This window comes from Adiantum capillus-veneris, chromosome 14, assembly GCF_014529385.1.
Source record: "Adiantum capillus-veneris isolate H3 chromosome 14, ASM1452938v2, whole genome shotgun sequence".
NCBI classification, from domain to species: Eukaryota; Viridiplantae; Streptophyta; class Polypodiopsida; order Polypodiales; family Pteridaceae; genus Adiantum; species Adiantum capillus-veneris.
Window position 1 is genome coordinate 65,965,211 of NC_140944.1, and position 144,179 is coordinate 66,109,389.

Consider the following 144,179-nt stretch of genomic DNA (forward strand, 5'->3'; position numbering starts at 1 on the left):
CACGCTATGGTGAACCATAGATGATGAGCGCATATCTGGGATTCTCATGTGCAATCTTGGTGTTGAGAAGAAGATGATGGAAGATCTAGAGGCTATAGTCAATTGATTTTGCATGCTTCACAATCCAGTGATGCAAAAGTGAATTTCACAATACGAGGATGCAAAACAAGAGCGACAAAGGGCACGGATCGAGTGGAGACGGGGAAGACGACCACCGATGCATTATCCGGCGGGTCTAGAGAGCATACTAACATTCATGAGCTTAAGATGGTTGCACAACCAATTGAAAAGCGCACAACAGTGCGGTATAGAAGTGACTGAGGAGGAGTGGGAGTACTCTCGGGGTTGTGCGACCAAGGTAAGTTTGCAATGTATGACTAGTGACTTTTTAGATGTTTGAACGTCCACTCATAATCTTTTCTGGCTGTAGTATAAGTCATACACAGCAGCATGGTGTAAAGGTCAACATTTTACGGTGGAATAGATCGACCAAAAGCGTTTTACTCAAGATTGTGGAATCATGGCAAAATCTGAACAGTCTAGTCGACGACGGTCCTCTGAGGCAGATCCTATGGTGGCGGAACTCACTTACTTCGGCACGCTACAAGAGATTTTGAGGATCAATTATAGAGTATTTTTTGTCGACTTGTTCGACGTGCAATGGTTCAAGATAATCATGGAGCGTGGCAACGCTACTGTGCATAGAGGAGAGTCTGGTTTCCTTGAGGTGGATTCAACTAAGAAATGGACTGACCTAAGAGACACTTTCGTACTACCCGAGAATTGTGAACAAGTAAGTATGTAAATAGTTAACATCCAATTTTAGAAGTTATGTGCTTGGAAGCTCTCGTGTAAGTTATTTGGCTGTGGTAGGTGATATTTCATCCTACAAAGTCTGCATCAAACTGGTGGTACATCATAGAGGTAGCCCCTCGTAGTGCACGGACATATGAGGGCTACCATGTGCCAATCACAACGGCATCAATGGAGGAGATCGGAGAAGATGCTCAGTTAGAAGTCACTGAGGTGGTGCCAGACGAGCATCAAGATGCTACTCTCTATGGGGTGCATGCAGAGGATCTACGAAATGAAATGGAGGACATCTATCTAAACGGAGAGCTCTATATAGATATAGGAAGTTATGCTGAGCTACGCAAGGATGAGAGAGAGACCTCTTAAAGCCATAAATATTGTATTTGAACAATTTTTCTCCATTTTATAATATATATTGTATTCACATGGATTTTTGTCCATTCCTGTCTATATGTGTCATTACGTCATTGTATTTAATCATCATTGTGTCCACTCCAGGTATGTATGCTCCAGGTATGCTCTCACAAGCAGGAACGACGAGCACTGCGCTCCGAGTGTGATGGAGACAGAAGCTGCAATCACAAAGGAAGTGATATGTCTCTACTCATAGATGATGCTTGTCCCACCACTAGATCTAGTTGATCGGGTAAAAGAGACGCTAAGAAGCACTACTACTGCTTCTTAGCGTCTCTTTCACCCGATCAACTAGATCTAGTGGTGGGACGAGTAGCGTCTATGAGCAGAGACGGATCACCTTCATGATTGCAGCTTCAGTCTCCATTGCACCCGGAGCGCAGTGCTTTTACAAATTCACAAGAACTTCAACAAAATATTTTTACACAGGAATCCCTTCCCCTTTATGAGTCCTCTCTCTCTCTCTCTCTCTCTCTCTCTCTCGCTCTCTCTACTTGTCCATGTTTTCTTCTCCATTCATTCAATATTAAGATTAAATGTTCGTGTGTTTAATGCAGGTATGGATGATGATGAGTTTATTTCTTCTTTGTCACCCCAGAAGCGGAGGTGGTACGAGGAGCGTCATCGCTCTGGAGCACCATCACGTCGTTCTACTCCTTCAGCATCTCCCTCTGTTTCGAAGCATTCAGCGCACTCCAAAGCTTCAGTGTCGTCGAGACAGTTTTCACACTCATCTAGGCACCGATGCTCTAGTGGTGACGACGGCGGTTGTTGTGGGGATGCCGCTGCTCATGCCTCAACACCGCCTCGTGTTCGACAAGGCTCTTTACCTTCCCCTTCTTAGCCCGCCCCCACACCAGCCACGGCATCGCCATCTACGCCAGGTTTTGCACGGCGGATGGCCGTTCCTGGCTACACACCACTACCTACTCCTTCGAGAGTCACCCCAGTCGACACTCCTCGCTTCGGGGCCCAGACTCCAGTGGAGACACCTGACGTCCGTACCCCCATCAACACACCGCTATAGACCCCTCCTGGGACACTCAGGTTCACACATCACAGGCAAGAGGGCTTGCCTTACTCCATCGACTTCAGCGGCGGCATCATCTTGGATGATGAAGGCAAGAAGGTGATCTTGCACATACGCAGTCTTTGCTCTCAGGTGTTTAGACACTACATACTAAACACCTAGAGTGAAGTACCAAGTGAATTAAAAGACAGAGTCATCAACATGCTGCATGACGAGTTTCCCGTGTCAACACGGGATGACCGCTTCAATGAAGAACTGCAAGCACAAGCGTTTTGAAGTGCAAAAAGCAATAAAGCATGGGTGGAACAAACCAGATTGGCTGGGCAAAGAAGATTGGAAGAATGCGAAGAAAGCAGCACGCGAGAATCCTGACAAGTGGAAGCAACAAAAGGAGGTAGCCAAAGCGCGAGTAGAGGCAGGGAGCTCGCACCACTTGGGGAGCGGCGGGTGGGCATCATTTGAGGCCGATTTTGTAATTGTTTTTGTATTTCTTTTTAGGTTTGATAGTTTAGAGTTTAGGGGTTTTTAAATTCTAACATAATGGATTCTTTGTATGTTTTGAACAATGGTCGATGACAAGACGTGACCCCACACTGTAGGAGCGCGAGTACACAGGCAGGAAGGGCTTAAACGCCCTGATGGACATTCTGAGTTCCCATGGCGGCATGGTTAGTATTAGGGTTTACTCTTTTCTATTTGTTGTATTGTTTTGTAAATTAGTTTATACTTATAAAAAGCTGTCTTATTGTTTTTTTTGCAGAATCTGACAGATACGCCGCTTGGACGTGATGAGACGTCTGATTAGACGATGTCCATCTAGCCATAGCTAGATAGCATTAGTTTTCTTTTGTCATAGCATATGTATCATGAGATGACGTGTATTCGTCTTTTTGTAACTATTGAAAAACCATGTATATTTTCTCAATAATGACAATGGTGTTGTAACTATTACATTTGCAAAGCTTAACAATCGAGTGATTTTGCCTATGATGTATACAATTGTTATTGATTTACTTTTATCAATTTACTTTTGTCAATTTTGTAGCTTTATTCTGCAAACAATACTATGGACGATGGAGTTAATGGTTATATTGTCTTGTGGGTGACTACATTGGGTCTATACCTAAGCTTTCACTTTCTTTCAAAGGTGAATCTGGGCTTATCTTGGATTCATTTAGGTTTACTCTATTATCGAAACATTCAATATGGTTGATGGAATGCCCTGCCACCAAAATTTTTTACTCTCGCGCGTCGCTATAAGCGTCGCTATATAAGGCTCTACAATGCCGCTATAAGCGTCGCTATAGGTATCCTATAAGCGTTGCTATTAGCGTTTCCATATGTGTCGCTATATAGCAACACATATAGCAACGAATATAGTGATGCTCATAGCGACGTTCTCGTATCGACGCTATTAGGGACGCTCTTAGCGACGTCGGGGAGTATTAAAACCCAATGTATTTCCGTCACTAAAAAAGTCACAAGTGCACACAACCTCTTGTAGTGGGTCTATCAAAGAGAAATGCTAATGGAGCTTAAAGACCCTAGGTTTAGCTTCATTAAAGACCTCCAAAGGTTAGTGTTAAAAATTCCTTTGACCTTAGGTAAGCTAGGGCTGAGCTAGGGCGGGAGCCCGGCCCAAGCTTGAGGTGCTTGTCGTGCTTGATGACTAAGGTGCTTGAGGTGCTTGTCGTGCTTGATGACTAAGGTGCTTGAGGTGTTTGTCGTGCTTGATGACTAAGGTGCTTGAGGTGCTTGTCGTGCTTGCTGACTAGGGAGCATGAGGTGCTTGTGGGAACACTACCCAGGCTTGAGGTGCTTTGCCATACTTGCTGACTAAGGTGCTTGGGGGTAAGGTGTCCAGAAAGTCAAATCCCATCCCTACAAGAGAGGGGGCGAGCCCTAAAGCTAGGGGGATGAGAGAGAACACACACACCCTCACCCAAGGCAAGATTGGTGCAAAGAATGCAAAAGGGACACTTGTCAAGCTCCTCCTCATGTTGCCCTCGTGGTGTGCCTAAAGCCTATTGGTTAGCCTTCTAAGGGGTCCAATGATAATTTAGTGGATTTAATTAAATGTTTTTGTATTTATCAAGTCCTCTCTCTCAAAGGGGAAAGGGGGACACTTGTCCCAAGACTACCCTCGTTTCTTGTAATGCATCTTGCATATGATTGGTCAGTATTGCAGGGGTCCAATGAGCTTCAAGCATGAGCTACAAGGGGGGTCGACCAAGGAAGCTAGGGGCATGCTTGGAGGGTATACTCTCCCACACACACTCATACACACACACACACACACACACACACTCATTGTGTGAAGTGAAATGTGAGGTCCCCAACCCCGAGAAGATTGGGGCGACTTGATAGATGACCTTCTTTTATTCTCCTTTTCCATTGACGACACCCTACTCTGTTTTCAAAAAGTAGAGATACGAACAACAAAAGAGAGGAAGTCCTCTATCCATCATTTACGTGGTTATAAGGGTCATACGCCACAAGCCAGGTCGATAAATCTAGGATTCTAATAAAGCTATTTTCTAACATAAATATGAAATCTCATTGACATATTTAGAATCCATAAACAACGCCTTTTTCCCCACGTTTAAGAGGCACGACTGTCATCCATAAGCCATAAATATGATATGAGACTTAGTTTAAAGTAACTAGTAATCTTGTGTCACGTAGATTTGGGCCATCTCAACTCATGGCACAATGAGTCTCTAATTTCACTTCTCTTAATAAGAGGGAGTGGAGAGTTTCTCGACTAATCGAGACCACCCATCCTTGACTGGCAACCTGAGCCAGCCTCCACTTTCCACCCCACACGCACACTTTTTACCACACTGTTTTATATATACAAACAGTATTCCTTAATTAATTTCAAACACAGGTTTTTTAATACAGCCCTTCAAACAATACCAAAACAATTCAAACAAGGTCTAATGAAGATAGCCCTATTATTCAACAAAAATAACTTTTCCAATTGCTCATGAGTTTGCCGCTACCCGCGGACTTCCTCTGTCTAACCAGCAGAGCCTTTGCAAAGGATTTATTCGCTAACCGCGAATTGTGCAACCTTCCCATCTCGCTAACCGCGAGGCATCCCTCTACTTGCGAGGCATCTTGCTAATCGTCAGGCATCCCGCTACCCACGAGGCATCTTGCTAACCGCCAGGCATCCCGCTACCTGCGAGACATCCCGCTAACCCTGAGGCATGATCTTGCTAACCGCCAGGCATCCCGCTACCCGCCAGGCATCCCGCTAATCGCAAGGAACAAAAGAGAGCCGATAACCTCAACTTAAGCTCCGCTAACCGCGGAATCAACTTGCTACCTGCGAGGAACAAAAGATATTCTTTCAACAATTCTTCTCTTTAAATGATTCTTCAAACATGGTCAACCAATTCTTCATACCAATCAAAATCCACTTATCAAACAATAACAATTTATTAAGCAATAACAATTCAACAAACAATAATAATTTATCAAACAGTTCTTTCACTAATCTATAAAAACATATGCTTGTTTCGTGTGATAGAATCATGTTCTCGGACAGTTTAAGGGTTCCCTATGCTTAGCTTCCCAATTCATCATGAATAGCAATGCAGAATTATAAATTTGCCTTACTGGATTTACAGCGCGTGCGGCTAACTCCTGTGTTGGAGGTTGGACGGCTTCGACTTCTTCTTCGGTTGATGCTTCCGCATGAGATACGTTCGGAGTAGACACCTTTTTTCCCACCTTCCTTGGTGGTGCAACAGCATGGACATCCTTAGAACTTCGCGTTACACGCTTCGGAGCAGCTTCGGAATAGAGAAAAGAAAAGCGCGTTGTTGGAGAGAGAGAGAGAGAGAGAGAGAGAGAGAGAGAGAGAGAGAGAGAGAGAGAGAGCGAGCATGTGTGTTCACAAACCGGGAGACGGTACATTGACGATTGGAGATGGAGATGGCTTGAAGGTGAGAGGTTAAGGGAGAGAGCCTCTCTCCGGCGCGTCGTTACAAGAGAGCTTTCGCGTCTGTAGATGTGTATGTTCAAAGTGAGAGGAGAAGGGTCCTTTATATAGGCCCTAGGGGGGTAAGAATACTGAGAGGTTTTCAAGAATAGGAGAAGGAAAAGCTCGCGCGTCGTAGCGGCTCTAAAATATATACATATATATATATATATATATATATATATATATATATATATATATATATATATATATATGTTTTTTTGACGTTCGTGAATCCTATGCGCGATTTTTAAAAAGCTCTATACTTACAAGCACCCATTCTATCTTGAGAGGGAGAAAGAAAGAAGTATCCTAATTTTGACTCACCTCTTTTTCTTTCTTAAAAATACTATCTCTAAGCTTTTTCTTCACACATAGATTAAGTTCCCACATAAACCTATTGTTCCACATAAAGGAAGATCATAAATAAATAGATTCTGAACCTGATTTCAATCCGATTGCTCTGATAAACTCATGATGACTCACAAAATTGAGAATCTCAATTACTTTGCAAAATAACTGAAATGAATTATATGGATAAATGTTGTGTACATTACAATCTCCCCAACTTAGGGATTCGAGATGTCCTCATCTCGAGAAAAAGTGAGGATACTCCTACTCTAATTACTAGCGACCATCATTATGTCAAAAAGGGTGATGTCTTTACTCTGTTTCCCTTGCTACTGCTACTCCATTAGTCAGCCATGGACAAGTGTTCCGATAATGTCCCAACTCTCCACATTCAAATCAATAGGGTACTTTTCAAACTTAGACTTATCTAGTCCACTAAAAGCTCAATCGTATGATTTAATCAATCCTTACTTATCCGATTCATTAAAACTCAATCACATGACTAAAACAATCTTGATATAACCAGTCCATCAAAACTTAATCATATGACTTAACCAGTCATGACTTTCCAATCCATCAAAACTCAATCATATGACTTAACCAGTCTGATTATCTCAATCACATGACTTAACCAGTCATGGGTCATCCAATCACATGACTTAACCAATCATGGCTCATTCAATCCTCCAAAAAAAAACTCACTTTCATGACTTAACCAGTCAAACAATTTCTTTGTAGAAAAACAACTCAATCATCAAAATGTCATATAGGGGTCTCCAAAAGATCTCTCCATGGAAAAACATAGTAGAGGTTTCAACCATAACTATGGTACACGTCAATCGACATAGCGTAATATCTCTACGAGTCCAGTAATAGGTATAGAAAACCATACACATGAGGAATCTTGAAGTAGTCAATTTAATCTCTTTAACCTAGGCTCTGATACCAATTGTGAGGTCCCCAACCCGAGAAGATTGGGGCGACTTGATAGATGACCTTCTTTTATTCTCCTTTTCCATTAACAACACCCTACTCTGTTTCCACAAAGTAGAGATACGAACAACAGAAGAGAGGAAGTCCTCTATCCATCGTTTACGTGGTTATAAGGGTCATACGCCACAAGCCAGGTCGATAAATCTAGGATTCTAATAAAGCTATTTTCTAACATAAATATGAAATCTCATTGACATATTTAGAATCCAAACAACGCCTTTTTCCCCACGTTTAAGAGGCACGGCCGTCATCCATAAGCCATAAATATGATATGAGACTTAGTTTAAAGTAACTAGTAATCTTGTGTCACGTAGATTTGGGCCATCTCGACTCATGGCACAATGAGTCTCTAATTTCACTTCTCTTAATAAGAGGGAGTGGAGAGTTTCTCGACTAATCGAAACCACCCATCCTTGACTGGCAACCTGAGCCAGCCCCCACTTTCCACCCCACACACACACTTTTTACCACACTGTTTTACATATATAAACAGTGTTCGTTAATTAATTTCAAACACAGGTTTTTTTATACAGCCCTTCAAACAATACCAAAACAATTCAAACAAGTTCTAATGAAGACATCCCTATTATTCAATAAAAATAACTTTTCCAATTGCTCATGAGTTTGCCGCTACCCGCGGACTTCCTCTATCTAACAAACAGAGCCTTTGCAAAGGATTTATTCGCTAACCACGACTAGCGTAACCTTCCCATCTTGCTAACCGCGAGGCATCCTGCTACCCGCAAGGCATCTTGCTAACCGCCAGGCATCCCGCTACCCCCGAGGCATCCCACTAACGGCGAGGCATCTTGCTAACCGCCAGGCATCCCGCTACCCGCAAGGCATCCCGCTAACCCCGAGGCATCTTGCTAACCGCCAGGCGTCCCGCTACCCGCGAGGCATCCCGCTAACCGCAAGGAACAAAAGAGAGCCGACAACCTCAGCGTAATCTCCGCTAACCGCGGAATCATCTCGTTACCCGCGAGGAACAAAAGGTATTATTTCATTAATTCTTCTATTTAAATGATTCTTCAAACATGGTCAACCAATTCTTCATATCAATCAGAATCCACTTATCAAACAATAACAATTTATTAAGCAATAACAATTCAACAAACAATAATAATTTATCAAACAGTTCTTTCACTAATCTATAAAAACATATGCTTTTTTCTTGTGATAGAATCACGTTCTCGGACAGTTTAAGGGTTCACTATGCTTAGCTTCCCAAGTCATCATGAATAGCAATGTAGAATTATAAATTTGTCTTACCGGATTTGGAGCACGTGCGGCTAACTCCTGTGCTAGAGGTTGGACGGCTTCGACTTCTTCTTCGGTTGATGCTTCCGCATGAGATACTCGGAGTAGACACCTTTCTTCCCAACTTCCTTGGTGGTGCAATGGCATGGGCGTCCTTAGAACTTCGCGTTACACGCTTCGGAATAGAGAAAAGAAAAGCGGGTTGTTGGGGAGAGAGAGAGAGAGAGAGAGAGAGAGAGAGAGAGAGAGAGAGAGTGTGTGTGTTCACAAACCGGGAGACCGTACGTTGACGATTGGAGATGGAGATGGCTTGAAGGTGAGAGATTAAGGGAGAGAGCCTCCCTCTGGCGCACCGTTGCAAGAGAGCTTCCGCTTCCGTCGATGTGTGTGTTCAAAGTGAGAGGAGAAGGGTCCTTTATATAGGCCCTAGGGGGGTGCTAAGAATACTGAGAGGGTTTCAAAAATAGGAGAAGAAAAAGCTCGCGCGTCGTAGCGGCTCTAAAATATATACATATACATATATACATACATATATATATATATATATATATATATATATATATATATATATATATATATATATATATATATATATTGACGTTCGCGAATCCTATGCGCGATTTTTAAAAAGCTCTATACTTACAAGTTCCCATTCTATCTTGAGTGGGAGAAAGAAAGAAGTATCCTAATTTTGAATCACCTCTCTTTCTTTCTTAAAAATACTATTTGTAAGCTTTTTCTTCACACATAGATTAGGTTCCCACATAAATGTATTGTTCCACATAAAGAAAGATCATAAATAAATAGATTGTGAACCCGATTTCAATCCGATTGCTCTGATAAACTCATGATGACTCAGAAAATTGAGAATCTCAATTACTTTGCAAAATAATTGAAATGACTTATATGGATAAATGTTGGGTACATTACATGAAAAGTGCAAGAGCTCCATCTTCTTCTCCAAGCTAGTAGAGAAGTTGAGAGCCTACACCAACACTCTTGGCTATGGAATGAAAATCCAACCAAGAGCCATGCTTCAATGCTTAAGCTTGCCATCTTCTCCATCTTTATTACTATGCTGTTATGTATGATAAGTGAGGAACTAATTCTTTCTCCTATGAAATGTGTCTTCTTCCTCTTCCCTACCCTCATTCCCTACTAGCTCTCTCCACCTTCGAAGGTGTTTGAGGCCTTGGGACTGAGGCTTGGGATAGTTAATGCTTTCCACAATGTTTATGTTATGCTTGCGATGCATGAATCTTTCCATCTTCATTGCATCATCTTGTTACTAGGTTGCAGCTCAACAAATTCGTGCTTATGGGATTTCCCTTCCTCTCCAAGAGGAGAGATAGCTTAGGAGGCCTCTTGAAGAGACCCCCAAAAGAAGACTCTCTCCCATACAAGAGGAAGAATCCAAAGAGCAAGAAAGTAATGAAACTTAAAGGCTCCAAGAAGACAGCGGTCTAGATGATCTCCGACTGCTCTCAAGAGGAAACGTTCAACCCACACTCCTTATCCTCATTACTCCAAATGGGAAGAGAGGAAACAAAGGAAGAAAAGGTCAAGAAAAATATCACCCTCTTCTGCTTCTTCTTCACCTTCCTCCTCTTCCAACAAAAGCTATGGCTATTCTCCTAGAGAATACAACAGGGGAGGAGATCGCAAAACATACCATGCATGGTGAAGGTCACAAAAGCTCAAGAAGTTCAAAGAGGGAGAAAAGAGATCTCTTCTCTCACCTATGATGGCACCCTTGGTGCCACCAACAAAGTATTGGCCTTCATCCAGCAATTTGATGCGGCCTTTGGAGACGAGGGCTTCACGGAGTCCTCCAACCTACACCACGTAGCTATGCACTTTCAGAAATTGGCTCGTCAATGGTGGGCTCGCCTTCGTGGCAATGGCAAAGCCCCAAAGACATGGAAAACTCTACGAGTTTCCATCATGAAGAAATTCCTTGCAGGCGATGCAAAGGACAAAGTGCTCACCAAATGGTGCAGTTTGAAGCTTCTCTCCCACGAGTCTATTCAAAAATATGTGGACAAGTTTTGGGACTTACATCTCAAGGCTACTGTCTTCCAAAAGATAGAGTTGCCGAGAAAAAGTAACAGTTTTGTGTGAAGAGACGGCCGAGTATGTCAACTCCCAATGGCCTGGTTCTATTACCGAAGTAATCCACCACACCATGCTTGCTTTGTTCATCAATTTTCAACAAGGGGCTAGACGGAATGTCAAGCCCATGAAAAATAAAGACAAAAATGATGCAAAGGGAAAAACTAATGCCCAAAATTCTTCCCAAGGCAATTCCAACAACAACAACAACAACAATTGGTCCAAGGAGAAGGGAGTTTACTAAGGTAAAAACAAAGTCTCTCCTAAAGAGCTTGAAGCTTTTTGCAAGGACCATAAATGTTTTAAGTGTGGGGAGCAAGGATATAGCTATTGTTATTGCCCCAGGAGAAATGCTCGCAATGAGACTCCTAGAGCTTCAACCATCGAAGCTCCAAGGACATGGCTATCTTTATTGCCCCAAGAGAAATGCTCACAATGAGACTCCTAGAGCTTCCACCATCGAAGCTCCAAAAGAGTATGCTGATTACAAAGGTGCACCTCTCTCCTATGCTTGGAGAAAGGTAAGGGAGCATGATGCCTTGGCCACCAAGTTGGGCATTCAAGCTTTCGAGATGGGAGAACTATAACGGCCGACACTGCTTGCAAGGGACAGCGAGCCTCTGTTACTCCCTTGATTGGGAAGTTGAGGCTCCATGTCCAAAGCTATATGGACAAAGAAGAAATTTTCATCTCTCCACTCCAACATGAGGATGCTATCCTAGGGGCACGATGGCTCAACCGCATGGCTGCCAGCATGAAGTTCCTTGAAAGGAGAATCTACTTCACCTATAGGGAAAAGAACATGTATATAGATGCTAGTGAGTTTGGTCGTACTACACAACTTGTAAATCCTCTTGCTTTTGATAAATCAATGAAGAGCTTAGTTTTTCTTCATAGATGATTTTGTAAAAGAGTCCCTAAAAGATCCTAATGTTTCCTCAAATGTAAATGGTAGGAATCAAGAAGAGTTAGACTTGTCTAATTTTCTAAAAGGATTCCAAGATGTGTTCATCGCTAATATCCCTATTGACTTACCTCCAAAATGAGGGGATGATGACCATCATATTGAGATCCTACCAGGAAGCTCACCACCTAACAAGCCTCCTTATTGAGTTTCTCAAGCTCAACAAGAGGAGAACATGAGGCAAGTACAAGAATTGGTTGACAAAGGGATGGTGAGACCTAGCTCCTCTCCCTTTTGTTCTCCAGTTCTTTTAATGCAAAAGAAAGATGGTACATACCATATGTGTGTGGACTATAGAGCACTAAATCATATCACTATCAAAAACAAATTTCCCGTGCCTCGGGTAGAAGATCTGTTTGCTACAAGGTGCTACCTACTTCAGTAGGATTGACCTTAAAAGTGGCTATCATCAAATAAGGATAGTGGATGTCTTTATGAATATCTAGTCATGCCTTTTGGATTGACTAATGCACTGGCCACATTCAATTTATTAATGGAAAAAATCTTGAGACCCTATCGCAAATTCACTGTGTTCTTTGATGATATCATCATCTACTCCAAGTCCTTGGAGGAACATAAGCAACATCTTCAAGTGATTTTTCAAGCATTGAGGGAGAACAAGCTTTTTCTCAATCAAAAGAAAGGTGAATTTTTCCTCCAAGAGATTCAATACTTAGGTCATATTATCTCTCAAGATGGTATCTGGATGGATCCATTGAAGTTAGAGGTAATAAAAGCATGGCCTAATCCAAGGAATCTACATGAGCTAAGAAGCTTTATTGGTATGTGTGCATACTATAGACGCCTCATAGAAAAATTCTCTCAAATAGCAGGACCATTACATAACTTAACCAAGAAGAACATTAAGTATTTATGGAATGCTAAGGAGAAAAATTCTTTTGACAACCTCAAAGAGCAGCTTACCTCCCAAACAGTCCTCACGCTTCCGGATCTCTCAAAGCCATTTAAGGTCCAATGTGATGCTTGTGGTGATTTCCTTGGAGCCTTCTTGCTTCAAGAAGGGCATGCCATAGCATATGAGAACCGAAGGCTCAATACGGATGAACGAGTCTTGGGCATTTATGAGAAAGATCTTTTAGCTGTTCTACATGCTCTAGACACATGGAAGCACTATTTATTGGGGACTCCACAGACCACCAAAGTCTTAACTACTCCATGATACAAACCAAGCTTTCCGACTAACAAATGAGGTGGGAAAATTTTCTTTCGCAATATAATTTTCATATTGCTCACATTGCGGGTAAGCACAATCAAGTGGCCGATGCACTTTCACACGACCAAAAGTTAATGCGGTGTCTCTAGCTACTCACAATGATCTATCTTCTATGATAGATGAGTATGCTATTGACCCTAACTATAGAGACATAATGTCATCCCTTGCTTTGGGGAAGAAAGAGGAACCATTCACCTTGCAGGATGTTATCTTCTCCACGGTAATAGGCTATGTGTTACCCACTCCCTTCGTTGAGAAAGTCATGTATAAATCCCACGCTCCTCCCTATGCGGGGCATAGAGACATTCAAACTACTCTCCCAAGAGTAAAGATGTATTTCTATTGGACTCCCATGAAAGTGGACATACAAGAGTATGTTTCAAAATGTATGGTATGCCAAAAGACCAAGTATGATAGAGGGAAGCAACCTTGATTACTCCAGCCATTGCCTATCCTAAATTCACCATGGGAGAGTATATTCATGGATTTCATCTTTGGATTACCCAAGTCTATCCATGGGAATACGGGAATATGGAAAATAGTCGACAGGTTTAGCAAGCAAGCACACTTTATTCCTATCAAAAAGACTATTAAGGTACACCAAATGGCAACTCTCTTCATATCACAGATTTTCAAACACCATGGATTGCCAACATCCATCATGTCAGATAGACATCCTAGAATGACCAGTAATTTTTGGAAACGTCTCTTTGAAAATCTAGGAACAAGATTGAATTTCTCTTCGGCCTATCACCCACAAACGGATGGCCAAAGTGAGATAGCCAATCTTACGATACTCGATCTACTAAAGACTTATGTGACCGAAGTAGATAAATCCTCACAATGGGAAAAGTACTTACCTCTTGTAGAGTATGCGTACAATAATGTTGTGCATACTTCTATGGGAAAAGCACCTTTTTAAAATAATTGAGGGAAGACCTAAAAGTCCCTTGCTACTTAAAGTGCATGGGAAGATCTTTGCTGCTGATGAGTATAGCCGTGACCTACAAGAATCTTTTCAAAAGATTAAGGAGTCTATATCTATCTCTCAACAAAGGCAAAAGGCTGCTGCTGACAAGCACAGAAGGGCCTTAACATTATAAAAAAGTGATTGGGTCTTACTTAAGTTTCGTAAGGCTCGATTGAGGAAAACAATGGGCAAAAATCCTACGAGCCATCAAAAGTATTATGCTAAGCTAGCAAAAAGATACTATGGTCCTTTCCAAATCTTGAAGCCCATCAATGAGATGGCTTATCAACTCAAGTTTCCCAACCATTCGCTCATAAACAATGATTTTCATGTGAGCCTACTTAAGCCCTACAAAGGAGAGCCACCAAGTGAACCAATTATTGAAGACCCTCCCGAAATCAAAAACCAAGAAGAGGTGCTACAACCCGAAGCTATTCTTTGCCATGAAGACAAGGTACTACGACATGATAAGATTATCCAACGATATCTTATTAAGTTCAAAAATTATTCTTTTGAAGATGCTAGATGGATGCAAGGAATACAGCTTAAGGATACTATGAACCTTGTCAATGCTTACAATGTTACTCTAGAGTAAGAAAATGTACAAATTTCTTTCAAATGATCAATGTTTTTGTCTTATAAGACTAATTCTCTTTTTATTGTGCACACATTTAAATAGTATGCATGCTTAGAATCATGTTTGTGATGACGACATCTCTCAAACACCAAGTAGAATTTGTCACTCTACTTGGGAGAATGAAATGGACAAAAGAGCAGACATGCTTGTGGTAGCTATGTCTCCCAAGCACCAAATGGATTAATCATCCATCTTGGAAAGATATCCTAGGGTAAAAAGGGATCCTCTAAACGCTAAGAAAGGTTGACTAATGACTAAGGCTTTATCTCTTCTACCTCATTGTCGAGGACGACTATGATTTCAAGAGAGAGGTAATGTCATAAAAAATAATATCTAACCAACCCAAATGATTTTCTCATATTAAATTGATCATTAAATGTGGGAGAATAAACGGGAACAAGGGTTAGAATATAGGTACGTGATTTAGATGCATCTCAGCACGGGACCAAAGGTAATGGGTCCAAATGGGAGATGGTCTATCAAAGAGCAATGCTAACGAAGCTTAAAGACCCTAGGGTTAGCTTCATTAAAGACCTCCAAAGGTTAGTGTTAAAAAGTCCTTTGACCTTAGGAAGCTAGGGCTTAGCTTGAGGTGGGAACCCGGTCCAAGCTTGAGGTGCTTGTCCTGCTTGATGTTTGACTAAGGTTCTTGAGTTGCTTGTCGTGCTTGATGACTAATGTGCTTGAGGTGTTTGTCATGCTTGATGACTAAGATGCTTAAGGTCCTTTCTATGCTTGCCGACTAGGGAGCCCGAGGTGCTTGTGGGAACACTACCCAGGCTTGAGGTTCTTTGTCATGCTTGCTGACTAAGGTGCTTGGGGGTAAGGTGTCCTAAAAGTCAAATCCCATCCCTACAAGATAGGAGGTGATCCCTAAAGCTAGGGGGATGAGAGAGAACACACACACCCTCACCCAAGGCAAGCTTGGTACAAAGAAAGAAAAAGGGACACTTGTCAAGCTCCTCCTCATGTTGCCCTCATGGTGTGTCTAAATCCTATTAGCTGGCCTTCCAAGGGGTCCAATGATAATTTAGATGGATTTAATTAAATGTTTTTGCATTTATCAAGTGATCCTCTCTCTCAAATGGGAAAGGGGGACACTTGTTCCAAGACTACCCTTGTTGCTTGTAATGCATCCTGCATGTGATTGGTCAGTCTTGCAGGGGTCCAATGAGCTTCAAGCGTGAGCTACAAGGGGGGTTTGGCCAAGGAAGATAGGGGCATGCTTGGGGGTATACTCTCCCACACACACACACACTCATTGTGTGAAGTGCAAAGTGCAAGAGCTCCATCTTCTCCAAGCTAGTAGAGAAGTCGAGAGCCTACACCAACACTCTTGGCTATGGAATGCAAATCCAACCAAGAGCCATGCTTCAATGATTAAGCTTGCCATCTTCTCCATCTTCATTACTATGCTATTATGTATGCTAGCAAGAAGAGTGATGATAAGCGAGGAACTAATTCTTTCTCCTATGAAATGTTTCTTGTTCCTCTTCCCTACCCTCATTCCCGCTAGCTCTCTCCATCTTCGAAGGTGTTTGAGGCCTTGGGACTGAGGCTTGGGATAGTTAATGATTTACACAAAGTTTATGTTATCCTTGTGATGCATGAATCTTTCCATCTTCATTGCATCACTTAGGTCACAAGGAACACAAAGATTGTATTGTACCAAGTCTCTCTTGATGGGAGAAACTATAATAAAAATACCTATTGTAGGGGGGACCGGCTCCACATGAATCCTGTCCTCAACTGTTGTCATGTTCTCTAAACTCTCTCTCTTGCAAAAGTATTTTTCATGCCAAGTTAACTAAATGCTATGTTTATGTTGCTACCATCAATTAAGTTCACCCTCTATGCTCACAAAGTAATTCCACAAAAGTAGATTCTCTAATTTTTGCTACTCTCAAAGTTCATAGGCCATTTCCATTACACCATCTTAAAAGTTTTAACATTTCTTATGCTTGTTTACATTATGTTGTGAAGAAAAAAATTTATTATCAAGACTAGGGCATCACAAAGCTTCTAACACTATAAAATTATTGCAGCCATGGTTTACCGTGTTTTATAATGAGAGAGTGGAAAATGGAGTGGCCAAAGAGGAGAGCGAAGGAGGGGGAGGAGTTTTTTTTGTAAATTTAATATTACCGTATATATTATTGATAACACAATGCTGGGCCAAAAAATTTAAATATGGATACTTATTTATATTTTACAAAAAAAAATTATAGAACATGACATTTTTCATAAAAATTGAGCAGAAGAAATGATAAACATTTGATTACTAAAATTAATCACATACACATGGTTAACATAACTTGGCATGCTTAATGTTTTGGAGAAAAAATATTCAACTTTGAGTACTTTCTATTTTACCAAAAAAATTACAAAGTATTTGATATTTTCATGAAAAATTGGACAAAAAATGATAGATATTTGATTATTAAATTAATCACACATATTTGATTAACATAAATTAGAATGCTTGATCAAATGAATTAATGAGAGAGAGAGAGAGAGGCAACATGGCAAAAATAAAAATCATAGAATCAAATATACAAAATGGTTATGAATTATCTTCAAAAATATATGTACAAGTGGCATCATCTAGATCTAAACCCACAGCTCCTAAATCAACTGAGAGAAACTATAAGATCACTGACAAGGCTTGTGCAAGCTCCCTTTAGAGATCTCATGTATCCTTTTGGTGTGCCAATAGAGGCAATGGAACACTTCACGATCAAGTGCATCTTTGGTTAGAATCCATGGAGCTTTAGGAAGCACAATCTTTTTATTGGGGCCTCGGTATGGAGTGACTGATCTGGGGAGACTTTTCAAGTCCCTTGAATTCTCCCTCGTCATCAATGAGTCTCTTTTGCTCATAATATGGTCCAAAAGGGTATGGGCAACATGCTTGAATATGTGCATGGGATTCAAGAGGTGCTGAATTTCTAATCTTCCAATATGGAAGCCTTAAAAATATGGAGTACCTTGACATATGTTTTGGTGGAGTAGATGGGGGTGGATCACTATTGTAGTGCTCTTCCCAAATGCTTGTCCATTCTACCATTGTGCACTTTAGAGCCTTATTCCCATTTGTTGGAGCATTGTATTTGCTATGACTTTGAGGCAAGAAAAGAGGGTGGTTTGGATATATTACCTTGTACAAAAGCATATGGATGCTTTTTCACCATTGTGGCCTGATGTGGACAACTTTGCAAATAATAAAGAGCGAGAAGAATGAATAACATGCCATAAATCTCTCCAAGGCCAGGAAAGTCATGCATTGTAATGGAAATGGCCTATGAACTTTGAGAGTAGCGGAATTAGGAAATTAGGTGAAGCACTTTTGTGAGATTAATTTGTGAGCATAGCGGGTGAACTTAATTGATGGTAGCAACATAAACATGGTACTTAGTTAACTTGGCATGAACATTACTTTTGCAAGAGAGAGAGTTTAGAGAACATGACAATAGTTGAGGATCGGATTCATACGGAGCCGGTCCCCCCTCCAATAGGCATTTGTATTATAGTTTCTCCCATCAAGAGAGACTTGGTACAATACAATCTTTGTGTTCCTAGTGACCTAGGTGATGCAATGAAGATGGAAAGCTTCATGCATCACAAGCATAACATAAACTTTGTAGAAAGCATTAACTATCCCAAGCCTCAGTCCCAAGGCCTCAAACACCTTCGAAGGTGGAAAGGGCTAGCGGGGAATGAGGATAGGGAAGAGGAAGTAGAAACATTCCATAGGAGAAATAAATAGTTCCTCACTTATCATCACTCTTCTTGCTAGCATACATAATACCATAGTAATAAAGATGGAGAAAATGTCAAGCTTAAGCATTGAAGCATGGCTCTTGATTGGATTTGCATTCCATAGCCAAGAGTGTTGGTGTAGGCTCTCACTTCTCACAAGCTTGGAGAAGGAGGTGGAGTTCCTCAACTTTCACCAAGTGAGAATGGTTCCACAAAATGAGTGTGTGTGTGTGGTGTATATCCCCCTAGCACCCCCCTTGCTTGCTTGGGGTGATTTGTTGTTTTCCACATGCTTCAAGCTTATTGGACCCCTCTCCCTCTAGACAATCACATAGCATGCAGTCAAGTACATGGGTAGTCTTTTGACAAGTCTCCTCCTTATCCCTTAGAGAGAGAGAGAGAGCTTGAAAATATCTAGATATTTGTTGGATGGAACTAGAAGCTCATTGGACCCCTCTTTAGCCCAACCAATTGCATTCAAGCACACCATGTGGTCAAACTTAGTGAGAGTCTGACATGTGTCCCATGTGCCCTTTAAGAAAAGGACAGATGAGTGGAAGGTTAGGTCAAAGATTCCCCTAACTTTGGGAATTTCATGCATAGGAATATTCTCAAGAAACTTCCTCATTAAGTTTGTAGGGTCTCTTTTTGACTCAAGCACCTTACCCCCATGCATAGGAAACTTCTCAAGCACCTTCCTCATTAAGTATGACAAGTACCTCAAGTACGTTAGTCATCAAGTATGACAAGCACCTTAGGTGGAGTTCCCACCTCAAGCTCAGCCCTAGCTTGCCTAAGGTCAAAGGCAAGTTTAGGTCGGCGGGTTCCCACCTCAAGCTCAGTCCTACCACCTCAAGCTCAGTCCTAGCTTGCCTAAGGTCAAAGGTAAGTTTAGGTCGGGTTCCTACCTCAAGCTCAGCCCTAGCTTGCCTAAGGTCAAAGGACTTTTAACACTAACCATTGGAGGTCTTTAAATCTAACCCTAAGGTATTTTAAGCTTCATTAGTTAACCTTGCTCTTTGACAGACCATCTCTCTTTTGGACCCCTTTACCATTGGCCCCGTGTTGAGATAGATCCGTAAGCACATATCTATATTCTAACCCTTGTTCCCGTTCATTATCCCACATTAAATGATCAGTTTAATATGAGAAAATCATTTGGGTTGGTTAGATATTAGATTTAATGACATTACCTCTCTCTTGAAATCATAGTCGTCCTCGACTATGAGGTAAGAGAGATAAAGCCAAAGTCATTAGTCAATTTGTTAGCGGGTAGAGGATCCCTTTTTACCCTACGACATCATTCCAAGATGGATGACTAATCCATTTGGTGCTTGGGAGACATAGCTGCCACAGGCATGTCTGCTCTTTAGTCCATTTCATCCTCCCAAGTAGAGTGACAAATTCTACATGGTGTTTGAGAGACGTCGTCATCCCAAACATGATTCTTAGTATGCATGCTACTTAAATTTGTGCACAGTAAAGAGAGAATTAGTCTTATAGGACAAAAAAATTGATCATTTAAAAGAAACATGTACATTTGCTTACTCTAATGTAGCATTGTAAGCAATGACAAGAATCATACTATCCTTAAGTTGGATTCCTTGCATCCATTTAGCATCTTCAAAAGGATAATTTTTGAACTTAATAAGATATCGTCGGATAATCTTACCATGTCGTAGTACCTTGTCTTCATGCCGAAGGATAGCTTCGGGTTGTAGTACCTCTTCTTGGTCTTCGATTTGGAGAGGAACTTCAATAATTGGTTCATTTGGAGGCTCTCCTTTGTAGGGCTTAATCACTTGCTATGCAAAGTTGTCAAAGCCCTGAAGATTCGTCGCCAATGTTGCAATTCAAAAAGGTTATATCATCGATGTCAAGAGCCGAGATTAAAAGCAAAACCGTGTGTGTGTGTGTGTGTGTGTTTCCAAAAGCGCAACAACGATGTGTGTGTGTGTGTTTTTTTTCAAAAATAAACAATGATGTATGTATGTGTGTAGAGAATACTAATATCGTGCACATTGCTACAAAAAATATTATTAAAATTAGGTCAAATGGACACCAACATTGCATCCAAAATGTGCACAAATATGAGTCCACATGGAAGGACATGGGTCCTACAGGCAAGGCCATCAGCACGGCCGGATAGTGTGTACACTAGGGCAAGGCTATAAGATAGCACGGTTGGGTGGAGATTAGCACATGCATTACTCTCGTCCTTTCATTGGTATCAGAGCTATTCTTGGGAAAGGAAAAAAGATGGTTGCATGTGCATGCAATGCGCATCTCTTTCCCCACGATCTGCAGGCGCCCCCGCAATGCAGCAAAAAGAAGACATGCACGGACTTCTATGTGCAACACATGAAAATCATTGTGTATGAGCCAATGGTTAGGCAACTTGAGTCGATAATCCACCTCATTGATTGGCTTCAAAATTTGAAAAGGACCATAGTATCTTTTTGCTAGTTTAGCATAATACTTTTGATGGCCCGTAGGATTTTTGCCCGTTTTTTGCTTCAATCGAGCCTTAGAAACTTAAGTAAGACCCAATAATTTTCTTTGAATGTTAAGGCTCTTCTGTGCTTGTTAGTAGTAGCTTTTTGCCTTAGTTGAGAGATGGATATAGCCTCCTTAAGCTTTTGAAAAGATGCTTGCAGGTCATGGCTATACTCATCGGTAGCGAAGATCTTCCCATGTACTTTAAGTAGCAAGGGATTTTTAGGTCTTCCCTCTATGATTTCAAAAGGTGCTTTTCCCGTAGAAGTATGGATAGTATTATTATACGCATACTCTACAAGAGGTAAGTACTTTTCCCATTGTGAGCGTTCTATAACATAGGTCTTTAGTAGATCAAGAATCATAAGATTGGCTATCTCACTTTGGCCATCCGTTTGTGGGTGATAGGCCGAAGAGAAATTCAATCTTGTACCTAGATTTTTGAAGAGACCTTTCCAAAAATTACTGGTCATTCTAGGATCTCTATCTGACACGATGAATGTTGGCAATCCATGGTGTTTGAAAATCTGTGATATGAAGAGAGTTGCCATTTGGTGTGCCTTAATAGTCTTCTTGATAGGGATAAAGTGTGCTTGCTTGCTAAACCTGTCGACTGTTGTCCATATTCCCATATTCCCATGGATAGACTTGGGTAATCCAAAGATAAAATCCATGGATATACTCTCCCATGGTGAATTAGGAATTGGCAACAGCTGGAGTAATCCAGGTTGCTTCCCTCTATCATACTTGGACTTTTGGCATACCACACATTTTGAATCATACTCTTGTATGTCCACTTTCATGGTAGGCCAATAAAAGTACGTCTCTACTCCTCGAAGAGTAGGTTGAATGCCTTTATGCCCCGCATAGGGAGGAGCATGGGATTCATACATGACTTTATCATGAAGAGAGTGGGTAACACATAGCCTATTGCCATGGAGAAGATAACCATCCTACAAGGTGAATGGTTCCTCTTTCTTCCCCAAAGCAAGGGCTGACATTATGTCTTTAAAGTCAGGGTCAGTAGCATACTCATCTATCATAGAAGATAGATCATTGTGAGTTGCTATTGACACAGCATTAACTTTTGGTCGTCGTGCAAGTGCATCAGCCACTTGATTGTGCTTACCAGCAATGTGAGCAATGTGGAAATTAAATTGCGAAAGAAAATTTTCCCACCTCATTTGTTAGTCAGAAAGCTTTGTTTGCTTCATGAAGTACGAGACTTTGATGGTCTGTTCGTAAAATGAATGGAGTCCCCAATAGGTAGTGCTTCCATGTGTCTAGTGCATGAAGAACAGCTAACAGCTCTTTCTCGTAAATTCCTAAGACTCGTTCATCCGTGTTGAGCCTTTGTCTCTCATATTCTATGGCATGCCCTTCTTGAAGCAAGACTGCTCCAAGGCAATCACCACAAGCATCACATTGGACCTCAAATGGCTTTGAGAGATCCGAAAGCATAAGGACTGGTTAAGAGGTAAGCTTCTCTTTGAGCTTGTCAAAAGCACTTTGCTCCTTAGCAGTCCATGAATACTTAACGTTTTTCTTTGTTAAGTCATGTAATGGTCCTGCTATTTGAGAGAATTTTGCTATGAAGTGTCTATAGTATGCACACATACCAATAAAGCTTCTTAGCTCATGTAGATTCCTTGGATTAGGCCATGCTTTTATGACCTCCAACTTTGATGGATCCATACGGATACCATCTCAAGAGATAATATGACCTAAGTATTGAATCTCTTGAAGGAAAAATTCACTTTTCTTTTGATTGAGAAAAAGCTTATTCTCCCTTAATGCTTGAAAAATCACTTGGAGATGTTGCTTGTGTTCCTCCAAGGAATTGGAGTAGATGATGACATCATAAAGAACACTCCAGTGAATTTGCGGTAGGGTCTAAAAATTTTCTCCATTATTCGATTGAATGTAGCTGGTGCATTAGTCAAGCCGAAAGGCATGACTAGATCATTCATAAAGGCCAAACGTGTACGAAACGCGGTCTTTAGGATATCTTCATTCACTATCGTTATTTGATAGTAGCCACTTTTAAGGTCAATCCTACTGAAGTAGGTAGAGCCTTGTAGCTTATCAAACAGATCTTCTACCCGAGGTATATGAAATTTATTTTTGATAGTGATATGTTTTAGTGCGTGATAGTCCACACACATGCGGTATGTACCATTTTTATTTTGCACTAAAAGGACTAGAGAACAAAAGGGAGAGGAGCTAGGCCTCACCATCCCTTTGTCTACCAATACTTGTACTTGCCACATGATCTCCTCTTGTTGAGCTTGTGAAACTCGATAAGGAGGTTTATTAGGCGGTGAGCTTCCTGATAGGAGCTCAATTCGATGGTCATCATCCCCTCGTTTTGGAAATAAGTCCATAGGGATATCATCAATGAACACATCTTGGAATGGTTTTAGAAAGTTAGACAAGTCTAACTCTTCTTGATTCCTACCATTCACCTTTGATGAAACATTAGGGCCTTGTAGGGACTCTTTGACAAAAATCATGTACGCGGAAACTGAGCTCTTCATTGATTTATCAAGAGCAAGAGGATTTACAAGTGGTATAGTACGACCAAACTCAGTAGCATCTATATACATATGCTTTCCCCTGTAGGTGAAGTAGATTCTCCTTTTAGGGAACTTCAGCCATGCGGTTGAACCGTGGTACCCTTAGAATAGCGTCCTCATGTTGGAGAGGAGAGATAAAGAAGTCTTCTTTGTTGACATAGCTTTGGACATGAAGCCTCAACTTCCCAATCAAGGGAGTAACGGAGGCTTGCTATCCCTTGAAAGAGGCATCGGCAGTTACAGCATCTCCCATCTCAAAAGCTTGAATGCCCAACTTGGTGACCAACTCCATTGATATGAGGTTGTGAGTAGAACCAAGGTCAAACAAGATGAAGGCACCATGCTCCCTTACCTTTCCCCAAGCATAGAAGAGAGGTGATCCTTTACAATGAGCATCCTCTTTTGGAGCTTCGATAGTGAAAGCTCTAGGAGTCTCATTGTGAGCATTTCTTTTGGGGCAAGAACGATAACCATGTCCTTGCTCCCCACACTTAAAACATTTGTGATCCTTGCGAAAAGTTTCAAGCTCTTCAGGAGAGAGTTTATTTTTACCTTTGTAAACTCCTTTCTCCTTGGACCGATTGTTGTTGTTCTTATTGGAATGGCCTTGGAAAAAATTTTGGGCATTAATTTTTTCATATGCATCACTTTTGTCTTTATTTTCCATGGGCTTGACATTCCATCTAACCCCTTGCTGGAAATTGATGCGTGAAGCAACCATGGTATGGTGGATTACTTTGTTGATAGAACCAAGCCGTTGAGAGTTGACATACTCGGCCATCTCTTCAGGTAATCCCACATAGAATTGTTGCTTTTGCTCAGCAAAGTCTATCTTTTGAAAGACAATAGCCTTGAGATGCAAATCCAAAAACTTGTCCACATATTTGTGGATAGACTCATGAGAGAGAAGCCTCAAACTCCGCCATTCAGTGAGCACTTTGTCCTTTGCATTTCTTGCAAGGAATTGCTTCATGATGGAAACTCGTAGAGTTTTGCATGTTTTTGGGGCTTCGCAATTGCCACAAAGGCTAGCCCACCATAGACGAGCTGATTTTTGGAAGTGCATAGCTACATGGTGTAGCTTGAAGGACTCCGTGAAGCCCTCGTCTCCAAAGGCCGCATCAAATTGTTAGATGAAGGCCAATACTTTGTCAGTAGCACCAAAGGTGCCATCATAGGTGAGAAAAGAGATACTCTTTCCTCCCTCTTTAAACTTCTTGAGCTTTTGTGACCTTCGTCATGCAGGGTAAGATTTGTGATGTCCTCCCCTCTTGTATTCTCTAGGAGAATAGCCATAGCTTTCATCGATAGAGGATGAAGGTGAAGAAGAAGGAGAAGAGGGTGACCTCTTTCTTTCCCTTTTCTTCCTTGGTTTCCTCTCTTCCCTTTTGGAGTGACAAGGAGAAGGACTATGGGTTAACCTCTCTCTTGAAATCATAGTCGTCCTCGATTATGAGGTAAAAGAGATAAATCCATAGTCATTAGTCCATTTGTCTTAGCGGGTGGAGGATCCCTTTTTACCCTACAACATCATTCCAAGATGGATGACTAATCCATTTGGTGCTTGGGAGACATAGCTGTCGCAAGCATGTCTACTCTTTAGTCCATTTCATCCTCCTAAGTAGAGTGACAAATTCTACATGGTGTTTGAGAGACGTCGTCATCCCAAACATGATCCTTAGTATGCATACTACTTAAATTTGTGCACAATAAAGAGATAATTAGTCTTATAAGACAAAAACATTGATCATTTAAAAGAAACGTGTACATTTGCTTACTCTAATGTAGCATTGTAAGCGTTGACAAGGTTCATACTATCCTTAAGTTGGATTCCTTGTATCCATCTAGCATCTTCAAAAGGAAAATTTTTGAACTTAATAAGATACCATCGGATAATCTTACCATGTCGTAGTACCTTTTCTTCATGCCGAAGGATAGCTTCGGGTTGTAGCACCTCTTCTTGGTCTTTGATTTCGGGAGGGACTTCAATAATTGGTTCATTTAGAGGCTCTCCTTTGTAGGGCTTAAGTAGGCTCACATGAAAAGCATTGTGTATGAGCCAATGGTTAGTCAACTTGAGTTGATAATCCACCTCATTGATTGGCTTCAAAATTTGAAAAGGACCATAGTATCTTTTTGCTAGTTTAGCATAATCATTATGATGGCCCGTAGGATTTTTGCCCGTCGTTTGCCTCAATCGAGCCTTAGGAAACTTAAGTAAGAGCCAATCATTTTCTTTGAATTTTAAGGCCCTTCTGTGCTTGTTAGCAGTAGCTTTTTGCCTTAGTTGGGAGATGGATATATCATCCTTAACCTTTTGAAAAGATGCTTGCAGGTCACGGCTATACTCATCGGCAGCGAAGATCTTCCCATGTACTTTAAGTAGCAAGGTACTTTTAGGTCTTCCCTCTATGATTTCAAAAGGTGCTTTTCTCGTAGAAGTATGGATAGTATTATTATACACATACTCTACAAGAGGTAAGTACTTTTCCCATTGTGAGCGTTGATCTACTTCTGTAACATAGGTCATTAGTAGATCAAGAATCGTAAGATTGGTTATCTCACTTTGGCCCTCCCACCTCTAAAGATAATAGACCAATGGGGAGCATCGTCAAGCGAGAGGGGAATGGTGCTCCTATCAAATTGAGTGCTTTTTCAAGGGATCCAAAGCCCTTTGTTCTTCACATGCTTCAAGGCAAGCAAATAATTTCACCTTTGCACTTGACACAAGGGCAACAAAGCTTGTCCTTGAGCCATCGCTCATGCTCCAAGCCGTTTGGAGCCACGTTCATCCCAATCACACTGCATACACGTGAAAGAGAGTTAAATTAATTCAAAATTCTTTTAAAATTCACATGTTGCCTAAAAAATGAATAGTTAATAGATTACACTTGTTAGGATTCGTGCCAACCGGTCGGACACCCATCACACAAACTGTACTAACCTCATCTATTCTTTTGATCATATAATAGAACAATTAGAAGTAGTGAGCAATTCCAATTCTCACTAAGAGCTCCAACAACATTTAGTGTTTTCTCTTCTTCTTCCTCTCACTCTGCATGCACCATGCACTCTTTAAATGGTATCAAATCCAAAGCTTGCAATGCTAGTACTCTCTCGGCGCTTCCCTCTTCCCGGTGAGCTTCACATCAACACGGATTGAAGTTTGAAGCTTCCATGGATATGGAGGGATTATGAGCTTGGCACATAGAGCTCACGTATCAAGGTGACAAGGGGTTGAATTCCACAAACCAAAAGGGAGAGAGAGAGAGAGAGAGAGAGAGAGAGAGAGAGAGAGAGAGAAGCAAGTTGCTCAGCTTAAGGCATCTTGACAACAGGTCACAATTTTGCTCATAACTTGAGCTACAGAACTGGAATTTAAAAACTTCTTTATAAAAATGAAGATCACTTTGAAATTTATGACTTTGTAGAAGAACTTGCTAGCATGTTTAGAGTACAAGTATGTTAAAATCAAAAGCACAAAGGTTGTTTTCTCGGGATAGATTATGCATTCGAGTTGAGTGAGAGGGGGAGAGTGTGTAAACATAGAGAGAGAGATAGATTCATCTCAACTTCAGCATCAAAGGCCTCAAGACACATACTTCTCTTCTCAATATCATCACATAGAGAGGGAGAGAGAGAGAGAGTACATCGGTTCTCCTTCGACATTGACACCCAGCTTTCCTAGCATCGATGACTTATCTTTCTGACTTGCGACATCAACTTCTTTCTCGACACCGACATGCATAGGTTAGGTGCCTCTTTCATAGAGGAGTGACATCCACTATAGAATTTCACATGCTCTCTGCTAGCATTGTACAAAGCAAGACAAAGAGACAATTTATCGACAGTGGGAGATAGGTTATAGATTTTTGTTAGCAGCAGTGTGATTGATTTCTCTTTTGGAGTTGGATTTTCACCTTTCGCAGCTTCAACATCATGAGCTAAAGAAATAGCTCTTTCCAATATATAAGGACAAAATTTATTGACCTCGGCATGCAAGTATACTACAAGCCGGCAATATATTTTTCATTTGAAAGTAGAGCAAGAAACTTTTTTTGCATTTTGAAGAGCAAGTAGAATTTGCCATAATCTGTTTTACTATGTGATAGTTTTTCATGTCCTAAATTGAAGAGTATCTTAGAAATGTTTAGCTTTATTTTTGTATTGAGAAGGGAGGAAGTACTTCATTACCATTCTTTGAAATTTATTCCAAGTTTGTGGTCATTTATCCCGTTTGCAAGTCACATTTCACCAAAGAGAATCACGTTCTGTCATTTGGTTTGTTGCACACTTAATTTTTTCTTGCTCGTTGAACTTTTCTCCTTGAAAGTAGTCATCCAAGAATAATAACCAAGAGGGAAGCATACATGCATTCTTTCTTCCATCATACTTCATAAAAGTAAATGCCTTTTTAGAGATCTTGTTTTGTGTTATCTTGGCTTGAGCATTCAAAGTATGCTTAATTACTTTGATAAACCACTTGTTTTCATTGTCATCTTCATGAATGCGTTTGTGGGAACTCTAATTTTATAACTTCTCAAGATTTTTTTGAAGGAGAGTGCATGCAATGCGCTTCTTTTAGCTCTTCAAAAAGAACATCAATCTTTTGATCCATAACAAGAGAATTTTGGATGGTCATAGTTAGTTAACTCAAGCAAAAGAAAAGTTAAAATATAGATGTAAATCCAAATTATATGCAAGAGTTAAATTTCAAAAAGGAAAAAAACCTCCATTGAATATGCAAAGCCTTTTAACAATCAAAACGATGGATAGAAGTAGTCCAAAGAGTGTCTTCTTGTTTCGGTGATGATTGTAGGCACTTTGATCGACTTTGAAGCTGATTTTTAACACTTTGTGGCTGTTTTTTGAGAGTGTAAGCGATACATGAATTATCTTTGTTGCTTTTCTTCAATTGCTTGCATTGTTTTCTTCAAAGTAGGTTGCTTATAGTTGTGATTTAAACTATTGAGATGAGAAATATTTGTGTTCTTGCATCTTTAGCAAATAGTGTAAGCGATGCATGAATTGTCTTTCTTCCTTTTCTTAGATTGCTTGCATTGTTTTCTTCGAAGTAGGTTGCTCGTAGTTGTGATTGAAACTATTGAGATAAGGAAGCTTGTTGTTCTTGCATCTTTAGCAAAGAGAGAACCTTCCCAAAGAGATATTCTTGAGAGTTTTTATGCCAAAATTTATTTGACTTGTCCATAAGAGGCACTCTTTGCTTCTCCACACTGTCTGGAGCATTTTCAAAGCTCTGATACCACTATTGGCCTCTTGATATATTTTCAACACTCTCAACACAGCTTTGATTTATTAAATCAAAATAAATTCAACAAAAAAATTGATCAAATAATCACAACATACAAAGAGAACATAAATAAGAATCAAAACACGACACCATACTGGATGCCAAACATCCCCTCAATCAATATGGTTATTTGTCTTTCGCCTCTTTATTCAACTCATGGAGCATAAATTAGAATAAGATAAATATATCAACAAGAGAGTGTATGCCACAATTAAGAGAGAAAATTGGCATAAAGGAGGATAAAAGCTTTTCTCTGATGGAGATTTTGATGGCTCCGTTGGCTGTGAAAGGGGGGTAAAACACTAGGTCACATAGTCAAGATGCTTTTGGAGCGCTCGTATCCTCGTGAAGCCTCCCCATAAGCTGATTCTTGTTGAAAAAGTGCAGTGCGTGCGAAGACGTGATTTTGGGATTCTCTTTCTCTCTTCATGCATGCACCCAAAAATAGAAGTGGCTATTTTTCACTTGAACTCTAAGAATACTACTTAAGGGAGAGTTCTATTTACATCGCTTCATTTGAATGATTTTTGAGAATAAAACATAAGCAAAATTGATAAAATATACAAAAATTTTAATAATGATAAAAATACATCAATCTTGTGTAGCATGGTTTGTTCTCTCATATCCTTGTACTTGTTGGATGAAACAAAAAATGCTCCTCTTGTGTCCTTTTTATTTTCATAGTCTTGAAGTGACTTGATAGTTTCTTCCAAGTTAGATATAAGGTCCTTCTCCATGAGGACTATCATGATTTACTCAACGGTACTATTAGGCACAACCTTAAGATATATGGCATTGGATGTATGTGAGTTGAGTATAAATGCTTTTCATCCTATCGAATGAGCTATGTCCTCTCTTGGCTCCATTGTAAGCCCATAGAGTTGCATCATGAAACCAGTTTTGAACCCTCTAGACTTTGCACCAAAGCACCTTATTGAGGAAGCCAAGCTTCATTGGAATATTTTCAATCATCTAACTAATTGACATATTTGTCATCAAGGAAAGTGAGGAGTATGCCATACGCACGCTCATCCTTCTTTTTGAATCAATCTTGGCTGGCTCTAGTTTCTATTTTCTCATTCTCTCCTAGCAGTTTTACAATTGTCTTTCTTCTTCATGAGGTAGCCTTTCACCTTAGACTGGCAAGTTGTTGGAAATAGGGTTGCAGAGAAACACGAACAGCTTGGAGTAGATGAAGAAGCTCAAGGCACACAACAAAGAGTTTATTGCTTAGTGCACAATGGAAAGATAAGGTAGCTCTAAAATGATGGATGTATATACAATGCACGGGGGTCTCGGTGGTCCTAAGTATGTTCACACACATCATTACCACATATATATGGTTACAAATTCCCCCTGGAAGTGATGCGGTGAACACGAGCTGTCACATAGTGTATAGGGAAGTGCCATGCCCTGAGGACAAGATCAATCCACAAAGGGGAGTAACCCCAAATCTTTGTAGAAAGCTTCAATCTTCTCACGAGGCAATTCCTTTGTGAAGAGGTCTGCAAGGTTATCCTGTGTCGGCATATAAGCTAAGTTGATCTCTCCTGCTAAGAGTCTCTCTTTGACATAGTGATAATGCACCTCAATGTGCTCTATGCGAGCATGAAAAAGTGAGTTCCTCGCAATTGCCAAATGTGTTATGACTATTAGTGTACATGATGTTGACAGTGTCTTGTCCAACACCCAAATTAGTCATAAGACATATGAGCCATACACACTCAACCGCGGCCATGAAGATTGCCATGTACTCAGCCTCACAACTGGAAATAGACACATTAGGTTGCTTCTTGCTCAACCATGATATGCATGAACTGTCGAGCATAAAACAAAAACCACTTGTGGACACTCACGTGTCATAACAACCATCCCAATCTAAGTCCAAAAAAGCATGTAAATCTGGCGGCAATGATCCCTCCTTGGGATAAAACAACCCAATATATAAACTGCCACTCAAGTAGTGAAAGATCCTCTTAACAATCTGCCAATGCTTCGACCTTGGGGTACGAATACGTATGCTAACCTGTGAGACTGGAAAGTGAATATATGGCCTAGTATTTCATACATAAATAAAGCATCCAACAGCAGTTTGATAAAGACTGGCATCGACAGGATTACTAGTATCATGAAGACTCAATTTCAAACCTGTTTCTATGGGAGTAGCAAGAGGTTTGAAGTCCTCAAGTCAAAACTTACATAGTAATGTCTCTATGTAGCTTGTCTGACACAAGAAAATACCACCATCACATTGCTTAGACTGTATACCCAAGTAATAATGCAACAGCCCCATATCTTTCATCTTGAAAGTAGCATTCAGATCAGCTTTAAATTCAGTAATATGTGTCTCATTTGGTCCAATCGTCAACATAAAGAACAACAATGAGAAGTACATCACCCCCATGCTTTACATACAAAGTGCTTTCTGTTGGACTGTTACAAAAGCCTCGTTTAGCCAAATGAGTGTCAGCTTTCTCATACCAAGCACGAGGAGATTGCTTCAACCCATACAAAGATTTTTTACATTTGCACACTCTATCTTCCGGCCCTTTAATAACAAAACCATGAGGCTGCATTACAAAAACTTCCTCAAATATATCACCATTCAAGAAAGCAGTAACAATGTTTGATTGATGTATATCCCATCCAAAATGAGTTTCCAATGCACATAGAAAATGCACAATAGTCATACAACAAGTGGGAGCAAAAGTCTCTTCATAATCTATGCCTTTCTATTGTGCATAACCTTTTGCAACAAGTCGAGCCTTGTAGCAATCAATCTCACCATCCAACTTATGTTTCAACTTGTAAACCCACTTCGTACCGATGGCCTTTTTTCCATGAGGCAAATTACATAAAGTCCATGTGTCATTTTCTGAAAGTGCATCATATTTTGATTGCATGGCAACCATCCAAGTTTTGAATCATGTGCTTCATCAAAAGATAGACGTTCTTTCACATCACGTAAACTAGAAACAACCAAAGCATAACAATCTCATGCATAAGATACACGGCAAGAACCTGAATGGGTACAACTAGACAAACGTGCATCTAATTTACTGTCACGCAAGGTATGCACCATCCATTTTGGCATACCTCTAGTTCATTCTCATCCTTTCCCACATCAAGTACATCATTTACATCTCCATCAACAATAGGCTGATCCATAGCATTTTTTGAAACCCCCATAGGATTTACATTTACCTTATTTGAATTTACATTCAAGTTTCCATTGTTAAAAAGAGGCAACAAAGTGTCATAAATATTTTGTGAGCTTACATTATTGTCTCTAGTACATGACAGCAAAAAGGCTGAACAAAATCTTCCACAAACACATCTTGTGAAATCAAGATACATTGTGTTTGCGGATGGTTTAGCCTGTAACATTTGCTTTCAGTACTACAGCTAGTAAAAAATACATTTAGCAACCTTATCGTACAATTTTTTGCTTGTGTTTGTTGCACCAAAGCATAAGCCAAACACCCAAGAATGTGCATGTGATCAATAGATGGTTTCTTATCATGTCATGCTTCATGAGGAGTCATAGACTACAAAGCTTTCGTAAGACACTTGCTAAGTACGTAATTAGCACACATGATGGACTCAAGCCAAAAATGAATGTGGCAAAGCTCGACTCTTGACCATACATAGTGCCATCTCCGTAATCAGACTTCTGCAAATGCAACAAACTGACAAAATTCAGATGCCCAAAACGTGCATACCAAAGTTTTGGATGTGAAACATCCATTGAATTCACAATTGCATTGAAAAAATTATGCCCACACTTTGTAAGGGTGTGCACATCTCTAGCATCCTAATTGAGCCTGCTCAACCGTAGGTAAAACAACTCTAGCAGCATCCTACCACCAAAACTTACAACATCCTCAATAGATGTTGTATCCACAAAAGGCGAGCGTTCATCAATGCCCTGCAAAACATTCCAAACGCCCTTTCGACACAAAAACATGTTGCATCATGTAAGCCCACATTGGATAATCGTCCCAAACCAATTTCTCCTCAATAACGAACATCTTGAATACATCTGTGTTATTGTCAACCATGGTGAGTGCATATACCTAATGTGAAATCTGCCTAAAAAGAGAAGAAACGAAGCACGATTAACGCGTGCTATATAGCACAACCCAAAGAAGATTGTAAAGGACCTGTTATGCAAAAAATAGCAGTGACATAAAAATTGCACAAAAGGACAAAAATGCCTGCGCAATACTTATAGTAGAAACGAAGGCCGAAATGAGCCCGAATGAAAATTCTGAGCAGGCCGAGCTCTGTGAGTCAACCTGAAGTATCTATTGACCTGTTGAACCTCACCAAAGCTTGCCCCAATTAGAGAAAGTGAGCAGACATGTGCTCGCGATTTTTTCGCGACTGTGCTCAAGAGAATGCAACCTACTTTGATACCAATTGTTGTAAATAGTGTTGCAAGGAAACACACACAGCTTGGAGAAGATGAAGAAGCTCAAGGCACACAATAGAGAGTATTGCTTAGCACAATGGAAAGATAACTTAGCCCTAGAATGATGGGCGTATATACAATGCAAGGGGGGGGGAACCTCTTAATGAGGGAAAAAATGCCCCGACGATACTAAGTGTGTTCACACACATCGCTACCACATATATATGGCAACACAAGTGTGAAAGCCGTTCCCGTCAAATTTATCTAGTCTCTCTTTAACCATGGTGCAAAAATCAAGTAATGATAGGGGAAAGGTCTTACCTTCACTTAAAGTGATATCTAGTTCTGGATACAATCCAAAGCTTGTGGAGGACAGTTTCAAAATTTGTACAATGAGGAATGACTCTCCCCCTTGAGCAATGCTCAGGTGATCATCAAAGAAAATCACAAGCGAATTGGGAGTCTCTACAATGGACTTTAAATTTCTTTCGATAAACATTGGAAGTAACTTCTATATAATGTTCAAAAAAGCAACTTAAGACCTCAAGAAGCAAAAGTTGAAGTGCTAGAACCTGAAAGTGAGGCATGGGACTAATTGATGCTCCCAGATTCGGGTGGGATCAACTACCCACATCCATCACCCACACAATGTGGACCATTAATCATGTTTGGAATGTTGAGAGGAAAGGCATACAAAATTTTGACTACCGTCTCTTAAGTGCAAATAGATCCCCACAGCCATCACACGATGTCGACCACTGCGAACAAAAGGTGATCGCTATACACCTTCGGCGGCACCACCTTCTTACCAAGATTGTCACCCTTCATGAAAGGTGTGTAAGTATATGTAGTCATAAAGCAAAAGTTTCAACCAAGAGTTTACTTTTGGCCAACTTGGAGTTCCATTGTGGGCACAATAAGTTTACTTGTAGTTTAATTCAAAGTCCGACCATGTGGCCTCTTTGAAATCATTGATCCCGTCACTTTGAAGTGTCAATTAGTCATAAGGATGAGCATCTACACAGACCGCTATACTGAGCTAAACAAGGTGCCCTACTTAATAGATGTACTTCTTGATTTCTACACTAGAAGAAGAAGAAGAAGGGAACTTTTGACAAGAAGCGAGCGAGCACTGAAATACACCTACTTCCATCTCTCCAATGATGCTGTTCTGATGTTGTAGCCTATGGTCGCTTTGTGTTCGTGCAACCCATTTGTTTTGCCATGGCCATGGGCAGGAGCTGCTCATGAACAATGGTCCAAATGGACCGTTACTGTTTTGATATTCTATCATCTACAATATTAGAGCAACCAAAGTTCTGTACCAACAAATAAGGGCAATGCCAAAGATGTAGAGCAAGGTGTTTTGCCCTTCAAGTGCATTCAATGCTCGACTGCTGTTAGCTAATTCTCCTGGCAGTACTTTCCCATTTGCCTTCGCCCATAGCTGGCACGATCTCGAACGCTCACTCTTCTCTCACCTGAATCGTGCATAAACAAGTCCTTGCCTTGCACAACTTTGTGCTCGTTAGTGTTGTCAAGATTACTAAATATTATCCCTTTACCATGGCTGAAAACAAAGCTGACACTACTTGGGGCCCAAAGCAGGAACATAAATGTCAAAACCTGGAACAAATTGCAGAAGACAATTTATGCTCATTGTTCATATTCGTGCTGTATACCCTTCACAATAAACGCTTCTATTCGGCTTCCTTTTCCTTGACTAATCAAGATGGCATAGGCTCAGAAATACAAAACCATCCCACAGACAGGAGGCAGCTGGACTACTGTTCAGAAGTGTTTAACTACATGTACTTTTACCTTCGCCTTTACAAAGGAAGCATAGATGCTGTGACACCACCTCTTTGCAGACAATAGTTTCTCGACATTCATCTGCTTTTTCTCCAATCAATTTCAAAATCAAATCAGGATGTGATTTGCAATGTATTTAAAAGCCAAGGATTGGCACCACTCAACACCATTGAAATTTTGGAATAAGAGAAACTCTGCTTCCTCTCTGCAGCAGCCCATCCACCAACATCTGCCACCTAAAAATGTTGCCGTATATTCAAGGGAAGGAACTTCAACTTAAACGACGTCGTCGTAAAGTTAAGAATATACTATCCATTGGTGAAACGTAGGTTCTGCTTATCGTTTCCTCTCTTTGTGCCATTTAAACACAGGTGCTTCTGTTGTTGGAGAAACCTCATCGCCGTTCAGCTTTCTCTTTCGTCCTTTGCCCTGTAGATTTTTGTCAAATTTGTCTGCAACTGACAAGGCCCTAAAAATTGAAGCACTAAACTGAGACTGTATATGCTCACCATCACCTCCTTCTGCATACTCATTGTCAATACCATACTGCGCAATTTGGCAGCCCTCTCTTTTCTCTCCTCCAGCTCTCTGTAAGCCCCATCACGAAGCCTGCATCATCATCTGTGCCATGTCATATGCCTCTTACATTCACGACCTTAACCATACTAGACAGAACTAGATGTCAAAGTTTTACTTACTTCTTGATGCGCTTTGGTAGTTTATTCCCAACAGCTTGACCTTGCGATTGGTCAGACATCAAAAGTGGCATCATCTCTTTGGCTGCCTTCCTGTAAGAAGCAAAAAATGAGTTACTTAGCTTTTTGACTACTTGCTTTTGCAGAGAAAATACCATTCAAACATATGAGTCTAAAACTTGCAAGCCTGGAAACTTGGAAAGTCAGCTACAGCCAGAATGCTACTGAAAATGTCCCTATGAATCAGCAATAGTGTTTTGTAAAGTTCATTCTTTACCATCTAATACTTAATTCACCTAAGACTTCAGCTAACCGACTGGCATGCAAACAGATAAGGCAGCAAGCTCTGCAACCTGTACGCAGCTGAGGGTGCGGTTAGCGCAGCTAGGTACAGTCAAGATGGGCCGCTAGGCACAGTTAGCACACAGGACTAGGTGGAGCAGGGCAGGCAACAAGCATCAACTCCAAGGCAGTGCTCTCCACAGTAGGTCAGCACAGGTGCAGGTATACGCATGTGGATACTGCAAGTTTGGCTAAAAGAAAGCCAAGGGTAAGGTTTGGCATGCAGCAGGCAGCAAACGGCAAGGTCTCGCGCAGCATGGCAGCTTCTCCAGCAATAAACCACAGCCCACTACTCTCTCTCTCTCTCTCTCTCTCTCTCTCTCTCTCTCTCTCTCACACACACACACACACACACACAGATATATATATATATATATATATATTGCTGAACTCCAATAGATAGAGGTCAAGACATCTCTGATCTTGTTATCTCATAACTCTAGATAGAGGCCCAAAACCGTCTCTAAAGAGGCAGTGAAATTCGCCATGTGTCACATAATGTGCTGTACAGTGGCATATATAGTGAAGCTTTGTCTCTGGCTCTCTGACACAGCTGGCACAACCTGGCTCAGCTCAGCTGAAATGCCGATATATATATATATATATATATATATATATATGAGAGAGAGAGAGAGAGAGAGAAGAAGAATAAGTTTTAACATCGTAGGAAACTATCCCAAGAGACCTTAAAGATCTATCTGATGAGGAGAGAGAGAGAGAGAGAGAGAGAGGCTCGCACACTGGGACACACACCCAGAGACAGATCACAATGTTCTTCCATCCAGAGATTAAGCACAGACAAGAGCAACCAGAGAGGAGGGATACAGGGCACATCACTAGTAGAGGTATACTTCGTGATCGAGCAGCAGAGCTAGGGAGATCCAAGAGGCCGAGGATGAGGGGATGCTCCCATCAATGGAGGAGACTCCCTATGCATACTCTCATAGGTCAATATGGCCTTTAAAAGATGTTAATATAACATTTCATTCCATTTCATCTCTCTCTCTCTCTCTCTCTCTCTCTCTCTCTCTCTCTCTCTCTCAACAAAAGTGGGGCTTTGACCCTTTGCATTACATAACATCGACCATAGGTCCATATGCGAAAAACCCATAATAAACCACAAGATCCACCTAGAGATAAAGATACTCTAATCAGGTGGTGAATTGTAGCCATCTGGAATGTGATCAAGTCTACAAAAATCTGCAAAAGCTCTATATACCTCAGGCGATGTAGCGAAACAAAAGCCAAGGGACTGTGAAACCCCTAGGCCGTGCCCCCAAAATCATCCGCATCCACTCGGTGACCAAGAAGGACAAGACCAAGGAGCCTACGCCCACCCCACTATCATTAACATAGTGTTGGAGGAAGAACAAAGGAGAAGGACACAATCCATGCATCTATGCGTCTTTGGTATTGAAGACCGTGATAATGTGGATGAGGAAGTTAAGGAGCTTATGACAATAATGGGGGTGAAAGCACCCACACCTACCAAAGTATGGAGGGTGGAACAAGAAGGCAAAGATAGGCACATCCTCGGTAAAAGGAAGGGCACTAATTTTGCGCTTCCCCTCAATGGAAGCAAAGAAGTTGTTCTTGAAAAGGAGGCATACTTTAAAGAAGACAGGTGTCTTCTTAGGAGATGATCTTCCCTTGGCACAACTAGCGCACATGATGGTCATGCCAAAGATCAGGGTGGCAAAGGAGAAGAGGAAGGTGGCTTCCTACAGAGATGGCCGGGTTGTGATTATAAAGAGACGTACCACATGACGGTGCAACGACCAAGCTCAACATTGCTGCTTGGAATTGTAAGGGTTTTTAAGACTGGATGTAGGAGCCTTTGAGGATAGTTTCACTGGGACGGACATTATATTTTACTCTGAGATGCATCAGGCACTTGGATAGAGTTTACCGCATGTTAAGTGAATATAGATGGGAGTCGGCAGTTAGATCAAAGCTCTGGGACTGGCATAGTGGTTGAACTTTACAGAGAGGAATTACAGCAGATGATGCACATTGCTCGCAAAGATGATCATGCAAGGTATATGTGGGTGAGACACGAGACAAGATGAGAGCTTAGGGGACGAGGGTCTGGCGAAGTGGTTATGCTTTACACCGAGGAAAGTTTGTGGTTGTAGTGAAGAAGCTTCAGAGCTTGGCGATGGCGAATGTGTGATAGCAGGCAGACGTCGCGCAAGAGACTTATGAGAAAAAATGCCTACTCGCCTTACTGTTATATGCGTTCTCGCCATAAAAGCTCCATTACTTACCGTTCCTACAGTTCTGTGCACTGCTAATTACGTGGTATAGTATATACATACATTGGCTAATACACTCCATGTTCTTTGAAATGATTATCACAGACAGTCCGACTGGCCCTTTTTCCCATAAAAACTGATTCTGGCTCTGACACTTTACTGATTCTGGTACTGACATGGTTTTGTCGTGCTAAGACTTTTCTGACCCTTTGACTGGCTCTGGTACTGGCTGTACATGAAAAAGGCTTAAAATGACTGATTTTGAATTTTCTTGGTCTTCAGTTCCCAGAATACCAGTATCATTATTCCTAGAAGTTGCTTTGTCATCTGAACAATATAGCTTGATTTTGGCCCCATTATACACTCCTGGCAACAGTAACCCAGATAAATCTTTCAGCCTTACTGTGCCATTGGAAAACACCCAATTGACTTCATATGGACCCGCCCACGCTATCTTCAAGTTTGGTTTCTTAGAACCTAGTTTACATTGATAGAACAGAACCAAATCTCCTTTCTGAAACTCCCTAACTTTGATACGTCTATCATGCCAGTGTTTCCTTCTTTGCTGAACAATTTCCTGTTCCAGCATTGCTTCTCTCATCCAACTGTGTTAACTCCTCCAATCTCTGTTTAAGATTATGGTTAAAATCCAACCCATACTCCACTGCCATCCTGAGACTGGGAATAACAAATTCCATAGGCACGACAGCTTCAATGCCATACACCATTCTAAATGGTGTTAGTCCAGTGGTGACCTTATAGACTGTCCTATATGCCCAGAGAGCAGTCTGGAGCTTCAGATCCCACTAGTATGGCTCCTTTTGCACAATCTTAGTGAGAATGGTCTTAACAGTTTTGTTACTGCTCTCTGCTTGCCCATTGCATCTGGGATTATATGGTGTTGATTTTCGATGCTTTACTGAGAGCATTTCCATTAAAATATCCATAGTATCATTTATAAAGTGTGTTAGTGTGTTCAATGATCAGACACAATCTCCACAAGACATCCATAATGGCATATAATATTTTCAAATAAGAACACAGCAGTGGACTTCGCGGTGTTGTCGGGAAGAGCTTTAGCTTCCACCCATTTGGTGACATAACAAGTGGACATCAATATATACCTATTCTTCCTTGGAGTAATTTTCTTGAATGGACCCATGAAATCCAAACCCCATTTCATAAACACTCCCAGTGGCTGGACTGGAGTTAGAGGAGTCATATCTGCTGTTGTGGGTATGCCCATCCTCTGTGTAACAGACTTGGACACTCCAAGTAAAGAATCAATCACGACAGCACCAAATAACCACTTCAAAACAGTTCATAGTTCACAATAGATTTGCACTGGCCCGGCTGAGTTCCGTGCCTAGAGATATTGGCCCCAAAGACTGGCGCCCCTTTCGGTATTTCTTTATGTATTAATCAGTTCAAAGTACAAGAGAGTGGTTAGGGTTTCACTCTCAGACTCTGCGTCCAGATGCCCTGCAGAGTGTAAGCCCTCACCACTTATTTACAAGGGATGCCAAAAGCAAAGCTTCAAAAAATAAAGCAAACTCTTTTTTCTCTCACAAGCTCTCTCTCTAGAGCTCTCAATAAAATAAAGCAAAATCGTTTTCTCTCTCTCTCACACACACACAAATTGCGTAGAGAAAAATAGGAAAGCTGTCGTCGCCCAAAAGCTGGCAAATCTGCCGCAATAGCAGCCCCGTAATTTCCGGGCCTGGCCATACAGTGCCGCATCATCAAGTCAGTGCTTTTCACGGGATTCTACCACGTCATCAGCTCGAAAATCTGTTCTGCTACCCTTTTAGGGTTAGGGTTACAGTTAGGGTTAGGGTTTCTGGCAGGTTTTAGGGTTAGGGTTTGCAGATTTAGGGTTTTTAGCAGCAATCATAGTTTCGGCTCTCGGGCAGAACGTCATCACTTTGTGACATACCCCCTTCTTGAAAGCATTGTAATTGCCCTCGATTACACCTACAAAACAAACAGAGTGTTAGGGAATAAAGGCCTAAGTGCCTTGTACTTATTGACTTATAAGTTAAAAGACTTACAAGTGTGAATGGCCCCCTAGTCACTTACTCATATACTCAAAGGTGAAGCCCAAAAGAAATAGCGTGACTTCTCCCAAATTTTGACGAGCGTTCTCTCTCTCTCTCTCACGTTCTTCTCTGCGTGAGCTTCTTCTGCGCCACTCTCCTCTTCTCCTTCACTCTCATTGCATAGAGTAGCAAGTGGGCTCTCTCTCCTGCTCCCCCACACATGGTATCAGAGCTTTAGGGTTTCCAAGAGAGCCATTTTCGCAACACAGATCAGAATTCTGTTCTTGCTCGCTGCGGGTAGGATATTCAACCGTTTTCGATCAACTCTGTCACGAAGGGATCCTCTCATCGTGTAGAATCGACCTCCGGTGACAGTTTCCCCAAAATTAGGGTTTCAAAAACTGGCGAACAGCAGCCTATTTCTGCTGAAATTGATCAATTTCGGGGTCAATTTGATGCAATTTCATTAGGGCAAGTCTCACAGGTCAATCTTACAGGTGTTTCCACCAACGAGGTTCTGAAAATTCAGCAAAACAGGTGTTTACAGGTCTGATTTTTGCCCTAAAACAGGGAATTTCAGCAAGCAAATGATGTATACACCTTGTGGAAACCTTTGGTAAGGGTTTGGCAGTGAATGTACGCTGTTTTGGGGTGATTTCGCGTGAAATTTGCTCGCTGTTTTTCTGTAACAGCAAGCTGTTTTTTGCCCGATTGCGCACATTTGGGGGTGTTTAGGTCGGCAAAACAGGGTTTCAGTGTTTGCAATCACTCAGAATGGCTTCTAGCAGTGAAAGTGGCAATTTGTTGCACATTCGCAAGCTTGAAGGTGCCCATAACTTTGCTATATGGAAGAAGCAATGTTATAATGTGATGTTGCAGAAGAAACAGACGAAACCTATTAAGTTACAGGGTGTGAAACCGGTTGATATGGAGGTTGAAGAATGGGAAGAAGTGGACGAGCTGGCTCGCTCCACGATCATGCTTTCGGTGTCTGACAATTTACTCTTCAATGTAGAGAATGAGCAGACAGCATGGGGCATGTGGAAGCGTTTAGACGAGTTGTATGCACAGCAGAGTGCTGCCAGTAAAGTGTATTGGCTTAAGAAGCTTATGGATCTCCGCATGAAGGAGGGCACGCACATGTCAGTGCACCTCAATGAATTCAATTCTATTTTCAGCCAACTGACAGAGCTGAAATTCACGATTGATGAGGAGTTCAAAGCTACTTTTCTGCTATGCACATTGCCCGAGAGTTGGGATGTATTCCGGACAGCTCTTAGTAACTCAAGTGCGTCACTTAAGTATGCAGATGTAGAGAGTTCTCTCTTGATGGAAGAGATGAACAGGAAGAACACCACAGGTGGGTCTTCTAATGCATTGCACTTGAGAGGCAGGTCTCAACAAAGGGAGAAATCTGACAGTAAGGACAGGGCACGCAGCAAATCTCGTAGGAAAGATGTTGTGTATCATCATTGTGGAAAGAAAGGGCATTATAAACGGGAATGCTATGAGTGGAAGAAAGAGAAGAACAAGGGTGCTGAAACTGATGCAAAGGACAAGGGAAATGCCAAGAAGAGCACTGTGTTGATTGAGGAAATCAATGTTGCTAGTAGTTGTGACAGTGACAGCAGCACTGATGTACTCAATGCCTCCTCTGTAGATGCACATACCCTTGCTATGGGTTCTGATGTGGACATGCATACTTGGATTCTTGATTCAGGTGCCTCCTTTCATGTAACACCTCATAGGGATTGGTTTACACAGTACTCAGGTGAGGTGCAGGGCACTGTTTATTTGGGAGACAACTATGCATGTGACATTGCAGGTATTGGCAGTGTCCAGTTTTCCTTTGCTGATGGTATGACTTTTGTTTTGCACAAAGTGCGCCATGTGCCACAACTCAAGAAGAGTTTGATTAGTACAAGGCAGCTAGATGATGCAGGCTATCACACCACTTTTGGTGATAGCAAGTGGAAAATTTGTAAAGGGGCCCGGATTGTAGCCAAGGGTTGTAAATCGGACACTTTGTATCCTTTGCATGTATCTAGTGTGCGTGACCATGTTGTCGCCGTAACCGAGCAACCAAGTGTTTCTTTGTGGCATGGTCGGTTGGGACACATGAGTAAAAGAGGAATGGAAACTATGTCTCGTTTTGGCTATTTGCCGTGTTTGAGGTATGCTGATTTTTCTCATTGTGAGCACTGTATTTATGGTAAGCACAGTAAAACACCGCACAAAAGGTCTCTCTCTTTGAAGTCTGACAGGTTAGACTTAGTGCATTCCGATGTATGTGAAATGCCACGGTTGTCCTTAGGGGGAAAGAAATATTTTGTCTCATTTATCGATGATGCTACACGTAAGGTGTGGGTGTATCCAATACGTGCTAAAAGCGATGTTTTGGATACTTTCAAGAAGTTTCTTGCGTTTGTTGAGAATCAAACTGACAAGAAGCTTAGGTCTTTGCGCTCAGACAATGGGGGGGAGTATGTATCAAAAGCATTTATTGACTTTTGTGCTACTAAAGGTATTAAAAGAGAGCTCACGGCTCCTTTTAATCCCTCTCAGAATGGAGTTGCAGAGAGGTTGAACCGGACTATCCAAGAGAAAGTTCGGAGTATGCTGTCACATGCTGCATTACCTCATGGTTTTTGGGCAGAAGCTGTGCAAACAGCTATTCACTTTATTAATCGCTCACCTAGCAAGGCTTTGGGTGGAAAGGTGCCTGAGGAGGTGTGGTCTGGCAAGCCACCCTCATATGCACATTTGAGAGTGTTTGGTTGTGAGGCCTATGTTCACATCCGGAGTGAACTGCGCACCAAACTAGAACCAAAGTCTCATAAATGCATTTTCCTAGGATATGGTGAGGATGGTGAAATGGGGTATAGATTATGGGATCCCGCATTACGGAAAATCATACGCAGCAATGATGTCATCTTCAATGAGGATTGCATGCACAAACAGCCCACAAAGGTCGAGGAAGTGCGCCGGGTTGTTTTTCATGAAGATGTTACATATGGACAGCCAAGAAGGCCCAATGTTCAGCAGCCTTTACATGTTGAAAATGGTGCTGAAAATCAGCCATTAGCTGCTGAAAATCAGCCCCAACAAGTTGCCATTGATGCACCACAGGTAGGGGAACAGGTTGATGCTCCTAGACCGCCCGTTGTTGCGATGCAACCGGCTGAACAGCCTGCTGTTTTTGATGGTTTACAGGCTGAAAATCAACCTGTTATGGATCATTGGGTGCGTAGGTCTACTCGGGTGACAAGGCCCCCCGATAGATATGAACCGTCTTTGGACTATGTCATGCTTACTGATTGTGGTGAGCCGTCTTGCTATAAAGAGGCTATGCAACGGGAAGACAATAAGAAATGGTTCAAAGCAATGGTTTCGGAAATGCAGTTTTTGGAGAAAAACCATACATGGGACTTGGTTGATTTGCCTAAAGGGCATAAGGCTCTGCCATGTAAATGGGTTTACAAGACCAAGGTCACATCTGATGCTTCTTCTAAGTACAAAGCACGTTTAGTTGCTAAAGGGTACAAGCAAAAGCATGGTGTGGATTTTGATGAGATTTTTTCTCCTGTTGTAAAGCTTGCCACATTACGTCTTGTTTTAGGCCTGGTTGCTTCTGAAGATATGGAGTTAAAGCAAATGGATGTCAAAACAGCGTTTTTGCATGGCGATTTGCTTGAGATGATCTATATGATGCAGCCAGAAGGTTTTGTGTCAAAGGGGCAAGAGAAGAAAGTATGTAGACTCTTGAAGAGCTTGTATGGTTTGAAACAATCTCCCCGTGCATGGTATCACAAGTTTGATACATTCATGAGGTCTCAAGGATACAAAAGAAGTAATTCTGATCATTGTTTGTATATCAAAACGGCAAGTGATGGATCTCTTCTATTGCTGATTTTGTATGTTGATGACATGCTTATTGCGGGTAAAAATGTCACGGAGTTGAATGCATTACAGCAAAGCTTAAAGAATCGCTTTGACATGAAGGATCTTGGTGATGCTAATCATATTTTGGGCATGCGTATCTCTCGAGATAGAACCAACAGGCGTCTGTATCTATCTCAACGAGATTATGTTAATAAGGTGCTACATCGTTTTCATATGGATGGGGGAAAGGCACTTGGTACTCCGCTGCCTCCATATGTAAAACTGACTGCACATGACTGCCCAAACACAGATGATATGCGGGCTGAAATGGCCAAGATTCCTTATGCATCAGCCGTTGGCAGTTTGATGTATGCTATGGTTGCTACACGTCCGGACATTGCATTTGCGGTGGGAGTGGTAAGCAGGTACATGAGCAATCCTGGCAAAAAGCATTGGGAAGCAGTGAAGTGTATCTTGAGATACTTGAAAGGCACTAAAGACTTGTGCATTTGTTTTGGGAAGAGTGAGACATCTGTGCATGGCTTTACAGATGCAGATTTTGCTGGACATCCAGATTGCAGGAAGTCTACCTCTGGATATGTGTTTACATTCACAGGAGGTGCAGTTTCTTGGATTTCTAGACATTGCATTTGCGGTGGGAGTGGTAAGCAGGTACATGAGCAATCCTGGCAAAAAGCATTGGGAAGCAGTGAAGTGTATCTTGAGATACTTGAAAGGCACTAAAGACTTGTGCATTTGTTTTGGGAAGAGTGAGACATCTGTGCATGGCTTTACAGATGCAGATTTTGCTGGACATCCAGATTGCAGGAAGTCTACCTCTGGATATGTGTTTACATTCACAGGAGGTGCAGTTTCTTGGATTTCTAGACTGCAAAAATGTGTTGCTTTGTCTACCACTGAGGCTGAGTATGTGGCTGCCACTGAGGCATGCAAAGAAGCTTTGTGGCTCATACGTTTGGTAGAAGAGCTTGGCATTAAGTCACCGGTTCCTGTGCTACACTGTGATAGTCAGAGTGCTATTATGCTTGCAAGGAATCCTGTTTTTCATGCCAAGACAAAGCACATAGAGGTGAAGTATCATTTTATCAGGAGTGTGCTTGATGACAAGAGCATTACACTTGTCAAGGTGCACACAGATGACAATCCTGCAGATCTTTTGACCAAGAGTCTTCCAGCAGAGCGGTTTGCATATTGCCGACAGATGATGGGTGTTGGATGAGTAAGTGCATGATCAGCTGATGTATCATAGTTAGTTGATTCTTTGATCTCCCAAGGTACATTGCCTTTAGGTGGGAGGTTGTTAGGGAATAAAGGCCTAAGTGCCTTGTACTTATTGACTTATAAGTTAAAAGACTTACAAGTGTGAATGGCCCCCTAGTCACTTACTCATATACTCAAAGGTGAAGCCCAAAAGAAATAGCGTGACTTCTCCCAAATTTTGACGAGCGTTCTCTCTCTCTCTCTCACGTTCTTCTCTGCGTGAGCTTCTTCTGCGCCACTCTCCTCTTCTCCTTCACTCTCATTGCATAGAGTAGCAAGTGGGCTCTCTCTCCTGCTCCCCCACACAGAGGCCATAAACCGTCTTAGCAGACACTGACTGTTAGTACCTACGTACTAGGAATACACATCTAGCACATGTACCAATCGACAGTCACATCACACGACATCACAGGACATTAATAGACATCAGAGGACATCACATGACATTCAACATTCATTCTAATCTTAGACCATGATTTATCGGCAATGTAGCTAGCAATTGCATCTAGATCCAATCAGGACCTCATCGATGTCCGATTGACTAACCCCTATTGCAACCATGTCTATCCGAGATCAATTAGACCAAAATGCTGCAGTCATTTCGTCTATCAGCTCCTGCACTTAAAAGAAGTCAAGAACAAATCAGTATCATAATCAAGAATTCTATTTCATAAAGTCATCCAGCAGAATACTGTCAACTCTCCGTATCCCTGAAGCTCAAAGAGACATCAGTGACTTTAGTATCAAAATCAAGGCATCTGTTGACAAAGGAGCGGAGTGACTCCCCTCTTGTGCATCCCACTGCACCTGATCTCCGGCCAAGCTGAATTCTGGGTTCCAATTGGAGTAGACTATGCTAAACCAAAAGCATCGAGGTAAAGTTTCACAATCCGAGGAGTACCTGCTAGGTCCTCCTCCTCCATCCACTTCGCATCAAATGCAGGATAGTTCTTGAACTTAACCAAGAACCGCCTTCGGACTTTACCTTTCTTCATATCCTTATGTGCCAAATCTGTTCAGGAACAAGGATCTCCTCGTTTTCTTCCACTTCGGGTTGCTCATCAGGCTCCCCATCATCAGGCACATCACCTTTAAAAGGTTTCAAGAGACTCACATGAAATGCATTCTGAATCCTCCAAGTATCTGGCAGTTTCAGTCGGAAGCAGACATCATTTATCTTTTCAGTGATCTGGAAAGGTCCGTAGTATCGCATACTAAGCTTTGGAAAAAGCCTCTCCTTTCCCTTTTTCTTTCTCAGGCGTGCCTTCTCAAAACGTAAGAGCACCCAATCATCCTCCTTCAATTTCAAGTCGCGACGATGGCGATCCGCTGCCTTTTTCTGTAGTTCTTGAGATTTTTTCAACGTCTCGCGAACCTTGGCAAAAGCCGTATCTAAGTCTCGCGTATATTGATCCGCTTCAAAAATCTTATCTTTCGTGCTTAGGAAGGGTGCAACCTTTGCAACACCTTCAAAAATCTCAAATGGCACCTTCCTCGTCGAAGAGTGTATCGTGTTATTGTAGGCAAATTCCACCAAAGGTAGGTACTTTTCCAATTGAGTCTTCTGATCCGAGATATAAGACTTCAACAAATCTAGAACCACTGAATTGGCAATCTCAGATTGCCCGTCAGTCTACGGGTGGAACGATGACGAGAACTGCAACCGCGTGCCAATGTTCTCCCAAATTGCGTTCCAAAACAAACTCGTAAATCTGGGGTCCCTGTCGGAGACAATCGTCCTAGGCATGCCATGAAATCTGAAAATCATCGTGACCACTCTTGTGTTCTCGGGAGATCAAAAATGAAATCCATTGCAAAGGGCGGGTGGGTATGGGTAAAAGGCTGTCACAATCCCTGTGCTTTATGCTTGTCAAACTTGACCTTCTGGCATACTAAGCAACTGCGCACAAGCTCTTCCACATCCTTTTTGAGTCTCGGCTAAAAGAAGTATCTCTCTACCCCTTTCATGGTGGTAGCAATGCCGCGGTGACCCGTAAAAGGTGGACAGTGGCATTCAGTCATAACCTTTTCCCTCAACCGCTGTATAACGCATAACATGGTTGTTCTCATCAAGTAGCCATCCCGAATGGAGTATCCCGCTACTGTCTCCCCATCCCGTATCCGTGTGAAAACGTCTGCAAAATCTGTATCTGTGGCATACTGGTCGACCATATCCTCGAGCTTCTATGATGTATCGTGGAAATAGCCAGAACCAACAGCTTCCGAGAGAAAGCATCTGCCACCACATTCTTCTGTCTCTGCACATGGACAATTTGGAAGTGAAACTGTGACAAGATGTTCGCCCACCGCATCTGCTTTTCCGATAGCTGCTTCTGTGACAAGAAGTAGCGCAAACTCTAATGGTCGGTAAAGACAGTAAAATCCGCTCCGAGTAGGTAATGCCGCCACTGAGTAAGAGCATGGATAACCGCCAAAAGCTCTTTCTCATAAATCTGTGCTGTCATTTCCGGCCTTGAGAACAATCGGCTCTCATAAGCAATGACATGGCCTTCTTGCATTAAGACTGCACCCAGACTACGACCACAAGCATCACAATATACTTCAAATGACTTCTGCAAGTCCGGCAAAGTCAAAACTGGTCCCGTAGTCAATTTCTCTATCAATGTCTGAAAGGCAGTCACCTCTGGGGATCCCCACGAGAAAGGGACTCCTTTCTGTGTCAAGATATACAAAGGGGAAGCAACCTCTGCAAACTTTCGAATGAACCGCCTGTAATAAACACACTCCCAAGAAGCTTCTTTCTTCAAATCGGGCCAATCACGGATAGTCTCTATCTTGGCCGGATCATTTGCACTCCTGCTCTACTGAGACAATGTGTCCCAAAAAGTGTATCTTTGCTAGGAAAAACTCACTTTTGTTTGCATTAATCACTAACTTGTGATCTCGTAATGCCTGAAATACCTTAAGCAGATGGTCTCTGTGTTTTGCCTCATTCTTGGAGAAAACAATGATGTCGTCAAAGAAAGTGCCAACAAATAGCCTGTACTCTCGAAAAATCCTGGCCATCATCCGGTTAAATGTCGCAGGAGCATTGGTTAAGCCAAAAGGCATCACCAAAAACTCAAATAACCCAAAAGTCGTCCGAAAATCTGTCTTGTAGATGTCTCCCGGCACGATTCTGATCTGATGATATCCACTCTTCAGATCAATGCTAGTAAAGCACGAGGATCCCTGTAATCTGTCGAGTATATCATCGATCCTAGGAATCGGAAATCTGTTCGATGATGGTGATTTTGTTGAGAGCTCTATGATCGATGCATATTCTCCAAGATCCGTCTTTCTTCAAAACCAACAACACTGGAGAGCAATACGTTGAAGTACTAGGCTGGACAAGACCCTTTTCCAAGAGGTCTTTCATTTGGTTCATAATCTCTTCATCCTGTGGTCGGCTCACGTGGTAAGGTGGCCGGTTCGGTGGTGTGCTTCCAGGTATCAGATCAATGGTATGATCTTCAGGCCCTCTAGAAAGCAATCGGCATGAGTGTGGAGAAAAATCTTAGCGTTCTTTTGTTCTGGTCAAAACATATTCGACCTTTATCCATCGTTCAATTCTCTCCCAAAAGAATGAGTAAAGAAACTGAAGTTCATCAAGTACAATCTTTGAGCCCTTCATTTGTCAAAGTCGCTTTCTTGGCCCGGTAGTCAAACACGGCGTAGTTCTTGTGGTACCAAGGGATTCCGAGTAGAACGTCACTCGCGTGTCTTGAACACCCCTGTCATTGCAAACGAAGTTTGCCAATGCTCGGTATAATGGCAACATCCCGTCCGGGTGCCAATCAAACTACCTCAGCCTGTTGGACGTAATTTCAAATCGAGCCACCAATTCCAAGTGAAAAGAAGTTGGCCTTGCCTCCTTCAAAAGAGCTTCCTGATCATTCACTTTGTCCCAAAAACGGCAGTTTGTACTTTCATTCATTTGATTCGGTTCAGGTCCCACGCCATGTGGTCATAGTTGCCACAGAGTTTCGAAACGGTTTCGTCCGAAAAAGAAACGCCAAAACAGAAGTTTCGTGCAAACTAAAGAAATGTATGTAAGTTTAAGTGGTATAAGCTGAGATCTTAGACATGAAAAAGAGGGAGAATAGGACTAACTTTCATCATTAGAAGCAAGACAGAAGCTACATTCATGACATTGAGGATTTCATGACATAAAAAAATCAACGCTACAGCCTAACATGCGAAAACTTACGAGCCTTGACTTTACCTTTGAAACATCCAAACTCATACAGAAACGTTTCGTACGTTTCATGAGTGAAGAAACGCGTTTCTTGGCAACACTGCATGTGGTACGAGTTCTGCTTTTTATCTACCTTTTCTGCCACGTCTCTCAGCTGCTTTAGAACTTTCTGGCCTTTCTTCATCTTGTTCATTCGGTGCCTTGTTAGGGCACTTTGCGGAGATATGTCCATGTTCCCTACATCCAAAGCACCTCCCCTCCCTGATGAACCGAGCTCTCTCCTTAGGAGTAAGCTTGGGTCATACATCCTTCTTTTTTGGGTTGCTCTTTCTCTTTCTACTTTCATTTGCTGAAGTCTGTTCGGCTCGTTGTGTCATGACCTTATCGGTGGGGTAGGTCAGACTGCCAGAGTAAATGGAAAAGTCCCGTTTCGCATGACTCATCAACTCCTGAATAGAAGTTGACTTCTGTTCCGAGCAGTGATCTCGGATCTCTGTAGGTAGACCCAAGGTAAACTGCTCAATCTGTTCTTTGAACGAGATCTTCTTGAATGAAGAGGCGGGTAGAAAAGAGCTCCAATATCTCTCGCAATAAGCATCCACTGTATCTCTCTTGGTCATCCGAAGATGGTTCCAAGCAGCTCGTATATCGCGTTCATACTCTTGAGTCAACCAAGAAGAAATAAAAAGCTTCTTAAATTTCAGCCATTTAACTGGCGCAGTCTTGTTTAAAAGAAGTGGGGACCACCAAGTTCGAGCATTCCCCTTAAGATAAGAGGCAGCTCTCCAAATCTTGGAGTGCTCTGAGTAGCCTCCTCCCGCGAAAGCGATGTCAAACTGCTGTATAAAAGACAAAGCCTTCGAAGCATCTTTGTATCCTGAAAAAGTGTCAAATTTGATCGACTGTCCACCTTCCTTAAACTCTCGGGCTTTCTTGCTTTTATCTTCCAGAAAGTCATACTGGTTGGCTTTATAAAAATTCTTCTTGTTCGCATAAAATTTGCCGTCATCAGAGTCTGAACTATCCGTAGACGAGTCCTCTGTAGAACTGTCAATCACTGGGCGAGATTTAGACTTCTTTGCCTTTTTCTTGCTCTTTCCGAAGCGTTGTTTCTTGCTTCGCTTTTTGCCTTTTCTGTCTTCTTCGCTTGAATCTGAAGAGCTAGAAGAATTGTCAAAAGAAGAAGAAGAAGAAGAACTGGGTACTTCTTCAAATCGAACACGCTTCTTCTGTTTCTTTGCTTTGTCAAATGTCGACTGACGACCCAAATATCCCGGGAAGTCAGTGCCTTTCTTCTCCTTTTGCTGTGCTTTTTGGCTTTCTTCTACGCGTCAAAAAGCTGAGCAATCCGTGCATCAACCACCTCTTCTAATTCCTTCTCTGAATATTGCTTGTGATCAGAAGGTTTCTTGAGAGCGGCTTTCGGGGGTGGTGTTGTGGTTTTCTGCCACTGCACATGCACTTCCTGAAAAAAAGTCTCGCTCATATATTTTGCCACTTTCGGGTACTTCGCAAAACTGAGCATCATCTTTGTTGCATTGCCGATCAATTGACAACGCTTCATCTCTCGTTGCTCCGCCTGAGTAGGCCGAGGCGGGCCCTACTCTCTGCCGGAATCTTCGTTGTGATCCATGCCCGCATCTCCAGATGCAGAGGGAGTCGATTGATCCTTGCGTGAAGCCATAGGTGCCACGGAAAAAAAAATTGGGGATCGGATTTCCCGAAGAAGAGAAATCGGCCGTGCTCTGATACCACTGTAACAGACTTGGACACTCCAAGTCAAGAATCAATCACGACAGCACCAAATAACCACTTCAAAACAGTTCACAGTTCACAATAGATTTGCACTGGCCCGACGAAGTTCCGTGCCTAGAGATATTGGCCCCAAAGGCTGGAGTATTTCTTTATGCATTAATCAGTTCAAAGTACAAGAGAGTGGTTAGGGTTTCACTCTCAGACTCTGCGTCCAGATGCTCTGCACATTGTAAGCCCTCACCACTTATTTATTGATTACAAGGGATGCCAAAAGCAGACCCCAAAAGCTTCAAAAAATAAAGCCAACTCTTTTTTCTCTCACAAGCTCTCTCTTTAGAGCTTTCAATAAAATAAAGCAAAATCTTTTTCTCTCTCTCTCTCACAAATTGCGTAGAGAAAAACAGGAAATCTGCCGTCACCCAAAAGTTGGCAAATTTGCCGCAAAAGCAGCCCCGCAATTTTCGACCTTGGCCATACAGTTCCACGTCATCAAGTCAACGCTTTTCACGAAATTCTGCCACGTCATCAGCTCGGAAATCTGTTATGCTGCCCTTTTAGGGTTAGGATTAGGGTTAGGATTTTGGCAGATTTTAGGTTTGCAAGTTTTAGGGTTAGGGTTTGCAGATTTAGGGTTTTCAACAATAGTCATAGTTCCGGCTCTCGGGCAGACACGTCATCACTTTGTGACACTCTGGCATATATCACATGTCTTACAAAAGCTTCTAACATTAGCTAATAAAGTTTGCCACCACAATCCAGCCTGCAAAATTTTCTTGTAAGTGATATCAGTGGAGAAATGTCCTCTAGAATCCCCATCATGTGCCTCTGAAATAACTTGCATTCTGCCTTCCATAGGTACATATCTTCGAAGAACCCCATCGACTCCCAGTCTGTAGAGTGATCCGCCAACGATGGTGGACTTCAGACTCTTAATAATCAAAGCCTTCTTCTGATTGTGTGTCAAATTGTCTTGGAATCCTCCCTTAGAAAGAAACTAATATACATCATACAACTCTGGATCCGTTGTTTCTTCAACTGTTATCTGAAATAGTTCTGCATCCACTGGCTCAGCTCTCAAAGATGCCTCAGAGTAGCCATCCGTACGTCTAAACAGGAAATCAGCACCACAATGGGTTTTATCGGGCTTATGAAAAATGCGAAACTCGAATTCCATCAGGAACATCATCCATCTTATCAGTCTGCCTTGAATAATGACTTTGTTGATCAAAAATAATAATGCCTGATGATCCACATAAAAATGAAATAGTTTGCCTAGCAAATAGTGTCAAAATTTAGTAGGCGTTGAAAACCATTCCTAAGGCTTCTCTTTCAGTAGTAGTATATCCTTGTTCAACCTCACTGAATCTCCGACTGGCAAAATACATTGGATAATCAGTCCTCTCTTCTGGCTGAGCTAATGTTGCTCCCATCGCCAGTCCTGAAGCATCTACATGTACATGAAAAATGACATCCCAATTCGGTTGTCGAAGTACTGGCTTACTAAAAATGGCATTCTTCAAACTCTGAAAGCTCTCCTCACATTCAGCAGTCCAATTGAACTTGCTGCTCTTCTTTGTGAGCTCATACAAAGGTAATGCCTCGCAAGCAAACTGATGCACAAATCTTTTATAAAAATTGATATATCCCAAGAAAGAGCTTAGTTCTGATGCATTGCAGGGTGCCTTGGCCTGTTGGACACACTGAATCTTGTCACTGGCCATTTCTATACCATTTACGGACACTGCATGTCCCAGTAGTTAACCTTTTCAGACCAAGAAAACAGATTTGAATGGGTTTAAACAGATCCGCTTTTCTTGACAACGCTGGAAAACCATTTCCAAAAAAAGTAAATGCTTATCCTCCTCTGAATATATAGTGAAGTCATCCATGAATATAGCAAGGAACCTGTGGAGAAATTCACTGAATATTTCCATCAAACATGGTTGGAAAGTCGCTGAAGCATTGCAAAGACCAAATGGCATAACCAGATACATGAATGCTCCCCACTCGGTAATAAAAGTAGTCTTACTCCGGTCTTCAGGAGCAATCTGTAACTGGTTATAACCACTATAACCATCCATAAAGCTATACATCTCATATCCTGCAATTTCGTTAAGCAGTATGTCCGTAAATAGTAATGGAAAGGGATCCTTGATGGTCTGAGCATTCAGCTTCGATAATCCACACAGACTCGAAGCTTCCCATTCTTCTTGAGCACCACCACAATTGGAAATAACCAGTCACTACTGGCTAATTTCATTACTGGATTCAGATGTTTGTTGACTTTGATCGGTCTAGGATTCTCCTCAGAACCTAGATTCCATTTCTCTATTTCTTGAAATTTGGAAGCGACCAATTAGACCCACTACCTTTTCGTTTGGTTGACTCCTCAGCATAATCCCAAGATAGTCCTCTGAGCTCTGAACTGCTATTCTCATTTTCACTAACTTCTTCAAAGTGTGCTTGTTCAGAAACCGCTGGTGTACTGGAATCAACTGGTTCTTCCGGTCTTCCAGTCAGCTGAACTGGTCGTTCCCAAGAGTTCAGTTCTGTGAACTGATCTAGAAGTTGCTTCTTTTGCTTTTCAGCATGATCTTTGTCCAGTAATACTGCGTTAAGATCTATTTTAGCTAGTGGAAAAATATTCATTGCCACCAGCATCCTCTCAATTTTCTTCACCTTATACTTCTAGCACAGCTCTTCTGGTCGTAACTCCTTTCTCCAGCTTCTAGTGTTGTTTGTCTGAATCTGAATTCTACTACTGGCACCTTGTATGGTCAGAGTCTGATTGGCATAGTCGTGAACAGCCTGTGTTGTTTGCAACCATGGGCACCTCAGTAGCATCCCATATGCGCCTTGCATATCTAGTACTAGGAAACTAGTTTTGAACTTTTCTTTGCCTACCCTTATCTGCATACTCTCTATCATTCCTGTTGCCTGCACAACTCGATGATCCGCCATTCAAACTTTGAAAGGTGCTGGTTTCATATTTGTGATACCCATTCTTTGCTGAAGGTGTACCCCCAGGATATTTACTCCTTCTCCTCCATCCAGTATGACACCTAACAGTGGTTCCCACTGTTTCCTAACCTTATAGTCTACTTGGATCACCGGCACTTCATCATCTATGACATCAGCCAAGTCAACTGACCGCACCCCAAGTGTACTATCGAGCTGAAGAAAGCACAGGCATCAGTCGCAAGATCCGACACACCTGTTGTGCCATGGGACAATCCCATTGACAATGTCGCTGGGTCTCAAGTGAATGGCCACAAGCTTCGCATGCTGCCGAGAGGCCACTATGTACCAGCCAACTCCCAACTGCAGTAGCTCTGTGTGCCACTAACCACTGGAACTAGGTCACTCTCCTCGGTTGCCGGCTGTCCCATAACCGCTTCCCAAAAACCCTGCCAAAAACTCTGTCGTGAGACCCTCCTGCCAGTGGGTCGCTGCCGCAGGACAAGCCTCTCTCCGAGTTGTCAGTACGTGATGACCCAGCCGACCTGTGTACTGAAAGAAGGGAGTCCTTGGGTGGTGAGCTGAGGCAAAGGGGTCCTACCAAAACCACTCCCATCGCACACGAGCCTAAGGACGGCTCTCCCATGCCCAAAGGCGCCAATGGCCAATCTCAAGAGCAGCAGGGTCAAGATCAATGACACGGGTCCTCCCACAGATGCCCACTACTCGGATCCTTTGAAAGCAGCACTTGTTACCATATACATGTGGTAGTGATGTGTGTGAACACACTAGGACCGCCGGGGCATTTTTTCCGTCTTTAGGAGGTTCTTTCCCCCATGCATTGTATCTATCTTTCCATTGCACACTAAGTAACACACTCTCTATTGTGTGCCTTGAGCTTCCTTCGTCTTCTCCAAGCTGTGTGTGTTTTCCTGCAACCCTAATTCCAACAATTGATATCAGAGCAGGTTGCGTCCTCCTGGGCTTAGTCGCTAGCAGCTCCAGCACACGCCTACTCACTTTCTCCGATTTCAGTGAGCTTTAGCGAGCGTTCGCTGGTCGACAAAAATTCCTGGGTAAGTTCGTAGAGCTTAGTCTGCTCAGATTTCTGATTCGGGCTCATTTCAGCCTCCTTTTCCACTACAGGCAATACTGCACAGGCTGTTTCGTCATTTTGTGCAGAATTTCTGTCATTGCCATTTTCTGCATAACAAGTCCCTTACATTCTTCTACGGTTTGTGCTATATATCACGTGTTGTTCCCGCTTCATTTATCCTCTTTTTGGACAGTTTTCACATCACGTGCAGCATTTACCATGGTTGACAACAACACAGATGTGTTCAAGATGTTTGCTGTTGAGGACAGATTGGATGGGAACAATTATCCTATGTGGGCTTACATGATGCAACATGTTTTTGTGTCAAAGGGCGTCTGGAATATTGTGCAAGGCATTGATGTACGTCCTGGTTCTGAGGATGTAGGCGATGTTGAGGATGTTGAAGGTCTTGCTGCAAGAATTGTTGTTATTAGAGTTGTTTTGCCTACGGCATAACAAGCTCGTTGGGATGTAAAGGATGCGCAAGCTCATGCGTTGATTGCATTGTCTGTGAAGCGCACCATTACTCCTCACATTCGTTAAACGAAATCTGCAAAATAGGCTTGGGATATTCTGACTGGTCTTTATGCAAGCCGTAATGAGTCAAAAATTGCATTGTTGCGTAAAGAGCTGGAGTCGAAGATTATACATGAGGAAGATGATATGGACACTTTCCTTGATGGTGTCAAGGATATCAATGAGCAACTTATTTCTGCAGGTCAAGTCATTTCAGACAGTTCCCTTGTGCAGACTGTCCTTGATGCCTTACCAGATTCTTACCAGACTTTTGCTAGTACTTGGAGACCTATGACCCAAGGAAATCCTGAAGTGGTCAAGTTTGATGCATTATGCACATTGCTGTTGCAAGAGTCACTTTCCAAAAAAAACAGGACTAGGCAGCGTGCAGTTGAACAAGCTTTTATCGTTGCTCAAAGAAAGGGTGGTAACAACAATGCGGCCACTTCTTATGGTTCTTCTCCAAGTGGAAAATCACATGTACCTAATGCTTTTGCTGGCAGCAATTCGTCTGGAAATTCTGGTGATAAGGGCAAAAAGAAGATGCGTTGCCATTATTGTAAAGCTAATGATCACTTGATCAAGCAGTGTCCTAAGTTGAAGGCCAAAGAGGCTAAGAAGAAAGAGGGTGGTTCCACTGCAAATGCATGTTAGTGCTTTTAATTGGCAGCTTTTGGGGCTCTGCTTTTGGCATCCCTTGTAAACCTTTATAAGTGTGGCCTGGCCTCTCACTTCTCAGAGCATTTGGACACAGAGTCTGAGAGCGAGACCCAGCCACTCCGTGTACTTTGTGCAACAGATTAATACAAAAAGAAATACCGAAAGGTAGCCAGTCTTTTGGGCCAACATCTCTAGGCACGGAACTCCGCCGGGCCGTGTCGAATCAATTGTGAACTGTGGACTGTTTTGAAGTGAATTCTTGTCGTGTCGTGATAGAATCTTGACTTGTAGAGTGTCCAAGTCTGTTACAGTGGTATCAACGCGCGGCCGATTTCTCTTCTACCGGGAATTCCGATCCTTTTTACGCGGCACTTATGGATTCAAACAGAGATCAGTCGACTTCCTCTACATCCAGAGATGCAGGAAGAAATCACGAAGAGGATTCACGCGAGGAGTATGGCCCGCCTCGGCCTACTTAGGCAGAGCTTGAAGAGATGGAGCGTCGACGATTGATGAACGATGCAAAAAAGATGATGCTAAATTTTGCGAAGGACCCAAAATTTGCAAAATTTATGAGCCAGACCTCCTTCGACGAGGTGCACTCACAGTGGCGGCAAACCACAGAATCACCTCTCAAACCGCCACTCAAGAAACCTCGTACTCCAAGGATGTTTACGGAGCAAGAATTAGAAGAGGTGGTTGATACACGGATTTCTCAGTTTTTTGACGCGCAGAACAAAGCCCAAAAGCACGACAAAAGCCAGAAGAAAGGCACTGACTTCCCGGGTTATTTGGGTCGTCAATCTACTTTTGCCTCGGCAAGAAAGCAGAAGAAGCATGTGCGATTTGAAGGAGTACCTAGTTCTTCTTCTTCTTCTGCTGACAGTTCTTCTAGCTCCTCTGACTCGAGCGAAGAAGACAAAAAAACGAAAAAAGCGAAGCAAAAAGCAAGCTTCGGAAAGAGCAAGAAAAAGGCAAAGAAGTCTAAATCTCGCCCAGTTGTTGACAGTTCTACAGAGGACTCGTCTTCAGATAGTTCGGACTCGGACGACAGCAGCTTTTATGCAAAGAAGAAGAATTTTTATAAAGCCAACCAGTATGACTTTCTGGAAGATAAAAGCAAGAAAGTCCAAGAGTTTATAGAAGGTGGACAATCAATCAAATTTGACACATTTTCTGGATATAGAGATGCTTCGAAGGCTTTGGCTTTCACACAACACTTTCACATAGCTTTCTCTGGAGGGCGTTACTCAAAGCACTCCAAGATTCGGAGGGCTACCTCTTACTTCAAGGGAAATACTCGAACTTGGTGGTCCACGCTTCTTTTGAACAAGACAGCGCCAGTTAAATGGCTGAAATTTAAAAGGCTTTTTATTTCTTCTTGTCTGACTAGAGAGTACGAACGAGACACACGAACTGCTTGGAACCATCTTCGGATGACCAAGAAGGATACTTTGGACGCATATTGCGAGAGATTTTGGAGCTTTTTTCTACCAGCCTCTTCATTTAAGAAGATCTTGTTCAAAGAACAGATTGAGCGGTTTACCTTGGGACTTCCTACAGAGATCCGAGATCACTACTTAGAGCAAAAGTCAGATTCCATTCAAGAACTGATAAGCCATGCGAAACGGGGTTTTGCCATTCACTCAGGCAGTTTGACCTACCCCGCAGATGAAATCATGACGCAAAGGACCAAACAGACTTCGAACAATGAAAGTAGAAAGAGGAAGAGCAACCCAGAAAAGAAAGAAAAGGATGCACAACCCAAGCTCACTCTTCGGGAGGGAGCTCTCTACATCAAAGAGGGGAAGAGCTTTGGATACGGGGAAACGCGGCATATCTCCGCGAAGTGCCCTAAAAAGGCACTGAAAGAACAAAACGACAAAGACGAAGAAAGGCATGAGAGTTCGAAAGCACCTGAGCAACAAGGACGAAAAGGCAAGACGAAAACAGGACGGGTTCCAAATTGCATGGGTAGTGACCCAAGCACGATGGACGAGAGTACAGAACTTTGTCGAGCATGGGGCAAAGTGAAAGCCCTGGTCTTCTTTGATGGAGGAGCCAAGGCCAACTTCATTTCACCTGAATTGGCAGCGCGGCTCGAGATCACACCCGATCAGCTCACCACTAGCAGAGGCAATTCTAGCGGCACCCGGCAAGGACGTAGCCATTACACCTGTCATTGGCAAACTTCGGTTGCATTGTCAGGGGTATTTGGGGCATGAGGACTTCTACATAATGCCCTTGGAAAGTTGTGATGTCCTCTTGGGAATTCCCTGGTACCATAAGAACAACGCCGTGGTCGACTATCGGGCGAGAAAAGCGACTTTGACTATAGAGAAGGGCAGAAGAAAAAGCATCAACTAAACCATCATCCTTGTGAACAATCACGTCTTGATCATACAAATCGTCATGCTTGTGAGAAATCACATAGTGATCATCATGCAAACCATCATGCTTGTCATTGTCATTCAAATCATCATCATGCTTATCATCATGCAAATCCTGTGTGTCATGCTTTGGAGAAGAAGAGACTGAGAGAGTCTCCTTCTCTTGAATCCTTTCAATCTTCGCATGCACATTAGAAATGAGAGATGAAGAATGAACAACTTGCTCTCCACGAATGACAATGGGAGAGTCACTTTTGGCATTGAAAGTGAACATATTTTCCGCCCAATCAATGAGAGGGTTATGCTCACGAAACCATCGAATGCCCAAAATCATATCACATCCTGAGAGAGGAGAGACGAAAAATTTTCTACGGAAAGCAGCTTGTTGAACTGTAAACAACACATCGAGGCACTCTTTTGTGATGAGAGAGTCCATACTGAGAGCGAAGCCAGAGACCTCAAGAGAAGATTTCTGACTAACCTCTAGGCGGGCTCTCTCAACAAGAGAGGGACTAATCACATCATGCATACTGCCTGGGTCAAACAATATGACAAAACACTGCCCCATCAGATGACCATAACATTCAATGAGAGACTCATCAATGGGAGGGTTATGAGAAACTTGGAGCACACTCCTGTTGTCATTTATTGCATTGGCAGAGGAAGTGGGTTCTGTGGATTCTTTAGCTTCATCAGAGTCAAGCTTAGGACATGTTCTTTTTATGTGACCCTTAATGTGACAATGAAAACAACGACCTTCCTTAGAATAAGTGCTTTGCTCTTCCGACGTGATGTATCCTCCTAAAATTCCTTGTGCTACCTTTTTATCTGGAGTGAGCTTAGGTTTAGCAATTGTGTTAGCCTTACCCTTAGGTTCATTTTGAGAGTACTTTTCTGAGAGACTATTGGAAGATTGGTTAGAAGAGTTACCGTTCTTACCGTTCTGAAGGTTCTGAGAGGTACTTGTGGAAGTCTTGTTCTCCTTAGGCTTTCCCTTGTTATGCTTCATCTCATGTGCGAGAGCAATCGCTACCACCTTGTTGAGATCGATTGGATCGAGCACCTCGACATCGTACTTGATATACTCGTCCAATCCATAAAGGAATGCCTCTTTGCGCTCATCATCCGACTTGCGTAATTGGATACCTAGCTGCAAAACACGATTAGAGAAAGACATAACTGGCATACCATTTTGCTTGAGAGCGCGCCAATCGTCCTTCAATCGTGCGAGGTACTAAGGGGCATAAACCACGCCTTGAGCTTGTCTTGGAAATCGGCCCAATTGAAGGAAAGGGGCGTGAATTCGTCGGCTTCCTCTAGGTGCGTGGCTAACTGTGCCTTTTGCTATATGCGTGGTACCAATTGATGGCATCACCGGCAAGGTACATAGCTGCCGTCAAAACTTTGCTATTTCCTGTCTTCTTAGTTGTCGCAAAATAAGCATTAAATTGATGCAACCAAGAATGAATAACCGTAGCATCCATCTTACCATCATACTTATTGAACTCGATCTTCTCTGTGACTAGGTTGTTGGAATCCGAATCTCGGCTTGCGCCACTTGATGAACTACCAACATCTTTGGCTGGCTCCGACTTCGAGGTGAGAACATGTCGGACCAATTCTTGCATGCGTCGTTCACTCTGTGCCGCACGCTCTGCCTGTCTTTCTTCGGCCGCCAAACGATTCGCTTCTTGTTGTGCGATCATGTCCAGCATTGTCTTCACCAAAGCCTCCATAGGATTTGGTACAATCCGGGGCGTAGATGGGGAAGGGGGAGGGTCAAAAAAACCTCTTGGTGGGGACAATTCTTCTGTGCTACTCCCATGCTCACCACCTCCAAGCGAAGTATCCATTCCGCTTCGAGTGATCACCATCCACTGAAGTCATGGGTTCTTGTGGTCTTGGGTTCTTAAGTTCACGAGGAACTTGGGTTCTTGGGTTCTTGGGGATCTTGAGTTCTTGAGGTTCTTGAGGTTCTTCTTTCGCTTGCAATCTGTGTTAGCGAAGGATCTTCTCCTCACCCGAGTTCTACTCTTTTCCGCGGGCGCACCCCTTGACGGGCTTGCGCTCACACCAAGGTTGCTTTTTCCCACCTCACGTCCATTGGCCAGCCGCTAAGTGCACGGTCCGCTCTCAATGAGTGAAAAGAGGCACAAGGGGAGGCTGGACAAGCCCTTCTTTCTTGGGTTTCCTGTCACTCTTCAAAAACACGATTAAGAATCGACACGCCCAAGAGGACTTGGGTTACGTGCGACCGCAACAAGCAAAAAAAAATTCTTGTGGTTCTTTCCTTGAGTGATACAAAACACTGCCAAAGCTCTGATACCAATGTAAGGTGCAGCGGAATGAATGTTGAACTTTGCTCAAGATGAGTGCTCCGAACTATGCCCAAGGTTCCTTTTACTTACAGAAGGAAAGCCTTCCGTTCCTTTAGTGAGAGAGTGCAATGGACACAAACAAAGTGGTGAACACTGTGAATGAAGGTGCTGAGACTGAGAGATAGAGAGAGCACTATACAACACCAGCATGTTGTCAAACCATCCTCCGAAGGCCCCAATCTCTATGGCGAGAGCGGTCTACTATTGATTGCACAAACCTCTACAATGCTTGGACTTGCCGACGATGTCGACGACGATGAGGACGACAACGAGACTAAGCTATCTGCTACTGTGACTTGACGTGCAACAACGATGACTTTCGTGCTTGGAGTTCACTGGATCTACTACTCTTCTGTCTGCTGAATTTGTCTTGCTAGAAACGCGGGTTTGGCAATGCAAAAACGCTGATGCACAGTTGGAAAAACGCTGAAGTGGCTGGCTGTTTGCTGCTACCAAAAACACTGGTCTGGGCTATGCAAAAACGCTGTTTTCTGTGGCCCGAAAATGTTGGACAGCATGCACAAAAACGCTGCCCTGTACTGCTGAAAAAGCGCTATGTATGCTGGCTGAAAATCGCTATGATCTAGGCTGAAAAACGCTGGCAGTCTGAGGAAAAACGCCAGGGAAGCTTGTGGGTAAAACGCCACCAAGAGGGAAGTCTTGCTTGAGAGAGGTTCTTGTTCTTGTTCTTGTTGAGAATTGGCATGTTGAGCGTGTGCTCCTGCTGCCTCTTCTGCGAGAAAGTGCTAGCTTTGGTTTGCTTATATATTTCATTAGCAAAATTGCCCTACCTAGTTCCCAACAAAAGTGACTTAATAAATAAGTGAAAAATGTTAAAAAATAGGAAAAATAGATTTAATGCACTGGAATATTCTCCTGATGGATTATGATGGTAATGCTGATGATCATGCTGTGTGCAACTGGAGGATATGCATCAAATCTAAGTGACTGGTCATGCACGGTCTGCGAACAGACTCACAAAAGTGCCAGATCACTTCCTATTCTAGACTGACTTGATTGACTGAACCCTGGTCATGCTGTAGCTTGTCCACGGACACATAGGGTTGGATGTGTCACGTGACACACTTTGTTGCCTCTTTTCAGTGGTTGAAGTATGAATGTAAATTCCAATGAGGCAAATGTACAGCCTATGGGGGTTTCAGAAAATGTTACAGATTAGCCTATTACTGATGCAGATGTACTTGATGAGGAAAGGGCTGAAAACGAGCAGGCTAGAGGTATGCCAAAATGGCTGGTGCACACTTTGCGTGACAGTAACTTGGATGCACCTTTGTCTAGTTGCACTCGTTCAGGCTCTCGCCATGCATCTTATGCATCAGATTGTTATGCTTTGGCTATGTCTAGCTTACATGATGTTGAGGAACATTTGTCTTTTGATGAAGCACAAAATTCAGAAAATTGGATGGCTGCCACATGCAATCAGAATATGATGCACATATAGAAAAAGACACATGGACTTTATGTGATTTGCCTCCTGGCAAAAAGGCCATTGGTACAAAGTGGGTTTACAAGTTGAAACGCAAGCCAGATGGTGAGATTGATCGCCATAACGCTCGACTTGTTGCAAAAGGCTATGCGCAGCAAAAAGGCATAGATTATGAAGAAACTTTTGCTCACACTTGTCGTATGAATACTGTTCGTTTTCTATGTGCATTGGCAACTCATTTTGGTTGGGATGTACATCAGTCAAACATTGTTACTGCTTTCTTGAAAGGTGACATATTGAGGAAGTTTATGTAACGCAGCCTCGCGGTTTTGTCAAGAAAGGACGAGGACAAAGTGTGCAAATGTAAGAAGGCTTTGTATGGGTTGAAGCAATCTCCTCGTGCTTGGTATGAGCAAGCTGAGACTCATTTGGTCAAACGAGGCTTTCGTAACAGTCGAAAAGAAAGCACATTGTATGTCAAAGCGTGAGGGCGATGTACTTCTCATTGTTGTTCTTTATGTGGATGATTTGCTGATCACTGGTCCCAATGAGGCACATATTGCTGAATTTAAGGTTGATTTGAATGCTACTTTCAAGATGAAAGATTTGGGGTTGTTGCATCATTACTTGGGCATACAGTTTAAGCAATGTGATGGTGGTATTGCGTGTCAAAAAAGTTAGATAGAGACATTGCTATGTAAGTTTGGACTTGAGGATTGCAAACCTATTGCCACTCCCATGGAAACAGGTTTGAAGTTGAGTCTACATGATGCGGGTGATCCTGTTGATGTCACTCTTTATCAAACTGTTGTTGGCTGCCTCATTTATGTATACAACACGAGGCCATACATTCAGTTTGCAATCTCACAGGTCGGCAGATTTATGCATAGCCCAGGGTCTAAGCATTGGCAGGCTGTCAAGAGGATTTTCCGCTACTTGAGTGGCACTTTGCATCTTGGCTTGTTTTATCCCAAGGGGGGATCATTCCCGCCAGACTTACATGCTTTTTCCACGCGAGTGTCTACAGCTGGTTTTGTTTCATGTTTGGCAGTTCATGTATATCATGGTTGAGCAAGAAGCAACCTACTGTGGCCACTTCTAGTTGTGAGGCTGAGTACAGGGCAGTCTTCACAGCTACGGTTGAGTGTGTGTGTGGCTCAGACGCCTTATGGCTGATTTGGGTGTTGGACAGGACACTGCCAACACTATCTACACTGACAGTCAGAGCGCATTGGCAGTTGCGAGGAACCTAGTTTTTCATGCTCGCACAAAGCACATTGAGATGCATTACCACTATGTCAGGGAGAGGCTCTCAACAGGAGAGATCAGCTTGGCTTATGTGCCAACACAGGACAACCTTGGAGATCTTTTCACAAAGGCATCGTCTCGTCAGAAGCTTTCCGCAAAGATTTGCACTTACTCACCTTTATGGATTGATCATGTCCTCAGGGCATGGTACCTCCCTTTACTCATGTGCCAACTCTCGTTCACCGCATCACTCCAGGGGGGAATCGTTACCATATACATGTGGTAGTGATGTGAGTGAACACACTAGGACCGCTGGGGCATTTTTTCCCTCTTTAGGAGGTTTTTCCCCCCATGCATTGTATATACACCCATCACTCTAGGGCTATCTATCTTTCCATTGCACACTAAGTAACACTCTATTGTGTGCCTTGAGCTTCCTTCGTCTTCTCCAAGTTGTGTGTGTTTTCCTGCAACCCTAATTCCAACAGCACTCGGCTACCTCTGGTGCCTCGGTAGAGATGTTGTGGAGTCTACCCTCTTCTTGAACTCGGTAGAGATGTTGTGGAGTCTGCCCTCTTCCTGTACCTCGAAGAAACTGCAAGATCCTATGGCTATACAGGCTCTAACTGAGATGAGGACCTCCAGTCGCATGAAGGCCCCCATCCAACGAGGTGTTGCAGACTCCAGAGGAGTGTGCTACTCTGCAAAGATAGCCTCTGTAATGTCCTGGCACATGCTTTGCGCTCTCCTCATGCCACGCAGCTGAATGTTCTGCATCTCCTCACGAAGAACTGAGCACTGCGGCCAGTCGCCAAAAGTACGGGCTGGACCCTCTGTCATGGACCCCCAAGAGACGTGAGGCCTGCTACCAACCAAGCGACCTCGTTGTGTACTGACCAAGGGGTTCCAAACAAGTGGCTACCTCAACCACTCCTCAATGCATGTGGGTTGATGCTGCTCAAGGCCCCCCCGCAGCTGCTCCCAAGACCGAAGCAAGCTCAGCACAAAACGATCCTCTGGCTCAGGCCTACTCTACGCAACTCCGTAAAGATCCAGTGGGTGGAAGGCCTCCAAGGGCCGCCTGTCTAGGGGACCTAGGCCTAAAACATGTGAAGCAACAACTCCTTCCAGGGCTCTGTCCCTTGGAGAAGACCTCTGACCACCAGCTTCCCACGGAGGGCTTTGCTTTGGAGGTATTTTTCTTGTTGCCTTCTCTAAATATGTATTACCTATTTTTATTTATTTTATTTTTGCTTGTTTCCCGAAACGCTTGAAAAGGTGCAAGTGGACATTGCATGGCCTATGTGAAACGGCTAGCAAAATTGGTTTCTCACATCACGAATCTAAGTCGATCAGTGGGGGACTACTCGGGCCAATCAACATTGAATTCTGATGAATATGGAAGTATGTGCGCACCCAAATGGAATTCGGGTCATGCGGCAAGTCACTAACAACTTCATAAGTTGGGAGGGGTTAGGAAACTGAGCCATAAGGGGCATAGTGGACACATGTTAGTAGGAGAGCTACCTGCTCGTCAACACACTCCAAAACCCAAAAGAGAGAAGGGGCTGCATTTTTCAGTTTTGTGAGTGAATTTCATGTTCACAGCTTTCATGGAAAGCTTGCCTTCTCTCTTGTCTCATGTAGCGCATTGATTCCACTCTCGTGCAACTCTCTCCCCCTTACACATATGGTAATGCCTCACTAGTTGGGCTCCTCACATGACTACGTGTTACACGCTTGGACACTCCAAGTGAGAAATCAATAGCAACACAAAACAGAAACTTCAACATCATTGAACTTTATGCCAAAGAAGAAGAAGAAGAAGAAGAGAATTTTAACGTCGTAGGAAACTATCCAAGAGAGAGAGTCGACACGGAACGACGAAGTTCCGCACCCACAAGCACTAGCCCCAAAGACTGACGCCCCTTTCGATATTTCTTTATTATTGCTCACTACAAAGTACAACTCCCAAGGGTCCTCTGCTCTCAAACTCTGCGTCCAGATGCTCTCCATAGTGAGGCCTAAGGGGCTCTTATAAACATTACAAGGGATGCTCAAAAGCAAGCCCCAAAAGCACTTTCCTCAAAAGCACTAAACCCCCAAAAGCTAGCGCTAAAGCTATCAACAAGTTTTGCGAACGTCCGTGCAGCCTGCCATGTTAGCAACGGAAAACGCAGGCGTCCGTACAACCGCCACATCATCAACATGATTTGCGGGCATTCGTACAGCTACCACATCATCAACCTGCACGCAAGTTCTTTTTATTCCTTGTGTCCCTTAGGCCCCGTTGGATAGGGTCCCATAAGTTGGTAGGAGCTGAACTTTTGAAATTGTGTAACTCGACAAGACTTTAAAGTTCGTAAAACTTCTTCCGCATCTTTCACATTGTTACTATCATATCTTCTCATTTCAGATTTCAATCGAGCAAACCATGCCTATGACTTCCTCACAAGAGAGTACGTCCACATAGCATGCAATTCACAAAATCAGACACTCAGTTCACACGGAATACTTGTGTTTCAATCATTCAATCCAGCCATCTCATTCCGTCCAGAACTCTTGATGCACATAGATCACTGTGCAGCCATCTCATCTTCCGAAACTCTTGATGCACTCACAACAGTATCCAGTCAACTCATCCATATAGACATCTTGATGCACTAGAATCTCATTCAATTCATATTCAGTTCAGTTAGCCATCGTATCCAGATCTCGCTGATCTCTAACAAATGTCTAGATGCACTGAGTTCAAATCATTCATCACACAAAATGTTGCAGACATTTCATCTTTCTCTACATGTCTCTAACATGAAAGAGCACATGTTTTCAATTCAGTTAAGGAAATTTCCAATTCAGTGCACACGGGTCATAAAGTTATTCTGCAAAATACTTAACCAGTGGGTACCCTAAAATCTCAAAGTAAAATTAGTGACATTATTTGATCTAGGCAATCTGTGACAAAGGAGTGGAGTGGCTCCAATCTTGTGCAGTACCCACCGCACCAAATTCAACCTGCTCATTCATCAGTAACTTTTGGCAGAGACAGTGCGAATAGCCCAAAAGCTTCAAGGTACATCTCTTTCTGAAGAGAATTTGCAATGTTCTCCTCCTCCATCCACTTTGCATCGAGGGCCAAAAGTACCCTAGACCAAATTATCCGCTGGACCTAGCTTACCTTTCTATTCTTTTCTAGTACCCTATGACCTGTTGTTAGCCCTTCGGGCCTCCCTGCCCTTGGCACCTCAATATGGATCCGTTGTGGAATTCTCTGATCTAGCAGCTCATTCCTTTACGTTCTTTCCTTGTGCCCTGGAACCTGTGGGTAGCTTCGCTCGCCTCCCTTGTCCACTGGCACGTTAGTCTCAATTGTCAAAACCATGAGACGCACTATCTGCTAATCCCTTTCACTTTCCTTTCCTTGTGAGCCAAGACCTGTTCTGGAATGAGAATCTCCTCTGTCTCTTCCACGTTAGGCTGCTCCTCTGGCGCCTTGTCAACTGGCACTTCACCTGTGAAAGGTTTCAATCATAGCTACACAGAACGGGAACAAGGAACAGGACCGGGGGGCTCTGGAACGTTTCCGAAACGAGGGGCCCCAAAATGGCGGAAACGGAACAAGGGCCGGAACGATAAACCTAAAATATGCTTAAATTAGGCTGGAGAGGGTGAGGTTGTGAGCTTGAGAGTGAGGGAGAGATGGAGCTTGAGCCTTGAGGCTTGAAGCCTAAGGGAGAGGGAGAGAGAGCCTTGAGGGAGACGGTGAGGTTGAGTGCTTGAAAAAAGGGGTCCAAACTTCAAACCCCTAGTTTATATAGGTGAGGATGGGAAGGAATCCCAATTCCCCCCACCCCCCTTCTTCTTCTTCTTCTTGAGGCATGGTGCCCTAGCTACTAGCTGCCTCAAAGGCTCGCTCCCACCACCATAGCCTCAAGCACATGGCACTACCCCAAACAACCGTCAAAAAAAGGTCATATTTTCAAACAGGCATTCCGGCCATCAACGTTCCGCTGTTTCGTTCTGCGTTCCGCCCATTCTGAATGGCGTTCTGGTTGCCATTCCGGTCATCCCTCAAAACGGAACACGCCGTTCTGTTCCCGTTTCGTTCCGAGACTCTAGCCGGCTTGGAAACGGGTTCCGAGAGCGGGAAGGCCCCGTTCCGCCCGTTCCCTGTTACACTGGTCTCAATAGACTTACATGAAATGCATTGTGAATCTTCCAAGTATTTGGTAACTTCAGTCTGAGGAATACATTAATTATCTTCTCCTGAATCTAGAAAGGCCATAGTATCACATACTCAACTTTGGAAAAAATCGCTCCTTATGCAACCGGCCCGTGGGGCGGTAGGCTTTGGCTTTCACCCAAAATTCTTTACTTTAGACACACACACAGAGCACTTTGTAGAGGTAACTTGTAGCGAGGATTAACACCTAAGTACACACACGGCTCGGAAGCTAGAATGCTCCGAGCAGACACCGACAACCTGTAGGCCCCAAAATTGGCGCCCCTTTCGGTATTTCTTTATTCTTTAACAGAGGGAATAAAACCTGTGATCTCCTACAAGCTGCCCTGCACAATCTAGGCTAAGAAACACCTATTCTGGCCCGATTTTGGCAACATAATTGTACTAGGACGCTTCACAGTCAGTATCCCCACGCAATAGGTGACTTTCCCGACGCATACAGACACTTTGCAAAACCTGGCGAGAATCTGCAGCATGCTGAATTCTCTGTTTTCTGCCCCGAAAATGCGCCAGTTCACCTGTCCAACGGTCCCCTCGCGTCCCCGAACCTACTGAGGGTATTAGGGTCCGTTTAGGGCCGAAACCCTAAACCTGCAAAAATACACAGCAGGCTGTAATTCCCTGTTTTGGGCTCCGTTTCGCGTGCCGGTCGCATCTGTAGCAAGACCTCGAGCTCCCGCACCTGTAGGGCTACTTGCCCTTTGAATCGGACGAGATTTCGGATGTGAAACCTCTCCAAATTCACCTGTACCTGCATGGGATTAGCCGCTAGCTAATCCAGTACCTGTGCAAGAGGCTCTTGCCTCGGCAATCGCGCATGAACCCACATAATTGTACATTGGTCAAATGAAAAGCCCACTAGTGGGGCATAACATACTGCTCGTAGGGGAGAGAGAGAGAGAGAGAGCAGTGCCTAGCGTGCAGGGCATCACTCCTGGCACCACATTGTACATAAGAGGGAAAGGAAGCACTCCATAGCTCTTAACCTGCGACAAATTGCATATGAAGGCCTCTCCCAGCTTAAAAATCAGCGCCCATTTTTCTGCATGAGGAAAGTCCATGAGAAAATGACACTTGGCGCATTTACAAGCATTTTCCCATTTCGGGTTCGCCGCTTAAAAATATCTCAACCAATTGCCCAGTTGACTTCGCGGCAGAGTTGTAAAATGTTCCCCTAGTCATACCGGAGGTAATGACGCGAACACATTTCTCGGCCCAAAATAGCAGTTCCCTAAATTTTAGGAGATGCTTCCGTTGGGCTCCCACTGGTCTTCTGACCATCTATCCTCATTGGGACCGCATCCAAAAATGCAATGTGGCCCAACTATCAGATACTTTCAGTTGGTAGTCACACCTTGACTTTAGGCCTTTATTGAGTTCGCTTCCTAGTATCCACCAACTTGCTAAGTGCGACGGAGGGACCTATATGATCTTGCTCTGAGCCTAGGCATCCTCTTACCATACGAATTCCAGTGCCGACCACTACCCATCTGCGGGTGAAACTACCCTTCACATTGGCCATGCAATGTCCGACCGTTTGCTACTTCAAGAAGAGGGTCTCAAAAATAAAACAAAACCCCTTGGAAAGAAACCGACAACTAAAGTTAGCAGTTGCCACGTCCTCGTGACATACTTAACAGTTGCCACGCCCCGTGACATACCCCCCTCTTGAAATCGCAAACGTCCTCGATTGCATACCATAAATACACGCCACTGATAATCTTGTGCTATTAACACTCTTTTATCATCGCATGTATCCGCAAGAAAGGTCATAACATATAGATACAAATGACTTAATGAGGCCTTCATACTTTTGTCATTTCCATCTATTACACTGAATTCATATGTACATTTGATGTACTAGCTCTATCATTAGCCCTCCTTTGCACACGTTGGGTTGGGGCATAAGTAGGCTGTAACCCAAAGGCTTCAAGGTAAAGCTGCAATACATTTGGTGACTCTTACAGTTCATGCTCTTCCATCCACTTTGCATCCATAGGCGGATAGTTCTTGAACTTCACCAAATAGCGCCTTGCAACTTGTCCTTTAACTTTTGTGCCAAAACTTGCTCAGGAACCAGGATCTCATCAAGTTCCTCAACTTCTGGCTGATCCTCATCTGGCATATCTTCTGGCACATCACCCACAAAGGGTCTTAGAAGACTCACGTGAAACGCATTATGAATCTTCCACGCATCAGGAAATTTCAGCCTGTAAGCCACATCGCTGATCTTGTCAAGCACTTGAAAAGGCCTATAGTAACGCATGTTGAGCTTAGGAAACAGCAGTTCCTTGCCCTTCATCTTCTTTAACCTTGCCTTTTCGAACCTTAACAAAACCCAATCACATGGTGATAACAGCAATTCACGACGGTGACGATCAACAGCCTTTTTTTGCTTTGCCTGAGTCTTCTCCAAGGCAACTTTAATCTTCTTATACATCTCATCCATGTTCTCAACATATCGATCTGCCTCAAAGATCTTGTCCTTTGTATGCAAAATGGGAGGAACCTTTTTGCCGCCTTCAACAATCTCAAAAGATGCTTTGCCAGTAGACAAATGCACCGTATTATTGTACGCATACTCAAGCATAGGCAAATACTGTTCCCACTTGCCCTTATTATCAGACACATAGCATTTCAGCAAATCTAAGACAGTAGAATTAGCCTCTTCTGACTGTCCATCAGTTTGTGGATGAAACAAAGACGAGAACTTGAGCGTAGTGCCCATGTTCTCGAACAATCCTCTCCAGAACAAACTGGTCATGCGAGGATCACGATCACTGATAATCGCTTGTGGCATACCATGGTACTTAAACACATTGTACATGAACAAGCGTGCCACCTGATCAGATTATATCTTCTTCCTGACAAGGATAAAATGGGCCTGCTTGCTGAACCTGCAGATAATGGTCCATATACCATCACTCCTTGTTGGCGTCCTTGGAAGATCAAAGATAAAGTCCATAGCAATGCTTTCCCATGGCCTATCCGGAATCGGCAATGGTTGTAACAACCCTGGTGCCTTTTGCCTGTCAAACTTGACCTTTTGGCAAACTATGCATGCTCGCACAAAGGCATCCACATCTCTCCTCAAGGTAGGCCAATAGAAAAATGTCTCTACCGCTTTAACTGTGGCATCAATGCCATGATGCCTTGGGACATGACTCTCTTCCATGACCTTATGTCGCAGTGGCCTAGTGACACAAAGTCTGCCATGCATCATCATAAAACCATCTCTGAGGAGGTAGTGCTCGTGATGTTGCCCCTCTTGTAACTGTTCAAAGATCCTTGCAAAATCTTCATCAGCAGTATACTGTTCCTTCATGTCATCTAACTCATGATGATAAGGAATTGACACAGCTGAAATTTGTGGCTTTCTTGATAATGCATCAGCCACAACATTCTTCTTGCCTTCACATGCATAATCTGGAAGTGGAACATGGAAAGAATGTTTGCCCATCGCATATGCTTTTCGGATAACTTTGACTGTGTCAAAAAGTATCGCAAGGTCTGATGATCTGTTCGGACAACAAAATCAGCACCTAAGAGGTAGTGCTTCCAACTAGAAAGCGCATGAATCACGGCCAAGAGCTCTTTCTCATAGACTTGCATAGTCCTCTCTGGCCCTTGCAAAATTCGGCTTTCATAAGCTACTACCCGTCCATCTTGCATTAGCACTGCTCCGATGCTACTGCCACACGCGTCACACTGGACCACAAATGACTTCCTGAGATCTGGTAAAACAATAACTGGATCTGAAGTCAACTTTTCCTTTAAGAGACTAAAAGCTGAAATCTCTTTTTGGGTCCATCTGAAAGTGACCTCTTTCTTTTGCAAAGCGTGAAGAGGCGATGCTATCTCTCCAAAATTTCTGATAAACCTTCTATAGTAGGAACACAATCCCAAGAAGCTTCTGACATCGTGCACAGTCTTCAAGTCTGGCCATGTCTTGATAGCTTCGACCTTTGCGGGATCCATTCTAACACCATCCTTTGAGACTATGTGGCCCAGAAAGTGGATCTCTTTGAGGAAGAATTTACTTTTCTTAGGATTGACAAGTAACCTGTGACTACGCAGCTCTTCGAACACAATGGTCAAGTGACGCCTATGCTCCTCTTCATTCTTCGAATACACTATCATGTCATCGAAGAACGTTCCAACAAACTGTTGATGCGAGAGGAAAATCCGGTCCATCATTCTGTTGAACGTGGCAGGAGCATTTGTTAGCCCAAACGGCATCACTAAAAACTCATAAAGACCAAATGTCGTTCTAAACGCAGTCTTGTGCACATCCTCTGGCCTTATACGAATCTGATGGTACCCATTCTTAAGGTCTATCCTGCTGAAAATTGCAGCACCCTCTAAACGATCGAGCATATCATCAATTCTAGGAATAGGGAACCTATTCTTGATGGTATTCTTATTCAACGCACGGTAATCAATACACATGCGCCATGAGCCATCCTTCTTCTGCACTAGGAGCACTGGGGAGCTAAAGGGTGAAGAACTAGGCTGAATCAGCCCCTTCTCTAATAATTCCTCAACCTGGCCCATAATCTCTTTCTGCTGCGCCGCACTAACCCTGTAGGGAGGTCTATTTGGTGGGCTACACCCTGGCACCAAATCTATCCGATGGTCCTCGGGTCTCTCTGGCGGCAATTGCAGCAGTAATGAATCAGAAAAACAATCACTAAACTTTTGCAAAAATGCTGACCTTTCTTTATCTAACACAGATAAATTTGACTGATCACTATCTGAGACATCACGTGCAAAAATAAAGTACACAGAAAGATGATTCTTTATTACAGAAGTGATAGCAGAAGCAGATACAATAGGGACTGACTCTCCTTTATGCTTTACATCCAAGATGTGAGTTTTGCCCCTAAGCTGTACAGTGATCTTTTTGTTGTAGGCATCCAAGACTCCATGCACTCAGACATCCACGGGATCCCCAACAAGGCGTCACAACCTTCCAGCAGCATGATGTAAAACTCTTCAGTGTCCACATACGACTGAATATGCAGACGCAGTTTTCCAATGATGGGAGTGACACACTCTGAGTGGCCAGGACATGCCAACCCTGCCTCTGTTGTGTACCCCATCTCTTCAGCTCTGATGCCCAGCTTCATAGCTAACTCTGGTGAGATAAAAGTTGGCTTTGGCACCTGGATCAAAGAAGATGAGTGCCGTCTGATCCCTAACTTTACCCCATGCCCTGCATAACTCACTGGCATCTGTGCTGGGCCTGTCACCCACCATGTCTGGCACTAAACCTGCCGTGGGTTTAGGCTTCTTGCCTTTCTGGTCTTCTTTATCCTCTGAGTCAGCTAGTCTTTTCCTTTGTGGACAATTGATAGAAAAGTGACCAGGCTACTCGCATATAAAGCATTTGTTCTCAGCCATTAGGACCTTCTTTTCCTTGAGCGACTTGCGCACAAAAGGTTTCCTTTTCTGTTTCTTTGTCTGCGCTCCAGAAGTCCCGGTTGAATCCTTGTCTTTGGTGGCCTTTTCTGACCCCTGTGACGCATCAGGAGCCATTTTCACAAAGGGCTTCTTCGCTGAATTTTTCTTTTGCTGTCCTCCTTTGTCACTGCTCGGAAATCCACTGTCCTCTCCTTTCAACAAGGCAAGACCAATGTTCGCAACTTCCATAAGCTAAGTAAGGGTAGCCACTCTGTTCTTTGTACAGTAATCGTGAAGCCCTTTAGGCAGCCCACAACAGTACTTCTCTATCTGCTCTGTCAATGGCACAAATCTGTAGGAGGTCACTGAGAGTAAAGCTTTACAAAACCTCCTATTGTACTCCAGCAAGCTCTTGCACGAAGCTGAAGTAAGCTGGTGCCAATTTGTCATGACGTCGACTTCAAATTCATTTGAAAGCCAAGCAGATGCAAACATTTTCTTGAAGTAAACCCAAGTGGCGGGTGCCTGTCCTTGCATTAACAATGCCGTCCACCATGTAAGCGCATTGTCCTTTAAGAAAGTGGCAGCTTTCCTGACCTTCGAGGCCTCTGTAAAATTCCCTCCCGCAAAAGCTGTATCAAACTGCTGGAGGAAAGTGAGGGCCTTTGTCTTATCCTCGAAACCACTGAAGTTACTGAACTTTACAGTTGCACCACCTTCTTTGTAAGCCTTTGGCTTCTCTAGTGCCCCCAAGTTGTCATATGGAATGGTCTGCAACATGGGCACTGTAGTAGGCATGATCGGCACAACTTGGCCATTCACATTTTGCGTCAGAGGTGCAATATCTGGCTGCTATCCAGAAAAACCAGCCATGCCAAAATGACCCTGTGGCACCCCAAACTGGCCCTGGTTGCAGTGGAAACCTTGTTGCATGCCGATACTACCATACATGGGGTTTGGCATGATGCCTTGCATACCCCCGAACACTGTTCCTGGCATGTACGGTTGACTTCCAGGCGCATAACCAGCCATACTTTGGAACACTGATCCACCCCCGAAATACCCAGGATGTACCGTGGGTGGTGGAAAAACTGAGTGCATTGCCTAGTACCCAGCTCCCTGTCCATTCAAGACAGCATGCTGGCTCTGAAAGGTGGAGGGCTGAGCTGGCATAACCAGTGGAATAGGAGTTCTAGCCACCTGTTCAAGCACGGGAGGAACCTGCTTTGGAGCCCCCGACTCCGCAACATACGAGTGTTCCCTTTCCTCCTGTGCCACATGAAGTACCTGGGCTTGAGCATCAACAAGCTCCGTACGCGGCGTAGGTTGCCTATTTTGTTGTTGCACTGGTGGCGCTTGCAAGAATTCCATAAACCTCGAATTCTGCACCAGCTGCGAAAAGACATTCACCGCGGCAACTAACTGAGTCTTGAATGCATCATCCTCAAGTTGCCCAATCATAAAGCCCTGTACTACTGGAGGGACATTCACATTGACAAGAGGTACAGACTGACGTGGCCGTGAGCTCTCGCCAATCTCAAAAACCATAGCAATCTCCTGCCTGTGCTTTAAAGAGGAACCCTCTTCCATAATTCCCTTCCCCTTGTCGGCAATAGTGTAATCCCCGCGTTCCTCCACTCTCTGTCTTTACCCAAAACAATCCACGCTCACTCTTTAAGGAAAAAGTGATTGATGTCCCGGCAACAGAACCATGCAACCGGCACGTGGGGAGGTAGGCTTTGGCTTTCACCCAAAATTCTTTACTTTAGACACACACACAGAGCACTTTGCAGAGGTAACCTGTAGCGAGGATTAACACCTAAGTACACATAAGCCTCGGAAGCTAGAATGCTCCGAGCAGACATCGACAACCTGTAGGCCCCAAAATTGACGCCCCTTTCGGTATTTCTTTATTCTTTAACAGAGGGAATAAAACCTGTGATCTCCTACAAGCTGCCCTGCACAATCTAGGCTAAGAAACACCTGTTCTGGCCCGATTTCGGCAGCATAACTATACTAAGATGCTTCATAGTCAGTATCCCCACGCAATAGGTGACTTTCCCGACGCATACGAACACTTTGCAAAACCTGGCGAGAATCTGCAGCACGCTGAATTCTCTGTTTTCTGCCCCGAAAATGCGCCAGTTCACCTGTACAGCGGTCCCCTCACGTCGCCGAACCTCCTGGGGGTATTAGGGTCCCTTTAGGGCCGAAACCTCCTGGGGGTATTAGGGTCCCTTTAGGGCCGAAACCCTAAACCTGCAAAAATACACAGCAGGCTGTAATTCCCTGTTTTGGGCTCCGTTTCGCGTGCCGGTCGCATCTGTAGCAAGACCTCGAGCTCCCGCACCTGTAGGGCTACTTGCCCTTTGAATCGGACGAGATTTCGGATGTGAAACCTCTCCGAATTCACCTGTACCTCAGGGGATTAGCCGCTAGCTAATCCAGTACCTGTGCAAGAGGCTCTTGCCTCGGCAATCGCGCATGAACCCACATAATTGTACATTGGTCAAATGAAAAGCCCACTAGTGGGGCATAACATACTGCTCGTAGGGGGGAGAGAGAGAGAGAGAGAGAGAGAGAGAGAGCAGTGTGTAGCGTGCAAGGCATCACTCCTGGCACCGCACTGTACATAAGAGGGAAAGGAAACACTCCATAGCTCTTAACCTGTGACAAATTGCAAATGAAGGCCTCTCCCAGCTTAAAAATCAGCGCCCATTTTTCTGCATGAGGAAAGTCCACGAGAAAATGACACTCGGCGCATTTCAAGCATTTTTCCGTTTCGGGTTCGCCGCTTAAAAATATCTCAACCAATTGCCCAGTTGACTTCGCGGCAGAGTTGTAAAATGTTCCCCTAGTCATACCGGAGGTAATGACGCGAACACATTTCTCGGCCCAAAATAGCAATTCCCTAAATTTTAAGAGATGCTTCCGTTGGGCTCCCACTGGTCTTTTGACCATCTATCCTCATTGGGACCGCATCCAAAAATGCAATGTGGCCCAACTATCGGATACTTTCAGTTGGTAGTCACACCTTGACTTTAGGCCTTTATTGCGTTTGCTTCCTAGTATTCCACTACCCATCTGCGAGTGAAACTACCATTCACATTGGCCATGCAATGTCCGACCGTTTGCTACAGGGTCTCAAAAATAAAACAAAACCCCTTGGAAAGAAACCAACAACTAAAGTTAGCAGTTGCCACGTCCTCGTGACATAGTTAACAGTTGCCACGTCCCCGTGACACCTTACCCTTTCGTTTTCGTAGGCGTGCCTTCTCAAATCGTAAATGCACCCAATCATCTTCCTTCAACTATGACTTACGTCGATGCTTGTCCGCTGCCTTCTTATGCCGTGCTTGAGACTTCTCAAGAGCCTCGCGCACCTTAGCAAAAAGCAGTGTCCAGATCATGAACGTACTGATCTGCTCAAAAATCTTATCCTTGGTGCTTAGAACAGGTGGAACGCACCCTCCATGGCGCCTTCCCCGTAGACGTATGTACTTTGCTGTTGTAGGAAAACTCCACCAAAGGCAAATACTTCTCCCACTGAGCCTTCTAATCAAATATGTATGACTTTAACAAGTCCAAAACCATTGAGTTCGCTATCTCTGATTGCCCATCTCTCTATGGGTGGAAAAAGGACGAGAATTGTGACCGCGTACCAATATTCTCCCAGAACGCCCTCCAAAACTGTCACGAGAACGTAGCAACTGCTAACCTTATTTGTTGGTTTCTTTCCAATGATTTTTGTTTAATTTTTGGGACCCTCTTTTTGAAGTCACAAATGGCCGGACATTGTGTGGTGTACTGCCGAGAATCAAATGAATGGTATGATCTTCAAGATGCTGAGGAGGTAATTCTCCTAGTAAGCCCTCAAAGAAACAATATTGTCGAATGGTCTTCCGAAATGAGGACATTGGTGGCGTACTACCGAGAATCAAATGAATGGTATGATCTTCAAGATGTTGAGGAGGTAATTCTCCTAGTAAGCCCTCAGAGAAACAATATTGTCGAATGATCTTCCAAAACGAGGACACTGGCAAGTAAGTAACCTCTGGCAGTAGTCATCCAATGTTTCTTTCTTAGTCATCCTCAGATAATGCCAAGCCGTAACGCCATCTTCATATTCGTCTAATATCCCAATTGAGGTGAATATTTTCTTGAATTTTACCCACGTCGTAGGTGCTTCTCTGCGTAATAACAGAGTAGACCACCATGTTTGTCACGAGGACAGGCACCACGTGCCAACGGAAAAGAACAGACTGACCAACTTTAGGCACTTCAAATAACAACTGAACTGAAAGAGATACACGACACACGAGACAAGGAGTGACGGAGTTTCACCCCAAGAGAGCACTAACCCCAAACATTGGCACCTCTTTCGGTATTTCTTTATATTGCTTAAACTCTGTACATTGCCGGTACTCCATCCTCTGTACCTTGAAGCATGCCAGGGAATGAGCCCTTGGCTCATATTTAAAGGCCCTTGGCCTCTCAAAAGCAGTTACATGAAAAGCATCAAATTCTAATAGCACCTCACTCAAAAGCTGGCATTGAAAAGCAGCTACATGAAAAGCATCAAAAGCGTAAAACACGCAATTTTGTATTCTCTGCAACGTCAACAATCCAACGCAAATTGCGGGCGTCCATACAACTCCCACGTCATTCGCAGCTTACGCAAGATTCTGAGTGTGTGTAATCGTCCTGCTCTATTTTATTTTCTTTAGGCCCCATCAAACAAGGTCTTAAAAGTTGGTGGGACTTCTTCTTCTTCTGCTGCTTCTTCTTAGGGTTCAAGCCCCTCGGCCAGGATCTACAGGTTGGCTCCGTTCTTCAGTGGCTTGACACATCAGTAGTTTGTGACATCCCCCCTTCTCGAAAAAAAGTATCGTTCACGATTACCGTATATCTCAAGTTAGCTCAAAAATTTTCGAGGGACAATCTGAGAGACAATCCTTCGGACAATCAGTTTTCTCATTCCAGATTGGAGCTCTTGATATCCTAGGTCGTTGGCTTCCCAGAAAAATCTCATACAATAAGAAGTCTCATTCTAGATCGGAGCTCTTGATATCCTGGGTTGTTAGCTTCCCAGAAAAATCTCATCCAATAAGGAGTATTCAGTGGTTGGCACATCAGAATGCAACACAAATGCTCACATATGCATGTTACAAGACACAACAAATAGCCCCGATGAGCACTCCCCGGAGACAAACTGTCTGCGGTATGAGGCTACTCAATGACTACCTCGTCACTCCCCCCCAATGGTCCAGACCATGAGTTCAAAGGACTGGTACAACCAAACGCTCCCTAGACCGCAACCCGCATCGCTTGGACATTCAAGCATACAACCAAACGCTCCCCACACATCCCGTCGGCGTCGTTCAGAGGTTTTCCAACACACAACGAAACGGTCCCCAAACATCCCATGTGCATCGTTCCGAGGTTTTCAAGCATACAAGAAACGCTCCCCAGACATCCCGTCTGCGTCGTTCTGAGGTTTTCAAGCAAACAACGGAACGCTCCCCAGACATCCTGTTTGCGTCATTCCGAGGTTCAGACGATACCAAAACAACATTTCTCACTACTCCACTCGGGAGTAAATCACCAAATATCGAAACCAAAATTATCATCCAAAGTTAAACAATTCAAATCGGCACCAAGACAAGTTTAAAACAAATACCATCCATTTCAAACAAATTCCAAACAGGATTATCAAACAAGTTCTCAAACAAAGTTCAAACATAAAAAGCAATCTTGACATCAGTCATGCTGGAAAAGACAACTGGCTTTCCATCTTGAAACTTGCACCAAAAATTAAGGCTAGGTTTCTTCCATTAGATTATAGTCGACCGCAGCATGGTCCATAAGTTCTTGAATAGTCGAAACAGGTCTCAGCAAACAGTGTTCCTATGGCGGTGATAGTAGCCCCAAGATATACCAATTGCATTGGACCTCCAAAGTTATCAGTTCAATTTCAAGTAGTAATCTGCTAGGGTTTCTGTGGCAAGAATTCCAGAATACCCCACTCTACCAGAATATGCACTCTGAAAAAAGATGCCAAAAAGCATATAACTTCGAGCAAAAGAATTCTTGAAAGCTTGCCCAAGTCCTTGGAGTGTGAGGCTTGGTAGCTATATACGTCCACCACTGCATGGTACTGCCTTTGAGAAAAAGGACGGCCAAAAAAGAATTTTGATCCTTCTCGTGCAAGTTATCTTTATGGCTTATACCCTGTAAGACAAAGCGATGAAGACGGGAGCGCACCCGATGCGCGATGAAGTAAGGGTGGGAGTGGATAATAAGTCCGCGTTCGCTCGGCGCCAGCTTGCTCGGTCTGCTCTTTGGTAGGACCGGTATGCTTTCAAAAAAGCACACGCCTGAAGCTCTGATACCACTGTCACGGGGACAGGCACCACGTGCCAACGGAAAAGAACAGACTGACCAACTTTAACCACTTCAAATAACAACTGAGTTGAAAGAGAAGCACGACACACGAGACGGGGAGTGGCGAAGTTCCACCCCAAGAGAGCACTGGCCCCAAACCTTGGCGTCCCTTTCAGCATTCCTTTATATTGCTTGAACTCAATACATTGCCGGTACTCCATCCTCTGCACCTTCATGCAGAAGCATGCCAAGGAATGAGCCCGTGGCTCATATTTAAAGGCCCTTGGCCTCTCAAAAGCAGTTACATGGAAAGCATCAAACTCTAAAAGCATTTGGATTCTGGTCCAAAAGCTGGTGCTAAAAATCAACCAGCGCAAATTACGAAAATCCATATAGGTGCCACATCAGCACAGCCAGAGTAAAACGCGGAATTCCATATTGTCTGCCACGTCAGCAATACAACCGAATTGCAGGCGTTCGTACAGCTGCAACATCATCATCAACTTATGCAAGAGTGTGAGTGTGTGTGGTTGTGTTGCTTTTATTTACTATCTTTAGGTTCTGTGAGCACCATCGAACAGGGTCTCATAAGTTTGTAGGACTTCTTCTTCTGCTGCTTCTTCTTAGGGTTTCGGCCCCTCGACCAGGATCTGTAGGTTGGCTCCGTTCTTCAGTGGCTTGACACCTCAACAGTTTGTGACCATGTCTATGCATTTCCTTTCAAACTGCTGTATAAACTCAAGGGCTTGACGAGTGCCCCGGTGGTTTGAAAACACCTCAAACCTGACGGCCTGACCCCCTTTCGTGAACTCCTTGGTCTTCTTGACCAGCTCTTCACTGTCAGAAGAGGACGAGCTCTCCTCCTCTGAACTGCTAGATGGCCTCCCATGCCTTTAGACACATTTTAAGAAATCTGCTTTTCTTGTTTTTTCTCCGCTTCTTTCGGCTTTTCTCATCCTCACTAGAACTAGAGGACAACGAACTATCCAAACTCTCTAAAGACAAAGAAAAATCTGAGTGATTCTCGACACGAACACGCTTTTTGGATCTGTTTGCCACCTCGAAGTCGAGTTCCGGCCCAAATAACCGCGGTAATCGACTGATTTCCTCTTCTTCCGAAAGTGCTTCAAGGAATTGATGCGACAGTGATCATGGTTGAGGCATTCTTTTATTGGTCGGCATTATGCCAAGATGTTGACATATTTGTAAGATCATGCCTAGTATACCAGAAAGTCAAATTTGACAGGCAAAAGCAACAAGGACTGTTACAACCATTACCGATTCTTGATAGGCCATGAGAAAGTATAGCAATGGACTTTATCTTTGATCTTCGACGAATGCAAATAGGTAATGATGGGATTTGGACTATCATTTGTAGGTTCAATAAGTACGATCATTTCATTCCTATCAGGAAGAAGATAAAGCCAGAACATATGGTTAAGATATTTATGAGCAATATCTTCAAGTATCACAAGATGCCTCAATCAATTGTCAGTGACAAGGATCCCCATATGACAAAGTCTTTTCCAGAAGTGGAACAACCCGAAGTGGAAGAATTAAATGAGATTCTTTTTCCTAAACAGATTTTGGCACATAAGGATGGGTGGTTAGAGGAAAGGTTGCAAGGCACTTCTTGGTGAAGTTCAAGTACTATCCATCATTGGATGCCAAATGAATGGAAGAGTCTAAATTGGTTGATTCACCTCAGTTTATTACAACTATATCCTAAAGCCTTTCAAATAGAACCCACAGTGACTTGATGTAGCTCTATGGAGCAATGTGAGAGCATGGTTCATGATGCTCAAAGGAGCAGTTAAGCAATTGTTATCTATTCTTTCCATAGAGAATTTGAGTGCAAAAGTTTGTACTTGAGAGTACATCAAAAGACTTCTATGTTTGATATATGTGCTTTAGCCAGTTTGGTGGGATTGTTTAATCGTCCAACGCTACATTTTTGAAAGCATGTATATCTTTGATTCCCATCATAGAGTATATGTGATATCAAGAGATATCAACATGTATTATTGGCATGCAAGAGAGGTCGCTTGAAGTATTTCAAGGATGAGGTATGTCACCAAAAGGTTTATTTTTCTTGTTGCCTTCTCTAAATATGTATTACATATTTTTATTTATTTTATTTTTGCTTGTTTTCCCCAAAACCCTTGAAAAGTTGCAAGTGGACATTGCATGGCCTGTGTGAAAAAGTTGCAGCAAAATGGATTTCTTACATCGAAATCCTAGGTCGGTCAGCCGAGGACCGATCGGGCCAAACAACACTGAATTTTGATGAGTATGGAAGTATGTGTGTGCCCAAATGGAATTTAGGCCACATGACAAGACACTTACAACTTTATAAGTTCGGAGGGTTAGGAAAAAGGGGCATAGTAGACACACGTTAGTAGGAGAGCTACCTACTGGTCAACACACACTCCAAGAGAGAAGGGGCTGCATTTTTCATTTTTGTGAGTGGATTTTCAGGTTCACAGCTTTCATGAAAAGCTTGCCTTCTCCCTTGTCTGTGTAGCGCATTGATTCCGCTCTCCTGTATCTCTCTCCCCCCCTCTCCCCCTTACACATATGGTGATGCCCCACTAGTTGGGCTCCTCGCATGACTATGTATAGTCTTGTGGGTTTTATTCGCGTTTGCCAAGGCAAGAGCCTTTTGAACAAGAACCGAATTAGCTACTAGCTAATCCCCCACAGGTGTAAGAGGAGGCCACCACGTGCCAAGTAAAAAGAATAGACTAAACAAACTTTAAGCGCTTCAAAACAACTAAACTGAAAGAGATACACTGCACACGAGACACATAGTGGCAGAGTTCCACCCCAAAAGAGCACTAGCCCCAAATTGTGGCGCCCATTTCAGTTTTCTTTATATTGCTTCAACTTTGTATAGCACTCGCGGCACAGCTCTGCATCTCCCACGGGAAGGATGCCAGAGAGTGCGTCCCTCGTCCATTTATAAAGGCCTTGGCCATCAAAAGCAATTTACATGAAAAGCATCAGCTCTAATAGCATCTAGTCCCAAAAGCATTCCCATGGGCAACCAATATGATTTGCGAAAATCCATACAACTGCCACGTCAACAGTCAACACAAAACGCAAGCATCTATACAACTGCCACATCATCAGCTCTCTACGCAAATATTGTGTGTGTATGTGTCGCTTCATTTTTTTAAGCCCCATCGCACGATCCATAAGTTGTTTGAGGGTTAGGATTTCAATCCGTACCCAAGGGCCACTCGGCGAGGCTGAGTAAGTTGGTGAGGACTTCATCTTCTTCTACTTCTGCTAGGGTTTAGGCCCCTCGGCTAGGATCAGCAGGTTGGCTAGGGTTAGGGCTAGGGTGCCCCACCCTCTAGGTCTTCAATGGCTTGACACATCAGCAGTTTGTGACACATAGGTACGCACAGTTCCATCACAAAAGAGTTTTCTCGCATGAAAACTCGTCCATATCAAGGGGGAAGTGTCCAGCTTGCTGCATTTATTTGCAAGTTTAGGGTTTCGCACCTAACCTGCAGATAACACCTGGGAAGCTTCCGGGAAGCCTTGGGGTGGTTATACAAGCGTTTGCGCACTTGTCAATGAACAAAACAGGAAATTACAGCGTGCTGAAATTTACCTACAGCTCACCGGAAAGATTCTGAAATGTAAGGGAATCCATCTTAGACTTGTACTTTTGACCTACACAGATTTTGGTGCCGTTATGCTGTCGAAATTGGGTGGAAAACCTGCAATTCCATCCCTTGACAGGTTTGGACAGCTTGGTGGGAATTTGGTTACGTGTCGGATCCTTTGTTTTCAATTGAATAAAGAAACACCGAAAGGGACGCCAGTCTTTGGTGCCTATAGGGTGTCGGTCTTCGTGTGCGCAGTGACATTCTAGTTGATGGACGCATTTGTGTTGTCTCTTCTCAATCCTCTGTGTGGAAATTAAGAGGTAATTGAATTTCGACCATGTACTGACCGGTTATAAACACATAGACGAAGACAAGGTTGAAGCTGCAACAGGGAAATACTGGAGGCTCACTGGTTGCTGCCATGGGAAACGGCAGGAAGGAGCAAGGGGAAGCAAAAGGCTGAGGTGCAGTGGGTATTGAGACGAGTATGGCTCAATATTGGGTGAGGGCTACACGAGACACAAGAGCAGGCTAGGGTTTAGGAGGGAGGTGATCGCTGCTGTTCCTCTCAATTAATTTATCCACATTAACCTTAATGTGAAAACCTCACGTCGTAAAACTGCGGTGAATGATGTGGCATAGCAGCGAGCAAGGCAGGCAGGGAGATTCGTGCCCGGCCAAGCCAGTTAAGAGCAGATGTTATTCGCAGCAGGTCACGCTCTCTCTCGTATACATTGAACTGGTTCTCCCTCTTGGCAATGGCACGTCTTGTTAATAACCCGCCATAGCTCCGCTACCACAACTGTATCAGGGCAATACACTTTGACTATCACATCAATTCCCTGACCAGAAAAAGGATGCACGTTGCCAACAAGTTTGAATTATTTTAAGGATGCCAAAAAGAATAAAGACCTGGGTCTCTTGGTCTGGCAAAGAAAAGTAATCCCAAAAGCCATAACACTGCTCTTCTCGAGATACAATCCAATAACTGCACTTTTCTTGGATTCAAAAAGGCAAGTTTCTGCATACGCAAACTATCATACACTAGACTTCATATTCTATGTGGACAAGATTCTCTGAATCCCCAAAATGAAAATTACCCGTCCTCTGCAAAATATGTGTGCTTGTTTATTGGAGGCTGATCTAGCGAATGAAGTGCAGCTTGAAGCCGCTCCACTTTCTACAAAAACACCACATGTAAAGAAAGACCAATTAATCATACATGACACACAGCAGACAATTGTGAACTCATTTCCTGACTCAGACCTTTTGTTCACTTTGTGCTTTAGAGAGCACATAAGCTATGTCTTGAGTTTTCATCAGCAACAACTCCTCATGCGTATATTGCTTGGCAGCAGTCCTGTGTAGCCAGAAAGCATTGAATTAGAATCATTTTTTCCAAAGTACCCCATAACGAGAATAGCTTTTCCAAACTGTTTAACATCGCTATCCGTTGTGTAGGCCATGGCAGACAAAGGATTCTTACTGTTGCCTATGAACCCCACCAACAGTTTTCGTATTTATCATCTTGAAATAAAACTCATCTGGATTGCGAGTTGCAGCCTTCTCCTTAAGTTTCTGAAATAAAACAATTGAAAAACTCCCCTGTCAATTTCAAGTGTCAAACTCAAGCACAAACTCAAGAAATACGGATTGCAAAAGTGAGCACCTCATTACATCTGCACTCTGATAAGCATAACCTAAATGCAAAATTACAAAATTTAAGCACACATTACTGTGTATTTACTATTAATGTATGCTCACATGTAAGCAGCCACCTTTAGCAAGTGGACACCATCTGAGAATTCCTCTTGGGTTGTTCCTATTAGAGTTTTGGAGATCGTCTCTTGGATCTCCCCGTCTAGATCTAGTGAGTGAAGGCGTCTTTGTGGCTGTGCCTGGCCTTGTGAGGCTTTTCCAAGTGGGGGGCTCTTCTAGTCTTGTCCGATTTATGCCACTTGTGGCTTTTTGATGGTCGGCCCTATTTTCTGCTGTCTATTCTTCAATTTCTCAAATTTACAGGTCGTGGGATTTTACAGGGGAGTCAGGCAGCCAGTGCATAAGCCTATCTTGTGGGTGGGTGGGTGGGTGGGTGGGTGTGGGGGGGGTCTTGTGGGTGTGGGTGTGGGTGTGGGTGTGTGTTGGAGGGGGGGGGGGGGGGGGGGGGGGGGGGGGGGGGGGGGGGGGGGTTTGGCATTGTGCACAGTCTCTCTCTCTCTCTCTCTCTCTCTCTCTCTCTCTCTCTCTCTCTCTCGTGCAGATTCTCTTAGTCAAGGTCTGAATATAACATTAATATAACATTTCATTTCATTTCTCTCTCTCTCTCTCTCTCTCTCTCTCTCTCTCTCTCTCTCTCTCTCTCTCTCTCTCTCTCTCTCTCTCTCTCTCTCGCGTGCAAATTCTCTTAGTCAAGGTCTGCACGCTTTGCGGCTCAGAGATTTGTCAGCTGGATCTCCCGGAAGCATGTTGGGTAATCAGCACGAGGACGTCCCTGGGTGTACAGAAAGCTTCACTCTCTCGCTCGCGCTCTGCACTCAGTGTGACATGAAACGTTTCGTGGTTTCGGTCGTTTTGGGGTTTCGAGGTTTTGAAACGTTTCGTTTCATAGCGTCAAAAACATGAAACAGGTTTCATAAACGACATTAAATTATATATTAATAAAATATGATAAATATATATACAATGTAGCACAAGTGACTCTAGACTTTAATGCCCACAGAGAGAGAGAGAGAGAGAGAGAGACGTACTCACTCCTTAGAAGCGACTTCAAGCGAGCACGATCAAAGAGATGTTCAATATTGATGAAAGTTAAAACACAGCCACTAGTTTCATGAATCATAAGTGATGCATCATTGATTCATTTAGCAAAGTACTTCTATTGAACAAAGTTTCTAGAAAAAAGGCCCCAATTTTGAACGTTTCAAAAAAAATGCATGTCCGTTTCATGCGTTTCGGCAAAACGTTTCATAGGTTTCGGGGTTTTGGGGTTTCATCTGCATGAAACGTGTTTTTATGTCACACTGTCTGCACTGCGTGTGCACTGCCTGCGCTGTCTCACCTGAGTCACCTGCGCGCGCTGCCTCACCTGAGCGGCGAGCCCTGCCTGCGCGAGCTGCACTGCCACGCTATCCCTGCTCACGCCGCCCCTGCCCCATCGCAGGCAGTTTCGTGCGCAACCCACAGCGCGCAGCACCCACACCCCCCCCCCCCGCAGGGAATTCGAAAGCTGAAGAATTCACAGAAATTGCAAAATTGGGAGATGCAAAAAGCAAATGTATGCCATGTAGGCTTAATGTGGGAGAACTTGTATGCATAATGTGGTGCGGGTAGGTTGGTCTCTCCTCTCTCCTACTACAGTCGCAAATTTTCTCTCATTTTCTGGCGGCGGACCAAGTATGAGGAAATAGAATGATAAGCCCGACCCCTTAGAGGATGCAGTTCAAAAGTGCAAAGAAGAAATGACCGAAACCATCAACAAAATCAACCGCAACTTATTGGGTACAATAAAAATGCTCGATGACTACGTGTTGGCCCAAGAAAGCAAGATAACTACACTAGGAGATCGTGTGACGGCCCAAGACGAAGAGATTGCGTCACTCAAGAGGGAGCTAACTGAGGCACGATCACGAAACACACTTGAAGAAGGAGAATTGCAACCTTCAGTAATAGAAGAGCTCAACACGATCAAAGAACAAGTGTGAGCCATCAAAGAAGGGGAAGAGCAGCACAAAGAAATGACGACCTCTTGGGTGGACGTTATTACAAAGACTCAACAGAAGGCAGATGAGGCCAAGAAATGGATTGAGGTTGCAAAGAAAGGGAAAAGCAAGGAAACAACAATGTCCACACCCACCATAATTAACCTGACACTAGAAGAGGAACAAAGAAGGCATGTGCGCTCTCTACATGTGAAAATTTGCGGCCTTAAGGACAAAGATAATGTGGACGAAGAGGTAAAATAACTCATGGCTTTGATGGGGGTTCATGAGCCAATGCACTCAAGAGCTTGGAGAGTGGGCAACAAGAAAAATGGGAGCAAGGGGGAAACCTCGAAAGAAAGGGCACTCATCCTTCGTTTTTCCTCCATGGAAGCGAAGGACTTTTTGAAGAAGAGGCCAACTCTTAAGAAAACGGGCATCTTTCTCGGGGACGATCTTACCCTCTCACGGATCGCTCATATGCAGGAGGTAATGCCAAAGATTAGAGCGGCAGGGGAAAAAGGTAAGATTGCTTTTTACCGAATGGAAGAGTGGTGATTTTGGAGCCATGCTCCACTGACGGTGAGAGACCTATGGGACCACACTCAAAGTTGCTACCTGGAATTGTAACGGATCTATGCGTCTTGATGTGGGTGCCTTTGAGGAAAGTTTTAGTGGGAGAGACATTATCTTCTACTCTGAGACGCATCAGGCCCCTGGGCAGTCTATGCCTTACATTAAAGGATACAGATGGGAGACCGCCTATGGACAGGAGACACGATCAGAGCACAGAGGGACAAGAAGTAGCACAAACTCTGATGGTCTGTAAAGACAGTAAAATCCGCTCCGAGTAGGTAATGCCGCCACTAAGTAAGAGCATGGATAACCGCCAAAAGCTCTTTCTCATACATCTGTGCTGTCATTTCCGGCCTTGAGAACAATCGGCTCTCGTAAGCAATGACATGGCCTTCTTGCATTAAGACCGCACCCAGACTACGACCACAAGCATCACAATATACTTCAAATGACTTATGCAAGTCCGACAAAGTCAAAACTAGTCCCGTAGTCAATTTCTCTTTCAATGTCTGAAAGGCAGTCACCTCTGTGGGTCCCCACGAGAAAGGGACTCCTTTCTGTGTCAAGATATGCAAAGGGGAAGCAACCTCTGCAAACGTTCGAATGAACCGCCTATAGTACAAACACAATCCCAAGAAGCTTCTAACTTCATGGACATTCTTCAAATCAGGCCAATCACGGATAGTCTCTATCTTGGCCGGATCCATCTGCACTCCTGCTGCTGACACAAAAAGTGTATCTCAGGAAGGAAAAATTCACTTTTCTTCGCATTAATCACTAACTTGTGATCTCGTAATGCGTGAAAGACCTGAAGCAGATGATCTCTATGTTCTCCCTCATTCTTGAAGAAAACAATGATATCGTCAAAGAAAGTGCCAACAAATAGCCTGTACTCTCGAAAAATCCTGTCCATCATCTGGTTAAATGTCGCAGGAGCATTGGTTAGGCCAAAGGGCATCACCAAAAACTCAAATAACCCAAAAGTCGTCCGAAAAGGCTGGCTTGTAGACATCTCCTGGCACGATTCTGATCTGATGATATCCACTCTTCATATCAATCCTGCTAAAACACGAGGATCCCTGTAATCTGTCGAGTATATCATCGATCCTAGGAATCGGAAATCTGTTCTTCATGGTGATTTTGTTGAGAGCTCTATAATCGATACACATTCTCCAAGATCCGTCTTTCTTTAAAACCAACAACACAAGCAATACGATGAAGTACTAGGCTGGACAAGACCCTTTTCCAAGAGGTCTTTCACTTGGTTCATAATCTCTTCGTTCTGTGCTCGGCTCACACAGTAAGGTGGCCGGTTCGGTGGTGTGCTTCCAGGTATCGGATCAATGGTATGATCTTCAGAACGAGCAAGTGGTAACTCGCCTGGCAGGCCCTCTGAGAAGCAATGGGCATGAGAGTGGAAAAAATCTTGGCGTTCTTTATCAAGATTAGACATATTTGTCCTATCCTTATCACTCAACTCTTTCATAAAGATCGAGTAAACAAACAGACTGGATTTCATTAATTTAGAAATGGTCGAAGCCGATACAATAGGGACAGACTCGCCCTTCAGTTTTATATCGAGTACAATGGTTCTACTCTTCTCTGTAGTCAATGTCGCTTACCTTGTCCGATAATCGACCACGGCGTTGTTCTTGTGGTACCAGGGAATTCCCAAGAGAACATCACACCTTCCACAGGCATTATGTAAAAGTCCTCATGCCCCAAATACACCTGACAATGCAACCGAAGTTTGCCAACGACAGGTGTAATGGCTACTTCCCTGCCGGGTGCCGCTAGAACTGCCTTCGCAAGTGGTCCCATCCAATCAGGAGTGATCTCAAGCCGGGCCGCCAATTCCGGTGAAATGAAGTTGGCCTTGGCTCCTCCATCAAAGAAGATCAGGGCCTCTTGGTCTTTCACTTTGCCCCAAGCTCGGCAAAGTTCTGTACTCTCGTCCATCGTGTTGAGATCGATACCCACACAATTTGAAACCAGTTCTGTTTTCATCTTGCCTTTTCTTCCACGTTCCTCAGCTACTCTCGAACTCTCAGGCCTTTCGTCGTCCTTGTCATTTTGTTCTTTTTGTGCCTTTTTAGGGCACTTCGCGGAGATATGTCCAGGTTCCCTGCATCCAAAGCACTTCCCCTCCCTGATGAAGCGAGCTCTCTCCCAAGGAGTAAGCTTGGGTCATGCATCTTTCTTTTCTGAGTTGCTCTTTCTCTTTCTACTTTCATTTGTCGAAGTCTGTTCAGCTCTTTGTGTCATGATCTCATCAGTGGGGTAAGTCAGACAAACCCCCTTTCGCATGACTCATCAACTCCTGAATAGAAGTTGACCTTTGTTCCAAGCAGTGATCTCGGATCTCTGTACGTAGACCCAAGGTAAACCGCTCAATCTGTTCCTTGAACGAGATCCTCTTCAATGAAGAGGCGGGTAGAAAAGAGCTCCAAAATCTCTCGCAATAAGCGTCCACTGTATCTTTCTTGGTCATCCGAAGATGGTTCCAAGCAGTTCGTATAGCAGGTTCATACTCTCCAGCCAACCAAGAAGAAATAAAAGCCTCTTGAATTTCAGCCATTTAACTGGCGCAATATTGTTTAATAAAAGCGTGGACCACCAAGTTCGAGCATTCCCCTTAAAGTAAGAGACAGCTCTCCGAATCTTAGAGTGCTCCGAGTAACGTCCTCCCGCGAAAGCGATGTCAAACTGCTATACAAAAGACAGAGCCTTCGAAGCATCTCTAAATCCTGAAAATGTGTCAAATTTAATTGATTGTCCACCTTCCTTAAACTCTTGGACTTTCTTGCTTTTGTCTTCGAGAAAGTCATATTGGTTGGCTTTGTAATAATTCTTCTTCTTTGCATAAAAATTGCTCTCATCAGAGTCTGAACTGTCTGTAGACGAGTCCTCTGTAGAACTGTCACTCACTGAGCGAGATTTAGACTTCTTTGCCTTTTTCTTGCCCTTTCCGAAGCGTTGTTTCTTGCTTCGATTTTTGCCTTTTCGGTCTTCTTCGCTCGAGTCAGATCAACTAGAAGAATTGTCAGAAGAAGAAGAATTTGAAGAAGAACTGGGTACTTCTTCAAATCGAACACGCTTCTTCTGTTTCTTTGCCTTTTCAAATGTCGACTGACGACCCAAATAGCCCGGGAAGTCACTGCCTTTCTTCTGCTTTCTGCCGTGCTTTTTAGCTTTGTTTTGCGCGTCAAAAAGCTGAGCAATCCGCGCATCAACCACCTCTTCTAATTCCTTCTCTGAATATTTCTTCTGAGCAGAAGGTTTCTTGAGAGTGGGTTTTGGGGGTGATGTGGTTTTCTGCCACTGCGCATGCACTTCCTGAAAAGAAGTCTCGCTCATATATTTTGCAAATTTTGGGTCCTTCGCAAAATTGAGCATCATCTTTGTTGCATCGCCGATCAATTGACGACGCTCCATCTCTCGACGCTCCGCCTGAGTAGGCCGAGGCGGGCCATACTCCTTGCCGGAATCTTCGTTGTGATCCCTTCCCGCATCTCCGGATGCAGAGGGAGTCGAAAGATCCTTGCATGAAGCCATAGGTGCCGCGGGAAAAAAAAAAATTGGATCAGATTTCTCGTAGAAGAGAAAACAGCCGTGCTCTCATACCACTGTAGCAAACTTGGACACTCCAAGTCAAGAATCTACTGCGACAGCACCAAATAACCACTTCAAAACAGTTCACAGTTCACAATAGATTCAACACTGGCCCGGCGGAGTTCCGTGCCTAGAGATATTGGCCCCAAAGACTGGCGCCCCTTTCGGTATTTCTTTTTGTATTAATCTGAGTTCAAAGTACAAGAGTGCCGACAGGCGCTCACACTCAAATCTGACTCTGCTTCCAGATGCTCTGAGTTGTGAGAGGCCTACTCACAAATTTAAAGGTACAAGGATGCCAAAAGCAGAGCCCCAAAAGCTGAAAAATCAAAAGCTCAAAAGCTTTGCAAAAATAAAGCAGTTTCTCTTTCTCTCTCTCTCTCTCTTGCTAAAATAAAGCAAAGAGGCTTTTCTCTCTCTCTCTCTCTCTCTCTCTCTCTCTCTCTCTCTCTCTCTCTCTCTCTCTCTCTCTCTCTCTCTCTCTCTCTCTCTCTCAGTAAATTAAAGTAAAGAGGCTCTCTCTCTCTCCCAATTGCATAGGAAAAAAGCAAACCAAAAAGCTGCCCAAAAATCATTGCTGCCCCAGCCTGTGGCTTCAGTGAATCCCGCCGCAAATCACGGAGATCCGTACAGCTGCCACGTGTCAACTGCCACGTCAGCAAAATCAGGGTTATTGCAGTTAGGGTTAGGGTTAGGGTTTCTGATTTTAGGGTTAGGGTTTCAACAGATTAGGGGTTTTGGCAGCCACGTCATCACTTTGTGACATACACCGCATGTGGGAACTTCCCAGAGACAGATATGCCCGCCTTGCACCTGAGTCCTCTCGATAGTTAGCCATGCAGGGAGATACAACATGTTGGTATGGGAAGATGACATCATGGTGCAGGCGCATGGGTTCAGCATAGACAGATTGCCCCCCTTCCAGTACTACTCACTGGATGCACCTCTCTGACTCTTACACAGTCTGAGATGACCAGGCTCATCCGCCAGGACCTGACTCGCTAGACACCAGGAGGACATGGATACAGCCAGCACAAGAGTTGGGCACGAAGATGGCTTTCTACAGAGAGCATCTTCTCCAGCTTACGGAGGACGGTTTTGTGACGAGGCCCAGATACATGGACACCCACTTGTCTCATGGGATACAATGTGCTATTGGCCAGATACGCACATCCTCACACCAGCTACGGATCGAGACTGGGAGATACAGTGGAGTACCAGCAGAGGCCAGGACATGCCTCCTGTGTGACATAGAGCCTGAGACAAAGTTGCACTACACTTGCCACTGCACCGTCTACTACGTGATACATGGCCGCTTCCACTGCTTATTCAGAGAGGGCTCCGGACCACTCTCCAGAGTCATGCGATACGAGGATCAAAGATGCTTGGGTCTGTTTTTGCTCGAGCTGCGCAGACACAGAGAGAGCCTGATGAGGGGAGAGGCTAGCCAGTCTCAGAGACGGATCACAGACTTCTTTAGAGCAGACACTAGACACCCGGAGGAGCTACTACCACAGGAGAGCTCGTCGCCTCACACCAGAGGCACACTGATCGATCGAGCGACTGGGCTAGGGAGATCCAGACGCCCACGACTGTGGAGGACTACACAGCATCGACGGAGGCTGCATCAGAGGATCCGAATCACTTTGGCCCGACAAGCACGACGCCCGGTCAGGCTATTGACCATGGAGGAGATTGATGAGATCCACCAACGATTGATGTTTGGATCTTTTGTGATTTAGCTATCCCACCTAGCTGCTTAGCTCACACCTAGCAGTTTAGGATTCCATAGTATTTTATTTTGTCATTTTTGTTACTCTGACCTTGTATCAGATCCACCACATTGTAACTTTCTGGTCTCATAGGTCACTTTGGCCTTTTGAAGACGTTAATATAACATTTCATTTCTCTCCAACCTGCTCCCCTATCACCACACCTTCCGCTGCACTTTGGCATGGTATTGGAGCCTAGGCTTGACAACGCCCAGTGGCTCCAAAGCACGTGACGGGCTCACGGTGGCTGCATTTTTAAGCAGCAGGAGGGCAGCTTGTGGCTGAGATTTCGTCGCAGAAACATCTAGTGTTTTTGCATCAAGGTGGGGCTGATTGTGCTCTGCTGTGTTTTTGTCGCGAAGAACCCTTGTGCACCTCCATTTTTCAGGTGGTGGACGATAGAGGATGCTGCTGACTTTCAGCGAGGAGTTGAACAAGATTTGGGCTGCAATTGAGCATCAGAGGGACCTAAGTGCGACGGTTTGTGCCCGGGGGCCGGTATCTTTGCAAATTTTCAACCAGCCGGTTGGAGAGTATAAGGCAGAAAAGGCTGATTTTGGACTGATTTAAGCCAATATACCAGCCCTTGCCGAGGAGTTTGGAGCTTTTTTGTAGAGAGCTCTGTCTCTTGAGATCCTACAAGGGAAGGATAGTTACACCTAGTCTAAGCTATAGAACAGAGAGTTTCTCCGGTTCTTGTGCTTGTAAAAGATGCTCCCCATTAATAAAGGTACTTTGTAAGGGGAGGGACCAGCCCATCTTCTGGTCCCCTATATTGTGTTGATCTTCTTACACAATCCTCTCCCTATTTTCTCTATCAGATCCTCGAGCAACAAAAGAGATATTTCTCGCTTCCCTCATAGCATCGCAGGAGAAAGGGAAAGAATCTCGGCAGTGAGTATACTGACTATTCGTGTGCACTCCTGTTTGTGACAGAGAGAGTACAATTTTGGAATTTGGACTTTCGGTGGTTTAAGTCATTGAAGGATCACATTCAGCAGATGTAGGACATGCAACATGTAATTCTTCAGGTAGGGAAGCTGATCTCTTGGAGGATATGACTATAATCTTCCAGATGCATTTGACTCCCGAGTATAGTGCTTTGTATTCGGCCTTTATTACTTCTGAGCATCATGAAGACCAGCGATTTTACTTGGGATGAGCTTGTTCCCATGGTGTTGAATAAGGAGGACCAATTACAGAAATCCAGATTTAGAGGGGGCTCTAAGGCCCTGATTAGACAATCATCCAAAAGACCGAAGTTGCAACAAAAGACACAAAAGGATGATACTTCTGGAATTGGTGAGAGACCCAAGAAGGAGGTGACATGTAATAAGTGTGGGAAAAAAGGGCATATTCAGCGGAATTGCCCAAAGAAGTCTTATTCAAATATGGAGTCAAGTGATGCAGCTACTATTGCACCTGTTCCAACTTTTACACACTTGGTGCACCTACCTTCATCTTCACCAAGCATTCACAAAAACTTGAGAATGAATAGCACTCTTGTCAGACTTCTTTCTCAGCACTAGACTCAGGAGGTTGCTCCTACTTCTGTCACAAAGCCTAGTGGACCTATCAAATCTTTTGACGATGGTGTGGCACCACTGACCAGTCAAAGGAGTTATATGCACCGGAAGTGATTGATCGTGAATGCTCAGAATGAGTGCTCAATGCGTACTCAAGGTTCCTTTTACTGAAGGAAAGAGAAAGCCCCACTTTTACTTCATGGAAATTGTGCAATAGACTAGAGCAAGAGAGAGAATGAAAACTGTGAGTGAAAGTGTTGTGAGTGATAGAGAAAGAGAGAGAGAGAGAGAGAGAGAAGACCGACACCAGATGGGGTCCCAAACCCCCCTCCAAGGGCTCCCCTCTCTATTGCTAGAGAGGTATTTGCTTTAGATTGCACAAATGCTGGTACAATGGACTCTAAATGCTGAAATGTTGATGGTACTCGCGGTAGATGCTTGGTGTTGTGAGGCTAAGGACTGAATGCTGAAAACGCTAGGGAACTTGCCGTGAATCTGCTACTTGCTGGCAACGACAGGCTGAAACCTGAGGTGCTGAAAACGTCGATGCTTGCGGACTGAAAACGCTGATGTTTGCGATGCTGAAACGCTGATCTGAGGTGCTGGAAACGCTGATCGGAGGGGCTGAAAAGGCTCATTTGATGGGCTGAAAATGCTGAGGTTAATGGCTGAAAAACGTTGGCCGAGGCTGAGAGTGGAAGTGCTAGAGCTTCTGGGTCCTTGTGCTGCGGTACTGCCGGTACTTATTCTTCTGCTTCTTGTTATTCTTCTGCTTCTTGTCTTCCAACTTCCAAGTGCCCCCTATAGCTGCCTATATAGCCTCAAGAGATTGAGTCAAGCAGCATCCTTTTACCTCCACGATCTTAAGAAATAAGGCTTCAAAAGTCACTTATAAAAAAGTTTGACAACTCACTAATAAGAGGTGGTTCACATGCGGTAAAATGCTTATGCTTGGTACTAATGGATTGTGCAATCAGAGGGTATGCAACTACTCTAAAGTGCATGGACATGCACGTCCTACATGCAGCCTCACAAGGATGCCAGAACACTTCCTAGGCTGACCTAAACCTTAGAAGTAGGAGTTATAGCGTATCCACATGCACATAGGGTTGTGCACCTCACATCTCCCCCTTTTCAAGGTGAGGTACTGGTACCGAGCTGCATGGCTTCCTTGTAGTTTGCCAACAACTCAAGGTAATCTGTGAAGAAATCTTCGGCGACCCACACTGCCTCGTGGGTTCCTCGATCCTTGAACTTCAAAAAGTAATCTCGTGCTTGTTTCTTTGAGCCATGGCAAAAACGATGCAGCAAAATCTATTCCGGCTCTCCATGACTTCAGCTTCGTCTATGATCTCGGGTTCGTCCTCTTCAGAAATATCCTTTGGGGGATCTCCTTGAAACAACTTCAACCAAGAAACATGGAAAACGTTGTGCATTGACTATGAGTTAGGTAACCGCAATTTCATAGACACATCATTTATCTTTTTAATGAATGGAAATGGACCATACATCCGAAAAGACAACTTTGAACATTTCTTTCCTACTTGCTTAAGACGTTGCTTCATGGTTCTAAGATAGACCCAATCCCCTTCCTTGATAGTAACATCCTGACGATGCTTATTAGCCTGTCCTGAATAAGATTCACGAGCCTTGCTTAGCCGAAATTTCACTCTCCCAATAATCTCATCCAAGGACTGGCTTTCAGCATTGGCATCGGGCAACTGACTGATTGATCTAGTCAACAAAGACTAGAACAGATGGCCAAATGCTGTCTCATACGGAGTTCTACCAATGGCACTCAAATAGGAGTCATTCAAAATTGCTTAAAATAGCGGGAGATATTGCTCCCAAGAGATTGTTGATCATGCACATATGACTTTAAGGCTAACTGATTGTAGATCTCAATTTGACCATCGGACTGTGGGTTAAATGCAGATGAAAAATTCAACATAGTGCCAAAATTTTCAAAGAGTGCTTGCCAAAAATGTGATGTAAACTTGACGTCCCTATCTGACACAATTGACTTTGGCAAACCACAAAAGGGATACCAGTGCTTAATGAACAAACGTGCTACATCTTGTGTTGTGACTGTGGCCTTACAAGGAATTAACATGAAGAACTTGCTGAAACTATCAATGATTGTCAAATGCTTAGTATTCCTTGAATGCAAGCTAGGTGGAAGATTAGTCCCAAAATCCATGGTAATATCCTGAAATGGGCCTTCGAAAATAGATAGTGCCATCAAAAGACCATGTTGCTTACCCCTAGGGGCTTTTACTTTTTGACAAATGGAACAGTGTGACATACTTACACATCTTTTCGCATTTTAGGCCAATAAAAGAATCTTTCTATTTTTTCTGAAGTGGTACTCATGCCTTTGTGCCCACCCGTAAGTGCATCATGCATCGTGCAATATGGCTTGCCCAAGAGAAGGTAACACACAAAGACGGTGACAAAAATACAAAAGACCCTCACAAATGAGATAGTTGTTGGACCCTTGGACGCAAGAGCTTGCAACATTGCTCTGCATACCGATTCTTCATGCTGTCAAAAGATACTACTTGAATGGAGACTGCAAAACTCGACTCAAGAGCCAAAGATTTGTTCTTTGCGACTTAATGCATCTGCAACAAGGCTAGCTTTTACCAGGAACATATTCAATCAAACCACCAAATTGCTCCAAAAACTAAGACCATCGTGCCTGGCGGTCACTCCAATGTGCACTAGGCATAGACTGGAGCCACTCGAGGGCTTGATGATCATACGAACAGTAAACTCTCTACCATATAAAAAATGCTTCCAATGCTTTAGAGAATGAATGACAGAGAGAAGTTCCTTATCACAAAGTAATTCTTTCCTGCACTGTTTAACTTTCTACTGAGAAATGCAACTGGACGGCCATGCTGCTGAAGCACAGCTCCTATGGCGACATTGCTCGCATCTGTACATCAACCCAAGTGAAAGACAATAGATCACAATCAAGCTGCTCAGCCAACTGTGCCTCTTGCCAGGCTTGGTACCGATTAATGGCATCACCCGCTAGATACACGGTAGCAATCAAAACTTTCTTGTTACAGGTTTTCTTGTTAGTCGTAAAGTAAGCATTAAATCGATGCAACCAAGAATGAATCACAAAAGCATCCATCTTACCATCATACTTACTCAACGTCAACTTCTCAATGACTAGGTTGTTGGAGTCGTCGTCTCTACCTAGGCTACGTGATGACTCGTCGGTGTCGTTGAGTGGCTTGAGTGGCTCGCTCTTCGATAGCACTTATAGGACCAGCTCTTGCATGCGTTGGACTCTCTTTTCTTCAGTCGCTATGCGTTGAGCTTCGCGTGCTTGCTCCATAGCTGTCCTCTTTTCTTCCTCCCCTATGCATTGAGCTTCACGTGCTTGCTCACGCTCTAGCTCCATAGCTGCCCTCTTTTCTTCAGCCGCTATGCGTTGAGCTTCGCGTGCTTGCTCACGCTTGAGCTCCATAATTGCTCTCCGTTCTTCACGTTCCCTTTCCGCGGCGGCCCATTGAGCCTCTTGTTGTAGCATCATCTCCATCATGGACTTCATCAAAGTCTCCACAAAATTTGGTGCAATCCGTGGCGTAGATGGGGATGTGGGAGGATCTGGAAACCGTCCTCCCGGTGTAGAGACTTCTTCTCCAATTCCACTCTCATCACCTTCAAACAAAGTATCCACTCCGCTTCTGGAGATGACCATGCACTGAGTACTTAGGTACTTGGGGTACTTGGGTTCTTGGGTTCGTTGGGGTACTTGGGTACTTTGAGATACTTGGGTCCCTATTTACCCTCTCTCTACCTAATCTCTATTAAATGCAATCTACGTTTAAGAAGGCCTTTTCTCTTACCCAAGCTCAACTCCTTCCTATGGGTGCACCCCTTGGCGGCCTTGCACTCACCAAGGTTTCTTTTTCCCACCTCACGTCGATTGGCTTGCCGCAATCCGCTCTCAATGAGTGGAAAGAGGAACGAGGGGAGGCTAGACAAGCCAGAACGCAAAACCGTTGGATTGAATTCATCATGGAGGATGGGGATTGAGCCAAGTGGCTTAACCCCCTGGCCTCGTTTGGAAAAATCTCCTTAGGCTCGCCAAGTATTCACTTCTCTACTGCCTTATGCCCGCAAATCGCTCTTACTTGTCCTCGTACACGAACTATCCCTTAATGCTCTTTGTACATGAGCTATTCCTTGCTCTATACTGCCCGTCGAACTCTTCTCGCAAGACAAAGCCCTTACATAACATAAGATTAAATATTTATATGCAAGGAAAATCTTGTGTCGTTTGTTGTCGGGTGCCGAGTAGAGACACAAGAAGTTTTGGACAAATTCTCACAATAATTCCCACATTGTGACTTACCTCAACATCATGAGTTTCTGTGAGGAAGGCACAACATACCTAGCTAGGTACAATTGGGGGTAGGGGAGGTGGGTCTCCTACCCCCAATCATACCTAGCTAGGTATGCAGTGCCTCTCGATCATAAGCTCATGATGTTATGCATTGTATGAAAACACTGAAAAAGACTCCGTTTTCCTACATGAGAAAATTTATAAATCTTATTGTGTGTGTGTGCGTGTGTGAGAGAGAGAGAGAGAGAGAGAGAGAGAGATGCTTGCTCGAAGTTTGCCGATGCGTCTCCCTTAGCAACTCCTGCCGTTGCTTGTGTTAACGACCTCTCTCTCTTGCTCGTTCCAACGACCTTCCACTTCTTTTTTTTTTTCATCTCGCGATGCCACCTACACTCGGTCTTGAGAAGCAAACCACAGAATGAAGTTGCCTAGCGACTTCATTCTGTGGTTTGCTTGGCAAAACAATAGCTCTTGATCGAAGAGACCTTCTGTCGCATACCACTTTAAAAGATTGGATTCTAAAAATTCATTCTATATTCCTTGAGGACTAATATTCAGCTTTGCTTCCATTTGTGACGTATACAGGTGAAAGCAACATTAGAAGATACAACCAAGGGCGAAATCCCTCAAGACCTCCAAGAAAACATAAAGCTGACGGGAATCAGCATAGACATGAAAGATATGTGCAGATGGGGATGGTAGGAAGGTAAAGAGACTTATGACTCCAAGACAAGGCTTCATATATTTGCCCAAGACCTTGTTAGGCCCCAAGCTATGCAACTCTGCCAGGACATCATGCACGGTAGCTTCACCAACCAACTAGTGGCGCACATTACAAGGACTGTACAAGTGTTTCCATCTGGAAATTACGCTCTATGAGTATTAAAACTTGTTGATAAAGGGACTAAACATATTCTTCACACTTCAAACAATTATAGAAAAGAAAAAGTGAAAAGAGTTGGACAAAATCACTTTCCCTTTATAAAAAAGAAGTTGTGCAGATGAATGTTATTAACCGTATTGTGAAAAAGAAAAAGTTAAATAGAAGGTTATAATGAATTAAAAATCTGCAAAAGACTCATTTGGGAAAAATGCATAAGCAGCCCTACACATTCCTTTGATTTTTCTAAAAAGTAACAACTCCAAAAATGTTAATCGACTTCCATGTACTATTGTTGAGAAAATTTTCTCAAATTACACGTATACTTGGAATTCTGCTACCTCATTCCCTACGCTTTAAAGGTCTAGTAGCTAAAGAACAGTAAATGCTAGTACGAGTGCTTAAATCACAAGAAAAAGCTTTAACACCAAACATTGCACCCTACCTGCGGTAAATCAAATTGGCAAAGAGTTGTCCAACAACATCATGATTTTTTTCTTAGTATAATGATTGGAGTGTTGAACAATACACAAATAATAAATTTCATCTCAAGAAAATGTGACAATTATTATTGTTTTAAGAATTGATCAACAGGATCTTCCTGTTGGGAAATTCATCTTCATAGTAAAAATCATTTGGTGACTCCAGACATGTCACACAAGCAATGCAATGACAATGAGAACCAAGCTGGAGAGGGTTGCAAATGATACGAATGCTCAATTGTCTGTAGATGTGTACTTGTGAAATCTAACTTAAAATGTAGGCCACCCAAGATGAAGTTTCTAATGTGCAATTTAATGCTAAAAAAATCAAGGTGATGATATGTGCTACGTAAATCCTAGTAATGATAATGGATGTGACTAATGATTAGTGGTAGCAGTCTAAATTATGTGCTTTAATTATTTGACCATCATGTAAAAGACTTAAAATAGCAGCCTACCTTAATTGCATCCTCTTTACGGTGAAAGTCCTGCGCACGAAGGACATAGTCTTTGTGTTTCTCAAGCAATCCATACTTTTGCCTATCACTCCTGCAGCGATTGCAAGTAGATAAAAAGACATCAGAATTTGCAACAAGAAAAAGTAAAAGCTTGCCAAGAAGAACTGACTTACGGCTGAGAGCGCTCTTTATGTTCGCGCCGCCTAACTGCATTTCGCAAAGAAGACATCCTTCATGCACAAAACAAAACAAAGGGTAAGCAAGAACAATGCTTCCAAACAAAAGCCCTCTATTGCTCAACTTAGCACATGTTCTGCATACTCCAAGTGCAAGAGATGGTAAATTTATCCTAAAAAGGTTCAAGAACCACGTATATACATGTCTAATGCATATGTATGCTGCACAATCAAAACGCAGTAGATGCCAATTAAAAAGGAGGGTTCCAAAACTCGAATGCATGAGAGATATAATTTCCAGAGAGGAGATATGCCCATATGAAATGTGACTACTGTCACTGCCTAAAACACATGGAGAATATTTGGTATGTCCACACAAAATGCAGGTAAGTGCACACTTTCATAAGCAAGCTTGAAAGAAACATACACAGAAAAATTCAGAGCAAGTATAAGAGAAGAGCGACCAAACCTACTTTTGCTGGACGTGAGTGCTTGTGTAGAAAATTGGAAAAACTAGATCGATTCAGAGACCTGCCGCAAATCACTGCAAGTATCGTGTAGCTGATAGTGCCATTGCCTTTTCTGCAAGAGGAAATGCAGGAGTGTACATAGTCAGGTGTCCTTACTTGTAGTGATGACTTGTATTAACACTAGATCTTCACATAAATGGCCGTGGGTGTGAAGGCATACCCCTTCTGTTTCACCTTCTCCTGCTGCCTGTACTAACTACTACATTTAGCACAACCTTAATCTTGGCAGCTACTCCACTTGCCCCATCCAATACTCATCAGTCTAAATCTTTTCATCCTTGCAGTCCTCACCTCCAGCGACCTTGTTTGCCTTGCATCCCTACCCTGCATTCCCCCTATAGAAGCACCATGTGTGTGCGTGGCAGGACACTTAATACCATGCAGTCTTTAATGAACTCCAAGAGGTAGGATCGACGGTGGGCAGGAATCTCGAGGTGAACAGACGCTCAAGAAAAAGGTCAACAATGTTGACCAGGCCCCTCATACCCGGGTCACAAACCCACGACCTTGTTAGAGTTTGGCATCTCTCTAGGTTTGTCCAGTCAGTCCCGGTATCTCCCAAGGACAGGTGTTAGGGAGTGAGCGTGTTTTGTGGCTGTGCCCGGGAAGAGTGAGGTAGTTTTCTCATGTCGGGATATTTCTAGCCATGTGTAGCCTTGAGTTTAGGCTCTATCCATGGCCATTCACTCTTCTTCTGGCTGGGAGCATTTCTTCCCCAACCTTGTCCACCTTTCCAGAGTAAGTACTTGCTTTATTTACTTGCACAATGCTGTTACAATGATCCTAGACGCTGAGGTGCTGAAGTGCTGATGGGTACTTGGTAGAGATGTTGGGTACTGCGAGGCTAAGGCTGAATGTTGAAAACGCTAATGATTCCAAGGCTGACTTCTCCAACTTAGTAGCGATACAGGGCAGGGATCGTCATGCTGAAAAAGCTGATTTGCTGGCTGGATTGTGTTGATGCTTCATGCTAGAAAACGTTGGGTGATGCTAATGTTTCATGCTAAAAAACGCTAGTTGAAGAGGCTACAAACGCTGAGGTGCTGATGATGGCAAGGCTGGTGATGAGGTTACTGGGCTGAACTGAGGTGCTGCGGTACTGCAAACTTATGCTTCTTCTGCTTCTTGCCTTCGTCACCTATATACCTCTATCATGTTGGGTTGAGCAGTCACAAATTGAGCCCCACGTCCATGACAAATTAAGGCTTTAAAATGTCACCTATTAATATTATCCACTTAAGGGACTGTTTGTATGCCTACATGTTGAACTAGCTGTATTGTGCAAGAGAGGGTTTGCAACTATGACCTGCCTGAACATGCACGCCAGCTAGAGGCTCACAAAGTGCCAGGCTAGATCCCATTGTCACTGAAAACTCCAGAGCTGAAGCTGAAAACTCCCCCCTACATAGGAAATCCCCGTCCCGCTCAATCTTGGGAAAAGAGAATGAGTACCACCAGTACGAAATCTGAGACAACCTGGAGTAAAACTGCTTCCTCTGTAACTGAATAGCTAAACCTGAATCTCAAGGAACTGGGACCCAAAGAGAATCACACCATTGGTAAACTCGGAATGCTAAGAATAGGAAAACCTGAGAAGTCGTCACTTGAGGATCATGTTTGCCAAAGAAGCTGTTGGAGTCCAAAGACATAGCTACTTAAGCAAACTCCCTGAGATCGAGCCAAATGTCCGCCACTTCTCTGCATCTGCCAAGATCAACCTTGTAGGTACAATCCAATACAATTTGCCAAACTGCATACAGACTCGGACTATGTGCTCCCACTGTTATAACTTGCTTCCTTAAAATCTTCACCAAAAACTTTCTTTGTACTTGTGCTCAAGAGAACATACCCACAACTCAATTGTGCAGTGTGCAATCAATATTCAATACACAACATGACTCCAATACTCAAGGAGAGTAAAGGAGCCAACTCGAAGAACAAGCTCGTGAGAACAATAAGGCTGATTTGTAACATGCCAAAAAACTGGGCAAAAGACTGCAAGGGAAGCACCTGCTATACTAGCCAATCGTGGCCAAATCTTCACCCAAAAAGGGTTGCCCCAAGGTTGGAGCGCTCCAAAGGGATGTATGGAAGAAGCATCAAAATGTTGTTGACTGCGAGAGTAGGCACTAGATGTCCCCACCAATTGTCGATACTTCATGCAAACCTGTCATCCAAAGGATCTCAACAAATCTTTTGTCGATCATCAAGAAAACTTTCCATAGAAGGTTGCAAACCTATCCCAAAACTTGTGTAGACTAGCTCACAAGGATCATAAATTGTCCCACAACTGATACTGACAAGCTCGCAGGAGGGCAAAGAAGTGACCAAATCTATAAGGCCACACTAATACCGAGGAAGGAGAGAACATGGAGAAAGGAGAGGTCCAAACTCTATCAAAACCTCCTCGAATTGTTGCCATTGTGGCTACGGGTCTGGCACCACATGCTCCACCTCTAAACCTCATCCAAGGAAGTTGGATGATCAAACGAATTTTTATCAGGGTCACATATTTCATTAAGTGACCGGCCGCCCACTTAATAAGTGTGGTACAAACTCATCTGCTACATTATCCTACCCTCAGTTTGCTAGTGTGGAAGTTGCCTAAAAACCCATCAAAGTGGAGAGAGAGAATAAGAAGAAGAAGAAGAAGAAGAAGAGAGTTTTAACGTCGTACGAAACTATTCCAAGAGACCTTAAAGATCTAGCCGACAAGGAGAGTTGAACTCAAGACTTGTTATGAGAGAGAGAGAGAGAGAGAGAGAGATTCTCCGCAACCTATGAGGATTGCTATGGCAACTTCGGAGGCTTGCGATGCTACGAAAGCTAGGTGGTTTGTGGACCAGGCTACCAGCATTATATGTGAAGTTTGTTGCCTTGCAGGGAGTTTATGTAAGGGGGAAGATGGTAAAAATTTGGAGAGAATGCAGGATGAAACCAAGGTAATGATCGATGTTTTCTGCGGTGTCCCAACACTAAATGAGGCAGAGTCTTATATGTCGCACCTGAAATGTATTAGAAGAAGCTGGAGGCCTCAAAGGAGGCAAAGGATTTGCTTGAATGTGTTGCAAAACACTTTTCCAAAGAGCTAGCCGCTCACATTGCAACCCATCTTGCAGATTTGCAAAATCATCGGTCATTTTGGCAAAGGTCTTCCAAACCAAGACCCTTCCTTAAGCCTTGCATTATAAACGAAAGAAATTCTTCTAAGTTCAACTGTTAAGGTTGACAGCCATTTGTTGAAGAGTCCTTCGAGACCTTCCTCATAAGTAGATGATGCATTGATCACCTTTAATAACACAGGTAGTTTCAAACTGTCAGTTGCAGTTTCCTTCTTGAATGCCAAAGAAGGATTCAACAATGGTGCTGGAAGGAGCTTTGAGACCACTCTATGTGAGTAATCTTCCTGAGCATATCAGATCAGCCAAAATAAGGACAATTCTTGATAGTGTTATGAAGGAGAAGCTTGGGTCTCTTGGGGAGCTTGATTTTGGGTCTGAGTTGGTGGTCAAAGTGAAGTATAAACCAGAGAAGTGTTCTGCATTTGGTGAATTGGTGAATGATCGTCTTTTCAGGGCTTCACTGAGATTGTACGCAAAGGATAAAGCAATATTTCATGGCTTGAGTGTTGAAGAGGCCTTGTTCCATTTTCTAGGGCTGAAAGGCAATGCTCTTTTTCCAAAAGAGCTAGGTTTCTGTGCACACATCCTATGAAAAATCAGAATCGCTTTCATTGTCTGCTAGGCCTCTTTATTTGACTAAATTAATGAGGAATGCATTTGGTCCGACCATCAAGCAGGGGCAGCGCATAGCACAGGCATGAGCAAACGGGCACAGTGCGCAGAGAGAGAAAGAGAGAGGGAGAGAGAGACCCTTACTTGAGTCTCGTCGTCGTCCTCTTTGCGCACAGAGAGAGAGAGACCTATCTGCCGACGAGGAGAGTTGAACTCAAGACTTGTTTTTCAAGAGGGAATCAACTTGCAAACGGAGGCCCACCCTCCACACTATCTAGCACGGGCATGCTCAAATGGGATCGATGGTTGAGGTGATCTTGGCCGTCGGATGCGTGTTTGGTAAATTCGGAAAGAAAAGTACATTTGGGCAGGCTTGTAAATTCGGTCGATCCACACCCCATGGAACCCCCGACCTCCCCACCACGAATCATGTGCACTAACCACTACATCCTCATGCGTACGTTGAAATATAGGCGATTCGAGTATGTCATATTGTAAATGTGGGTCGATTAGTAAATTCGGACGATTTGGTAAATTCGAAGCAACCTCAGATCTGATGGTCTATAATTAACATGTATCGCTTTTTTCTCCTCCACCATTGATCTCATTTGACCATGCCCGTGTGATATAGTGATAAGGGGAAGCCTACCCCTGAAAAAATTGTGTGTATTCCAGTTACCCGCTCACGATGACATACAATCATGGCCACACGCAGAAGGCACAATTGCAAAGCACTAGTTTTTTAATAGTATGCCCTTTTGGCAGGGTAGAGAGAGAAGCAATGAAGCGACTTTGAGAGAGGGGAGTAAACTGCTGGAGACTAAAATTAAAATTATTTAAGCCCTTTGATCTAGAGAAGATGTCTCATCGTTGAGGTTCTCAATGCAGGAAAAACAAATACTTGTGAGGTAATCGGACCTCAAAGGGGACATTACATCCCACCTTGAGTAACTACGTGACAATGTGTGAATGTGAAGTTGAAGGGGTAAAATTGTCACGTGATGAATTACTCCCCAATGTGGAAGTCCCTTCTAAGCAATGTTTAAGCATGCTTTTCCCAATTTGAGCTCTCTCTCTCTCTCTCTCTCTCTCTCTCTCTCTCTCACACACACATACTCTCAACAAATTAGTTTCCAAGAAAAAAAATTAAAAACCAATATACATCAAAATAGGTCAAGTGCCTAAAGCTGACTAGCCTCGTCTACTACTTTAAGCAACTTGCCCTTGATATGTTGGTAGTCCCGTGGCATCCTTTCGCCAAGGACCTAAGTTGACTAGCCTCGTCTGCTACTTTAAGCAACTTGCCCTTGATATACAGGTAGTCTTGTGGCATCCTTTCGCCAAGGACCTATGCTAGCAACATTTGTACTTCTCACCTTACCACATTGAAACATCAAACTTTCTTACACTGCCCACACTCACTAACATTCACCTCTATTACAGTTCCCTTCATAATAACACCCAGAGATGTGTACATGGGACCATTTGGATTCTTCTTCACTCTTATTATCTCTAAGTTGAACGTGCACTTGAGCTTCGGATGAGTGACATGTGCTTTAGTGAACGAAAATCGTGACACCCTACGAAAACGTTCATACTTAGGTGGTTTTCTTGTGAAGCCTGGAGCCACATACGTAGCCTTTATAAGCATATGCTTCCATTGCTTCGTCTGGCAGCTAGAGCGTATCACATGGAACATCTCCTCTTCCACCATGGGGCGTACCTAATTTGGTAGTGGAACTTCCGATTTACCAACTTTCTCCTTTCTTTTTTTTGCTTAATTGTGTTGTTTAAACTTTTTCTTTAGTAGGGGTACTAGTTGATTTTTATTAGAAAAATTTGGGAATGGAAGAAATATTCTACGAGTAGGGATAAGCAAGGGAAACAAAATAATAGCACATGCGCAGTTGCCATATTAAAGTGCTTCATGTGCAACACATGAGAGCCTTGCTTTGTTTAGTGCACTCGGCCTACGAGATTTTTCAAGTTGCGACGTGCGGCATGTGCACAAAGGGAGATTTGCACGCAAGTGCTACAATCGACCCTTTCCAGCTAGTAGGCATGTCATCACCACCTATGTAGAGCTGCATGTAGACTCGTTTCTCCAGGTAGGAGGTTGCATGTAGCAGGGGATAGTCTACGCCTGAGAGAGCTACTTAAGGGGGGGGGGGGGGGGGGGGGGGGAGAGAGAGAGAGAGAGAGACCAAAAAGGTTTGGGGGGATCTACGTGACTGTTAAAAAAAAGATCGGAGGAGAATCTAGCAAAAATTTCCTATATCTAAGATTTTGATGTTGTGGACAATGGGAATGCACTTTTCATGCATGCATGTGAGGTGTACCCGTCTCTCTCTCTCTCTCTCTCTCTCTCTCTCTCTCTCTCTCTCTCTCTCTCTCTCTCTCTCTCTCTCTCTCTCTCTCTCTTCATCGCAAACAGCCCCAAAGATTGTCCCATGTAGACAGGGTGAGGAGATGTAATACATTCCTTGAAAAGGAAGGGATTCTCGTCATTCATTGAAAAGGAAGGAATTCTCGTCATCGAGTGGTGGAGTGGTGATGATCTTGCTTTGCTTGGTCTTCGTTCAGGTCGGTGGAGAATGTAGACCCAGGAGTGTATGCCTTGAGCAATAGCATGGTACCACTGCTTGTAAGCTTTACGCACTCAATGGTGGGTTATATGCTTGCCTGAGCATAGCCATTCCATAATCTGATGTGTAGGGGCCTTGATAACATGTCAATTGCTCTACCAATAACATGTCAGAGAGCACCATAAAGGCCTTTACAAGCATGCAAGATGCAAGAGAAGGCTCCAATTTGTAGGATGCAAGAGGTAGAAGGTTGTGTTAGGCTAAGCTAAGGGGGGTGTGGAAGGGGAGGTCCAGGTAGAGGAAGCCAAGGATGCAAGCGAAAGGGCACTACCTGCTCCTATACATTATCATCGGTCTTTCTTATGTTGGTCTTCTCACTTCGCATAGCAAGAGTTTTCTTCATCAAGACCTTTTCAGCATACCATTTCTTTGCAAACATCTTTCCTTTGATACCCAGTGCCTTTAACGCAAAAATAGATTGCTTGTGCATTTCCTTGGCATCTCTCTTTCGCTTTTGTTCGAAATAATCAGGGCAACTCGTGCTTCTTCCTACTCTAAGCCGACACCAATGTCCATCTCTTTTCTACCTCAGACTTTGCTATCCTGCTCCCGTGCCTGTGGGAGCTTGGTCGTGTAATGCCACTTTCACCAATGCTTTAATTGTTTTTGGTTTATTCCCAAATAGGATGAATAAACCCAGGTGCCATGAGAAGGAGTGTAGTAGGTGAAAGTAGGAGAGCCAATAGGTATTAAGCATTTAAGAAAAGCGAGTGACGAGGCCATGCCCTACTAGTGGCACACAACAACCATGCCAAATGGCAGGAAATAAATATATTTTTTTCGGTTGCAAATGTGTGCTTTCATTGGCAATTTCTCTCTCTCTCTCTCTCTCTCTCTCTCTCTCTCTCTCTCTCTCTCTCTCTCTCTCTCTCTCTCTCTCTCGTTGGAATTAGGGTTGCACAAAAACACACACAGCTTGGAGAAGATGGAGGAAGCTCAAGGCACACAATAGAGAGTGTGTTACTTAGTGTGCAATGGAAAGATAGATAGCCCTAGAGTGATGGGCGTATATACAATGCACGGGGGAAAAAACCTCCTGAAGAGGGAAAAAATGCCCCGGCGGTCCTAGTGTGTTCACACACATCACTACCACATGTATATGGCAACAAATCCCCTCTGGAGTGATGCGGTGAACGAGAGCTGGCACATGAGTAAAGGGAAGTGCCATGCCCTGAGGACATGATCAGTCCACAAAGGGGAGTAAGCCCAAAGCTTTGCGGAAATCTTCAAGCTTCTCACGAGACAATGCCTTTGTGAAAAGATCTACAAGGTTGTCCTGTGTTGACACATAAACCAAGCTGATCTCTCCTACTGAGAGCCTCTCCCTGACATAATGGTAATGCACCTCAATGTGCTTTGTGCTAGCATGAAAAACTGGGTTCCTCACAACTGCCAATGAGCTCTGATTGTCAGTGTAGATAGTGTTGGCAGTGTCCTGTCCAACACCCAAATCAGCCATAAGGCGTCTGAGCCATACACACTCAACCGTAGCTGTGAAGACTGCCCTGTACTCAGCCACACAACTGGAAGTGGCCACAGTAGGTTGCTTCTTGCTCAACCATGATATACATGAACTGCCAAGCATGAAACAAAAACCACTTGTGGACACTCGCGTGTCAAAACAACTAGCCCAATCTGAGTCCGAAAAAGCATGTAAGTCTGACGGCAATGATCCTCCCTTGGGAGAAAACAAGCCAAGATGTAAAGTGCCACTAAGGTAGCGGACAATCCTCTTGACAACCTGCCAATGCTTAGACCTTGGGCTATGCATAAATCTGCTGACCTGTGAGACTGCAAACTGAATATCCGGCCTCGTGTTGCATACATAAATGAGGCAGCCAACAGCAGTTTGATAAAGAGTGACATCAGCAGGATCGCCAGCATCATGTAGACTCAACTTCAAACCTGTTTCCATGGGAGTGGCAATAGGTTTGCAATCCTCAAGTCCAAACTTACATAGCAATGTCTCTATGTAACTTTTCTGACACAAGGCAATACCACCATCACACTGCTTAAACTATATACCCAAGTGATGATGCAACAGCCCCAAATCTTTCATCTTGAAAGTAGCATTCAAATCAGCCTTAAATTCAGCAATATGTCTCTCATTTGGTCCAGTGATCAGCAAATCATCAACATAAAGAACCACAATGAGAAGTACATCACCCTCACGCTTTACATACAATGTGCTTTCTGTTGGACTGTTACGAAAGCCTTGTTTGACCAAATGAGTGTCAGCTTTCTCATACCAAGCATGAGGAGATTGCTTCAACCCATACAAAGCCTTATTACATTTGCACACTTTGTCCTCTTGTCCTTTTATGACAAAACCGCGAGGCTGCGTTACATAAACTTCCTCAAATATGTCACCATTCAAGAAAGCAGTAACAATGTCTGATTGATGTACATCCCAACCAAAATGAGCTGCCAATGCACATAGAAAACGCACAGTAGTCATACGACAAGTGGGAGCAAAAGTCTCTTCATAATCTATGCCTTTTTGCTATGCATAACCCTTTGCAACAAGTCGAGCCTTATGGCGATCGATCTCACCATCCGGCTTGCGTTTCAACTTGTAAACCCACTTCGTACCAATGGCCTTTTTGCCAGGAGGCAAATCACATAAAGTCCATGTGTCATTTTCTATAAGTGCATCATATTCTGATTGCATGGCAGCCATCCAATTTTCTGAATTCTGTGCTTCATCAAAAGACAGAGGCTCCTCAACATCATGTAAGCTAGACATAGCCAAAGCATAACAATCTGATGCATAAGATGCATGGCGAGAGCCTGAATGAGTACGACTAGACAAAGGTGCATCCAATTTACTATCACGCAAAGTGTGCACCAACCATTTTGGCATACCTCTAGCCTGCTCATTTTCAGCCCTTTCCTCATCAAGTACATCATGTACATCTGCATCAGTAATAGGCTGATCTAAAACATTTTCAGAAACCCCCATAGGCTGTACATTTGCCTTATTGGAACTTACATTCGTATTTCCACCACTAAAAAGAGGCAACAAAGTGTCATAAATGTCCTGTGAGCTTACATTATTGTCTCTAGTACATGACAACAAGGGCTGAACAGAATCTTCCACAAACACTACATCCCGAGAAACCAGAATACGTTTTGTTTGCGGATGATACAACCTGTAACGTTTGCTTTCAGCACTATAACCAACAAAAATACATTTGACAGCCTTATCATCCAATTTTCTGCGCTGCACTTGTGGCACCAAAGCATATGCCAAACAGCCAAAAACACGCATGTGCTCAATAGAAGGCTTTCTATCATGCCATGCTTCATATGGAGTAATAGACTGCAAAGCTTTTGTAGGACACCTGTTAAGTAATAAGTGGCACCTATGATGGCCTCAAGCCAAAAAGAATGCTGTAAAGCTTGACTTTTGACCATACATCGTGCCATTTCCGTCAGTGACCTGTTTTTCCTCTCAGCAACACCATTTTGCTGAGGTGTATAAGGCACTGTACATTGGTGTTTTATCCCACGACTAGCCAGAAATGCATTAAATTCATGAGACATATACTCCCCCCCTCAATCGGAACGGAGGGTGCCCATAGTACATTTCGAGACATTTTCAGCCATAGTGAGAAATTGTTTGAAGCACATAAAAACTTTGGACTTCGCTTTAAGCAGAAATACCCATGCATGCCTGGAGTAATCATCAATGAAAGTCACGAAGTACAGGTAATTGCCCAAGGACGGAGTTTGCATGGGCCCACAAACATCACTATGCATAAGCTGCAACCTGCATGTGGCCCTAACTGAACCATCCTTTGGAAACTTAGAACGCTGCATTTTACCCAGAATACAGCCTTCACAAACATGTTTGACAGGTGCTTCAAGAGGCGGCAAAGAAGCAACATATCAGATTTCTGCAAACGCTGCAAACTGGCAAAATTCAGATGACCAAAACGTGCATGCCAAAGTTTTGCATCTGAAATAGTCCTTGAATCTGCAACAGCATTTGCAAAATTTTGTCCACACTTGTCATACAAAGTGAGCTTATATAGCTCACGACACAAAAGCCCAGATGCAACAATTTCATCTCCAAAACTGAGATCATGAACTGTACATCTGTCATCCACAAATTTGACTACAAGTCCAAGTCTAGCAAGTGCGGATACAGACAAGAGATTCTTCTTGATCCCAGGTACATAAAGTGCATCAACAAGTGTGAAGGAGCTGCCATTAGCAGCAGTGAGCACAATCTTTCCAACTCCCTGAATTGGATAAGAGGCGTTGTTGGCACAAGTGACTGAATTCCCATGAGGGAAGAACTCAAGAGAGGTAAACAATTCACGATGTGAGGTAATGTGCTTTGTAGCACCACTATCGAAATACCACACATGTGAATCTGCAGCAACTGACAAGCATGCATCATGGATAGCAGGATTGTAAGTGCACTCTGCGCTAAAATCCCATTCTGCTTCAACATCAGCATTACAGTCTCCTTTCACAGAAGACTCAACAATGGCTGCATTTGTAGTGGAACCACCCTCTTTCTTCTTAGCCTCTTTGGCCTTCAACTTAGGACACGACTTGATCAAGTGATCATTGGCTTTACAATAATGGTAACGCATCTTCTTTTTGCCCTTATCACTAGAATTTCCAGATGAATTGCTGCCAGCAGAAGCATTAGGAACAGAATTTTTGCCACTCGCAATAGAACCATAAGAAGTGGCTGCATTGTTATTACCACCCTTTCTTTGAGAAGCAATAAAAGCCTATTCAACTGCACGCTGTCTAGTCCTCTTTTTCTGGAAAGTGACTCTTGCAACAGCAATGTGCTCAATGCATCAAACTTGACAACTTCTGGATTTCCTTGGGTCATAAGTCTCCAAGTACTAGCAAAAGTCTGGTAAGAATCTGGTAAGGCATCAAGAACAATCTGCCCAAGGGAACTGTCTGAAATGACTTCACCTACAGAAATAAGTTGCTCATTGATATCCTTGACACAAGCAAGGAAAGTGTCCATATCATCTTCCTCATGCATAATCTTCGACTCCAACTCTTTACGCAGCAAAGCAATTTTAGCCTCATTGCGACTTGCATAAAGACCAGCCAAAATATCCCAAGCCTGTTTTGCAGATTTTGTTGAACGGATGTGAGGAACAATGGTGCGCTTCACAGACAACGCAATTAATGCATGAGCCTGCGCATCCTTAACATCCCAATGAGCTTGTTCTGTCGTAGGCAAAATAACTCTAACAACAGCAATCCTTGCAACATCCTCAACATCGCCTACATCTTCAGAACCAGGGCGTACATCAATGCCCTGCACAATGTTCCAGACGCCCTTTGACACAAGAACATGTTCCATCATATAAGCCCACATAGGGTAGTTGTCCCCATCCAACCTGTCCTCAGCAGCAAACATCTTGAACACATCTGTGTTGTTGTTGTCAGCCATGGTAAATGCTGCACCTGATGTGAAAACTACCCGAAAATAGGAGAAACAGAGTGGGAACAACACGTGCTATATAGCACAAACCGTAGAAGACTATAAGCCACCTGTTATGCAAAAAACGGCACTAACAAAAATTCTGCACAAAATGACGAAATAGCCTGTGCAGTACTGCCTGTAGTGGAAACGAAGGCCGAAATGAGCCCAAATCAAAAATCTGAGCAAACCAAGCTCTACGAGCATGCCCAAAGTATTTGTCAACCTACGAACACTTGCCAAAGCTCACTGAAATCGGAGAAAGTGAGCAGGCGTGTGCTGGAGCAGCTAGCGACTAAGCCCGGGAGGACGCAACCTGCTCTGATACCAATTGTTGGAATTAGGGTTGCGGAGAAACACACACAGATTGGAGAAGATGAAGGAAGCTCAAGGCACACAATAGAGAGTGTGTTACTCAGTGTGCAATGGAAAGATAGATAGCCCTAGAGTGATGGGCGTATATACAATGCACGGGGGGAAAAACCTCCTAAAGAGGGAAAAAATGCCCCGGCGGTCCTAGCGTGTTCACACACATCACTACCACATGTATATGGTAACATCTCTCTCTGAGATAGCATCGCCCTTCCTCTCTACGTGTTCCACCTGGGCTTTACCAGCAACATTTAGTCCTATTTGGAGGTAGTGAACCGATGTGTTTTTGCTTGGCAAGCCTGAGGTAAAGGAGGCCAGGACACAACAAGAGGGTTTTGCACAAGATGTAGAGAGGGTAGCACATCACGGGGGTATCATCAGAAAGTATTGTTTTTTTTTTCAAGTGAGACAAAACTGACAAGAGACGGACCCCAAGTTCATGATTTTTGGGATATCGTAATAAGTGTCCACTACTTCTATCCACCAATAAAACAGTAGTAAAAGCTGCATTTTTTTGAAAACAACCTCTCCTTTTTCATTAGCAAAAAAGGGAGGCATCACTAAGGCCTCACCCCTTTGGGGCATGCCAAAAATGGGGCCCCACCAACAAGTTGATTAAGATGGCCTATTGGTTGGAATGTTGCTTTTCAACGTTGGGATCTATGGCTCAAGCCCTTTGGGCACTCCAAGCTTGAGTTCCAAATATGGTACTCAACGTGTAACTAGCTTATGAAGACTATCAAGAGACCTTCTATATCTACCTACGAGCATTGAGAACTCAAGACCTATTATTCAAGAGAGAAACAAGATAACATATCTATGGGTGATGGAAAGGCCATGGAGCTCTTCTCTACTTATTCTCACACACACACACACACACACACACACACACACACACATGAGAAGAGAAATTTCAACGTCTTAGGAAAATTACCAAGGAACTTCACATATCTATCTAGCAAGTCTTGAACTCAAGACCTATTCCTCTAGAGGGAAAGGAGATAACCAATCTATCGAGTCTTGAACTCAAGGCCTATTACTCTAGAGCGAAATGAGATAACCAATCTACTGCACTTGGGTGGGTCATAAAGATTATTCCACTCACCTCTTCTTATTCACACACACACATTATGAGAATATATTTATTTTACATCATAGCAACAGTCGCAAGAGACCTCATATATGTATACAACAACAAGACTTTAACTCAAGACATGTTACTCGAAATGGAAGCAAGACAACCAATCTACCACACTCGGGTGATAGAAAGGTTATAATGTTTTCCTCTTCTTATTCACACGCACACACGCACATGCACACACCCATCATAAGAGAAATCTTTTAAGTCGTAAGAACATTTCCAAGACCTATAGATCTACCAAACATGTCTTAAGGTCAAGACCTGTTACTCCAAAGGGAAACTGCAATAACCTTTCTATACACTAGAGAGAAATGGGAATAACCTCTTCTTATTCACACACACACACACACACACACATGATAAGAGAAAGTTTAATGTCTTAGGATTATTCGTAAGAGATCTCATAGATCCACCCAGCTAGTCTTGAACTCAATACTTGTTACTTCAAAGGGAAATGGGACAACTAATCTACCACACTTGGGTGATAGAAAGGTTTGTTTCCCTCTTCTTAGGATATGCATGACTCATGGAAGATAAGGTTGTAGCTAAGATAGGGTTTATGCATATCCTAATCGCTAATGCCTCTAATGTTATTGAATCTTACACCAATGCTTGCCCTTATTGTGTGTAACTTTGAAACTCAATGCTACCCTACAAACTATGGCTACATGTTAGGGGTCAAGGGAGTTATCTTATACACTATGAGGGATGTCTCTTACACTACCACACATGTGGAACTTACATAGACCTTTCATCAAATGTGGCTATGAATTCATAACGGAAGGTGATTTTTGTAAAAATGGGAATGTGCTTTGGTTTGACATGCCTTATGGTTGATGCTACATAATATTTTTGTATTCTTCACTACAAGATCACTAAGACTATCTACTCTCATATTCTTCAAATCGAGTGCCACCGAAGGGCAAGAAGAAATCAATGCACTACTGATACAAGTGTGATAAAGAGAAGGGCTAAAAGCACGTGTAAATATGTAGCCCTTTGGGAGGCCTTTGTCAACAATCACCTCCTAGATTTCCAAAAAATAGTCTTAATCTCTTTCTCCAACCTCCCGAAGAGTGCTCAGTCCATATACTCCTAGATATCACAAAATTTAATGAAAGCATTCCTCATCAAGGGGAACATGAGCTAGTAAATCTCACCAATCAACTCATCTCCTTTGCCTACACATAGATGAAGAAGCCCCTTCATATCCTTCAAAACCACACCTCACACATGTAACACTACATCTTGGTCAATAGAAGCATATAAAAATGGGCTATCTTTTGACAAGGTAAGGGCTATTAATCTCAACTCTTGGCTCATCTCCCACGTGTATATATATATCTTCAAGACAAATGCTATGAACATATTAAAGGAATACCTATGGGGTTGTCATGTTCAGCTATATGGTGCAACCAATAAACATACTCTCGAATACAAGTTCTTTGCAAATAATATGGATAAACCAATTTTAGGCCATGTCTACAAAATTTCAAACACATAGATACTTTGATGGCATCGTATGGTTTGACCTACTTGACCCCAAATATCTTATTGAAAACAATCTGATTTGCCCCCTAGCCTCATCAATTGATGATAGTAGCACTATACTTTTGGCATCAACACCAAGTTCCTCAATCTGGAAGTACAGATTCCATAAGGCATCTTTAAAGGAAATCAATATTACTGAGTCATGTATAAGGAGCAAAAGGAATGGCGGGAGCATTCTCCCTCAGTCATGAGGAGATTCTTGGAGCTACATGGTAGAGAGCTCAAGAATGACAGAATGATGAGGCAAAGGAGAAGAAGCATGCTGCAAGGGGCTCCTTAGTATCCCTTATCTCCTCCAATGAACCCAATAACGTAATGTTAGTACCCAATAACGTTATGTTAGTCATTTTCCTTGGTTAGTGCATATATCATTAGCCACGTAGGGACATCCAATATGGCTAGTAGTAGCAATTCACAATTCTCATTAATTTTTTGCAAGTCATGTTGAAAGATAGTGCTCAGAAAAGCAGGGTCTTTGATGAAGATTAATAGCCCTTCGACAAAACTTGGGACAGCTGGTAGTTTATCACCATACCCTAAAGGGTGTAGGACATTATCCTAGATAATAACAATTTCCTTCATGAAGTCGATACTTATTAATTACGTAAAGCCAAAGGATCATAGATGGTAGTAAAAACCACTAGGACCATGAGTGTCTATAAGCAATGGACAATGCTAGAAAAAACATTAATAAAACAATGTGGATCATGCAAACAAAAAAATCATCGTATTGGCCTATTGCAAGCTTGGATTATGACTTTTTTTTTCTTATCATGAACTAAAATGCTTTGGGGAACTATGCATGGTCAATCCCATAACCCAATTTTTTATAAAGCAAACAACCACTTACATGGCAAAAATCTCATACTATTGTTAGCTACTTACCCTCAACCGGTCACCCCACAACTCCCACCACTTGGTGAAAACTATCGCCTTCCCCCCCACCTCAGTTCTTGTGGTCATGGCCCCACCTTTAGTCTACTACACAAAAGTGTGTGTATGGAACACCTAGAGCATGCCGTTGAATGACCTACTTATTGCCCATACTTCATCAACTTAAGAAACCCCAACATCGCTAATCGCATTTCTTCTACCTTATAAACTAAGCTCCATGTACATCGATAACAATTGCATTATTTATTTGACACATGTTGTCCATAAATTAAATGCTACTTTAGCTTTTGGTTTATGAGGGATGAATGCAAGTAATAGTTACAACTCTTGCATATAGTTAGCCTATGTGATAGGAAGGGACCCAACAACCAAATCAAAGCCATGCTTCTCCAAGATATTGTATCAAGTAACTAATACACAATTGATTTTTTTTGTTTGCATTATCTACATTGTTTTATTAATGTTTTTCTCTAGGGTTGTCCATTGCTCTCTCTCTCTCTCTCTCTCTCTCTCTCTCTCTCTCTCTCTCTCTCTCTCTCTCTCTCTCTCACACACACACACACACACACACACACACACACACACATGAATGAACGATAAGAGAGAGTTTAATGTCTTGTGACAATTCCCAAGAGGCCTTGTAGATCTACCCAATGACTCTTGAACTCAAGACTTGCTACTCTACAAATTCTTCTAAAATATATGTGCCACATGGAAATGCTCAACAGGCTATTTTTTTCAAGGCTACAAAAGCAAAACAAACCACATTGCATTTTTACTTTTCAATGGTGCTATTTGACTTGAGTGAGACCATGTGGAAAATCCCAAAAAAACCATAGGATACATCAAAGGATAAAGGTACTCTAATCACGAAGTGATAATGAAGCTCTTTGGAAATGATAAGCCTACACAAATCTGCCAAAAGCTCCATCCACCTTAGCAAATGTAGCAAAAACCACAATGTCTAGTGCTAGCTATGTGATTGAAATAAAGTATCTAAGGTAAAATGCCCCATGTATCAACTCACGAAAGCTAAGGGACTGTAAAACCCTTGAGCTATGTCTCCAAAATCATTCACATCCACTCTAGCATTTCTTGAAGTGGTACTCCAAAAAGGATGCATGTCTATGACACAATCATACAGTAAGAGAGGCAGGAAGGACCTAGTTTTTGTTCACCACAAAAGCCAAGGGAAGATTCCAAGATGACCAAGCCAACACCCCCAAGGCTTCATTAAACTAACTCTCCAAAAATTAGAAATTATATGATATCCATGAATTACTTGGCCTCCACATCGTCTACTCATGTATGGTATCATAAACAACCTCCCTCATCCAGGAAAACCTTTTATGTAAAACCCACACTCTAAATCTGACCATGGGTACTCTATCTATACCAAGGAAAATATGGCCTGCTTTCAATAATTGCATGAAAAATGTGCAAACATAGTAGCCCACTCCTCAAAGAGAATCTCAAAATCTCTATGGAACAACGGCAAAGAACTCGAGAGGAAAATTTTCGAGATCGAGAGATCTGGTAGGGATGCAAAACTTGTTTGATAGTCAAAATCTTCAGTAAATTGATAACATCGACTTTATTGCTCACCCCTAATAGTTCCTACTCTAAGCTCATAATAAGGGGCATTGGTGATTGGATATCCAATCAAACCAAAGCATGCTGAAGTGGTCTATCACAAGTCACCTCAGGCTAATCCCGAATTGCCCCTTTGACTACTATCTCTCGTGCTCTATATATGTATGTCCAACTACTCTAAGGAACCCTTTTGACAATGATTTTGATAACATCTCCTCAAGAGGTTCATCGAGGTGCTGCTTTGCCTCTTTCAACCTCTATCTCACTACCCATCTGTAAACAAGCATAGTCTATAACTATGATTATCAACCTCCATGTCTCTGTCTCTGCCTCCATGTATGATCAACAAGGTGATGTAGTTGAGCATTGTTGTTGCTGACTCTAACCCCTCTATTCTCTGTCATGATGTCATGTTGTGCCCCCCCCCCACTCAAGACCCTAGAGGCAAAGCTCTTGTGATGAAAAACAATAATGAAAGTATCTTTGTCCAACAGGATGATGTCCTTCATTGTGCCTTGGATGTGTTTTTTTGGCGAGCATTTTTTGATGAGTGTTGTTATGGAACACGATGGGTAGATTCAAATAATATTCTCTCTCTCTCTCTCTCTCTCTCTCTCTCTCTCTCTCTCTCTCTCTCTCTCTCTCTCTCTCTCTCTCTATATATATATATATATATATATATATGCACACATATTGAAAAAGTGCACATTTATCCCTCCCCCCTTCTCTCTCTCTCTCTCTCTCTCTCTCTCTCTCTCTCTCTCTCTCTCTCTCTCTCTCTGAGCCTATTCCCTTGTCCGCGATACGCACTATCGCAGCAATTCGGCTTAGCTCCCATTTCCTTCGATGCGAGATAGGGCGTTGGGGCAATGGAGAAGAGTCAAATCGATTGTGCACATTATGCTCACTGCAAGTTCGAGAGTCTAAGTACCACACACTACTAGAGTGCTCAGCTTTTGATCACATCCGAACTTGCTTCTCTCACATTTTCAGCCATAACTTAGACCTACACACTTTCCTCTCCTGGCCAAAGTGTGGGCTCTCCATTGCAACTCTCATCACTACAATTTTGGAGCATCGAGAGTCACTCATCAGCCATACACATACTACATCACATGTAACTTTGGTCCCATAGGTCATATTTGACCTCCGAGGACGATAATAAAATCTATCTATCTCTCTCTCTCTCTCTCTCTCTCTCTCTCTCTCTCTCTCTCTCTCTCTCTCTCGCGTGATATGTTTGCACTCCAATGTGGCATGCCTCATGATTGGATACAAATTGGATCAAACCTTTGCATGAAGTGGGAGAGTAAGCTACTAATGGTTGGTTCGCCTATGGAAAAGTTGTTTGGATGTGTTATGGAAATTTAAACAAGTAAATGGGCCAAAAAGAATGGCAAGCATGCATATGGAAAAGAAAATTTTCAAAAACATCATTGCACCAATGATTACTTTGTCACTTGTCAAGGAAAGCTAATTAAGGTAATGGACTGTATTGTTGCTTTGTGGAATTCAAGAAAAATTTTGATATGGTTCGTCATGAGAATGTTTTAAATGTATGGAGGAGCTCCAAGTCCCAAGTAAATATATGCTTTGTCAAATTCAAGAAAGCTTTTGATATGGTTCATCATGATAATCTTTGTATGGAGGAGCTCCAAGTCCCAATTGAATATATGCTTCTGTATTCTCATATTTATGAGAAGATGATGTGTCAAATGAAAATGGAGAGGGAATTTGAGAATCTTTCACAAGCACTATTGGTGTCAAGCAAGGATACACACTTTCAATGAGTCTCTTTCAGCTACTCATTGATTAATTTGAACGTATAGTACTTGAGTTTGTGCAACAAGAAGGCAATGAAGAGGTTATGATTGAGAATGTAGATATTATGTTTCGTTGTATGCTAATGATGTAGTGCTTTTGGCCCATACGTTAGAAGATGCACAAAATCTTATTATTGTCTTAGAGAATTTTATCTTGCATAAAGGGCTGATTGAGAATGGCTCCAAAACAAAAGGTTATGCTTGTGAAAACTTTCAACAAGGAGAGGCCATGCATTGTGCAAAATAAAGAGCCCCTTGAATTGCTAGACAACTTCAAGTAGCTTGGCCTTGAGGTTCTTGCCAATCATAAATGGAATTGTGCTATGCAACATTTGGAAGCTGGGAAGAGAGCTGACTATGCATTTTAGAACATGTGCAATCTGGGAGAGATTAAACATTGGCTCTTAAGAAATTTTTCTTTGACTTGTTAATGACACTGGTGCTTCTTTATGGAGGAAGTAAGGGGTGGTAGCACCTCCAAGTCTACATGGAAAGAGTCTGAGAATGTCCTAAAGAATTTTCTCATAAATTTTCTCCAAGTCAAGACACAAAAAACCATATATGCTCTTACTGCTTGAGTTTGCATCATTTCCCCTTGAGGTTCTGGCTATGGAAAGAGTCATCTTACATTGTTAAGATGTGGCAAAACCTTCACATCGACTTCCAAAAATTGCATGGGAAGTCAAAAGTCCAAAAGTCGTACAGAAGCAAAATCTGAAGTTTGGGATGGATGCGAGACATGAAGAAGTGGTTTGGTAGATGGATTGCATCATACTTGCTTCATGTTACCTCCATAGAGTCCAAAGTGAATGAGGTTTTTTTACAGTGCCAATGTATCATGGCTTGGGAGAAATCCAAGGGGTCATGCAACAATGATGTGGACTCTCTATTGCGAGTTTCATTTCCATAATTCTTGAGAATCAAGAGTCACTTAGTAGCTCCATCCACCCCACATAATACATTTCTTTGGGATGTGTGTGTGTGTTTTGAGGGTGAGTGAGAGAGGGGGAAAATGCATGAGTGTGTGTGTAGGAGAGAGAGAGAGAGAGAGTGTGAGAGAGAGAGAGAGAGATTGACACACATCACATGCATAGATTCTCTCTCTCTCTCTATGTGTGTGTGTGTGTGTATGTGTATGGGTGTGTGTGTGGCACACCCATACACACACACCCATACACATACACACACACACACACATAGAGAGAGAGAGAGAGAGAATCTATGCATGTGATGTGTATCAATCACTCTCTCTCTCTCTCTCTCTCTCTCTCTCTCTCTCTCTCTCTCTCTCTCTCTCTCTCTCTCTCTCTCTCTCTCTCTCTCTCTCTGCCATATGCACATGTGCACTCATATAAACATACCCACACTATCTTGTGCTCACACAGGCATGGTGGCAAGTGCAACTAGCTATGCTCTATGGCATCAATGTATCTAAGATGGTTGCTACCCTGCCGCGTGATGGACCTATTGGGTATTGTCCTCTACTTGGTCTAGTCACTACATCCATTGCATGAGCTTCGTACTGGCTCACATTTATCAATGTTGCATTGGATGAAGGTGTCTACTACTACCCCTATCAAGGCCTTTATTGTGTTAAATGAAAGCGAGCATGCCCACAAGTGGTGAAGGAGATGATATTAATTTATATTCAAATACATCTTGCACTAGACTTCTCGCTGTAGGTGTAAGCTATTGATGTTACATAAGGGAAAAATCGATGGCCATGTAGTTGCATCCTCTCACACTTCATCAACTATCATATGCATTATTCATACCATATTTCAATGTGTAAAATGCGATAAGCCGTTCTAATTGGCAGCATGGACCTTAAGTTATAGGACGAATTGGAGGTGTCAAAAGAAAGATGCATTATTGGGAGCATGAGGGTGGCGAAGGGATACCAATGATTAGGTAGGAGATCAGGTCTCAAACAAGAAATAATACTCTTGGTGGATTTGACTCATTGCCAGCAATCCATCTCCCTCTCGTCATGGCTCTATCAAAAATGCTATTTGTTGCTGCTTCATTTAATGTGCTCACCAAATGTTCCACTATGTAATGATAACTAACATGCATAACACCTCATCTCAAAACAAGGAGCAACATATTATACATCACCTCTTGGTATCATACTCAAGGTACCCATGAGATACCCTGAGGTTGTTAGCATAGAAACTGAATCCGTGGCAGCACCCTCAAATAACACATGATTGCAAGGACAATGCATCAACCACAAGATTGCTCCCCATGTAAGAAAGTCAAATTGGACCACCCTTGCTCTAGAAGAAGTAATGAAGGGATCTCCAAACAAGGAGTGATGGGAAGCATCCCCAAAGGCAGTGGGTAGGAGTCTCCAAAATCCCACCTATATAGAATAGACTCACTCTCAAGAATTTTTGGCTTAGTCCCTTGCGGATTTCACACCTCTTTGCCAAGATATCAGTTGGAAACAATTATCACAGCACTAAGTGGTCATTAAGCTCACCAAAATGGCATCCCAAATAGCCCAATCAATGTGTAACCACTACCTAGCTACTAAGATCTCTCTCTAGACTCTGAGTGGATAGGTATAATGACCAAAGAATTCCATACAAGATATTATTGCTTAATCTCCTCTCTTAAGTGAGGAGTACTTCTCGCCAAACACTCTAAAGAAGTTCCAAATCCGTAACAATGAGTGTGCCAAAGAAGGCATATTATCTCCATGCAAAGGTGCATATGTAAACAGAAACTATATCCTTGCAGTCCATGTTTACATGTCTCTGACACCATGTGTGGGAGTGATTGTAGCATATTCTAAGGTTCATTGCATGGGAAAATTCTCCTAATATTGAGCTTGGTAAGAAGCGCATGGCTCTGCAACTCAGGATCAATGATGCCCAAACCACCCTCTACATGAGGGAGAATAAATGTGGACCATTGAACTGAAGCCCAAGTTTCATGAGTGCTATTTTATCCTCCAAAAAGGAAGTTCCAAAATCAAGGGCCTCAACTATGCCATAACCCCTTCATGTAGCATCCAATAGGATGCAATACCAAGTAGATGCCACCAATGTCTGATTAGCTAACAATGTGCGACCAACCAAAGAGAGATGCTTTGAGGACAAGTAGCTAAGCTTCCTACACATTGACTGCATAACACAAGTAAATTGTTGCTTCAAAGTCACATTTAGACCTACATGGGATCCCAAGTATTTAGAAGACTGGCCAAGTCTCAACCAAGTAAATAACAGGAGAAAATTGTTACTCCAAGGTCACGTTCAACCCTACATGGAATCCTACGTATCTATAAGACTGACAAAGTCTCAACCAAGTAAACCATCCAATGTACCCCAAGTTGGCATGTTATCGGTCCCCACAAGAATGCCAAAAAATTTGTGCCAACTGATGCGTTGTGAAGGATTTGGGGGTAGCCTCTACAACACCTCTATGTGCACAAGATAGATGAGGAAAAGAAAAGTAGCTCTCACAAGAAGACGGGATCCATTCTCCACTCACAAATTTGCTCACCTTTGTGCACAGAAAACCTTGCTTACACTCGACTAGCTTCCTTATACATTGCCATAGCCCCAACTATGAGCAATTGCATCCAAGGAAGCAATTTGTTTCGGGAAAAATACCAACAAAAAACCAAGGAAACCCCTGCACTTTTGACACTCGATGAGGGTATGCAAGATCCAAAAATGAGCTATACAAAAACTCATGATTCTCAACCAAAAAACTCAGAAAAAACCATTGTGAACATGGGAAAACACTCTCCCATTCACAACAATAACAAAGGGCTTTCACTCACAAACCTAAACCGGAGACACACACATACAAGGGAGCTCCACTTCATGCAAGTTTCATCACCAAAAAACAAGAAGAGGGGTGAAAGTGCAGAGGTCACCATCCATGTTAATGGCCCTCTTGATGAGAGACACACTCTCCAATCAAAGCTTACAGGGGAAACTCTGCCGAATTTTTCCCAGGAAAGTATGTTAAGTATGGAGCCTGATTTACCCTTGTAATTTTTTGTGGTAAAAGTGCACATTTGTAAGGCCCCCACTATGAGGAGAAGCCATTGTGCGTGAAGGAAAATCACTCACCGGAAACCAAAATTTTCACGGACAAGAATCAGGGGCAACTTTACTTTTTTTCCGCCGGAATATTATGGCCGGACGGCGGCCGGAAAGTGGTCGGAAAACAACCGATCGGTTGGCCGGTGGCCGGTAGTCAATGGCCGGTGGTCGGAAGTCAATGGTTGGTGGCCGGTGGTCGGAAGTCAATGGCCGGTGGCCGAATTCAATGGCCGGTGGCCGAATTCAAAAGCGGACTTGTCTTCTCAAGGGCGGCCACACATGGGCGGATTGGAGGGTCCGATTTGGACTTATTCGCACAAGGGCGGCTACACATGGCTGTCTCTCATAAGAGAGGGCAGCCCTTTTGGCCTATAAAAGGAGGCCATTTCTACACACATTTTATAGTGTGAAGTTGATGCAACAAGGTGAGTGTGAGGTGGTGAGAGTGAAGCAAGGCGGGAGCTCCATTAAGGGTATAATCCCTTTGTAAATTACTTCTTGTTTTGAAGTACTAAAGCCATTGAGTGGCTGCTTTCCCGTGGACGTAGCCCACATTGGGTGAACCACGTATATCGTGTGTACTCTCTCTCTCTCTCTCTCTCTACTCTATAATCTCGTGTATGTAAATCTGTCTCTCTCCATTAAGTAATCTACTCAATTATCTATTTAGCTACGTCTTATTTCCTAACAACTGGTATCAGAGCAAGGTTTCCTCGTAGCTAAATTATCTCAAGGAAAGGATTCCTTGAATTGAGTGGGAGTTATGGCGGAGGAAGGGAAGCTCAAGATTGAGAAGTTCAACGGCAAAAACTACCAACATTGGAAGATGCAGATTGAAGACTATCTCTACCAGAAGGACCTCTATTTGCCACTAGGCGGTCTTGCGAAGAAGCCCGCAACAATGGCAAATGAAGCATGGATTGTCCTTGATCGAAAGGCACTAGGAACAATCCGGTTAAGCTTGGCGTCAACGGTGGTCTTCAATGTTTCGGAGATGAAGACCACGGAGGACTTGATGAAGTCACTTGACAACTTCTACGAGAAACCATCGGCATCCAATAAGGTATTTCTTATGAAGCGCTTGTTCAATCTAAAGATGGCAGAGAATGGTTCAGTTGCAGAACACCTAAATGACTTTAACACAAACATAAGTCAACTTCGATCAGTGAAAATCAATTTCGATGACGAAGTACGAGCTCTCCTTATACTATCATCTCTACCGGATAGTTGGGACAGCCTTGTGATGGCTGTAAGTAATTCTATCTCTGGCACAAATACTCTTAAGTTTGATGATGTTGTGGGTGTTCTCCCAAGCGAGGAAATGCGAAGGAGAAGCACAGGAGAATCATCAAGTGCTGCACTATCAGTGGAAACAAGAGGAAGGCCTAAGGAGAGGTTCAAAAACCAAAAGGGTCGTGATCGCTCAAGGCGAAGCAAGTCACGCACAAAGTCACTTCTTGAATGTTGGAACTGCAGCAAGAAAGGCCACGTCAAGAAGGATTGCTGGTCCAAGAAGAAGAAGGAGACAGAGTCTCAAGACAACAAGCCAACATCGGAGGCCAATGTGGCAGGTAAAGTAGAGCAAGATGCTCTAATTCTCTCATTAGACAATGTGTCTAATTCCTGGATAGTAGATTCCGGGGCTTCATTCCATGCGACACCACACAAGCAACATTTCCAAGACTACACTAAAGGTAATTTTGGGTATGTATACTTGGGAGATGATGAAGCTTGTGAGATTGTCGGCAAAGGTACAGTTTCTGTCAAAACTGCTAACGGAAATGAATGGAAGCTTAAAGATGTTAGGCATGTTCCTTCTCTTTGCAAAAATTTAATCTCTACAGGACAATTGGACGATGAAGGTCACAAAATTGCATTCGGAAACAAACGGTGGAAGATCTCAAAGGGATCTTTGGTGGTTGCCAAGGGTGAAAAAGTCGGTACACTTTACTTGTGTGCTGTTAGCACGCAACCTTCAGCTTGTGCAGCAACTATAGAAGTTGACAGTGCGGTGTGGCACTACCGACTTGGGCATATGAGTGCCAAAGGAATGCAAATCCTTCAAACAAAGAAGCTTCTACCAGGTTTGAAAGAAGTGGACTTAGAGTTCTGTGAAGATTGTGTTTATGGTAAACAAAAGAGGGTAAAATTTCAAAAATCAGGAAATGAAAGAAAAAATAAAAAACTTGAGTTGGTTCATTCTGATGTTTGGGGTCCTGCAAGTACACAATCACTTGGTGGCTCATTGTACTATGTAACATTCATAGACGATGCGACTAGAAAAACATGGGTTTATGTCATGAAGAATAAATCCGATGTATTTTCTATATTTCAAAGGTGGAAAGCCTTTGTGGAGAATGAAACAGGTACCAAGGTTAAATGCCTCAGATCCGACAATGGAGGCGAATATTGCAGCCAAGCTTTTGAAAGCTTTTGTGCTAGCAATGGCATTCGGAGGCAAAGGACAACCCCAAGGACACCTCAACAAAATGGGATTTCGGAAAGGATGAACAGGACAATCATGGAACGAGCACGAATCATGCGGCTACATGCAGGCCTACCGCTTGAGCTTTGGGCAGAAGCTGTAAGTACGTCTGTGTACTTAATCAATCGGTCACCCTCAACGGCATTGGATGGGGGAGTTCCAGAAGAGGCATGGACAGGTAAACCGGTGAATTATGCATTTCTCAAAGTGTTTGGGTGTGAGGCTTTCATGCACATAGATAGAAGCCTAAGATCAAAGTTAGATGCAAAGTCCAAAAAGTGTTTCTTCATTGGATATGGAGAAGGAGACTTTGGGTATCGCCTATGGAATCCTGAAGATGGTAAAATCTTAAGGAGTAGGGATGTAATTTTTAACGAACAAAATATGTACAAAGATTACTTGGAAAGAAAACAAACAAAAGAAACAGGTGATGAGTACATGGAGCTTGAGGACGGTGAAGACTCAAGGACTGCAAACGGTGACAATGTGCAACAACGTCAACCAAATGAGAAGCCTCAACTTATTCCCCGAAGATCTACAAGAGCAAGTAGACCTCCAGAAAGGTTTGCTCCTTCCTTCAACCATCTCTTGATCTCAGATTCTGGAGAGCCGGAATCATATAAAGAAGCTATGCAACATGAATCCAAAGAAGAATGGACGAAGGGCATGCAAGTGGAGATGGACTCACTATATCACAACCAAACATGGGAGTTGGTTGAGTTGCCTAAAGGTAAGCGGGCACTTCAAAACAAATGGGTGTACAAGATAAAGGAAGAAGAAGGTGGGAAGAAAAGGTACAAGTCTAGGCTTGTGGTAAAAGGTTTTTCTCAAAAGAAAGGTATTGACTTCAATGAAATATTTTCTCCTGTTGTAAAAATGAACTCAATTAGGCTTGTCTTAAGCCTTGTGGCTGCTCATGATCTAAATCTCGAGCAAATGGATGTAAATACGGCATTCCCTCACGGTGACTTAGAGGAGGAAATCTACATGCTTCAACCAAATGGGTATGAAGTAAAAGGTAAGGAGAAAATGGTTTGCAGATTAAAGAAGAGCTTGTATGGTTTAAACCAAGCATCAAGACAATGGTACTTGAAGTTTGATCGATGGATGTTGGATCATGGATTCACAAGATGCAACTCGGATCACTGCGTCTACACGAAGAATTTGGGAGATGGGAAATTCATCATCCTAATGTTGTATGTTGATGACATGTTGATCGCAAGTGCTAACATGCAGGACATCAAAGACCTAAAAGAGGAGCTGTCCAAATCTTTTTCAATGAAAGATTTAGGTGCTGCAAAGAGGATACTTGGTATGAAAGTATCAAGGGACAGGACGAAGAAAACAATAAAGCTATCTCAAGAAGATTACATCAAGAAGGTACTAGAAAGGTTTGCAATGCAAAATGCAAAACCAATTTCTACACCTTTGGCTGGTCATTTTAAACTAACAAAGGATATGTGTCCAAAGACACAAGAGGAGATAGCCTATATGTCTAAAGTTCCATATGCTACAGTGGTAGGTTCTCTAATGTATGCTATGGTCTGGACAAGGCCAGACATTGCACATGCAGTGGGAGTTGTGAGTAGGTTCATGGACAACCCAGGTAAAGAGCACTGGCAAGCTGTGAAGTGGATACTTGGGTATCTAAAAGGGACAACAACAAATGCTTTGTATTTTGGAGGAACTGATATTTTTCTAGAAGGGTATGCTGATGCAGATATGGCAGGTGACAAAGATACTCAAAGGAGCACTACTGGCTATGTGTTCACGGTTGGAGGCACAGCAGTAAGCTGGGCTTCAAAGCTGCAGAAAGTGGTTTCACTTTCTACCACGGAAGCAGAGTATGTAGCAATGACGGAGGCAAGCAAAGAAATTCTGTGGCTTCACAGATTCTTAGAAGAGCTTGGATTCAAACAAGACAATTGTGTCTTGTACAGTGATAGCCAAAGCGCTATCCATCTTGCAAAGAACTCAGCCTTTCATTCAAGGACAAAGCACATTGAGGTGAGATATCACTTCATACGCACTCTTTTGGAAGAGGGACAACTAAAGCTAGGAAAGGTGCATACAAGTGAAAATCCTGCAGACATGTTTACAAAGGTGGTCAACAAGGAGAAGTTGAGCTTTTGTTCATCTTCAATCGGCATTCAAGGATAAGAAGCCAGAATGGAAAGCAGTCACAGGTTTGGTTTGGAGATCAGTCTCCAAGTGGGAGATTGTTAAGTATGGAGCCTGATTTACCCTTGTAATTTTTTGTGGTAAAAGCGCACATTTGTAAGGCCCCCACTATGAGGAGAAGCCATTGTGCGTGAAGGAAAATCACTCACCGGAAACCAAAATTTTCACGGACAAGAATCAGGGGCAACTTTACTTTTTTTTCCGCCGGAATATTCTTTTTCGTCGGAATATTATGGCCGGACGGCGGCCGGAAAGTGGTTGGAAAACAACCGATCGGTTGGCCGGTGGCCGGTAGTCAATGGCCGGTGGTCGGAAGTCAATGGTCGGTGGCCGGTGGTCGGAAGTCAATGGCCGGTGGCCGGTGGCCGAATTCAAAAGCGGACTTGTCTTCTCAAGGGCGGCCACACATGGGCGGATTGGAGGGTCCGATTTGGACTTATTCGCACAAGGGCGGCTACACATGGCTGTCTCTCATAAGAGAGGGCAGCCCTTTTGGCCTATAAAAGGAGGCCATTTCTACACACATTTTATAGTGTGAAGTTGATGCAACAAGGTGAGTGTGAGGTGGTGAGAGTGAAGCAAGGCGGGAGCTCCATTTAGGGTATAATCCCTTTGTAAATTACTTCTTGTTTTGAAGTACTAAAGCCATTGAGTGGCTGCTTTCCCGTGGATGTAGCCCACATTGGGTGAACCACGTATATCGTGTGTACTCTCTCTCTCTCTCTCTCTCTCTCTCTCTCTCTCTAGTCTATAATCTCGTGTATGTAAATCTGTCTCTCTCCATTAAGTAATCTACTCAATTATCTATTTAGCTACGTCTTATTTCCTAACAAAGTAAACTACTGTGAAGCGTAGCTATGGCTGGATCACAGGACACTGCTCTTTACAATATCAAGAAGCTGGATGGAACCAATTTCCCATTGTGGAAGCAGCAGATTTGGCACGTGTTGGTACAAAAGAAGCAGATAAAACCTATAAAGCTCAAGGGGATAAAACCAGAAGATATGGACGAAGATGAATGGAGCGAAATGGATGAATTGGCACTTTCTACCATTATGCTGACTTTGGCAGAAAGCATTTACTTCAATGTAGCAGACGAGGTGTCGGCTTATCAAGCATGGTTAAAGCTGAGTGATCTTTATGAGAAGCAGAGTGCAGCTTCACAGGTATACTGGCTTAAGAAGCTTGTTAACTTGAAGATGAAAGAAGGGACACCTATGTCCAATCATCTGAATGAATTCAACACAATCTATAGTCAGTTGTCAGCTCAAGGTGTCAAGTTTGATGAACCTGTTAGAGCTATGTTCCTGTTGATCACATTGCCGGAAAGGTGGGACACTTTTCGCACAGCTTTGAGTAATTCTACACCTCCAGATGGTTTGAACATAGCAGGTGTAGAAGGAAGTCTGCTTACTGAAGAAACCAATAGAAAGACAATGGACAAAGGCAAAGAAACAACCTTAGTTGTCAGGGGAAGGACCAAAGAAAAGTACAAAGGTGGAAAGAGGAATCAGTCTCGTAGCAAGTCCCGCAGTGCTATAGGCAAGAGTGACATAGAATGCTACCATTGTGGCAAGAAGGGTCACATGAAAAGAGACTGCAGAGAATGGAAAGCAGAAAAAGGCAAAGAGAAAGCTGAAGACCATGGTGAGAAGAACAAGTCCTCAGTGAAGATTCAAGAAATAAATGTGACAAATACTGTTGCAGAGGATGACAGTCTAGTGTCAGGAGACATCTACTTCTTGAAGAATACAATGGACTCAACTCTTCTTACAACATCTGATGGAAATGCACTGAGTGACTGGATTATAGACTCAGGGGCATCACTTCATGTGTCTCCAAACAAGGAGTGGTTTACCTCTTATGTGACCACTAAAGATCATGTTCGGCTAGGCAATGGGCAGACATGTGAGATCTTAGGTGTTGGAGATGTTCAATTGAAGTTTCAGAATGGCTCTTCTTTCACGCTGAAGAATGTGAGACATGTTCCCGCAATTACAAAGAGCTTGATCAGCACAGGTTTACTTGATGATGCTGGCTACATCACCACTTTTGGACAGAACATGTGGAAGATATCCAAGGGTTCTATGACAGTAGCACATGGAGTAAAGTCTGGAGGACTTTACATGATTTATGTATCAAATGTCTCTAAAAATGTAATCAATGTAACCGAGCAGCCGAACGTTTCTTTGTGGCATAGCCGGTTAGGACATATGTCCAAGAAGGGAATGGAAATCTTGTCTCGTTCTGGTTATTTTCCTGGCTTTTCATTTAATGATTTTGAATTCTGTGAACATTGTCTGTATGGTAAGCAAACACAGCAGCCACATAAGCATAGAAGCAGTAGAAGAGATACACAGTTGGCACTTGTTCATAGTGATTTGTGTGGACCTATGCCTAACCTATCTCTAGGGGGAGCTTCTTACTTTATGACATTTGTAGATGATTACTCGAGGAAAGTATGGGTTTACTTTCTCAAGCACAAGGATGAAGCGTTTAGTGTTTTCAAAACGTTTGTGACACTTGTGGAGAATCAGAGTGGCAAGAAGCTTAAATGCTTACGCACTGACAATGGTGGAGAGTATGTTTCAAAGGCCTTTCAGGACTTTTGTGAGTCAAAAGGTATAAAACGTGAACTTACTACTCCTTACAATCCTCCTCAAAATGGTGTTGCTGAGAGGATGAATAGGACCATACAAGAGAAGGTCAGAAGTATGTTGTCTAATGCACAACTGGCAAATGGGTTTTGGGCTGAAGCTGTATCAACAGCTGTTCATCTTGTAAATAGATCTCCTAGCAAGGTTTTGCAGAAGGATTCAGTGCCAGAGATGGTATGGTCAGGCAAAATGCCCTCATACAAGCATCTCAGAGTCTTTGGCTGTGAGGCATATACTCACGTTCCAAAGGAATTTAGGAACAAACTTGAGCCAAAGAGTAGAGAGTGCATCTTTCTAGGCTATGGTAATTCTGGTGAGATGGGGTACAGACTTTGGGATCTCGAATCCAGAAAGGTTGTCCGCAGCAATGATGTTCACTTTAATGAATCCAAATATCATTCTAAACCAGAGAGGGTTGAGGAGATTAGAAGAGTTGTCTTCCAAGAAGATGGACCTGCACGTGCAAGACAAAATGTCAGGGCTCAAGAGGAGCAAGGACAGGATAGAGTGGAACCACAGGTTGTGGCTGAGCCTGAGCCACCTATTGTGCGTAGATCTGGACGTGTCACGCGACCTCCTGATAGGTTTGTTCCATCGATGAACTATGTCATGTTGACTGATTGCAATGAGCCTTCATGTTACAAGGAAGCAGTGCAAATGAAGGACTCCGGGAATTGGCAATTGGCCATGCAGTCAGAGATGACAGCTCTGCATAAAAACAAGACATGGAAGCTAGTTAAATTACCACAGGGCAAAAAGGCTCTACCTTGTAAATGGGTTTACAGGTATAAGATCACCGCTCATGATAGTCAGCCAAAGTACAAAGCAAGGCTTGTTGCCAAGGGCTTTAAGCAAGAACAAGGCATTGACTTTGATGAAGTCTTCTCTCCGGTGGTCAAGATGACTACATTGAGATGCTTTCTTGCATTGGTTGCCATATTAGATTTGGTGTTGCACCAAATGGATGTCAAGACAGCGTTCTTGCATGGTGATTTAGATGTGGAAATTTACATGCAGCAGCCATAAGGGTTTGTTGAGAAAGGCAAGGAAGATTGGGTATGCCAGTTGTTAAAGAGTCTTTATGGCTTAAAACAATCACCGAGGGCATGGTACCATAAATTCCACAAGTTTATGCTTTCTCAAGGCTACAAACGTAGTGAGTTCGATCACTGTCTATATACAAAGAAGGCTAAGGATGGTAGTTGGCTGATCCTTATTTTGTATGTGGATGACATGTTGATTGCTGGCAAGCACTTGGAAGAAATTTCAGCTTTGAAGTCAAAGATGGCAAAATCGTTTGACATGAAAGACATGGGTGAGGCAAGTCATATCCTTAGTATGCGCATTGAGAGAGACAGATCAAAGAAGTTGATTTGGTTATCTCAAACAGAGTATATTCACAAGGTTTTGCAACGTTTCAATATGGAGAAGGGAAAGGCACTGAGTGTTCCATTGCCACCATATGTGAAACTTAGCAAACAAGATTGTCCTGTGTCTGAGGAAGAACAGGTTGAAATGGATAAGATTCCATATGCATCTGCAGTGGGTAGTTTGATGTATGCAATGATTGCTACTCGCCCAGACATTGCATTTGCAGTGGGAGTAGTAAGTCGATACATGTCAAACCCAGGCAAGAAACATTGGGAGGCAGTGAAAGGAATATTGAGATACCTGAAAGCTACAAAGAGTATGCGTATATGCTATGGGAGTCAAGAGCTAAGTGTAAAGGGTTTTACAGACTCAGATTATGCAGGTGCCTTAGACAACTGAAGGTCTACGTCAGGGTATGTCTTTACATTGGCTGGTGGAGCAGTATCATGGCGTTCTAGATTACAAGATTGTGTTACTCAGTCTACTACAGAGGTTGAATATGTTGCAGCATCAGAGGCATGCAAAGAATCAATTTGGCTTAATCGACTAGTAACAGATTTGGGAATCAAAGAAGAGATGCCTGTGTGATATTCTGATAGTCAATGTGCTATACAATTGGCTCGCAATCCAGTTTATCACTCAAAGACAAAGCATGTGGTTGTGAAGTATCATTTCATCAGGGAAATGCTCGAGGATAAGCAACTTCAGCTTGTCAAAGTTCACACCACAGAAAATCCTGTTGATCTACTTACAAAAGGACTTCCCTCAGAGAGCTTTGCGCATTTTCGCAAGCAGTTAGGTGTGGGGTAGTACATCACTTCTCTACATCTCTTGTATATTAGCTTGTATAGTAGCTTCTCTCACACTTAAAGTACCACATTGGACTTTAAGTGGGAGGTTGTTGGGGTATAAAGCCTAATGTGGTCGCCCAGGTAAGTGGGCGGGCCGCCAGGTATGTACACATATTCTTTTGTTAAAACCTAATAAGAACTCACTATGCTCTACACATTACAGTAGAGCGAGTTCACCATATCGTCGTGCTCTTCTTCTTGCACTCTCTCTCGCGTCGCACTTCCGGTCGTACTCCTTGAGACCTCTAAACCAATATCAACCTGTCAAATGAACCAAGAAAGCTTCAGATTCTGCATAAATTTCGGCATAGTCTCCTTTGTAAAATGGCTCTGGTGTACTCAAAAACAGACCAAAAAACAGCTCAAAAAACCACCGTCTCTCTAACACTGTAAGCTGTGGGTAAACCTGTCCTGCACCTGTACTATCTCTCACTGTCCTGTCACTGTCCTGTAAGCATAGACTGCGACAATGCCTCAACGGCATTAAAGCAAAGATGCAATCCCAACTGTCTAACTCACAGTCAATACATCCTAGCTGCCTATCTAAGGGTGCTCGAGGGATCGCTCCAAGACCTGTATCACCGAAAGGATCTCAACATTCGAGAATCCCCCAGCTCAATAAAACCTCACTTGACCCTCAACAAAGGCTGCAATAAATCTGACAGTACATAGACTTCCCACAAAGTCATACATCCACAAATTTCCCACTATATGCTGTAACCGCTGCAGCGGTTGTTTGTTGCGTGACTCACAGCCAGCAAACCCTCAACAGATATACATCATCTCTGACAATACATCCCATGTGGAAGTACCTGCAATGTCAGGATGAAATCTGGAATATCAAGCAACAAACACAAGCTACCTGATGAACTAGTGAATGTCGCCTATAGTCTGTGTGAAGATGCGCCCGTGTCGTATGTGACACGCCTCCAAGAACTGTGAGCCGTCCTTCGATGTGTAGACAACCACAAATGAACACTCTGGGAGTGCCGATATCCTCAGCACCTGCAGTTGTAGGCCGAAACCCCAAATTTGCAGAGTCGGATCTGCACCCGCTGAGACCACGTAGTCGAAAATGGCTTGCGCAGAACTTTGTCGAAGCCGAACGGTGGCCGAGATGACCTCAGAATGAAATTCTGAGAACACCGAGCCCTTCGGGCTCACCCACAAGATTTGGGGCCATGTCTTCGCCTGTCGAATCTCACTCCAATCTAAGCAGGTGACTCTGGCTACCTGCAAATGCTGCCCCGAGCCTCGATCTGAGCTCTGATACCAGTTGAAGGAGTACGAGCGGAAGTGCGACGCGAGAGAGAGTGCGAGAAGAAGAGCACGACGATATGGTGAACTCGCTCTACTGTAATGTATAGAGCATAGTGAGTTCTTATTAGATTTTTTACAAAAGAATATGTGTACATACCTGGCGGCCCGCCCACTTACCTGGGCGACCACATTGGGCTTTATACCCCAACACCCCCCCCCCGACACATGATGCCATTGACTATAAAAAAATAAAATAATGAAGTTTTGGGTATGAATCATTTATTAACAAGTAATGGAGCCAGATTGCACTTTGCAAAGGACCCCATTCACTATTTTTTGACTCCAACCTTCATCCACAAATTCTAACACATCTTCATTGTCTAAGCACTTAACTGACATCATTGTTCTAGAGACTTTCACATCAACCTTTGTAAAGAAATTTACAAAGACAATGATAGACATACAAATTAAAAGTCTGCTATGCTTGCTTGCAATGATGGCCTTTAAGCATTTCTAGATCCCATAAAAGATCTTGCACCCATAGCTTTCACTTGTTACTGAGCTTGGCAATGGCCACTCTACTAACAGCAGTGCAACCTTGGTGACAGTGCCCCAATCCTTCATAGATTTTGGTGAAGTGCGGTGCATGCGAAGATGCAATTGATTTTATTATTGATTTTCCACTCATGTACAAAATGATATGATTTGGACCATCGTAGATAGATTTAGCTACCAAACTACTTTCTACATTGTAAGAAGACTCTCTTAGCTAAGCAAGTGAATCTACTGTTTCTTGAGTATATTTTTGGTTTGCATGGAATGCCTAAATCTATCATATCTGATCGAGATAGATATTTTTACAATGATGTTTGGGTGACACTTTTTGCAAATTTAGGCACTCAAATAGACTTCACTTTTGCATTTTATATGAAATTTAATGGAAAAACTGAAGCAACCAATGGTACCATTCTAGATCTTTGACAAATATACACTTGTGAGAGACCAAGAACTTGGGACACATACATCCACTTGCTTCAATTTGCATACAACAACACTCCTCATTCATCCACAAAAAAAAAACCATTTCAAATTATACATGGGTACTCATTTCCTACTCCTTTGTCTCACATTTCTCATGAAGTACCACATGCTGATGAAATTGCTCGACAATACACCCATATCTTAGAGCAAGCAAAACAACACACCCAAATTGCCCGACAACACACCCAAATCTTAGAGCAAACAAAAAAAGAAATTCACAAAGCACAACATACATACATGAAACAAGCAAATAAAAAGAGACAACTCATGGAATTCAAAGAGGAAGATTTTCGTGATGCTTCACATTGAAAAGGGATGTCTTAAGAGCGTAGAGACCAGTCTTGTTGTCAAGATAGCACCACTTTATTATGGTACTTTTAAAATTACTACTTGTATTAATGCTAATTACTTTTGATTAGCTCCCATTGGCTCTTGGAAAATTCACAAAACAATTCACATAAGTCTTCTTCATCCTTTTAAAGGTTCTCAACCAAATTCACTTTTTATCATTGATGATCCACCATTTTTTAGAATAAGAGTTTGAAATCCTTGTATATCAGACCATCATAGACTATCAAGACACTTTGACACGCAGTGCTATATTGCATCATAATTATTTGCTTAAGTATCAGAATCGTGGCCTTGAAAGCGCCAAGTGGATAAATAACAGAGAGGTTTTTTTGCTCTCATCCTAGTATCCTGGAAGCATATCAAACTTTTAGAACCTAAAAGTTTTTATTCTTTATTTGAGTTTTTCCCTTTGGTTGATGATTGTGGTATTTTATATTCAAGATTTTCCCTTTGACAATTCATTCAGTGGTAATGTGATGTTGGGGTTTGCCCTTTCACTATTAGTCTATAATATTTGATACCTGAGGTTTGCCTTTCGACAGCTATTCAATGCATCATTTAAAACAATATTTGAATGAGGTTGAGAACATGAAGATGGAGATGAAGATGAAAAAGAAATACCTAGATACGACCTCTGGAGAGAGCAAAACCTTCTCGTTGCCCTTTGAAGAATGTAAAAAGTGATTGCTTTTCACATTGTCATACTCTCCTTGTTTTTGTTAGAGAGCCCACTAACAAAGATCTCTTTCAATCTTGTAGCTATTTGCATATGTGGATTGCACTTACTTATTCGTTTCCACTTTTTTAGATATTATGATGAGTAGTGAGAAGTTCCCTCTAAGTACTTTACTTTATTCAACATATATCATGTGGACATCTACCTTGTCTCCACACAAATACTGAAGATCCCTAGTTTTCTCTATTTTTGCAACTGAAGGCACTTGATTCCCTATTGGGGAGGAATATTATCACTATTACTACTCTTGGATATTTTATGAATTTATCTTATGTTTTATTCTCAAAATCCATTCAAAAGAAGCAATGTAGATAGAACTCTACTTTAATTAGAGTTCAAGTTAAAAGCAACCACTTCTATTTTTGGGTGCATCCATGAAGAGAAAAAGAGAATCCAAAAAAAAATAAAAATCGACACACCAGAGGGCCCACAGGGGGAGGTGCTTATCCCTTCCAAATATTAGCCATGTTACATGGTCGGGCAAGGGCCGCGTACCATCGGGCAAGAGCCACGCGTAGGCATCACCATGGCCACCTAATTGATGCACCACATGCTGGGAACGACGGAGAGAATCCCAAAATTGCATCTTATTATTATTGATTTTCCACTTTTTACATTGTTCAAAGGGCAACGAAAAGGTTTTGCTCTCTCCAGAGGTCGTATCTAGGTATGTCCTTTTCATCTTCATGTTCTCAACCTCATTCAAGTATTGTTTTAAATGATGCATTGAATAGCTGGCGAAAGGCAAACCTTAAATGATGCATTGAATAGCTGTCGAAAGGCAAACCTCAGGTATCAAATACCATAGACTAATAGACAAAGGGCAAACCCCAACATCAAATTACCACTGAATGAATTGTCAAAGGGAAAATCTTGAATATGAAATACCACAATCATCAACCCAAGGGAAACCTCAAATAAAGAATAAAAACTTTTAGGTTCTAGAAGTTTGATATGCTTCCAGGATACTAGGATGAGAGCAAAAAAACCTCTTTGTTATTTATCCACTTGGCGCTTTCAAGGCCACGATTCCGATACTTAAGCAAATAATTATGATGCAATATAGCACTGCGTGTCAAAGTGTCTTGATAGTCTATGATGGTCAAGGATTTCAAACTCTTATTCTAAAAAATGGTGGATCATCAATGATAAAAAGTGAATTTGGTTGAGAACCTTTAAAAGGATGAAGAAGACTTATGTGAATTGTATTGTGAATTTTCCAGGAGCCAAGGGGAGATAATCAAAAGTAATTAGCATTAATACAATTAGTAATTTTAAAAGTACCATAATATCATGGTGCTATCTTGACAACAAGGTTGGTCTCTACGCTCTTAAGACATCCCTTTTCAATGTGAAGCATCACAAAATCTTCCTCTTTGAATTCCATGAGTTGTCTCTTTTTATTTGCTTGTTTCATGTATGTATGTTGTGCTTTGTGAATTTCTTTTTTTGTTTGCTCTAAGATTTGGGTGTGTTGTCGGGAAATTTGGATGTGTTGTTTTGCTTGCTCTAAGATATGGGTGTGTTGTCGAGCAATTTCATCAGCATGTAGTACTTCATGAGAAATGTGAGACAAAGGAGTAGGCAATGAGTACCCATGTATAATTTGAAATGGTTTTTTTTTTGTGGATGAATGAGGAGTGTTGTTGTATGCAAATTGAAGCAAGTGGATGTATGTGTCCCAAGTTCTTGGTCTCTCACAAGTGTATATTTGTCAAAGATCTAGAATGGTGCTATTGGTCGCTTCGGTTTGTCCATTAGATTTCATATAAAATGCAAAAGTGAAGTCTATTTGAGTGCCTAAATTTGCAAAAAGTGTTACCCAAACATCATTGTAAAAACATCTATCTCGGTCAGATATGATAGATGTAGGCATTCCATGCAAACCAAAAATATACTCAAGAAACAATAGATCCACTTTCTTAGCTAAGAGAGTCTTCTTACAATGTAGAAAGTAAGTTTGCTTGCTAAATCTATCTACGATGGTCCAAATCATATCATTTTGTACAAGAGTGGAAAATCAATAATAAAATCAATTGCATCTTCAAAATTAGCTCCAAAATTTCTTAATGTTTCATTAGCTTTGAAGCTGATTTTTAACACTTTGTGGTTGTTCCTTGAGAGTGCAAACGATGTACGAATTGTCTTTGTTGCTTTGCTTCAATTATATGCATCATTTTCTTTGAAATAGGCTACTTGTAGTTATGATTGAAACTATTGAGATGAGAAATCTTGTTGTTCTTTAGCAAAGAGAGAGCCTTCTAAGAGTGATATTCTTGAAAGTCTTCATGCAAAAATTTAGTTGATTTGCCCAGAAGAAGCACTCTTCTTTGATTCTACACACAACTTTGATTCATTAACTAAAATAAATTTAGCAAAACAATTAATTGAATAATCACAACACACAAAGAGAGCAACACAAACAAGAATTAAAACACAAGACACCGTATTGGGTACCAACCATCCCCTTCAATCTTGTCACCTAGTCATGATGCTCTTAGAGTGCGCCTCTTCCCGGTGGTGGAGTCAAAAAGCTAATTCATGATTTAAAAGTGTGATGCACGCGAATGTACGATTTTGGGATTCTCTTCTCTCTTCATGCATACACCCAAAAATAGAAGTGATTGTTTTTCACTTCAACTCTAAGAATAGTAGGTAAATGAGGGTTCTATTTAAATTGCTTCTTTTGAATGGTTTTTGAGAGTAAAACATAAGCGAAATTGATAAAATGTCCAAAACTAGTAATAATGATAACATGTATTCTATACACTATTGGAATTAAGCTTGCAGGATTGGACACATAGCTTAGAGAAGATGAAGAAGCTCAAGCACACAATAAAGAGTGTATTGCTTAGTGTAAAAATCAAAGGATAAGCTAGCCCTAGAGTGATGGGTGTATGTATAATGCAGTAAACTCTTAGTGAGGGAGAAAGTGCCCCAATGGTCCTAAGTGTATTCACACACATCACTACCACATATATGGTAACAAATCCCCCTTGGGATTGATGCAGTGAACGAGAACTAGCACATAAAGTATAGTCAAGTGCCATCCCCCAAAGGGAAGCAAGCCCAAAGCTTTGTGAAAAGCTTCAAACTTCTCACGAGGTGATGCCTTTGTGTGAGTAGATCTACCAAGTTGTCCAATGTCAGCACATAAGCCAAGATAATCTCTCCTACTTAGAGTCTCTCCTTGATATAGTGATAATGAACCTCAATGTGATTTGTGCAAGCATGAAAAACTGGCTTTTTGTAGCTGCCAATGTGCTCTGATTGTCAGCCAATCTACCCTTGTACTAAGGCTTGGGATCATTGGATGTAAACTTCTTCTTGTAAACCAATTTGCAAGGTAAGACTTGCTTGCATTCTAGAAAGTCAACTAAGTCCCATGTCGCATTGTTGACAATTGAGTTTTACTAAGATTGCATGACCTTTTCCCAAATGACCTTGTCATCCATTTGCATGGCTTCTTTATAACAAGATGGCTCATCACAGTGTACCAACATGATATAATCCAACAGTGGCTGAAATCACTTGTGTGGATATGAGATCTAGTAGATCATCTAAAAGCCCCGACTATGTGGCTTTCAACCTTGTCAATTGGAGTGCTACTAGTGGAAGGTACATCGCTACTCTTCTGAGTTTTCACATATTTGAAGGCAACGTCCTCGAATGACAATTTTTTGTACTCAACCTCTTTGATAGGTTCCTTGTGCATCTTCAACTCATTGAAGATAATATGCAAATCACAAATTACTTCACAAGATTCTAGGTGCCAGAGATGATACTTCACGAGATTTTGGGTCTAGCTTTTTTTAGAGCTATCTGGGCACATGTGCATATGCCTTGTATCCAAAGATGTGCGAGTGATCATAATGTGGCTTCTTTCTAGAACACAACTCCTCTAGAATCTCATAGTTCAATGGTGCAATAGGTGACCAATTGATGATATATAACGTTGTTAGTACTGTCTCTGCCTAAAAAACTTGAGTTAGATTTTCCATAGAAAGCATGGTTGTGACTTGATCTTGAATCGTTCAATTCATTCTTTCTACGATGTCATTCTAGTTAGGTGTGTAAGGTGTAGTAAGTTGCCTCTTAATACCTTTGTTGATACATAAATTCTCAAACTCAATCTTGATCTTCTTGCCAAACTAATTCTCTACCAATGCTAAGAATTTTTGGAAAGTAGAGAAGACTTGATCCTTATGATGTAAAGATCCTTATGATGCAAAGGATAAACCCACACGTTCGTAGTGGAATCGTCTATGAAAGTCGCAAAATAGCTAGCTCCCCCTAGAGACTTGGTTAGCATAATACCAAGAATGTTGCTATAAACAAACTCTAGTGGTGGCTGCAATGCTTTCTATTCAATGGTGGTGAGGTGTTCCTAGTTTGTTTACCATAGATACAATGCTCATACATAGAAAAACCAAAATAAGTTAATAAGTTAACACAAGCAAGTAGCCAAAATGAGGTAGTGTTTTCATTCCGTTTGGCTCATATAGCCTAGTTAGCTATGCCACAACAACTCAATAGACGACACTCGGCTATGGATATGCAATCCTCTTTGACAAACATGGAGTAATGTGTTCCATGCTTCTAAGATTCACATTATTAGTCTTCCTAATTGACCATGAACCATTTCCAAAGGTGACCATGTAACCCAAGTCATCAAGCTGACGAGCAGATATTAAACTCTTCGCTAACTTGGAGACATGTCTAACATTCTTGACTATGAATTTTGTCCCAACCTGCAACTGGTGCACAAGACTCCCCCCCGTGCAAGTTAGTGCATACGTAGCAAACCATTCTCTATAAGGTGTTACATGGAAAATTGCACCATAATTGATCACCCAATCCTGATAAAAGCTAGCGTCTTGTGTGCAATAAGTGCAGCTGGACTATATCTATTGTAAAGACTATAACATTTAAGAAAATCTATTTAACCATTTTGAGTGATTGAAAAATGTTAAAGATTTTTTGTTTTTTTGCATTGTATTACACTACACCAATGAACCTCAAAGATTTTCTCCCAAGGTTTTCCTTTGACCTGTCTGTTTTAAACACTACCCATGCCTTTGACATGAGGTAAGACTACCTATCACCATTTCTCATGCATCACCTTCTCAAGCACTTGTATTTTGAGTCCAATATATGGGGCACACATTCACAACTCTATCCCCCCTAAAGGGCTTGTACTTTGGAAGACTATTGCCAATCTCTGAGTGTGCTTAAGAAATGTGTGGCCCAACCTATGAATGTCAAGAATTGATGCCTCTGAGCCACATTGGCTTATGTCTAGCCTCTGAGTTACGTATGGAAATTTACTCGGAAGCTACTCTAGAGTGATGTTGGTGCATCATTACCATTGAGATTAAGGAGTCTATGCTAGCATTCCTACCTTTCTTTCCCAATACAATCACCTTTTTCAAGCTATGTGTCACCTCATAGGTTAGACTTACCTTATGATTTGAAGGGGGGTTTGCTAGCTCTGTGGGGTACCTCTCTAGCTTGGTTCTCTCCACGTGATACAATTGATTAGGTCACTATTCATTGACCCAATAAATGATGTTGCATGCACATTATTGGGGCTAATTAACCACAACGTATGTATATTTTGATGGTTCCATCTAGTCATTATCATTGTGTGTTGGCCATTGCCTTGTGTCTAGTTCTCTCTCTCTCTCTCTCTCTCTCTCTCTCATCGGTTTCATATCACCCACATGCAAATAGACAAGTATACACCAAAATTGTGACTGTAGTGCTCACAAAGATTGTAAGCTTGAGAAGATTGGGTATAACTGCATTCTACGCTATGGGCATACAAGGTAGCTTATAAAACAACCCTTGTCACAATTCCATTCAATGTGGTAGTTGGGTTAGATGTCATATTGCATATTGAACTCCTACTACCAACCTTAAGTGGCACCAAAACTCAAATGGACGGCATGAGTTGTCAAAA

General features: G+C 42.9%; 1 protein-coding gene and 1 pseudogene across 7 annotated transcripts; both read right to left on the reverse strand.

The window, feature by feature from the left end:
- Positions 1–34,938: 34,938 nt before the first annotated feature.
- On the reverse strand, positions 34,939–106,000 carry EDA14 (embryo sac development arrest 14). Of its 7 annotated transcripts, none has more exons than XM_086528684.1 (10): positions 105,882–106,000; positions 101,947–102,055; positions 101,471–101,527; positions 101,298–101,388; positions 85,414–85,505; positions 85,194–85,287; positions 85,028–85,107; positions 35,836–35,925; positions 35,647–35,746; positions 34,939–35,566 (listed from the first exon to the last, which is right to left on the reverse strand). In XM_086528684.1, exons 3-10 carry the CDS (start codon positions 101,524–101,526, stop codon positions 35,474–35,476), a joined length of 696 nt encoding a protein of 231 aa, XP_086384810.1. In that variant the 5' UTR covers position 101,527; positions 101,947–102,055; positions 105,882–106,000; the 3' UTR covers positions 34,939–35,473. The 7 variants fall into 7 exon arrangements, with proteins under 7 accessions (XP_086384810.1, XP_086384812.1, XP_086384811.1 ...); XM_086528686.1 differs by lacking the exon at positions 105,882–106,000 and adding an exon at positions 105,009–105,121; XM_086528685.1 differs by lacking the exon at positions 105,882–106,000 and adding an exon at positions 104,014–104,965.
- A 1,130-nt stretch (positions 106,001–107,130) lies between these two features.
- LOC147442532 (uncharacterized) lies at positions 107,131–108,848 on the reverse strand (annotated as a pseudogene).
- Between the last annotated feature and the right edge of the window lie 35,331 nt (positions 108,849–144,179).

Excerpts from the sequence above, each read along its gene's own strand:
- EDA14 (XM_086528684.1), bottom strand. The coding sequence starts at position 101,526 with ATGTCTTCTTTGCGAAATGCAGTTAGGCGGCGCGAACATAAAGAGCGC. Across the intron at positions 35,926-85,027 it reads ACATATTTTGCAGAGGACGG|GAAGGCAGCCAAAGAGATGA; the intron begins GTAATTTTCATT and ends TGCTTCTTACAG. Across the intron at positions 35,567-35,646 it reads GTATGCAGAAGGAGGTGATG|GGCAAAGGACGAAAGAGAAA; the intron begins GTGAGCATATAC and ends AAAAATCTACAG.